The sequence below is a fragment of the Lycorma delicatula genome, chromosome 5 (assembly GCF_047948215.1).
Source record: "Lycorma delicatula isolate Av1 chromosome 5, ASM4794821v1, whole genome shotgun sequence".
NCBI classification, from domain to species: domain Eukaryota; kingdom Metazoa; phylum Arthropoda; class Insecta; order Hemiptera; family Fulgoridae; genus Lycorma; species Lycorma delicatula.
The window spans coordinates 12,217,340-12,327,500 of record NC_134459.1 but is presented as its reverse complement, the minus strand read 5'-3'; the positions used below and the strand labels follow the sequence as shown (position 1 = coordinate 12,327,500).

Here is a 110,161-nt window from a genome sequence, read left to right as displayed (position 1 = left end):
CATTTCTACATCCAAATTTATAAAAAAATACAATTACATTAAATTAATAGAATCAAATTTTTTATTTATAACTTGAGTATACAAATTAATAAATGTTCACAGACACTAAAATCGAAACACCCAGCAATTTTTTATCTTTTAATAATAAAGACCATCCATAATAGTCCTCTGATTGCATAACTGTGAAGAACAAGAAGATAAAGGTTAAGTAGAATTGCAGTTAATTAAACTGACCTCTACAATTATTGTTTGGTCACCAAGTCATCTCTTTTTAAACAAATAACCCTTATAGTTTTGTAACATTCTTTGATTCCTTGCATACTGTTCCAATTTTCTCTCTATCTGTTTACTACTTAAGATTTTTATTGGTATTCTCATTCTATTGGTAGTTCCATGAGAACTTCCATTCACAAATCAGTACAGATCAAAAAACTTAACGCTGCACCTCCCAATTCTTGTTTCGTAAGTAGAAATTTTATATTTTTAGGCTAAATAATAATATAGTAATGTGATGAAATTTATTTTTACTACTCATTTTATTTGTCAGAACATAAATTTAACTTCTCAATAGTAATTTTTGTTGATGAATCAATTTAAAATGAAATTTTATAGTTCATCAAGTTTAAAAAAACAGTGCTATATTAATTTGCTAATATTAAAAAAAAAATACTGTATCTCCACAAACTGAACAACAAATATAAAAAATTCACATTAAAATTAAACATCTCTTTAACATCTTAATGAAATAAATCTATTTAGATATTCATTTTGGTGTCAGTAAACTTCTACTCACGTTTGTTACCTTCAAAACATATAAATCTATTAAAAAATGGAATTTATCTAAAATAAAATACATTTAAAAGAAGATTTATACATATATATATATATTTTTTTTAATGTAACAAATATAGAATTTAATACAAACTAAAAATGCGGGATACTGCAAAAACCGATTATTGGAAGTTAATATGGTAAATTTAACTTATCTATTTATTGTATTTTGGTGGTTTATATTTCATATTATCTATATATAATACAAAATATATATATATATATATTTATATTAAAGACTAAAAGTAAAACTCAGCAATTCACCACAGTGCAGAATCTAATAATATTTCCTACCTTATTATTACTTCTTCATTTGTACACCAAGTGCTTTCGAGGGTTTTCCTCATCATCAATTGAACAAAGATTAAACACTTTAAAATTATACATTAAAAATTAAAACTATCGCATATATAGTGTAAAATATGCAGTCAAAAATTAAAATCAAATATTAAAAATTAAACATTCTTAATAACATCAAATTTCTTAAATTTTTTTTTTTAATTTCCTATACATGCCTGTGGCCAGCCACTACATACAGTACTGTACTAATATTTAATGAATTATACTTAATATTTACAAAAGTCCTGCTATCTTTAATAGCTTTGATAAGAAAATCATTATCAAACTCTGTCTGCAGATTAATCAAGCTGAATATTTGTCTATATTTATATATATAATATTTTTCTAAAATGTCCAATTTTTTATCATTATCATTTTCTTTTGTAATTTCAATTATTTTTAAATTTGTTTCTAAATTGGTAATGGAATGTTTGTTAACTATTAAATGGTCAGCAACATTAGAAAATCCTAACTTATTGTTTTTATAATGTCTAAAATGTTCTGCAAACCTTGCCCTAAACAATAAAGGAAGAATTGATTTTACTAAATTAATTAATAATAATAAATAAATACATATATATTCATAAAATCTTTTTAAAGGTGCTGTATAATATAATATAATTAATAAAAACCCATAACTATGCAAAAATACAAAGCTTAATACAAAATTAACCATTTTATGTAGCGAGTCTTTTGAAAGGCTATTTTTACAAATACTAACTTTAGATGGAAAATGCTAATGCACTGGCTAGCATATTAAAGAATTTTCTAGCAAGAACAACTTTTTTGGGTTTTTTAGAATGTTTTTAATACAGGCTATTTAATTAAAAAATACTATGAATACATTTATTTCAACTAATACTATGACCACTTTCAACTGTATAAAAAAGTAATAGTGAAAAAGTGATTGATGCAATCATTTTATCCTTTACATATCCTTTTCTAAAACTTTTCGATGATATTTGAAGATAACTATAGTTCATTTCATGAATTAGATGTCAACTTTTGTTTTAGGGTTCATGAACAGTTCATGACTATCCATGATTTATCGACTGTTACTTTTCATTTAATCCGAAAGTAGCAATGAATGTCATATATTTTCTTATAAAGATCATTTCAATTGCTTTGTTTTCAAGAACATGAAAAAATCATTAAATTTGTAAAATATGTTTATTATAGAATATCCATTTCCATAATATATATTAATGATATGGACAAATTCTATTTTTTATCATTTCATAACTTAAACTGTAATGATCAACAGATGTGAAACACAACAAACAGTACTCCCATCTAAAAGACATAACCTAATAACACCTGGCAGCATTAATTGGAAAACCTGAATGCTTTATAAATGAGATGAATTTACGGATTTAAAAAGGTTCAACGGATTTAGTTCAAGATTTAAAAGGTTTAAAAAGGTTTACGGATATAAAAAATGGTAAGTTATGTATTAAGATTACTGTCTTGGTTTATTTGTTAGGTAGTCTTAATTGTTTAATTAAATTTTTTAAATTATTTATTCATATATATGCACATATACACACTAACAAACAGATAGAAACGTACATAGGACAATGCATATAATTAGGTAGAATAGATAATAGGACTTGTTTATGTCATTTATTATTAGTAATTATTTTCCGGGATTTCTTAATTTTATGTTTGCAATATTAAATTTTAACTTGATTCAAAAATATCGTAAAATAATAAAAAGTAAAGGAAAACTGACAGTGCATAAAAATTATTTTTCAGGTATGGTAAAAAGCATTAGTTAGACGCAACTTTTTATGTTATAAAGCTTGAAATAATAAAGGAAGAAATATAAAAAACTATGTACTTACATCTTGACATTTCTGAGATGACACCATTAATTAATAAAAACAATAACAATACAACTATTTCCATTTTATTAAACAAAACTGAAAGATTTAAAGAAAAGAAATGCACAAAGTAAACCTTATCTTTTAAATTTATTACAAACAGTTATATTTAATTCATGCCCACACCTTCCTCTACGCTAGTGCTTTTATCAGTAAATGTAAAAACTCATAACATCCAACGAGCTGAATACAACTCTTAAGTACATGTATGTTGTGTGTGTGTATGTGTGTGTGTGTGTGTGTGTGTGTGTGTGTGTGTGTGTGTGTGTGTGTGTGTGTGTGTGTGTGTGTGTGTGTTTTATGCATTAATATTCAATGGAATCAGTTAACTCATTAAATTACTAATCATAAATAAAGGTGTAACATAAAGCTGAACGATTACAATGTTACAGTCATGAATAATCAGTTGTGATAAACAAATTACTATAAAATGAAGTTATAAAAACAATATTTAGAAATAAATACATTTTATCATGAACAGCAATTGTACCACATAGAATTTTTTTATCTCAGTGAAACATTATTTGTCTACCTTTATTCTATTGTATATTGCTGGAAAAAATAATTATAAAATTTTACTTGATATAATTATATATCAAGTATCTTGATGTAAAATGCCAGTTAAGCAGCTAGTTAATTTCTGAGAGCTCATTTTTGCCTCCTTGTAAAGCAGGTATAATATAATAATATAATGTAATAATATATTATTAAAAAATATTATCTATTTAATATTATTTAAAAAAAACATATTAAATTCTAAAAATAAATAATATAAATTATATCCTTTAATAAATATACAAGTTTCTTTAATATTATTTGTTAAAGAGAAAAATATTGTTTTTAAAATGGAATTTTTTTACAGTGAGGTAAATTTTTAGCTAATAAAAAAACATGCAAGCCTGGCTACTGGATGAAAAGTTTTTCATTATAATTTTAAATTTATCATATTCAATACAAATAGAAATCAAAATTTTTATTTGGGGGTTGATTATTTCTTTCATTTAATTAAAATCTTTCACAATATTCATTTATGAATATGTTATATTACTTTTTTTAAAAACAAAAATTGTTACTAAATCATGCACACAATGTTTTTATTTAGATAGGTCTGATTTCAAATTGTTATTTAAAATAATCAATATCCATTCTGGATTCGGATGCCTGGATGTTATTAATTATAACTGGGCAACAGAACAGTGGCTGGAGACAGTACCAAGGAACTACTTTACTGGCCTGACCTAAAAATATTTACCTTCATCAACGGAAAGCAAACTAAACTCTGCATTACTCTAACAAACTAACACACCATTTTTTTTACTATTATCATATCTATAATTAATATTCTCTAACATTTAATTTTTTTTTTAATATACATCATTTATAATTAACCCCCATTATTGAGCTAGAATGATGGAAATCTAAGGTTCAGATTTCTGGATTTGTTTTTATGAACTAATTATATTTGAGTTTATTTAGGGTACTGTGCTGATCGAAGGACAGAGTTATGTCCAACATTTAATTCTTAAAGAAAAAAAGGGTTACAATTTATTTGTTCTTACAGCTAAACAACCCTACACCAGATGATGAAACACAGACATCAGGCAAAGGTATTGATATCAGGTAACCATATCACGTGCTTGTTATTTTTTTTGTCTTCAGTCATTTGACTGGTTTGATGCAGCTCTCCAAGATTCCCTATCTAGTGCTAGTCGTTTCATTTCGGTATACCCCCTATATCCTACATCCCTAACAATTTGTTTTACATATTCCAAACATTGCCTGACTGCACAATTTTTTCCTTTTACCTGTCCCTCCAATATTAAAGCGACTATTCCAGGATGCCTTAATATGTGGCCTATACGTCTATCTCTTCTTTGAACTATATTTTTCCAAATGCTTCTTTCTTCATCGATTTGCCGTAACACCTCTTCATTTGTCACTTCCACCCATTTAAATTTAAACATTCTCTTGTAGCATTGTAGCACCACATTTCAAAAGCTTTTAATCTTTTTTTCTAAGGTATTCCGATCGTCCAAGTTTCACTTCCATATAAAGCTACACTCCAAACATATACTTTCAAAAATCTTTTCCTGATGGTTAAATTAATTATTGATGTAAACAGATTATATTTCTTAAATATAAAAATAATGGAATTCTTTCTTCCTAAGGATCTTTCAGGACTAATAAGAGTACTTCTGTGAAAAGTAAGCGCAAAGTACCGAAAGATCTTTTGAAAGAAGAAATCTCATTGTTTGGAAAGTGAGATGTTTGTTAAATTAAATAAGTTTAAAGTATCATATTTTCAAAATGTTTGAGTTATTTTTTTTTTTTTTTAGAAAAACGTGTGTATAAAATAAACAAAATTAGAAATGATAAACATAATTTTTTAAATCTCATTTTTTAGTAAAAAAATAAAATTTGATTCAAAAATTTGCTTAGCTAAATTTGAAAGCTATTTACATGGCTTAAAATAGCAACATATGCTATTTTAAATATTTAAGTCTTAGAATAATACACCTATTTTTAAGTCTGAATAATTCACACAAGAATAATGTCACACATGAATAATTCTTGTGTGTAAAGTCTGTCATGGTATTATTTTTATTCCTTTAAAGTACCAATGTAAACCATTTATTAAAATAGTTATTATTTTCTTTATTTTAATTTTAAGAAAATTATTATTACTATATAATTCAGTTACTATTTTAGAATTTTCTAATGTCTTAGAAGATATTCTGATGAATTAAAAAAAAGAAAAATTAAATTATGTCCTATTACAGAATGTTCAAACAGATCAAAATTAAATTACTTTGTTAATAATTTTTTAAATATTACTAATAACATATATATAGATGTTCAATATATTTATTTGATGCTTACTTTAAAAATGCCGAAATGTTTTTCAATTAACATCTTCAAAATTGTTATTTTATTATTCAGCTATTTGTTTATTTATTTTATCTTCATATTTGCAACAATGTTGTTTCATATAATTTTTATACATTAATTTATATTGTAAGCAGTTCTTGTTTGAATTCATTAAGCATTTTACATCGTTACTCTTATCAAGATTCTTCCATGTTTTCCCTTGATCCTTTCCAACAAGCTGGAGATATTCCTTTTTATTACCCGTGGAATGTATAATTATATTTTAATCTGAATAAAGCATCTATTTAGTTGTTTTATTCTTAAAGAAGTTTAAGAATGAGAATAATTTTAAATCTTTAATCACTCAAATCAATGTATACATTTTTAATTATTTTTCTTCAAGATTGTAATATGGCGTAACTAACTAAACATTTTATGCCTCTGAAGGCAAGCTTAAGGTTTAAGCTCTATTCGAGCTTAGGCTGGATAAAATTTTCCCATGCTTTCCTAATCCCTAAAAACATATGGTGTTGATTTTTGAAAAAAATACCTAATGGATTGACATCATATATGCAAGGTTATTACACTTACAACTGGAGAAACTAGGTTGAATGCAATACTCCACTTTAAAAAAAAAACACAAACAAGCATTAAATAAAAAACTTAAAAATTCATCATCTGCCACAATGAATGAGATGCACCAAAATGTGTTTAAATATATTTCTATTAGCATAAAAAAAAGTTTGTTTTAATCATGTCATTATTTTCACAAAGTCTTTCCACAATTATAAAAATTTATTACAAAAAAACTATTACAGTTACAGCTACGCAGTTTCTGGCAAAAGAAAGAAAAAATTATCAAGTTTTATCTACCATGTCAATAAACATCAACATTTGCGCCTTTTGTCACTCGTAGAATGTCCAACCAATAATCAATTTCACGCCATGTGTTGGTAATTTCATCGGTAACACTAGCAACAGCTTCAGTTCCATTAATGTGTGCAGATCAGGTACAGCTGTTACACAGACTCTATCCTTAACATAACCCCAGAGGAAAAAGTCTGACGGAGTTATGTCTGGTGATCATGGTGGCCAGGGAGTGAACGTCGCATCCAATTCATCTGCCATGAAATGATTTATTCAGAAAATCTCAAACTAGTAATCCCCAATGTGGTGGTCCACCATCCTGCTGGAAAACCACCCTTGATTGTAAGTCATTTAGTTGAGGTATAGCAAAGTGTTGCAGCTTAACCAGATAAATGTTAGCTGTTATTGATTGCTCAATGAAAAAGAAGGGAATAATGATTCTGTTGTGCATCAAACTGCACCACACATTTTCTTTAGGGGAATCTCTCATTTTTTTCCCTGGTAAGTACGGATTTTCTGAGCCTCATATTCTCACATTATGCCTGCTTACTTTTCGTAATGTGCAGAAAGTAGCCTCACCTGAAAAATACACATGCTGCAGATACTCATTGTCGTTATCAATCCATTGCAAAACCTCAGTCGCAAAGGCAGCATGACAAGGACAGTCATCTGGTTGTAGGTGCTGCAATATCTAAACTTTATACACATGCAACCATAGTTTCTTGTGTAAAGTTTTGTGCACTGTTGATTGAGGAATCCCTAATTTATAAGATTCATGACAGGTAGATTTGGAAGGGCTATGTGGAAATGCTTGCTGCATAACCTCAACCTTCTCTTCACTAATGGATATTCGTGAAAGGTCGACTACACTTCCACTCTCCTTAAACTTTGCATACCATGCACCATACTCTCACAACTACTGAATTATTATCACTATACTAGAATAAAGATTAGTTTACAACCAGTATTTGTAACAATCAAATTATTAATTTTGGAGACAACAAATTATACATTACACATATTCAAAAAATATTGGTTAATCGTGAAATAAAATTTAATTTATAAATATTAAGCTAGTATAATATTAAATAAAAATGGCTGAACAGTACTGTATTACATTATATAAATGTACACTCAACATTATTTTTTTAGTCCACAGGTTTTCAAAAAAACTGTATTACAGATTTTCTAAAATGCTCATTTATAAAGTATAAAATTGTATTTTAAAAGTTGCAAAATGATTTTTAGTAAATATGTTTTGGTAATATTCTTTATGAAATAAATAAATTTAAGATAAGAAATTTAATAATAATTTGTATTATTATGCAGAAACAAAAATCTTTTGTTTCTTGACATTATTCCATAAACTTCTAAAATAATATGAAAACTTTCTTCACCGTTTAATTCTTCTGTAGATATATAGGGTTATAGTACCATTTCATCTATTCACTCTAATTTGCCGATAAATCTGATTTTGAGAAAACTTTTAAATGAGTTAACTAACTCTTAGATCAGATTTATATAGATGCAGAAATGGAATCATCACCAGAGTTAGATGGGTTAAAAACTCCCATAATCAAAATTAATCAGGGTAAAAATGAAATACTGTGATCTTTGAACCATTGTACACTAATATTATCAAGAAAAAAAAGAGAAAATTATCAAACCTTTTAGCTCCCTAACCTATAAACAAAAACAAAACTACCCGATGATCAAAACATTCTTTTTAAACATAATCTACTTGTAAGGATCAGTAAAGATTTTAATGGTATCAGAAAGTTTGGTCTCTATTACTTACCTTGTCCCATTAATTGAAAAAAATTATTTTATCATTCAAACCATCCTTATTTTAAAAATTTCTTCCACTTTCAGAGAAAAGTAAAAACTCTAGTTCTTTTAATGTTTTATGTTTGAGCTCTCTACTTCTTAATTAACAAAAAGAGAAAAAGAATTCTGCTTAAATATCCAATATTATTAAGAAGTTCAGGCCCCTTCGCCTTCCTTCAATTTATAGAAATTAGAATATAAAAACAGTTAAACCAATTTTTAACAAAAAAAAATTGATATACTTTTAGGAGTCTCTTAAAAGCTTAATGCTATAGATGAATTTTCAGGTATTTTAGGTTTTTAACCCTTCATTAAGAAAAATTAAAACATTATGATTAAGCAATTCTTTTTCAAAACACATTCTGCATTCAAGAACAATTAAAAATCCAGTAGTAACAAAGAGGTTCTGAACCTTTTTACTATCCCAGGTTCTTTTTCCATTAATAAAAAGAAAAAGGTTGATATTCAAATTTTTTTACTTATAATCTGCTTTTGAAAGTGAAAAAAAAAGCTCAGCAGCATTTAAACAGTTTGGGTATTGATCATGAAAATGTCATGGCCATCATAAATATTATAAAATGAAAATAATTAATATTTAATTAATACACATTTTGTTCATTCTTGCTTACAATACGGATTTAATATATTTTAACATGAAAAATAAACTTTTCCAAACAAGCACATTATCTCTTTACACATGAATTAATTTTTTGCCCGCACCAATTTTAATTAATATTAACCATGACAAAAAAAAAATTCTATCTGAAAAAAAAACATATAAAGGAAGCATTCTCCTTCTAAATGTTTCTATTTAATCATTTTGGGTTTATTTATACATAACAATTAAAATTACAAAAACAAATACATGAAATATGAAGCAAAAACAATAAAGATCATTTTTGAAATTACAAACAGGATGAGTCACCTTGTTTCGTAAAAATATTTTATAACTTGTTCAGCATTCACTTTACAAAAAATATTAATGGAAAAATAAAATTTAAATAAATAACATTTAATATAACTTTTGTAGGAAATTTTATTTTTGACTTTTGGTTACTCCTACGTATATAAAATAAATAATTTAATTTTCCATTTTCCATTTATATATTTTATATATTTCTGAGTGGGGTATCAAAATTCAAGGAATCGGTCGTAGAAACCGGTAAAAATATAGACTAGACGATCGAACTATCCACATGGCCAAAAATATAGAACAAAGCTGTTCTGGCGGCTCGGGTGCGGCTGGTGCGCCGCAACGTAAAGTCTTGGACCAGAAAAGCAAGAAACGTATAAGATAACCTTCTTCCGAGGAGGAGGTGGCGAATTCCGAACTTAAGGAAGTTACTGACCAATTTTCCGATCTCGCGAAATCACCGAGAATTTCTTCAGGAGAACAGGTCAAGGCGGGCATGATCTCACGAGACACGTTCTCTTTCATTACTGATGAAGACGAGACTACCCATAGCTGCAAATACACTATTTTGTATGACTCATCCGATGAAGATGAACAAGTGGCCAGATGCACCCTCAGCTCTATTAAAAGGGTTCTAAAGAAGGCACCCAAGAGAGGTGTTGGTATTGCCCGGCGGGTCTTTTGGGACAGTAATACGCAAGATAGCTATCTACTTCCATAGGACTAGTGAAGATCCGGTTGCGTTAGTTGTGCCTAGGCCAATGGGGGAGCAAAGTGGTTGCTGTAAAGGCTCAGGGAAGGTCCTATGCTGATCTTCTTAGGACGCTCAAGATAAAAGTCACTAAAGGAGGAGGCAGGCGAAGTCCTCTCCCTTAGAAGAGGAAAAAAGGAGGAACTAGAAATACGCGTCAAGGGGGCTCAGCAGGCAGAAATCTGACAAGTATCCTTCGGGACAGAACTACTGACCTGCAGATTAATATGCGCTCCCGCGGTGATAGGAGTGCGGTAGTTCATATCAAGCACTTAGACGTGAACACAACAGAGGCCGAGATCAGTGAGGCAATGGCGGATGCGATTGGTTCGGGTAAGTCCTTTTGCGTCTCCTCATTGAGAAGGGCATACGGCGAAATTCAGAACGTTACTTTCACCACCAGTTACCGGGCTGCCAACAAGCTAATTGCTAGGAGAATTAAGATCGGGCGGGTCCACTGTCGGGCCTACATCCGGGTTGATTCGATACGGTGCTACAAATGTTGGTCTACAGAACACAGAAGTGCAGACTGCAAAGGGCCTGGCAGGGGGATGCTTTGTTATAATTGTGGAGGCAGTGGGCACCTTATAAGGAACTGTCATGAGGCCATGAGGTGCCTCGATTGTAATCAAATTGACCACCGCAACGGAGGCAAGACGTGCGCCAGAAATAAGCATGATTAAGATCATGCTTACACATGCCAATTGTAGCATCCTCTCTCACGATTTGGTGGGGGAAGTTGCAAGGGAGTATGACGTGGATATTGTAGTCACTTCGGAGCCCAATATACACACAGGTGCCAGACATGATTGGTGTTCTGATGCGGCCGGAAACGTTGCATTATTCAACGTCAGTAACAGACAGGGATGGCAATTATTTCACCGTGGCAACGGTATTGTGGCCGTTCAGTTAAGATAGTTCACGCTCGTTGGAGCGTATGTTAGTCCGAACATCTCCTTAAACGAGTACGCAGCTTAAATTGGTGCACTACAGGACGTTGTTGCTGGGTCGCATTGACGTGTCATCTTGTTGGGTGACCTTAATTGTTTTATTGTGGCGGCTGGCTGCTCTCACAATAATAGGAGGGACAAAGTTCTTGCTGATACACTTTGGGCCTTAGATGCCTGAACGATGGTACCACCACGTACGTGGCGCGTGGACACAGCTCTGTCTTGGACCTAGCTGTGGTGGATGTAAGATGGGAAGGTGAGCGCTTTCACTGGAGAATTCTGGATGAAGAGATTCTAGTGACCATCTCGAGCTGCGTTCCTGGAATACCGTGAGGCACTACCTAGTGACTCGGGTGGACATAAACCACCTAGACTTACTCGAGCACAGATCGAAACTGTTGTTGGTTGTGTTGCTAGTAAACTCTCCGACGGACAGATTGTTACCACAGAAATATTACAGGAGCTCATAACAAGAGAAATGGCCCGGCTTTCGACCACCCGTAGGCGTTTCCACCCAGTCTATTGGTGAACTAACGAGATCGCCGACCAGAGGCGAGTTCTCCAGGCACATCGTCGCAGGAAACACTGACTGAGGAGGGCAGGCGATCCTCCCTATGAAGAAGCCGCTAACAATTTTATTACAGCACAGAGGACGTTGAATTTCAAAATCAAGGACTCCAAACGACGGAAGTGGCAGAATCTATGCCTCAACTTGGATTCAGATCCGTGGGGGCGGGATATGAAGTGGTAATGAAGAAGTTAGAAAGACGCCTGCCCGTTCTCACGGCCTCGCAGGCGGTAGCACAGATTAATTAACTCTTTCCGAGTGCAGACCACGATATAGTGGAGCATATAGAGTGCGAGGGTGGCCGTTTCACGCAGGAAGAGGTTGCCATTGCAATTGCCCGCTTACGGGGTACGAAAAATCCGGGACCGACAGCATCCCAGCCGCCGTTTTCAAGGGACTAATGAAGGTGGTTCCCTGGGAAATGACAGGCATAACGAGTCATGGTCTACAAAACAGATCTTTTCCGAGGTGTTGGAAGGAATCTCTCGTGGTCTTCCTCCCAAAGAAAACCGGCAAGACGATTGGCACAGATTATCGGCCGCTTTGTCTAATTAATAATATGGGCAAGGCGGTAGTGGATAATGGCGGGCAGATTACTAGAAGAGGTGGATGACAGCTTACATACTAAATAGTACGGCTTCAGACGGCGGCGTTCAGCCCTACACGCCCTGCTACATGGAGTCTTCTGGACTCGGAGAAACAGACAGGGTACATGACGGACCAGACAGATGCCGCTAATGATTTTACTTCACGTGCGTAATGCTTTTGGGTCAGTTCTCTGGAACTCCAAAATGGCTGCTTTTTCTGCCAATGGCATTAGTAATTATTTAAGGCGTCAGACTGGTGAATTCTTGGCGGGACGACGGATGATGGCTGACACGTTGGACGTTCCGATGGAGAGCCATGGTGCTTTCGAGAGCTATTTGCACAGGTTTCATAGACGTGTGACTCCCCGATGCATGTGCTGCGGCGGAGTAGGTGACGCTAAATATACCTTCATTTTTGTATGGAGCGAATGGCAAGCTTAGCGAGCCAGAGCGGGTATTTACCGGCTTAGGCCGGAGGGTTTGCTCACCTTTATTCTGGCTTCCGAGGCTAATTGGCGTAAGTTCGGAGTTGTCGCGATCGAACTTGGAGTTGACGCCAAGGAGACTGACTTCCGCGAACTCTGTTAGCTAGTTCAGAGCGATACGATGTAGGACATTCAAGATGTCCGGACGAGGCCTACAGCGAAGGGAAAAGCTGAGTTAATAAATCACCGATGTAAATGTCTACCGAGGCATTTGCATCGGTGGCGAGACCTGGTCTCTCCTTTCTGTGGTTTGAGGCAGGCAATGTCTATGACCGAGCCCCGGTCAAAAGATCCGACTGGGGAACATACTGCCGGTGGGTGGGGAGGCCCCATCAGAGTATAAGGACACTCTCTCGGGCTGAGTTCTACTTAGCTGTAAATCCGGCACGGGGGAGTAGGTTTAAAAAAAAATGTACGAGTGTAGTAACTAGGTACTGCCAATAGTTCAGAATAAATTTTCTGAGTAGAAGGTTGATAGTCTGAGGTCTGAATGAACCAGTAATATTCTACTGTTAACGGCTCTCCATACAGTCCCAACCATCATTCTAGTTAGATTTAAGTGAATTAAGTTGAGTCACATGATAACATGTTATCAGCTACGCATGTATATAACAGCTACAGACACACACTACAGTTATATAAACAAGAAATAAAGTTGCTTACAGGTCCTAAATCAAGAAAGTTACATTAAGCACCTGGAAGATTCTTTATAAAGATAAAAATCAATCAGATTAAAATCATTTATGAACTAAAAACAGTTAACATTTTTAAATACAAAATTAACTATCATTCCAAAAAGCTTAACTTTATAATGTAAGCCCCTTGGAAATGAGAGAGAAAGTACAATCTCACTCAAATTAAAACGTGTGCATTCATTTGAATTATTGGCTTCTAAAAATAGCGTCTTTAAAAAGGCATGTTATCTTATTGTTATTATCGAGTTATTTTGTTTCCTAAACAGGTCATAATGGTATGAAAAGTTTTATATGTTTTCAGGACATTTTATTACAAGAATGTGTCTAAAAGAACGTAACATCATTTCTTTAAACATTTTTTTAAAAAATTTAATTTTATGTTCTGGTATTTATTAAAAAGATTAATTTTCACCTTGTTTACCAACACAATATGAAACAATGTACAGAATTACAGTTTTCTTTACAGTGAAACAAGAAATTTATAAAATATTTTTAAGAGAAAAAAATCTGATGTGTGCACCATTACTTCCTTGTACATCTATTATATAACATACACACATTTTTTGCTGCACTTCATTTAAACTTATTTCATTTGAAAGTGACATACGATCCTCCAATTCTTTAATAAAGTGGACAGTTCTACAACTGATAAATTATTAGCAGATATTAAAGAAATTATTTCTAATTCTGAAAGAAAATATAACTATAGTGACATTTTCTATAAAAATTAAGATCAGTAAAAGCCACCTAAGGTCCAAATTACTGTAGTTAACAAGGGGAAGGCACGGGCTTTGGGACACTAATTTGAACCATCTAGCATTTGTGAATGGTACACTGTTTACATCTCTTCATCACAAAATACTAACACGCAATATTCAATTATACTCAAGAAGAATGGCCCTAAAAAGTTCCTTAACATTTTACATTAGTTTATATATTAATTTGGTTTCACGTCACTGAAGTAGATATGTGGGGTAAATGAGAACACATCAGATCCATAACTATGCACACATCGGTTCGAATCAGACTCCATTAACATATTTCTTTAATTTTTTTTGTTTTAATTTAAATATATTGATTTATTAATACCTCTGATTATAAAAACCTTTGATAGTAAAACACTGAATTAAAATGAAAAGTACATAAAATTTTATTTCATTAATAACTTCTGATATGTTTTCATTTTTTTTATCGTTATTGAATTATTATTTATTGTAAATTTTTTTACAATCAGAAGATAATAATTATTAATAAATCAATATATTTAAATTAAAAAAAAAGTTAAGAAAAAACAGGAGATGAAGCAGGATTTGAACCAATGTGCCTTCCCCTTGTAATATGAAAATATTACATTAATAAATTAATATAATGTAAAAAAAGTCGGAAATGAAGTCGATTAGAACAGATGTATTTCCCTTGTAAGATGCAAATATTTCATTAATCAAAATTTTATTTGGTTATAACTCTGGAAGCAATGAAAATAAGTACCATTTATCGCTGAAAATGAGGGTCTTTTTGGACACGTTTTGTTCAGACGATTGCAATCAAAAGAGGAGATGCAAAACTAGATGTTACAACAGTCCTAAATCCAAAATTTCAACATCTTACCGTTAACCGTTTTGAGTTATGCGAGATACATAATACGTACGCACATACGTCATGCCGAAACTAGTCAAAATGGATATTTCTGTTGAAATCTGAAAACCAGATTTTTCGCGACACAATACCTTCTTTACTTCGTACAAGGAAGTAAAAAACGAGTTTTTTCATCGAATTTTCAGTTTTACAGAAAAAAATCTCGTAAATCATCCCTTACATAACCCCTTAAAAATTTTAGTACGAATTCATTTCACCGCGGAAACTGAAATCCGGGCGAAATTTTTCTCTAACCGTAACTCGATAACAAACCGTTTGAGTTTAAATAACTTTTCCTTATTTCAAGTTTTAGTATCAGTTCCCAAATTATTTCACTTTCTCCTGAATCATTCTGTATATATTAAATCTAAGTTTTTTACATTACAATCTTTTTGTAGTAGTTTAAAATATAAATTTCACATTTTTTTCGCGTTTCTATACCATCGGTAATTAAAATAAGACTGATAAATAAAAAAAAAATCTATTTTATACAGAACAGATGAAAGGTTCCAATGTTTTATGTCTATTTTTTCAAGCAATCTTTTATTTTAAGAAATATAGTCACGCTTTTATAATAATGTTTTAACGTATACTGCAAATAAATATTTATATATCAAGAAATATTTATTTAGTATAAAATGATTGGAATATTTATTTGAGGATAGGTTTTGTTTTTAAATAAGAAAAAAATGATCTAGCACGTTTAAAAATAACTGTAATAATTTTAAGAGTGTAAATTATGCTATAATATTCAGCCTTATAACTTTTTCATTTAATTCCTTATTACCTTAATATAAGTTGAAAAAATATTATTTTTATTACCAAAGCCAATTTTCTTAGGTCACAGTAAAAGGTACAAGTTGACCAGAAAAACCATAATTTTTTAACTTGTTTGACGAGTTAAAACATCAAACAAGCAAATTTCCACGATCCTGGGAATTTCTCTCAGCTCCCCTGGGCCGGACCGACTTGTTGGTATTACGCCGCCCAGGGAAGTGTCTTTAAACTCAAATAGGCCTCCCCACCTATCGGCTATATACCGGCATGGCAGGTCGGCCTACCGGTTAGCTCTTTTTGGCTAAAAAAAGGTGAATTACGATCATTATTATATTATACACCATTATCAGTATATATACCTTGAGTTACTTGTCAAAAATAGGCATGGAATTGTGTTCAGAGAAGGAAGTAATGATTCATTATCATTATTATTTTTAATATTATTACTTTTTGTCAACCTCAACTCCCTGCCAACCCTGTAGCAGGATGAAATACCTCTGCCTCTCATTCAAACATTCTAGATCAAATACCAGTCAGATGTGGCATTTTTCACAAGCTACAAAAATTCATTAACAACCATCACAGTAACTGTAACTACATATCAGCCTACTGCTGCAAGATAAATAAATGTTTATTGTATTATATGTATTCAAAAATGTTTATTTTCCATATTCAAATATTTTAATTAGGAATCATATTTGAATAATACAGATTATGCAAAAAAAAAATTAGATAGAATCAAGACCCAAATCATTTTTTCGTTCTTATTTTAAAATCTGTTATGTGCTGGAACATACAAGATCAGTACACTGATCTTCTTCTATACTGAACATAAAAGATCATATAATTATAGGGGGGGGGGGGGGAACTGAACTTTCTTGGTGCAGATATGTAAATTTTTAACACTTTCATAGGCTTTAATCATTTTAGTTCTATGTTTTGAAAGTAAAGAACATCATGTTTTATTTTTTAATGAAGGTAGAGACTTGAATCGTTTAAAGTATATTAATATCTAATAAAGCTGAAGATTCTTAAAATGTTCTCTTAAGTATAATTTATAAAATGGTGTTTTGTACAATGCATACTAGCAAAATAATTAATTGAAACAATCAGTTAATAAAGAGTCTTTAAGACAATCCCCCATCTTAAAGATTTATTTATTCATTTAATAAAAATCAGTTTAGCAAAACTAGTTCCGATAAATTTCTTAGATACCCATTTTACCAAACGGCAATTAAAACTTTTCTTACATAGTCATTCTTACATGGTTATTGTTTTCTGTATTATTACAACCTTTTATAACTGAATGAAGATATACATAAGTGTGCAGAAAGACTGCATAATAGTTTCATCTCAAGTGCTAACATTTAAAAAAAAGTGGTAATACAATATTATATCATTTAACTCAAGATAACATCTCTATAATGAGAGGCATGATTTTATACATGATTAACATCTTTATGGTTTATATATATGTAGAACTTAATATGAAAATTATTTTATTTCAGACTGCTGGATGATATTCCTATATGTATATACTAAAGCAGTAGTAGAAGACATTTTTAGAAGATGTAGTAAAGGGTTACCTGTAGTTGTAGTACGACCAAGCATAAGTAAGTATGTATGATGAAGTAAGTATGGCTTTTAATTTTATCAGCTTATATTCTTTAAGTTAATCTTGGTAGAACAGCTCACAAATACTCAAATTATTATATCTTCTGTAGTATGATCATGAAATTCTAATTGTTATCATAATTAAAAATTAAATCCAATTCATTGGTGATGTCAACATAAATACTTGAAAATGAAATGTTCCTTTCATACTTAGGCGAACTGCAAAGAACAGATTTTTAAAAATATCTCAAGGGTGCAATATAAGGCTGGAAAATTAGAATTACAGGTGTAGTTTTTCTTTTTTTTTCTGTTTTTAGCCTCCGGAATCACTGTTACAGCATTACTTCCGACAATTTGTATGAATGTAAATGAAGTGTAGTCTTGCACTGTCTCAGGTTGACCATTCCTGAGATGTGCAATTAATTGAAACCCTACCACCAAGAACACTGGTCTCACAATCTAATATTCAATTCCATATAAAAGTAACTGCCTTCTGCCTTTACTAAGATTAGAACCTTAGAACTCTCGACATCAAAATCAGCTAATTTGCGATGATTAGTTCAACACTAGACCAACTCAGTGGGTACAGGTTGAGTAGTACATTTATTATTTAATCATTAAATGAGATGAAGTCATTTTTACTGAGATATTTTTAAGAAGACTGAGAAATTATGTAAAAAAAAATTATATGAATTTACTTTTTACCAACTGCCATATAATTTTCTAGATTGTACAGTAATTACCGGAAACTAAACAAATACTTATATCATCAGTAACACCTAAAATAAGATAAATAGAAGGTTACTATTACTTTAAAATAAATATAGAGGAAATCAAGCTGCTCTAGATTAGCTTAAAAATGTTAAAACAAATAATTTTTTTATGTGGTTCTTTATAAACATTTGCAAATGTAGATCAATCAAAATGGAATACCCACCCTAACGACTTGTTACTTCACTCTGAAAAAGCTTCCATTGAGCACTTAGTTTCTTACTAGAGCTGCTTTAACATCAGAAGAAAGAATTGAGGTGTTCTTAAGATATCCTGTCAACACAGGGTTTAAAACTGATGTAGGCAGGAATAACAACTGAGTAAAATAAATATATTTCAGTGAAAGTAATAACTTGTTTCTGATTAAACTTTTACTAATATTAGAAAATGAAAACTGTTGTGTTGAAGTTGTCCTTTATGTATTTGTGCACATTATGAAGTATTATTTTTTTTATTAATAAATACTGTGCATAGACTTAATATTAATGAAACTGTAGACTTAATGAAATTGTAATTGTAGAAACTTTGTCTAGTTTTACCCGCATAAATATGTAAAAACAATTTTTTCATTTATCTGAAACCTCTCTCAAAGGTTGTGTTTTTGTTTGCTTGTTATATAATATTTTTTCCCTAGAGTTAGGAGTTTCAAATAATGTTAGTAATCATGGTGCTATTTCTTACCTTTCTGAATACCAGCAAGCAAACAAGCTTCAGTAAATTTAACCATAACTTGCTTGATACTATTTTGGGTCCAAATCTAAATATAAATTGTTCATCCTGGCAATTAATTATCTCATCCTTCAGCAGTAGATGCTGCATGGATGTTAACATTCAAGTAATCTTGCCTATTATCATAATTTATTAAATTTTTGAGTTTTAATTTCAATGTAGATGCTATCTACTATACCAGTTATGCAAGGGAATTTAAACCCACTAGTGTTTCACTTTCTTGTAGCATTAATATTTCTCTGTAATTTTTTTCCTTTTTGGAAATATAATAAGAAGCTTTTTTATTGAATGTTCCTAACATGTAAGTGTCTGTATGCCCGATTAATTATTAAATTGATTAATTTTAACATGTATTAGCAACATTACTAAATTTTTATTGTTCTAGCTAGACATATTTAATATAGACTTAAAATGTGAACTTAATTAACTAAAAACATAAATTATTATAACTCATTGCAATGTTTAATATATATATATGTTTAATATATTACAATATTTTACAATATTTTTAGGAATATGTCTATAAACCATGGTAATAATAATAATAATAATAATAATAATAATTCAGTTGAATTTTAAATTTTCAAGCAGAACATTTTAAATGCAACTTCTGAAATTTAATTTCATTAAAATTTCAAATTTATTTCAGAAATTACAGACTTAAAATTGTAAAATCTAAGACATCGTTTTGAGATCTAATGCTGCTATTAACAAGTGATTTTTTACTAAAAGTTTATATTAACTATCTGGTATTATTTCTCCTTTTGTACAGTGCCAAGAAATACAATTTTATTTTATGAAGGATAAGAATCTTTCTTTAAAAGGAATGAAGTTTTCCCAAGATTTGAATTTCCTTCATGTTAGATATAATTGGAAATTAGACTCAGATTCTGTGAATTTCCTCAGTAAAGTAGCAAGGACAGAATCTCTGAATAAGTAAGTTTTGTATTTTAAACTGCAGTTGAAAATGCATTATTAAATAATCAGGGTTTTCAAAGAATGCATATTTAGTCACATATTTCCAATAGTCCAAGAGAGGAAAGGGTTCAGATACCCCAGAACTAACCCTGTTTACATGAATAATATAACTATGGTCATTGACAAAACTAAAGTAGAATTGCAAATGAAAATCTTGGTGTCAATATATGCTGAGTTATTCTATTTTATCTAGAAAAAACTGCATACCTATAGAGTAATAAAAATATAAGCTAATCAGTTAAAACAATAGGTGATATTCATATTTTATCACCAACGTAAATACCTCATCATAAAGTGGTTCTGCATCATTCATGTATTACTACAAAATCACAAAATAAACTGCACTAGAACGCAATTGAAACACACTACTGATTAAATATATAAACAAATATCTACTTAAAAAATAAAAATATAATCATACAAACTTTTAATGACTTTTGGATCATTAAAAGAAATTGCATTTTAATAATATAAGACAGAATAACTTGAAAATAAGTTGTCAGTTAACTGATAAGTTTAGTATAAACTACGCAAATTTTCCTCTAATAAGCTGAACTGCAAACGGAGATCTTATCACACTAGTGCCAGCAAAAAGTTTCTTTTATAATAATTTATCTACTTCAACCTTGTTTACATTAATAAATTAACAGTTTAAATTGCTAGATGTTCATATATAAATCTGAAAATTAAAAAAAAATAAATGTAAAAAATATAATTTTCTTGGGATCTACAGCATTAATGATAAACTACTGAACTGACAATAATACTTCTTAAACTTGCATACAGTGAATGCGCAATAGGTTTTTGAAAATGACAGAAAAAAACAAACGCGTTTTATTAAATTCATATTAATACATTTACAACAGCAATTACAAAGTTAAAAATTAGAATTAAGTAGCCCAAAAGTTGCATTACAGTGAAAGATGGATCATCTGTAATATCTGATTAGTCCACTTATAAAAAAGCTTGAAATCTAACATTAATTGAGTTCAGATATTTGGATTCTACTTCAAAAGAATAATGACTAAGAGGGAGAGTGGTGGATGGCATACTGACTAAAAAAAATCCAAAAAAGGACAAAAAAATATATAAAAAAAAAGGCAATATAAAAAAATTAATAAATATAGCAAAAAAAAAGGAAGACAATGAAGTAATAAGACAAAATATTCACAAACACAACAAGAACTACTTAAAATTAAATCACCAGAAAGTAAACCATATTGGGTAAAAGAAAAAAAATTACATCTCTATAACAAGTTAAAAAAAATAAAATAGACCTAAATATTAATTTTAAAATAAAAACCAAACAAACCTAAGAATATAAATTCAATCTAGGACAATATATATTTACTACACAAAACAACAAAAGTTTAAAGAAGGTAAATAATTCAAAACACAAAAAAAAGAAATAACCACCAGATGACAAACTACTCTAAAAATTTTAAATAATTATTCAAACTAAATTAAAAGGTTAAAGTAAAAAAAAAAAAATTAAAGTAAATCTTTTCTATTCAGGAAAAAAATATTTAAAAAGTTAAAAAAATCCTGTACAAAAGGTACTAAAAAAATTATTATTTTTAAATAAAATGTAAAAATCCAATAATTAAATAATTTAATTAACTAGATTAAAAAAATCAAATAAAAAAAAGACAAAAACCAATCTTAATATAAAAAAAAACTATCAGATTCAACTAATTTGAACAGTCAATTTACTAACTGTAAATAAATAAAAACCTATAATCCATAAAAATACGGAAAAAAAAAACGACCCCAATATTGCACCTTAATTTGCTAGTATTAATAAAAAAAAATTATAAAAAGGATTCAAAAACATAAAAAAGCAAAGTAAAATCATCCAAAAAAGGTATCCAAGCAAGTAAAAAAAATAACACAAAAATGGTAACGTTATATTTAAACTGTATGACACTTATTACTGTCATTTCTTGTTATTTCATACACATTATGTATAAAATATATTGTTTATTCTGAATAATATTAATAAAAGATGTAGATTTTTCACATCCAAGTAAAAAAACAAAATGATTTGATTTTAATTCTATACCCAAACAAAAATTAAATCTACGTATGGCAAGATAAGAATGAAGAGATTAATGGATTAATAAAAAAAAAGTTTTTTTGCAGTGTGATTTATTACATTTTTATAATACACTAGCAGACCCAGCAATGCTTCGCTATTGCTAGATTTGAGTAAAACATGCTAGTTTGATAAAACATGAACATTATGGAATTTCACATAAGTTAACCTTTCCCTTTTTCATTTTTACCATATTTCCTTTCTCTCATTTCTTTTTCCTTGTTTTCCCCTTTTTTCCTGTGCATAAATTAGTCCAGTAGTTTTTTAGTCTACAGCGGACACACATTTCAGAAACATTGAAATGAATCGTAAAATATTTAGTACAGCATGTTTTTACCTGTCACAGGTGTGACATCTTAGGTATATAGCGTAATCGAATGCAACCTTGTGTCAAAATTTCAAAGCAATCAATGAAGAACTTTCAGAGATTTACAATTTTGAACAAACAAACATTTACATTTTCATTTATATAAATTGTTTTGGTTTTTGTTGCTTACGATTTTGGATTTGTGTTTTTATTTCTGTTTATACATTTTATTATTTGTCTAATTTTTATATTGTTTTCATTTTATTATTTTAATTTTGGAGTTTGTTGTTAATTTTTATATTTTTATTTTCTTTTTAACGTAGATTATTTACGTTTTTTGGTTGAGGTTATAAACCAGTGTTTAAGAGCAGGCCTTTTTTGAGTGTTTTATACTCTTTCTGATTCTTTGCCTTTATTAAGAATTTTTTATATTACTGTTTTTTTTTTTGTCATATTAATTTATTAAAACTTGGGGATTCTGAATTTATTCATTGTTGAGTTATGTATATATTTTTTAAAATTTAGTTATGCTTATTTTTTAAAGTTTTTGTTTATTTTTATATTAGAATATTTTGTATAATTCAGATTTGAACATTATGGTTGCTTACTCTTCAGCTTGGTTTCATTTTTTGGGGGTTTTCTTGTGAGATTTTTAACTCAGTTTTTTGGTTTTTATAATTTAAGATACAGTTTAATTGACTCTGGTTGATTTGAGCATTTTATTTCTAGCGGTTTGCAGGGGCTTTTAAATTAGTTGGGTTTGATATGTTTAATTTAAATATTTTTAGAATTTTTTTTAAATAGCTTAAGTAATTAAAGGTAACATTGAAATATTACAATTTTTATCTTTAAACGTAGCTTATTTATAAATTTTTAACATTATTTATACATTAAAAAAGTATTGTTTTTTAACTATATAAATTTTGTTTTTTTAAGTGATTTTCACTGCTAGGTAGTTAGCGGCTCCCCTTCTATATATTCTTTTAAGTGAATTTTTCTAATTTTTTACATAATTCAATAATCTGTAAATGAGTCAGAAATAAACTGGTTATTCAATTACCTACTTCGAGAATTAGTTGAAACTGCTGATGAGGTTTCTGAGTTACTTATGTACAATTCAAATTCTATTTTTTTTCATTTAATTTCTTGTAAATCGCTTCTATTTTAGGTTCAGTTAAAATATTTTTGTGTAATATGAGTATAAGGATCTGTTTTCATAATTTTAGGTGGAAATTAAATGTATTTTTATTTTTTTACTATTTAGTTTAAGAAAAATTTTTTATTTGCAAAATAAATGTTATTTTTAATTAACTACTTTCATTTATATAAAAATAAAGTATCCACTTACCAACAATTGTGAATATTGACTATCCAAGCGCTTTTGCGCTATTCCTCCATCTTCAGAGATTACTGATTAATTTTGAATTTATAGTTGTGCATATAAATGGGAATTAAAATGAAAATAAAATTTAAAATGATTATGTTCACAAAATATTTTCCTTTGTCAATTTATTTAATTTTCTTTTAGTTATATTTTCTTCATTTCTGTAATACCGTTTTTCATCCATGGATTAATTCTAATACTAGAATTATAATTGTTAATGTTGATGAAATTATTCATTCATTTATATTTATTATAAACCAAAATAAAAAAATAATCCATTAATCGGTTCATTCTTCCCTTGCCATAGATGGGTTTAATTTTTGCTTCAGTGCAAAATTAAAATCAAATTATTTTTTTTATTTTACAAGAATTTGAAATATTTACTATCTTTTATTAATTTTGTTCAAAATAAAATGTATTTTAAACTTGCACGTGTATGAAATAAGAAGAAATGACAGTGAATGTCACAATTCACTTTAATATATTAAAGTAAAATATTTCTTGTTTAATATTTTGATGAGAATATAAGTTAACACTGAAAAATTTAACAAAAGAAATAAATTCTTTTTGGTGAAATTTAACAAAAAAAACTTAGAAAATTGAAACAACACTAAGCATACATCAGCACTATAAATGTAATGTAACATTGTTTTGGGATGAATTAAATAAAGGGTACATAAAAATACATTGTTTCACATCAGAAAATTATATATTATAATTATATATTATATATATATAGTGCTTTCACTATCCATCTCAATCTTTCTTACCAGTGTAATGCATGTTCAACATCTGAAATGCTACATAATGATACTTAAAATGCAGCTGAACAATGAGAAGTAACACCTTTACATTGTAGGGCTGAATATTCCATACATTTTGGTGGACTTAGTGACATGTAACATTATTGTAACTAGACCAGTACAGCAGGCTGAGTAATGGATTCCTATCAATTATTATGAAAGTAGTAGAAAATATAATAATGGAAGGAATCCAGAAAGAGACAACAAAAGAGACCCTTTTATTAAAGCTAACAGGTCCATTTAACAATTATCTTTTGTTAGACTGCCTGCTGGCACACAATGGAAACCTGTTATACCTTGAGAAGAGACCAGGTTTGGAATTCATGGGAACAAAAGCCTTGGTCTTCATTCTCACGCTTCGACTTCAGTCCAGTCTGCAGGTAAAGAGGCTAAAAGTATAAATATCCCTGGGAAAACCAGTTACAAATGAATACAGACAAATCAGCCTAGCAAGACGTTACATCAGTCCCACACGGGCAGTTCAGTGAGGGGAGGCTGCAAGTTGTGCAAGTTCAGCGGAGTTCTGTGAAGTCAGTCCATCAAGATGTTACAACATCAGTTCTGCGAGAAGAGAGAGCAAGAGACGTTACAATGTCAGTTCAGCGAGGAAAGGCTGCAAGTTGTGCGAGTTCGGTGAACCAGTCCAGCGAGAGCATTCTGCAGGAAGGACAGTAAGGAAGCTAATTAAGTTCGATACGATTAAGGTGATGGCACGAATAATTCCAGTAAACAAGAAATATTATCGGTGAGTTACTGTAAAACTCTGAAAGAAATAATATACTTAATTTAATTCACAAACTGTTAGGTTAGTTTTATTTGTGGGCAGCAAAGGTATTTGCAAGTGAGCTTTATTTGATTGTTTGTTAATACAAGCTAGTGGTTAAAAAAGCATTAAGACTGACAGTTTCTTTTGTTAATGGGTTTGAATTCTAGTTTTCTTTTTATCTACCTGGAATAAATTCCAAACGATTATTTACTTTAAACTCTGTCTTGTGTGTAACCTTTATTTATTATTTACTATTGACATTTATATAATCATTTTATGTGTAATATTATGATTGTTATTCTATGTTAATTATATTATGTATTATGCTCTGTTTTTGTCATGTTTACCGTTTTGATTATGTTATGTATTATTATGTCATGCAATATAATTATCATGTACTGCTATTAATAGCAGTATTATCCTGATTATTATTGTGGTTATAATTATTATGATTAATATTTGTGTATTTAGTATTGTTCTTTAATTGTTTTATTATTATTATTGTATTTATCACTTTTGTCATTAATAGCATTTTATCTTGTAATTATGAACATTTTAAACCAATAAACTGTAATTATATAAACTATTTAAATTGACAATCTTTTAATATCCTAATTGAGCCGCGAACATGTGACGGTATGTTTGGTTCAGTGAAGGCAAAAAGAACTTTTCTTCAGGAATCAGACAGCATAGTATGTTTATTAATCTTGAGAATAGTCATTTTCAAACTTTCATATGAGTTATGTCTAGACATCCATCATTTCCTTACAGTCTTAGTCTTTATTGGTTATTAACAAAGATGTATCCTTTTTATTACCTGAACTCACTTACTCAAGTCTGGCATAATTCTCCTACACAGATGCTTTTCTATCTTTATAGGTAATATTTTTTTTAATGATTAATTTCTTTCAGCAATTTAACAACTCCCTATTAAAGAATTACAAAGAACAAACACTAACATTTTATGTGATTTGGGTCACATAAAATGCCAGGTCTTATAATAAAATAAATTTAAAAAATGGTAATAATAATTTGATAAATTTTTCTTCAAATCCTAGTTAACATCAGTTGCTTTTATATGGATTTGAATAATAGACAATGGATAGCTTGTACTTTGGTAGTTAGGGTTCAATTAACCACATGTCTTTAGGAATGATCGGCCTGAGTCTGTACAAGATTACATCTAATTTACATTTTGCACATCTCATTGGCGTGGGGAGGAGTGGTGCTTATTGTTCACTAGTTGAACAGCTTGCAATGTACAAATTAGGAAAATGAAAGAAATGTTACATTATTGTTAGGCCATTTGTCAGGAATAAATGAATTTCCAGAAACTGGTTTAAACTTTCATGCGACTAGACAACTTAGACATAGGCCAACCAGTAACTTTTTAATCTTGTTTTTGAAATTATATTATTTTAATTAAGTTCTCTTTGTGTCAGGATAATGATGTTGGAACACTTATCACAATCAACCATGCCTGCCTTATTTCAAAATAAATAATTTTCATAAAAACATAAAATCATATGAAATACAATGTTTAATTTGAGATAAGACCTTTATATATATTTTAGGTAATGGATGGCACATTATTATTAAGTTTTCACTATTTCTAGATTTCATTATTTTTTCTCCATATATGAAAATCAAAACTTTAGCGAGAATTATAAATATACTGTGAATTAATTTTTTTTCTTATTACTTTTATTATCGATATTCAATACTTTCACAAAGATCTATCTCTGTTCCATCAGAATGTTGTTTTATGAAATTTAATTAACAATATTAATACTATATAGATGTATGTTTAGTCGTTGGTATAATAGCAATATATTATACTAATGACCAAGTAAATAAGCTCTTGAAGGAGAGATCTCTGTGGAGATGCTAACCAGATACTAAATGGATAATAGAAACTATTGAAAAAATTAATTAAACATTTTTTAAAAAATCAATCAAGGTCATCATAACACACCATTGTAAAAATCAGCAGATTCTATTTTACATTACTAGAGATTACATAAAAAAAAACCAAATCAACAAAAGCCAAAACACTGCAAAGAGTATACCAGAATTTACAATTTACATTCTGCAAAATTGAGTGATTAAAATTAATTTTCAATCAATAATTTAAAAAAAAAAAAAGAAGTACCTGTTCCACTTGTATCACAAACTGCTCTAATTTCTTCTAAAACACACAATAATTTGTCAACCAAACTCTGAACAGGATCTTAAAAAAACGTTACAGTTTTCCTCATAACAAATTCTACTACAACTCTATTCTCAAAATAAAAAAAAATAATCCAAATTAAAATAATGACGTCAATAAAATAAAGGAAAACAAACATACTTTTGTATAGTTGTATAATATAAAACTACAAACAATAATAATATCTTAATTTATAACAAAAGAAAACAATAATAATGATTATTATAATTACTTTAAAAAATACATATATAAATGCAACAAAACAATAAAGTTACAATTAAAAAAAAGTTAATATGTTCATGCCCAGTAAGATAAATCATAAGTATAAAAGATGATTAAATATAAAATAAAATGCTATTAACAATATATGACAGAAAATGTCTTTTCTAATGCCAAGCTGGTATTCAATATCATAACAAAGTTTTACCTAAACCAAAAATTTAACAAATATGTTTGGCTATTTAAAAAAAATTTAAGCACAGTCTTAGTACTTCAAGTGGACTTATGAGAGGTGAAATGTCTACAGGTACTTTCCATCCTGAAAATATAGATTATGTCGATCAATATTATTTATATTTTCTGTACAACTTATTCTCTGTTATAATAAATAATACAAATTAATTAAATTACATCATACCTAAACATAATTAATACATCTTTTACCATGAAAAAAAGAAAAAACTAAACTATGAGATATTTCTTTTTTATTTAAGTCTAGTACTGTTCAAGAAGTTAAAATTACTGTTTAAAAAGTTAAAATTTAAGTATTCATTTGCTTTTAAAGTTATTATTCATTAAAATACATATAACAGAAGAAGTACAACAACTTCCATAAAGCTACTACTTTCTAACTGATCCTGCACATTTTTTTATTAAGTAATTTTCTTTACATATATAATTTATAAGACGTATGGGATTATTAGTCCTCCTTAGGTGCCTACCAGGTGGCAGATAAAAACTAGTGTTGCTGCCTTGCAGCTGTGAGCTAGTATTCTTAAGGTTAAGGGAAGCCAACCCTTAAAGAAAATAACCTGGCTCTCAAGGTTTTGGGGTTTGGCAATGTGCTAATAATTCATTCCTGTCAAAACCAAACTTAAAAAATGCAACTACTGCCTCGGAGAGGAAAGGATTCATCAACTAATAAATGGAAAAATACTAAAGAAAGAATTAGGAAAACAGACTTACACCTTGGCACATGGAATGTAAGGTCTCTCTATATACACAGGGAGCAGACAATACCCTATTAAAGGCTGAAAGGTATAAAAGTAGACGTGCTTGCATTGTAAGAAACAAGATGAATGGCTGCAGAAAGCATAGCAGAGGGTGGATACACATTGATTCGTGGAAGTAGCAACCGTCATGAGTTGGGGATGGGTTTCCTGGGGAAGGATATAAATATGTAAGTTAAATTGATAAGTGAGAGACTGGGATGGATCCAGATGAAGGCAAAGTTCAAAGATATAATTACGTTAATGTGCATGCGATGATTGAGGGTGCAGATGTGTATAAAGAGAAGTTTTACAGCCTATTAGAGAGCATCTATGACACCCTACCAAACAATGGTAAAAATTATTCTGGAAGTGTTGAACAACAAGATAGGTCAAGAAAACCGCTACAGACCAATAGTAGAGCAGAACAGTCTGCACAGCATATCGAACGACAATGGGATGAGAGTAGTAGACTTTGCGACATTAAAGAATTTAGTTGTAAAAAGCATAATAATGCCACAAAAAGACATTCACAAAGTTGTAAGGTTATCTCCAAATGGCAAAAAAAGAAACCAGACTGACAAAGTGCAGATCGAGAAAAATTGGCATAACAGTCATTAATGTGGCTACCAAGAGGGTAGTAGACCACTGCCTGCCTGGTCATGAGAACAGTAAGAAATAAAATGACAGGGAAAGACTACAATAATGGGAAAAACTGAATATCAAAAGCAGAGAATGTAGAAATGAGGCAGAAAAAATTCTCCAAAGTAGTGGGACAGTGGAAAGGAAAGACACAGGTGGAGGGTGGAATAGAAATAAGGAATATTTGATGGAAATAGAAAGAAAGTTATTGAGGGAGAAGGAGCCTCAGAAAAGGAATGAGTGGTGGGATGAAGACTGTGCTAAGGCAATCAAAAACAGAAAGTAATTATGATTAAAGTGGATCAGTACAAAAGACCTGGCAGATCTACATATTTTATGCGGAATAAAGAAAATGTATGAAGAAGCTGTTGTGAGAAAAGAAGACAGAGATATTAAATAAGGAACTGAACAAGTTAAAGGCTTATAAACGTTCAAGTCAGAAAAGAGAAGGAAGGGTTCTATCCAAGTAACAGGCCTGTTAAGAACAAGAGAAAATTTAACAATATTTTTATGAGCTACCAAATGTCATACATGACAACAAAGATGATAAAGTTCAGGAAGAATGTAATACTACTGTAGAGATTGAGTACAGAGAATCGATGAGAGAAGAGGATGAAGAAGCCATCAAAAGCCTTCAGAATAATAATTTGCCTGGACCAGATGGCATTACAGGAGAAAAGATAAAAGCAGGTGGAGAACAGTTTTTGGGAGAAATGCACAGGTTAATTAAGCTCATCTGGAGGATGGAAAAATACCAACAGAGCGGTAAGAAACCCTGTTAATAGGGATCTACAAAAAAGGGGACCAAGTTGATTGTAACAACCACAGAAGAATATCTCTACTGAACAATGTATATAAAGTGTTCACAGTACTACTAAACAGAATTTGGGCATACGCTGAAGAAATATTGGGAGAATACCAGGCCAAATTCAGGCGCAACAGAACAATGATGGCCAAATACACAACCTAAAACAAATTCTAGAGAAACATATGTAATATAATAAAGAAACATATCTTATACTAGTAGAATTTAAGAAATCATTTGACAGCCTAATAAGGAAGAAAATGTATGAAACGCTAATGAAATTGGGAATAACAAAAAAAAAAAAGAAGCAAATATGATCTTAGTCTGTATGAATGTAACAGTATTGGGAGAAGAGCCTTTTGAAACAAGAAGTGGCGTAAAACAGGGAGATGGATTCCCCAATTACTGTTTTCCCTGCTGGAGGGAATAATTAGAAATTTAGAAGGAGGCACAACTATAGAACTTACACGAATGCAGGTACTTGCATATGCAAATGATATTATTAAGGTAAGATTGAAGACAATGCAAACTAAAAAAGATGATAAACAAACATTGTAAATGTCTGCAAACAAGGTTCCCTTGGAAGTAAATAACGAAAAGGCAGTATGTATGAAGGTTAGAAGAAAGGATGGTACATATGAGAGGGATATGAAGAGGGCCACCAATCTGGGCTATAGGAAAATCAGAGAAGCAAAATATTTGGGAGTCATTACTACAGAAATGAATAACAATGAATAAGAAGTAAAGGAAAGAATAATGAAGGGAAACAGACACTATTATGCAATGAAGAAAATCTTCAGATCTAAACTGGTTAGAAGAGAATCCAAAATACATGTACACAATACGTCACACTTTCAGTTGTATTATACAGCTACGGAACCTGAAGCACAAAGAGGGAAACTGCACGTGTTTGAAAATAAAATATTGAGAGGGATATACAGTCCAGTAAAGGATATAGATACCCAGGATTGGAAAAGTAGGAAAACACGGAAATACATGAGCAATAGACCCCTAATTGTGGAACTGGCAAATAAAAGGAAAATGAGATGGAAAATTGTGATGTATCACAAGCAGTACAGAAATCAAAGATTAAAGCACTACAGTTTAAAGTGAATACAAAGACAGGCAGAGGCAGTCCAAGGAAAAGATGAATCAACAATCAACAGAATGAGAGAGAAAGAGAGAGAGTGATGTATGATGAATTCGAAGCTGATTACTGGGAGGAGGCTGCCAGGAATAGGAAGCAATGGAAGGAAATTTTTGTATTAGTTAAAGACAATTGATATTTATGAAGACTGTTAATAACAATAATATAATTTATAAATAAAATATAAAAATAAATATTCATGTTTTAAAACAATGACAAAAAACAATCTGTTGCTAAAGGTTTTTAAGTATTACTAAAAATATAAATAATGCTACACTTAATATATATTATATTTTTTAAAGATTTCAAAAATATTAAAGCCTTTAAAAATATAAATAACTAATGCTCAACAAGTTTACATATTTAAATTTGAAAAACTTAATACACTGCAAATCAACAGAAGTACTTAAAAAATTATCAACAAACATCAGTAATCTATGAAAGGTTAAATGAATTAATAACATTAATAAATAATCAGTAATAAATTAAATTATCCATAATTTTTTAATATAAATACTATCTAAAGATTAAAAAACAAAAAATCAAACTGATCTTATGTATGAAAAGACTGAAGAGCACAAGGTAAGCAAAACCACTATGTATAACTTTACTAGAACAATTTTTTCAGTAATATGACAAATATTTGAGCAGCTTAACATTTTTCTTAGTGTAAAATTATAAATTGTTATTCTTCTTAGTTATACCTTGGCCTAAAATAACATTGATAAAAAAAAATATTAAGGTGATAAACTTAGCTTTACCAGATTATCTAGGTAAGGCTCTTTCAGTTTTTTCTTTTACGAAAACACACACTTTATCAGTAACAATACTATAAAATAAATATAGCTGACATCATTATAAGTAAACAAATTTATTATAAACTTATTGCTTATAAACTTCTGGTTTATAAATACTGGTAATGATTATTTTAAAAATATGTTTAGATAAAATTAAGGGAAGATTTTTTAATAAAAAATAAACAATTCTTGAAAAAGATTTTAATTATTTATTTAGAGGACCAATGAGACCACCAACAATAAAAATGTTCTAATGATCATAGAGTTCATACATGTAATAAGGTAAAACATAAAAAAATCAGTCTTTTCAAACAAACCCTATACCACTCAAAATGTTAAGTCAAATTTTATATATTTTTATCATTTTTTTTTCTATACTACTGAGAGTTTAACAGAGATTTTCCCTGCATATTGGTTGTCCTATATTGGCAAACAACTGAAATAAACTTGTTTAAATATTTCTAATAGTCAAAAAATATTCAAGTAACTGGTCAAACTGGTCAAGTAACTTTGGAAAAAAATAACAAAGTAACATTTTATTAAGATAACTTTTTCTGGCACAATATTTGTAAACATTATAATACTCTTGAAGTAGATGTTTTACTGAATATTTGGTACAACTTATTGAAAAAATTTAATGAATTTTATTGGAACAATAACACCTTAAAATAAATGGAAAAGTGCTGAGATATAAAAGTTTGATTTGATGTTAGCAGTGTATTAATCTTTTTGTTAAATTTAATTAACAAAAAATGAAAAAAAAAGCTATTGTACACTTTAGCAAGTTTGATAATTTATTTTAAAATACACTGAAATGATTTTCTGATTAATCTGGGTAAGTATTATTATGGGAAATGTCAACACTTCAGAAAAGGAAACCTTCAGTCAAAAATAAATTAGCTTCTTTGGTGTGAAGTTACTTGATAAAAAGTATTTCGATTACTTTTATCTAATCAATAAATTCTTTGCACAATCAAATATTAGGTATTGTGTGTGTTAAAAAAAGAATTTTTTTTTTCTAAATATAAATAAAATTAAAATATTTATTTTTGTTATATTGGTAGTGGATGTTTATTTAGCTATGCAAGCAATCTCAGTGCACAGATTCCAGTCATTAAAATTCAAGTATTGAAGCAACTGGAATGGGAATGCCATGTACAGCTCACTGGCAGTAAGATCAATAAAAAAAATTGTTTAAGGGGATCCGGAAAGTAAAAAAAAATTAATTTTTTTGTTTTTTCACCATATGAAACAGCATAATTTTGTGAACATTTTCATATATCATTTATGAGCTTACAGAAATTCTATGGTTATATATGAGATATATTACAATTTACTGTATCATGTCTGATATTGCTTTCTTTTTCCACAGCTTGTAGCTGTAACTTTTGAAGTACTGATCAAAATTTCATGTTACTGATATCATTTTGTAAAATATTTTGTGCTAATTCTATTGGTACCATTGTTAAATTAATTACTAAGCACAGGGTGCTTTGTCTATGTATGTTTTGTATTTACTACATTGGAGGTTATCACTTTGTTTGAAGTTATGTTACTTTTTTACATAGGTTTTGTTTTGTTTTATTATAAAAATGCCTACATTTTGCAACAAAGTCATATAAAAATAAGAAAAGAGCTAACTACAGGAAGAAAAAACACGATGGCGACATAAACACTGCCATTATTGCCAATCTAGAAGGAACTACATGTGCAAAACAACCATCTAGTTCTTCTAAAAAATTATTGGTCTCACAGTTTTATAAATATTTGTCACCTAGTAATAACTATAATGAAATAATTGAAGACGAATTACTTTCGAGTGCAATATTACAGTATTCTATATGCAAGAACTGTAAAGCAAATGGTTTAGGTATAAGGACTAGTGATTTCCATGTAGGTTTAGTTTCACGATTACAAATATTTTGTAGTCACTGCCGGTTTTATAAAGAAATTTTATACTTCTACGTAAATCCTGTTTACAGTGCAACTGATAAAAAATCAGGTAAACTCTTTGATATTAATCTAGTGTTTGGGTTAAAGTCAACAGATAAAGGCCTATCTGCAGGTCAGATGCTATGTAGCATTCTATATGTACCTCAGCCCTCTGTAAAATTTAGTGTGTATGTCAAATCTTTGAGACAGGCAGCTATAGATGTTGCTGACATACCTATGCAAAATGCTGTAGAAGAAGCTGTGGTAGAAAATAATGTTGATGGCCAAAATAAAAGGAATATATCTGCTGCATTTGATGGAATATGGCAGAAGCGGGGGTATTCGTTCCTAAATGGTGTAGTTACTTGGTAAAGTGATGGGATCGAAGTACTTACTAAATACTATAATTAGCCTGGCCAGGCTAATTATAAGGAGAGTACTCCAGGGATCTGTGTGCCTCCACAGGCATGCAGATCGCTGGAGTAAAAGAGTTATTCTGCAGGTCAGTTGATAAATATAATGTACGTTATGTAAGAAATCTTGGGGATGGTGACACCAAATAAAAGCTTCAAATCTGTACTGGAAGCAAAGCCATATGGGGGATGTTGCTATATCAAAACTCAAGTGCGTAGTCAGTCACGTACAGAAGTGAATGGGTGCCAGACTCAAAAAACTAAAGATATGAAAGGCAAAAACGTTCTGGCAATTTACCTTTAGGTGGTAAAAACAGATTGACAGATGGGCAAGATCAATTACAAACTTACTACGGGTTAGCCATAAGAAGGAATGTAAATTATGTGAATGTCATGAAGAAAGCTGTGTGAACCAATTTATTTTCATAAATTGAGAAACAACTGGCTCATGGTTTGTGCTCTCCTGGTGGAGATATAACAAAACACTCGTAACTGGAGGAAAATACCTGTATAAAAATAGTATTCCTGAGGGAGTCATGGAAGTAATAGTCTATATTTATAGACCTGATAGGCAATACACTCCCAAAAATAATACATATGGAAAAGTATGAAGCGACATTATAAAAAATTATTAATGCAAAATTTAATTTTTTGTGAAAATGAATTACAGATAGAAAATTTTTGGAAACGGTACACCATAAAGGATGCAATATATAATATTGCTGACGCGTGGCAAGACAACCCGGAAAAGACATTGAAGTTGAGCTGCAATAAACTGTGGCCTAGCCAGCTACCAGAACTAGAAAAGTAAACAAGGAAATGCAGACAAAAATTTGAAATTGAAAGAAATTTGTGACAGCATTCCTGGTTTAAATGATGTTACAAATGAGGAGCTAGAAGAACAGGTAAAATTAGACGACACAGATTTAGGTTATGAAATATTAAATGATGAAGAAATTATTAATTACATTAAAAATAAAGAAAATTTAAAGGAAGGTGCCGAAGATGAAGAATTCAATGATAATCCAGTGAGTAAAATGAGCTGCAAAGAAGTTGTGAGATGCTGACGAAATGCATCAAATGGTATTCCCATAAGAAGCACAGGCGGTGAAGTTGTCAATTCGCATTAAAAAAAGAAAGGAATGTTAAAGTGGAAAAGAAAAATTACAGATTTCTTTAGAAAGTAAAATGCAGTGTAAATATGTAAACATAAATCTAAATACAGTACTGTTTAGGTTATAGGTTTTATAGATAGAAGTGCTTAGATAATAAAACTATCATAACATATCTACCTCAATATCTATCTCAAAACTATATATAACAAATCTACAATGTTCTGTAATAACTGTGTGTAAGTCTTTGATTTGCGTATTATAGTGTTATATGTGTAGTGATTTTTTCTAAATACAGTACAGTATACACATAATTTTTATAAAAAATTGTGTTACTGTGTGTTAATGAATGGTTTACTTATGTAAATATACTACATGTTGCTGTATAATAAAATACTGAATGTTCAGTAGAATACTGTGGTTAAATTTCATTAATTTGCAGTCTTTTTATGACACATTTAGTCATGTGATGGAGGGGGTGATAATGGTTAGGCCAATACAGCATTAATTTTTATGTAACCCGACTTTTGTTTCACTATTCAGTAATTTGTAATTTTCGTTAATTCATCACCCTCTTGGTCTGAGAGGTGACAAATTATTGGGGTCCTACTGTAATGACAATTTTTTTTTAATTTTGCAATTTTCAAAACTTTTTGTTTTTTTGCATTTAAGGAGGATTTTCTGAATTTTGATAATTTTTTTTTAATTTACTCAGCTCAGTGAATTTACACATGCTGAAATAATGATATTAAGGAAGAGTCTTCCTTAAAAAAAAAAAACAGAATTCAAAAACTTATAAATTTACAGTTTCTTCTAGTACAAGATCTAAAAACTCATGAAAAAAATTGAAAACAATATGTTTAAAAAAAAAACTGTTATTTCAGAAGGTGTACAAAGGTACAAGGAAACTGTAGTAAAAGTTTCATAATGTTTATCCATTCATTCATGAGAAAATGTATTTTATGTTAACATTAGGTTACATTGGGATTCCGGTTCCCCTTAATAAAAATTTTATAACATTGTTATATACTTAATATAGATAGCAAATAATTGGTTATTACAATATTAATTATTCCTCGTTAATCACGGTTTTAAACTGATGAGATTACAAACAATATTTCAAATCTTAAGGTGAATTATGGAAATTTCAATACATTTTTTCCTATAACGTGAAATTATTATATGTATTTTTGGTTGATTGAATGGAATTTTATACAATAAGATCTACCAATTAACTGTTTCACATTAAAACGCTTAATTTAACATAATGCCCGATAGTCTTCATAACAATGTACTTACATTTATCACATACCTTTAAAGTTAATTTCTGTAACATATTCTCACACTTAATCTCCAAGCACATGCACACAAAAACACAATGAAAACAAAATTAACAATACATTAGATTAACTAAAATATACTATGATGTTAAAATAATATACATTATTAATATTAGTTTAAACATTATTTAACCAGATGCTACCATATATAAAAAATATATATATAAATAATGTATAAATATATATTCATAGAAATCAAATTCCACAATTACGTTTTTTATTATTATTACTACTAGTATTATGATATGATTAATTCTACCACAGTAAAATATAAATAATACATTAATGAACAAAGGAAATAAAAATTGAGGAAAAAAGAATTAAACGATTACAAATATTAGGCCCGTTTTTTAATTTCTATTCACGATTAAAAAATAAATAAAGATAACAAATATTATTAGTTACAAATTTTCTTTTTTAATTTTTTTTTTGTTTAAATTCTTAATAAGTATTAAAAATTATTGAATAAATTAAACGGTAATACTTTCATAAATACAAATTAACTTAGAATAAGCTTCATTTATAATATAAACTATACCAAAATAATAATTTTATACAAAAAAAAATTCATTTGGTGAACTCACCAGCGAGGTAGTTTTATTATAAAACGTAAAAACACATATAATAAAATAACAAAGGACACCTAATCATTTTAATTATTCCAATAATAAGGAATATTTTCTATAACTGAAAAGCGAAAAAAAATGACTGACTCTTCTAAATTGATGAATTTGGAAAAGGAGATAAGTAATCCAATATTTCCGCAATTGAATGTAAAATTTGAACCATATTTAATAATATAAAGAAAGGATGTTAGCTAAAAGGTGTTCATTTATATCTTTTCAAATTATTACCAAAACAACAGATGAACTACTAAACTAAATCTGGTACTTGTCAACATCCTCTTACAGCTTTAGAGGTTTAAAAATCATTTTTTTTTTTAAATTTGTATTCTTTTATTTTGTTTTAACATATTAGTAGATTTAATTTTTTACATGAATGCACATGATCGTAGATTATTTTTTTATCTCTCATTTTACCTGTCCTTCCCCCTTTATTATTTTATATAATATCATTTCTATAATGGTTTTATTTCAGTACATGTTAATCTTCAAAAAAAATGTATTAAGTCCTTTTTATTCAATTAAAATTACATAAAATATTTGTTTCTATTAAAATGTATAAGAGCTCATAACTGTTGAACCCTTAAACTGATTTTCGTAATTCAATTTTACTTTTCTTATGATGTAAAAAGTGCTCGTCTCTTAACAAGTTAAATCTCCAAATTTAATCGTCCTTCCCAAATTACTAATACACTTCTGTGTACAATTTTAAGCCTTATCATATTAAAATGTTATTAATTACTATTAAGATTTCATTTTTATTAAAATTTAAAAAAAACAGCTCAATAAATACTGACCCGATTTTTGTCATTTATGTTATCAGAATTTTCTAGATCAATCTTTTTTATTATTTTTTTCAAAATTTATAGTATGATAAAGAAAACTGTTTTATCTGAATAAAAAAATTATTAGCATGTACAGTGCGAACAAATTAATTCAAAGAGAATTTTTGTTCTGTTACAGCCTGCTTGCTGTTTGGTGTTTCAAGTTATGTTGTTAGTTCATATACAAACAGAATTTGTGGTTTTTGATCTTTTGTAATTCATTGTCAAATACTTTTGAGTGGCCTTGTGAGTTTCTGTTATAATTTTGTTATTTGTTTCTAGTTAATATAATGGATATAATCTCACGAAGGTGGTCAAAAATTGTTGCTCTGTCCCAACACACACAAATGACTCTAAAGACAGATTGCCAGTGAGTGTAGTATGGGGTTAGGTACTGTAAATGAAATCGTAAAAAGGTTTAGGGAAACAGGCTCCATCTCTCTAAACAGAAAAGGAAAATGTGGACAGAAAAGAAAACCACGTCTGCAAAGGATCAATTACTAATATGAAAAAGCAAAATTAATCCACAATTGTCAGTTGTTGACCTTAATAGGGACTTGATAACCAATGGGACTAATGTTTCTGATGTGACAGTTCGTAGAAGATTGTTGGCAGTGGGAAGGATTGCTTGGAAACCTAAAAACAAACAGTTACTGACACTGGTTATGAAGACAAAAAAAATTCAATGGGCAAAGAAAACTTACAGAATGGACTATTGAGACGTAGAAAAAAGTTACTTTTTCAGATGAGACTCATTTCTTTGTCCAGGAGGTGAGTGGCCTACATTTGTAAGTGGGCAGATGAAAAGACTGCATCAGCACACCTGCAACAAGCTCCCAAAAACCGAGCCAAAAAGATGTTTTAGAGATGTTTTACACATGAAGGGCTAGAGGCACTTTTGCCTGTGGATGGGATGATGAAATCGGACCAATACATAAACATATGCCAAAGAAAAATAGTCCCGCTTACGCAGAAGAACCCAAGACTCATTTTCCAACAGGACCTTGCACCATGCTATATATCATAGAAAGCAAAGGAGTTCTTCAAAAACCAAAAAAATTGAGTGTTCTTATGGCCAGGGAACTCCCCTGACCTGAATCCCATTGAAAATTTATTGACCATACTAAAAAGAAGACTTGGATAAATGAATTGTAGCACAAAAACTCACCTTATTAGTTCAGCGATACGGGCTTGGTTTAGAGATGAAGAAATCAAAAATCATTGTTCTACCTTAGTGGAATCAATGCCAAAGGGTTTAATGAGATAATCAAAAACAAACGAGGACACACAAACTATTAAATTTGAGTAAGTTTGACTATTAAACATTTTTCTTTTAAAAATACTGTGTTCAGATTAATATGTTCCCCATTGTATTGTTGTTTTAATATGTTTTTTCTAATTTGGTCATTACTGTAGGAATTTGTAATAAGATCAAAGGTCTGGGTCTCTAAATCAGTGATAAATCCATCTAAACTCTACAATGTACTTTTATTATACTTTATCTTGATTTACGTCAGCTTATCACAAAGAAATTTTTCTATAAGTTTAGTAAATCTATTTATTTCACCTCTACTCCTATTTACATCATGTAATTTCTATTTCAAATACTACTTTTATATTTTTCACTAGTTTGCCAGCTAATCCAGCCCTAATCAAAATTTGAAAATATTTTCTAAACTGCATAGGTAATAAAAATAGCCAACAGAATTTCTCTAGTTTGATCTACAAATTTATAAGGGTGGGATAAACTTTTTTTTTTTTGGAAGTGTGGATTATTATTTTTTAAGTGTAAAACGTATTAGATCAAGTACAAGAGAAGTATTTTATTTCATTTTTTACTAAATAATTTTTATTATTATTATAAATTTTTATTACATAAAAAATATTTTTTAATTTAACTCAAAACTATGAGATGACAGATTTTTTAAGTAAATAGTCTTACTTTTATTTATCAAAGGAAAATAATTTGATCATTAATAAAAACCTATTATTTTTAAATTATTTAATGTAATAGTCAATTTTTTTATGTTGATTTTATTTTTTTCTTGTATTTTCACACTTCAGAAGGTTCAGCGATGTGGGGAATTCAGATCAGGTTACAAACCAATGGCATAATTTTTTTTTCAAAACGTTTCTTTCAAAGAAATTGATTAATTCATTTTTATAACTGAAAAAAAGGAATGTTCCAATTTTGGGCTGATTTTTTTACTGGAAAACTGATCTTTATTTCTGTCATTTATAGTAAACATAAACCTCATTCAGAACTGAATAGATGTGTTATACAGTACCCTTCCATTAAATAGAATTTGGATTTTAGTTAAGCAATATAAATTTTTTTTTGAACGGGTTAATTTTTTTATGAAGATTCTAGTGCCAAATATGTTGCAAAAAATAATGAATAACAGGCAATGTAAAAACATTCTTACAATGCTAAAAATAATTAAAATGGGTAATACTGCAGACAAACAAGCAGATTATTAAGTGAATTCAGAAAAGAGAAGCTTCTCTAATGATGAAATTGAAACAGAATGTATTAAAAATGGACTTAATATTAAATCTTCTTTATACTTGCAGATTAATCAATTTAAGGAGTAAGGAAGTTATAATTCATGATTTTTGATATCTTGCTATATTATTTTTTTAATTACATGTTTAAAAAAGAAAAAAAAAGTTTGACTCCTAAAAAATCTTCCTTCTCCAACATTGGACCTGAGCAGACAAATATTAATATATCAATATTAAGTCTACTTAATAAAAAATTGTTCAGTTTGCTTACAAATATATAAATTATGTTATACAGATATTTACTTATCACATATATATTAGATGTGCTTTTAATTAATGGATACAGTTGATATGATAATGAAACAGAATTTTCTTTAACAAAGCACAGTAAAATACAATACTATGGAATATACAGCAACTTTTACAGAGTTTAAATGCCTTTCATTTCAATTATTAAAATATAAATGTAATTTTCCTAAAAAATATTTTATTTGTACAAATGAAAGGAATATTGCAAAACATGATAAATGAAAAAAAAATTGTAAAAATGCTAATTTAATATATCGTTATTATGCTTAAGAACTAATTTAATTAAAATAATAAAGAATGATAAAACCTCATAATATAATTATATATAATATTTAGGAAGGGCACTTTAAATTGACTGCAGTACATCTTTTATCCTTGATGTGTAACAATTATTTTAATGAATGTATAGATAATTTTAATGAATACATCCAATGCCATATTTTTTATTATAAAACAAAAATTCTTACGTCCACCAAATTCCAGGTATTTATTAGTTTATACAAAGGAGAGCATAAAAAAGTTAAAGCTACAACAGTATCAGAAATTGGAACAAGCTTTGTATACTTTTTACTGAAACTGATTAATTAAACGTCAGAAAAAACTCCAGGAAGTGAACAAAGTAGAAGTAGTTTGAGAGGTTATTTGATTATTAAAGGACGATAAGTGTTTTGTAATATGTGATTATCCATAGACATATCTGAGTAGACAAGCATATAAACATATTTAAATATAATCATGAAGGAATAACTGAAAAGTCTGTATACTGACTAATTAATTTAAAACAATCAAATTTAAGCATTTAAAGAATTGAAAATTAGATTCTGTAATATAATTATTTCTATCGTTCTACAAAAGCATATAATTAATACTTTAATGGGAAGTACATGCATTTATAAAATTTATTTAAGATTACAACAGGTTACTTGGCTAATTACAGTTCAGCAAGTTTGTCTGGTCCAGACTCAGGTCTATTGATGCTATTAAATAAACCCAATAAGCCAAATGTTATTGATAAAACAGGTATTAATACAAATAAAAGTAATTAATTATACCTTTATTTAGATTTGAATCTGGGTTCTCAAGTATCGCAAAACAGTTGATCAGTGATGATAAGTGGGTTAATACTCAATAGATATATTAGAATCAGAAGTCTATTAGTAAATAGAGCAAAAAATTAAGAGTATACATTATATAGATACGCTGAAACAAATCACAGCCATAATGAAATTCAGTCTTTAAAGCAACTATACTACTAGACAATTCTTAGGCTGCATGCTGTAACTGTAGGCAATTAACATCATCTATACCAAATTCAGTTAGTTTATAGAGTTGATGTAAACAAACTTCGCATACGAGTGTTCAGCCAGCTGATTCACAAGTACCTCCTGTAAATCGTGATGCATTTAAAAAAAATTACACGACGTTAATATTCAGTAACCACGGGCTATTATATTTTATAAATATTATACATATATTTTAAATTTAAATAAATAAATTACAGGGCGACTAATATGAGTAATGATTATTGTGTTGTAAATAGATACAGCTGCACTGTGAATTGGCAATGATATAAGGGATGCGACTCAGTACAAACATTATGAAATTACTAACACAAACATTTATTCTTCACTCTACAAGCTAACTGAAAACAGTATAAATAATAAGAAAAACAATTTTGAGCCGGCCAGTATCATGGATCAGTTCCATGTAATGTTTAATATAGAAATCAATTTTAGAATTTAAAAAAAAATCATCTATAGTAAATAAATAAAACGTATATGGTAATAAATAAAACTGATTATTTATCTATATTACCCAAATTTTTTAACAACTGGCTATGAGATAAAAATGTGTCTCATCTAACATTACCACAAGCACTGAGACACAAATATACAAGTTTCAGTACCTTTTACCAGTCAAGAAGCAACACATCGTTTTGTGTCTCAATTTTTGTGGGATTTATTATAACATTTGACTATGCAAAATGAGTAGATTTCAACATTTGTTTTAGCTTTTTCCTAGTCATTTCCTAAGAAATGGTAATAAAAAAAAATCGTAAACGTACACCAATAACTGGTTTTTATAACAATATAAATACTAAATTTTGGATTTTTTGTTTATTTTATATGAGCTTTTTCATTTTATGTTCACAGCTCTTTTTCTGTACAGCCTATATTTTTCTAACGTTTGGTTATGTTTTGAACATGTACATTCTTCTTGGTTATAGTGTTTGCAGTTTATGAATTATTTTCAATATAGCTATTATCATTTTTCAGTTTATTCTAAAAATAAATTTGTATACATATTAACCATTTGTCTTCAGAGATCGTGTGTGTGTGTGTTATGTATTTTGTTATTTAGGTATACTTATTTATGGCTTTTAATAGACTATTTTCTACGCTCTTGTGCAATAAAATGTGAATTTGATGTAAGTATTAAATAGTGGAATTAATGGATGATGAGAAAATCATAGAATAATTGAATGACTCCAGTTCTCAACTGAGCAATGAAGAAAGTTTGTTCACGGATTATGATCCACTGTGGAATGAGAAGGAAATGCAGGTTGTTAGTGTCCTTGATGATAGTGACATTGATGATACAGTTAGATCTTTTTATGATACTGATGATGCTAAAATAGTAGATGTAACATTCATTGCTGAATGAAGTACGATTAATCAGGAATATCCAGTAGAGGTAAACCTATACGTGGCACATCATATGCAAGTAATTCTACAAACAGAACTTGGAGTGTATAACAGAAAATTCTTTACTAACCAATATTCTGTACAACAAATATTCTGTACGAATTGTGAGCCTTTTGGTATTGATCCAGATTTGATTGATATAATGGCTAATTGTACACCTTTTGAATTTTGGAATTTGTTTGTTACTGATGGTTTATTATTAACAATTATAACTGAACCTAACTGTTATGCAGAACAGCTGAACAATTCAAGAGTATATATCTCCCAAAGCCCTATTACTAAGTGGGTAGACACTTATATAACTGAAGGTTTTAATATATATGTAACTGATATAAATGAAGGTTCAATTTCATAAAAAATTATAATGGGTCTTGCTGAGCTGAAAATTATAATTGGTCATATCTTAACTCTGCTCACATTATGTACATTAATAATTGGTATATTAGTGTAGCATTAGCAGAACTTTTAAAAAATAAAAAAAACATCTCATAAGAATTCTAAATAAGAAAAGAAAACTTAATGCTCCAGAAATCACAAAAAAATATTTTGTCAATAAGAGTGTTGCTAGCATAAATGAAACGAAGTTGTGGTTCTGAAGTGGAGAGACAGAAGAAATTTGTTGGTGTTAAGAACTAAATACACTAATGAATTATTTCCCAGCAGAAGAGGAGAAAGCAAATAATGAAGCCTAAGGTAGTTGTGAAATATAATAAATAAATGCCATATATAGACAGATGTCTGATCAGATGGGGGCCCACAATAGTCCACTGCATAGATCTATTAAACTGGTACCAATAGGTTACTTGTAATTTACTATTAACTCCTTGTATTGTAAATGCTTTGATGCGTTTTTTATACAGTAATTATTAAAGATATTACAAACAGTACATTTAAAAACAAATACTACCTGCACTCTTTAAAACAAGTGTCCATACAATGCACTGCAAATGCATGTATTAATAAAAGCAAACAAAACACCTAGATGAAAATTATACTGCAAAAGAAAAGTGGTAGTTGTTGAGAGAAAAGCTGCTCAAAAAAATTAATATTTTTTGTAATGGTTGTGGCACCCACATTTGTTTTGATTTTTTTTCAAGAAAACCATGAAAACCTAAATAAACAGTTAACCATAGTTTTTTTGAAGATATAAAACTGTTAATTTTTTATAAAACGTTTAATTAAATAGTTTAATGAATACAACCATAATTTGTTTACCAGTTTCCACTGTTTTAGTACTCTTGTGAATTATTAAGGTAAATAAGTGTTATTTTAGTAAAAAAATAAATAAAAAATAACATAGTGAATACAAATAGTGAAAACATTCTTCAATTTTCAACGGGGCTTATAATTTTTGAAGTAGACACAACAGTTTTAATTACATGTTAACTCAAGTTAAAATTAAGTGGCATAACCTTGTAAATCATTTTTGTTTTGAGACACCAAAATTGTATCTCTGTTTGCCCTTGTGATTTCAAATGATGTGAGACATAAAACTGTCAATTTTTTTTAATATTTGAAAACAAAATTTGAGTATCCAAATTTTAATTAAATCTCTACTATTAATAGACTAAAACAGTTTGATAAATGTAAAAAAAAATATTACAGCATTGTATATTATTTAGAATAATTAGTGAACATTTTTACTCTGTAAATGTGTAAAATCGCATATAATGTTTGTGTGCTAATGGAAAATAAATTTATGAAAACTGAAAAAAAATATTTACTATTTTGTATTAACACAGCCACTAAGAAGGTTTTTTTGGAAAATTAATTAAATCTAAACGAATAAGGAATCACATAAGTCTGCACTTGGTGAAACCTTACACCGCTGTTAATCTAAGTTTGTACAAATTATTTGGCAATATTTCAGATATTTTATCATAAAACTGAAATTTGTCAACAGTTTGAAAATTGTCACGTTATAAAAAAACACGTTGAAATTGCATCGATAGCTTAGGCGGTAGTGTTATGAACTGCATGAACTGAATACAATGTTTTTATTCTGAATAGTGGTTATAAACTCCCATAAGAAAGTCACACAGTATATGCTACTCTGTAGTCTCAACTAAATGTGTCATTGAGTAAATATTATAAGATGTGCTGCCACTAGCTCCCATATACACACACATGCACATGCGCACGCACACACACACACACACACTTCTAAAAGGTTCTTATAATTTATTTCATACATTAACTCCACGCTTATGCTCAATTGCATTTACTTATAGACTCTTTATTATAATGAGAAATGAACTTTGTACTTAGAAATGAATTTTATAAAACAATAATTTAAATTAGATGTCCAAGATTAGCAGCAAGAAATCTAATAAAGATTTTTTTTAAATACTGGCTGTTGTAATGTTGTCAGGATCCTTGAAAATAGCCTAAAAAAAATTCATGTGATTCAGATCTGGAGCTCTACATAGCCATTCAAAACTTCCAAAAAAGAAAATTCACTGTTCTGGAACATTTCCTGTGCAAAAACCACAGCCTATTCTCAAGTGTTTAACACTGTTTTCTGTGTTAATAATCGGAGATTGAAAATAACATGGAGATACTTTAGGCCTGCTATCACAATATCTCTCAGCAGTTTGTCCAATATTTTTACCATGGTTTTAGGAGATGCAAAAATAAGACAATATTTATTAAACAGTTTTGAATTTGATGCGCACTCAACTTTCTTTTCCCCCCAATTCAAGTATAAAGTTCATAGATATACAATACAGTTATACAAGTTATAGCTTGATGCTATTTAACAGTTGGAATCTTCAGAAAGTCTGCTATGTTAAATGCTTTGTAAAAATATAACTAAACAGAAGAAAAGAAAAATAGTGGAATGCATTCATCTAGTAAAACCCAATGGCAAATGAAATGTGCACGTCTTATTTTCAAGAAAGATCTACATAAAAAATACAGATGAAAAAAGAATACATGTAATAACGTAACGGCAATAGAATAACAAAATTAAGATTACATTTTTAAAACTAACGATTAATCAACTTGCAGCCAATAACTAATTTTTGATTAATTCTAATCTTTTCATCATTTACAACATTTTCTGTTTGTATTAATTATTAGTTTGTAATAATTAATACAATATAGAATACAGTTGAACAAATTTAACAAAATAGTTTCAGATTGTTCCACAAAAACATTGATCTTTTATTATCAATAATTTTGTTAGAAAGAAAAATATTATAAAAAATTTCATTTTGCAACAAACAAATTTAATAATTTTTGTCAGAATATAACATTTACAACAATTAAAGGGCAAGATGCAGAACTAACTCCCAAAATATTTATAATATTCTATAAATGTTATTTAATGATACAACTTCATTAACCCATTTGCAGCTAAAGAGACTCTCACAATCACAAATTATGTTTGTTTCTTTCAGTACATGTAATTACTTTATTTATTCTTTTATCAGATGTATTGAAAATTTAGAAATGATAAACTTTAATAAAATGTTTCTTTTCTTTCTTCTAAGGTTTTTTTATTAATAATCTGATTTTATTTTTAATATTATTTACAATGATCTTAAAAACGTTTTTATGAAATAACTTCTTTTTTTTTGTTTGCATACATTCTATAATGAGAACACTAAAACTATGATTAATGACAACACCAAAAATCATGAATCCACTCTTCTACTGACTGTTTTTTCATTTTATTAAATAAGAATAAAAATCAGTGTAATCATATTTTTTTTAATTTGCTATAGTAAAAAAAACATTTAAAAAAAATAAATACTGTATGAAATTCCATGACACCTTCAGTCAGCAGCATGAAATGACTTAATTGCTTGTTCTTCAGGATGTCATAGAAGCTCCTTGGGTAGTTTTAATATATATATATATATATATATATATATATATATATATATATATATATACACACACACACACACACGACACATACTTGTTTTTCAAATTGGCAATATTTATTTTATTTTTTATACATATATCAAAAGAATATCAGAAAATTTTTTTTTAACATGAAATAACATATTTTTAATGGAGTCAGTCTAATAAAAACCAGCAGCAACACCAGTATCAGTACAGTTGATGTGAGCACCTGTCAATGAGGATACTTGCTAAGATGGCTGTAAATGTTTTTATAAGTAAAAATCTTTAAAAATTTTTATTATAAAATTTGGTTCGGTTCATCATTATAAATTGATATCATCATTGACTGTCATGGATAAGAACATAGCAAAATTAAATTCCATATTAAAAAAACATTTATTATACCGTAAAGAAAATATTAAGGAAACTAAGAAACAATAAAAATTAAAATAAATAATAACAAACATTTTAACAATTATATAGCGTAGTTACTCGAAAATTATAGTAGCAATAAAAGAAAAATTATTATAAAAGTAAAAATATTTATTAAAAAAACATTAAAGAAAAAGAAATATAATAAAATACAGTTTTACAAAAGTTGTAATTTTTTAAAATCTCAGATAGCTCATTAACTTTGAGGTTAAATACAGAATCCAGTGAAAATCTTTTCACTGACCACCTGGTGGAGCTTCTTTACAGGCTACAGTAAGAATATGACATACAAAATATAAGTATTGAGGGCTAAATCATATGTCAGCTGCTATACATCGTAACAGGATTACTAAAATTTTGTTTAAAGTGGATTAAGTGCAACCCTCTCTTCTAATAAAAAAATCTCATAATTGCAGCACTAGCCTATCACATTTGTAACACACAATAATACCTTCTTGCTATGAATGTCAGTGTGACCCAAAGAAAAAGGTTCATTACTGTTGATCAACCAGCAAATCCTACTGCAAACCCAAATCCAACATGCGGTCAACACATCCAATGGACAGTGAGATTCTGCTGACAGCAATAACGGTTTGTCAAGGTGTCCTGGTCCATCTTAATAAAACTTACTCTTACCGCTTACTCTCAGTAAAATCAATCTGAAACATGAGATGACCCAAGCAAAAACAAAATGGCACAAGTCCTGAACAAATCCACTACAATGATTTGTTCTATCTCTATATAATACTAAGGTAATATTATTACTTGAAAAATATTATTATATCAATATAATATTATCACTTAATAAAAATAATTGTCTACTAACCAATTTACGTTAAATGTGCTCAACTGTATCTTATTTCTACCACGAAACAAGTATAATTCATAAATACATTCTAGAAATTATATCTACATTAAATATATAACCATGTATATTTATTTTAGACATGTTTCTTCCACTTCGACTTTACATATTTCACATACAATTAAATAAAACAATCTCCAGCTATACAGATTCAATAGAGCTTATTAATAAATTTTACTTCAAAGGTTAAAGGTCACTTCTAAAAATCACTATTCTCAATTATTAATAAAACAAAGTAATAGAAACCAGATACTGAAAATGACGATTTTTATCTTTGAATTAAGACATATATTGAATGAAACATATTTTCTCTGTACAGAAAGATATTACAGTGAAACCTGGTTAAGTGAGAAACCTCTACTACTGAGATTCACAATGAGAACACTTTTGCATCAAAATAACTCTATTACTGGGAATAATTAAACCCTTTTATCTGAGATATTGTTTTTGAGATTTTTTTAGATTTTTACCTCTATAACTGGGACCATTTAGCTTAACAGCCTGTATAAGACAATTATTAATAATTTGTCATTTTGAATATTGGTCTGAACAGGTTTGTTTACAAATTTATTCAAATTTCTTTCGAACCCATTTAGTTTTACATTGCTCTAAGGTTTTGAATGATAAACAAATGAATAAAAGTGCTCAAAATGTTAAAACAAAAGTATAATTCATTGACAGCCGCAGATAAACTAAAGCTATTGTCCGTTTATAATAGTTGAAAGTAGTGTTAACGGACTGTGTACAGAGTTTTTAATGTATCGAAGTCTACCCTCTACAAAATAATTCAAAACAAGGAGAAAATTCGTTCTCAATGTGTTGAAGGGAGGTGAAAGATCAGATCGCTGTACTTTTGTGTGCTAATATGTCAGGAACAGAAAAGCTGCCACTTCTTTTAACTGGGAAATCTAAAAATCCAAGATGACTCAAAGGTATCAGAATTTTACCTGTTAATTATCAAAATAACAAAAAAGGCCTGGATTACATCAGATATCTTCGCAGATTGGTTAAAAAGAGTGAATACCAAAATGGAGGTGCAGAAACAAAAACTTGTTTTATTTGTCAATAATTCCACAGTCCACAATATGTAACTGATTCTGACCACGTTAAACTATTGTATTTACCTGGTAATATAAGTAAATTGCAGCCAATGTTTCAAGGTATTATCAATAACTTCCAAGTGAAACTCTAAGTCAAATTACTCTAGAAAACAAATTGTACAGCTTGTTCTAAAATCTATAGAAAAGAATAATAGCTCTGAAATCTATATCCTCCAGGCCATGAGATTTGCGAGAAAAGCTTGGTTTTCTGTGAGCAAATCCACCATTGCAAATTGCTTTAAAAAATCAGAATTCTAGGCGAAAGAAATTTTTGAACATGAAGGCTTACAAGAGGAAGAAGAGAACTATGGAATGTCCCTTGAAGAATGGGACCAGATTATTAGTAGCAACGAAAATGACCAGCCACCAACTTTTGAAGATTTTGTGCGTAACAATGACAAATTATTAGTTTCAGAGAAGCTAACTTAAGATAACATTGTTTCTGCATGCTCTTCCTCCTCTTCGAAATTGAAGAAGAGGAGAGTTCTGAGGAGTGTTCAGGAAGAGTATCAAAGCATGACACAGAAAAAGCATTATAGACTTAAAAAGTATTTTGAAATGTCAAATATTGGTAATGCAAGCATATTTGGTCAATTTATAATACTGAAAAACACCTTACGGCAAGTAGCAGCAAAATATAAACTAAATTAATAGATATTTTCAAACTGGAAGTTTTGTATAGTTTAAATTCATAAAAAGAATAAAAGTATACATTTGCATTACGTACATAAAATATGCATTTTTACTGAACATTTTTACCTCTCTAAATGAAAAAAAAGGTTCATTTCGACCTCTCTTAGTGTGGCCTGCTGTATATGGGACAACAGTTACTTTAAACCTGGCTGTTTGGGAAACTGGGTATATGGAAAACCTCCTAAGTGAGAAAAAATGATAGGTACCTTGAGATCCTAGTAACCCAGGTTTCACTATATGTTATTTAATAAAATATAAAAATAGCAGAGGAAGTGCAGTTAAATAAGAAATAAATTAAAAAAAATATGTAATTAAACATGTAAATTAAATTTACAAGTTCATTTCTACTAAAAGACCATCAAAAAGAATGTTATAGCATAACAGCTATATTTTTAAAAAAGTCTGCTTATACAAATACAATGTTGTATGATGTATTACTTCACATAACATTATTTATTTATTTATTTATTCAACAAACTAAATTCAGAGATCAATTAAATAAAATGCCTACAAAAATTAAACTATAAACACACAAATTCAGTTTAGAAAGTATAGATACAGGTATATTATTTATTAATACGTACTCAAAATAAGAATAAAAAAGATTGATTTTTTTTAATAAATCTGTACAAGGAAGCTATAAAAATACAAATGAACATAAAAAAAACCAAATTACAGTGCAATAAGAAACTATGATACAAAAAAAGACTTTCTTTTACAATTATAAAAAAAAATTATCTTTAACTGCTATAAAATAATTAATTAACCAGTAAATAGTACTAATAATTAACTCTTTATCCATTTTTTTCTTCTAATAATCAAATTTTTTTGTACAGCAGTCTTCATCATTTTTCATTTCTTTACAGCACAGTGTTAAATAATTTCTAAGTTATTATAAACAAATTATAATATCACTCGATCTCTAACTGATCTTCCAATAAATAATCTTGACATCTAACAAACAATGAAGGCACATCCCACAGATTACAAATTTGTTGCTCTATTTTTTCTTTTTCTTCTTTGGATTTCAATAAAGTCTTCTTTAATGCACTTTCCAATTGTTTCAATTCTTGTAATTGAAGCATCATTGAAGTTCTTTCACTTAATGTTTTAGCCAGTCTTTTCTGTAGGAATTTTATTTCTTTTTCACGCACTGTAAAAAAAAAAAACAGTAGCAATAAAAAAAGAAAGAAAAGAAACCAATTCATTTTAACAATCTGACTGTTTTAGGGATCCATCTAAGTAATAATAGTAATTATATCATTATACAAAGTAGTCAAAGAAATGGGAAAAATTAATTTATTTTCTTCAGATTTAAGAACAATATGACATTTACAAATTACCTAATAAACATTAAATCTCAAAAATAACATTCTTCAAATGTCTATCTCTTGTGAGTATGAATTCTTGCAGCCTATTGGCGAGTTTCTCACAACCTTCTGCAACATTTTAACTGTAATGTTAATGATCTCTTCACTAATGTTCCTTTTAATTTCATCAATACTTTGAGATTTAATGATGCAGGTTCTATTACTTTTCAAAAAATCTTTATAAAAATTATCGCATATAACTAAATCTATAGATCAGGCTACTTGCCAAGGAATGTCTTCGTTTCATGAGATAACATAATTCCCAATCTCTGTTGTTGCTGCACAGCAACAACATGATTCGAGCATCAACTTGTTGAAACCAATGTGAGCCACTAAATCTTCTTATTAATTGATTAGTAAAAATGTTTTGATAATATTTATACATATTGAACTTTGAATATACAACAGATGTTCAATAATTAATGAGACAAATTGATTTGGAGAAAAAACAGTTCATTCAATATCAATGAAATTTTTTGAGGGTCAAATTGGCAACCTTGGAACACACTTAATCTGTTGTTCGATCATAATTAACTTAAAATAACCTCTTTTGTTGATTTCAGAATATCAGCTCTACTTGAAATGTGTATGCCAGAAGAGCAAAGTTCAGTGATAAGATTTTCACTATCAGGTGTGAAACTGGCAGAAATTTGAAACAGTATAGGGAAAAGTGTTTAAACTGCAGTACGTGTATAAGTGGATGAAACAGTTTAATTTGGACAGAACAAGTGTGACTGATCTCAATTGCTCTAGAGGACCAATTGCAGTTACGATTATCCTGCTGCAAAACCGCATGAATGATCTTATTTGTGAAAACAGGAGAGTAAAATTTCTCATATTGCTAGTTTAGCATTACACAAACTTAGTGTTGTAACCGTGCATTTAATCATTCATGAAGTGCTGAATTATTGCAAAACGTGTTCAAGATGCGTTCCAAGACAGCTAACTCAAGCCCATACAGACAAACCCAAGCCCATACAAATTGAGTTTGCCCATACAAACTCAAGCCATACCTGGATTCACATTTGTTCTGAGCTCAAAAAACGGTTTGAAATGTAAGGTAATCACTTTCTAGATAGTAAATAACCTGCGATGAAATGTGGACACACCATTTTGAGTCCATATCCAAATGGCAGAGGCTTGAGTGGAAACATCTGGATTCACCCACAAAAAAAAATTCAAAACTCACGCATCAGCTGGTGGTAAAGTGATGTTTATGGTCTTTTGGGACTCACAGGCCCAATTTTTAGTCACTATTTAGAAGAACAATGTACCGTCAACAGCAAGTACTATTCTAACATGCTCCAACTGAAAGTGAGCCCAGTAATAAAGAAAAACCATCAGGGCGCTTTCTCAAACGGTATGATTCTCTTGAACGACAATGCATGCCCCCAACTCACTCAGAGAATGAGAGAAACGCTCGAGAAGTTGGGCTGGGAGGTGTTGCCACATCCTCCTTACAGCTCAACCTTGTCCCGTCCAATTTTCATTTTTTGGATTGCTCAAAGACTTTTTACACAGCAAGAAGCTTGATGACAATGAAGTGGTCAAAAAAGCAACATGAATGGTTCGAATAACAGGATAGACTACTACACTGCAGGAAACAGAAAACTCACAGAATGGTGGGAACAATTGTTTAAATGTTGCCGAAGATTATGTTGAAAATTAGTTTCATTGTCATTGAATAATTTATTTTTTCACTACATCAGTTTGTCTTGTTACTTATTGAATGTCCCTTGTATCAATATGATCAAAACAGTTGTATGAACATTCTCTTTTCAAAGAAAAATGGTCTAACAATTCGCTGGAATAAGACAACACCAAATAACTAACTCTTCTATGTAGAAAAGTTACTTTCAATTTTCTAACTCTCAGTATTGGAATTTTTTTTTTTACAAAAGAATTTAAATAAACTTTGCTTAATCTGGCATGTATAGATTAAGAAGAAAAGTTTGGTTAATTTCAGTCTTACTTAAAACTAATTCACAAAGATTTGCAAAATTTCTTAAGTTATGAAGCTCCAATTCTTTAACAAACTGCAATTTATATTGGTTGAACTTCAAATCATTTGACAATATTGTTATGTTTGCATGTGACACATAAAGCAATTTTAATGATTTCAGCCCAATCATATTGGGCTTTAACATTTGCAACAATGCAAATACTGTTCTTGACTTACCACGAGGTTTTTTCTTTTGGGGCTGAGATTTTTCTTCAAAATTCCTAGCCCACTATTTATCATAGGGATATGGGATATGAGAAACAATCATGACAAGACAGATTAAAGCATCAGTAAACTCAATATGATTGACTTGGATGCAATCACCATTTTCAAATGATTTTACAGGGAAAGCACACTATATATTACTCCAGCACTCCATGTAAACCAATGGCAATAATATGGCTGTATGCAGTGGTACATGTAAAGATATATTTATACAAACACAGTCTTGTCAACATTATAAAGAAAATTTTCCATTTGTGTGGCCCAACCCATAGAAAATATTCACAGCTTTGCGAACTAGCTATTGTCAACAATCGCATGTTGAACTGAATGATAATTTGGCATCATAGTTGTGTTGCACCGAGTTGGTTATGTCCCTCAGGCCAGAAAGCGTTGTTGTTGTTTGTTGGCAATATCCTGTGGCGTTGTTCGTGAATGCTGATTGTAAGCTTCCTGCTCTGTGTAGTATCTAAGTTGGGTGAATCAGCTGCTGTGTTGCCAGATGGAAGGAAGAACAATTGTTTTAGATGCTGGGATGCAGGCCATTTCCCTCTAAGTGCAAGCACCCTGACCACTAGGTGCTTTGTTTCAACTTTGGCAAGGTCAGCCACAAAAGGTCCGAGTGCAAAGCACAAAGATGCACAGCCTGTGAAGCTACCAGCCACAGGACTGGTAATAAAGACTGCCATAAAAGTATAAAATAGAAGTCCTCCAAATCAATACAAACAGAAGCCAGAGGGTCTATGAATTTGTCTCACAGATCGCAAGATGGGAAAAAGCCAACTTCTGGGAAAAATAAAAAAAGAGAGCAAAGATGGGAAAAAGGCCACTGATAGGCAGTGGGTCTGCGATGTGGACAGCAGACCCACTGCCTATCAGCGCCACTGTTATCAAGGTTTCTGGTACCTTGCCGGTAATTCTCTCATGTACTGAACTGTCCCAATAGGTTCTCACTGGGGCAGCCCTTATCAGATTCACTGACAGCTTGTCACCCGAGGTGACAGCAAAGTCAGAACGAGCATTGACGAACACTGGAAAAGAGGCAATAAAGATTGCTTCATGCCTTTTCTTTCAAGATCAGCTTCAGCTTTTGCCAGAGAAAACCCAAGTGGTCATAGTGTCGGGTAGTGTCACGTAAGCTGACCCTAATTTCGTAAAATTGGTACCATGGTAGTCCACCCTACCCCTGCATTGAAATACCCCAGGATGTGGATAGACATGAATGCAACCAATTCAGGGGGCATGCAGAAATGTTGGTCAAAGCCAAAAATACTGGCCAAAATTGCGGAAGGGGGGTTCCCGCATATTAAAGCTGAGGGTCTTGTTAAATCTGTCGCCCTTAAAAGTACTGTATGGAGGCCCAGTTTGGTCCAACTAAGACAGGCAGCCTATGCAACTTTTAGCTGCTTGCACAGGGCTGTCAAGCTTGAAGCATGGGTCGCCAATGGACATACAAATGAAGACAAAAAACATGGGGTACTGTGATAATACCATAAGGTTGGCCCGGCATCCCATGCTGTAGAGGAGGAGGGGTTTTAGTGGACAGACCTGCAAGGGACAGTCCCACACTATTATGGAGTATGAGACTACATGATATCTATAAAAGTTTCCCCTCCTCTGACAAAAAAAAGAACTAATTAAATCTAGTTAATTAACAGCACCATCTTAAAGTACGATCAATTACTGGATTACAAGTCTGCTATAAACCTAATGTCAAAATAATAGAGAGAGAAGGCTTAGTAGGACTGTGATAAACTGTCACTATGACCCATCAGATCAACCCATTAGCAAATTTAAGAGTGAAAATAATAAAACAAGCAGATGTGTATAAGCTAAAATTAGAAAGATTTTCACATAAACAATACTTCAACACTATAAAAGAAATAATACCAGCTAGGTTTTTTGAATAAATTTTGTTTAACACAAACAGAAAACACAAAATATTAATGATTAATGTAAAATTTATATTAAAATAATATTTTGAAATAATGTCTGTTACCAGCAGCTAGGTGGAAGACATTGCTAATAGCATCAGTAACAGATGCTGGTTCTGATGATGAACGCAAAGGCTGTATCATCACTGGTACACCATCCAAACTAGATTCATCAAACGAATAACAGCTGCTACCATCTCTACTGGAATGTTGATCTAACTGTGATATGGACTGCAAAAAAGGACAAAATATTTCAGTCATAAAAACTTCAATTATCTTTATAAACAGTAACTCTTATATGAAAAAAATATAATTAAAACTAATAGTTCTATGAATGATGATAAACCTTAGTCATTTTGTACTGAATTTAACAATCAAGTCTATAATGAAATTGAATTAATAAAATGAAAATTTAAATAAAGTACTGAACAAAATTGACCATCATAATTGATTATGGAAACTTCACCAAGTAATCTTGTAAGTAATATTCTCAGAGATAGCAGACATCAGTGACTAATAATTTTTGAGGAGATCCTTTTAATTAATCTTTATTTTTTTGCAAATAATGTATATAAGGGGAAAAAGGAGTTTATTAAAAGCCAATGAAATTAGAAGTACTTAACACTACTGTGTAAAAGGCATGATGCTATGCAATAAGTAGTAATTCTGTTTCAGAGACAAACATTAGGCTTATAGATGCAGTAAAATGTAAAGTGATATATTATTTATACCGAGAGAGAGAGAGGCAGAGACTGAAAATGGTAGATGGTATCAGGAATGAAGTGGTGGTTATGGTTTCAAAATTAAATTTCCCTCTACTATACCTCTGCATTAACCCTATTTAAGAAAAATAGCATGTAGCATCATTTTTAAACAGAAGATTATTATACATACACTATCCTGCCGAGTAACTGCTGTATACATACAAACTAACAGATGTAATGTCAAAAGGTAAAGTTAAAACAGAAACTTGTTTAGCTAATTATGAAAACAATAAAGTATATACATATTCAATATACAGAACTAATATAAAAAGAGCTTAACATATACTTTTATTGATACCTAATAATACACTGAAGCTAATACTGTTAGGATACTATTACAGAAGAAAGAGATGAGATTTATTACACTTCATTAAATTTCAAAATCATACTACAAAGTGAATGAACAGAATCTAATAAGAAAACTACTTTACAAATATTACCTGAAAATGTTGCCGGCCATATAAATGTTCTTTTTTGTTATGAAGCGTAGTAAACCACTGATCACAAGCTCGGCAATAAAGTTCTTCATTATCTTCATCCTAAAATGAATTTAATTATTTTAAACTTCTTATCTGTATCATTATTCAAAAACCTTATCAATTTAGTCAGAAGGACATACGAGTGGAAAACACGAGAGCAATACTAAATAATTCCACTATCATATATTTTAACTAATCCTACACTATCATAAAACAAGAAAGTGTTTGCTAAACTTAACCCTTGCTAAATGAATTAAACAAAAGTTTGATTTTTATTCTGCTACACCCCATTGCATCACAATCAGTCTTATAAAAAAGATCTTGAATTCAGTAATTTTGACTAGACATGAGTAATTATGATATAGATTTATATCCTGAACTGACCTCAAATTGACTGACAATCTTCTTACCTAATTCACTGACAATCATATATATTGAGAAATATACATTTTTTAATAAGAGTATAACTACCACTTGAAACAAATAAGAAACTTCTGATAAATTAGTTTAAGTTTTAATAGTGAAAATTAGTTATGAATAAGTTTATGCATATTTATTTTCTGAAAAAGTGTTGAAAGAAAAAAAGAGTGTGTGGAAAGGATGTTGTTGTTTTGACACAAGAATCATCAATAACAAACATCCTGATGTGCAGAAAAATCTGTTAAAAAAAAGTATTGTAATGATGAATTTTTTTATTAATGAAATGAACAATTTTAATAAAATGCTAAAAAAAGAGCAGTTTGTACTTCATCACAAATGATTTTTTACTCCAATCAATCTTTTAATATAAATTGCTTTCCAGGGCTTACAAAAGTTTTTTTTTTAAGCAAACTAAAAACAATTACATTAGTGAAACAAAAGAAAAGGGCACATTATAAAGGTATGTGAAGTCTCTTCAACATCTCTTTATTAATGTACTAGCTGCAGGGCGTGCCTACAGCATGCCTCTACAGCTAGGCCCTCTGGGTGGGTTGCCCTGGCAAGCAGCATCTCAGAATGGGATTATTAATTGTCCAAAATTGATTACCTCTTGTGTAAAAATATTTTTATTTGAATGATGAAAATTGATATAACAAAAGTAACATTAGAAATTTAATTGTACTAATTACTAACGAATCAGGATTTTCCGCTAGTGATCGGTACATTCCGATGCCTACTTTTTGGTTATAGTTCATATCATTTTATGAAGAAAAACAATCATATAAATAAATAAAAAGTGTTAATATATAAAAAAGTTTATTATTACTACAGAGTGTATTTTATTTTAGCAACGGCAATCCTCACAGAATCGTGACAAACATTTAAAATAAAAACCACACATCACTTTTTTAACCCATTGGCAAGATGGATGGATAATGCCTGTATTAAATCTTAGTGAGTTGATATGCCAGAAGATGGGCATTGCCAGTCTTGATAATTAAAGATGTATTTCTTAACTACAAACAGATTTCGTTGTATAAACTGATTTACTATATATTCTTTAGTCTATGCACAGAAATGTTTTCCCTTGTGTACAATCATTTTATAACCTAATCTTTTATAACTGTGAGGCTTACCGTTCTGCTCACGTTTGCCCATTATATGATCATTTTGATGTGTTTATAGATAATTTTTTGAATGAATCTGTTAATGATAGTGTTCTAATTAGTGAATGTTCTATTAATGAAGATAGTAGTGATAATGGAAGTGAAATAAACGATTCTTCTAATGGAAACAAATCCAGTTGGGAGTGGAAACATGAAAAAAAATAACGTTTGTGAATTCCATTTACTGGTAATGTTGGAATCAATCCTATAATAATGAGTTGTCTCACTAATATAACTAAAAAAATTAGATGTAATCAATTTTTAAATGAAACTTTCTGGCACAAGTTGTTTTGGAATCAAACGCTTATGCTAGACTAAATAATAACAAATAAATGGATGAATGTAACTCCTGATGAACTAAAAGCTTATTTTTCTCCTATTATTATTGTCACAGTATAAAAAAATCAAAATTAAATAATTACTGGACAACCCACAAAATAATTGCCCATTTTTTTCTGAAACAATGGCCAGAGACAGATTCAAGCTTATTTCTAAAAATCTTTATTTATCTTCTTCTAATTATATGACAGATATGCAATAAAGTAAGGCCTATTATTGATTATTTAGTAAATAAATTTAAAAAAATGTATACTCCAAATAAAAATATATACTGATGAAAGCCTAATGGCTTTTTGTGGGAGGCTTTCTTATAATTAATTCAAACCTTCCAAACGGGCCTGTTTTGGTATAAAGATTTTTACAGTGTGTGACGCAGAAAACAGATATTAATATAATTTTAAAATATACATAGGTAAAGAAAATTTAGAAGCTACTGTAAGGAATTTTAGTGTTAGTGAATCAGTAATTTTACAATAATTATTTAATGATTTATTCAATGAAGGCCGGGTTCTGATGATGGACAATTGGTATTCTTCCCCAAACCTTTTGGTAAACTTTTAAGGCACGGTATATCTGCTGTTGGTACTGTAAAGAAAAATAGGAAAGATTTATGCTTAAATGTTAAAGACCAAATTGAAAAAAGGTGAGATCACATTTTCAACTCTGTAATAATTTGTGTTTCTCATGGAGACAGAAAAGGTGTAGTAATGCTTTCTTCCCTCCACGATTGTCCAGATTTTGTGAAAGTGGTTCCACAAAGGGAAAAGCAAAAACCACAAACCAGAGGTAGTGTTAAAACCAAATATTGTAACTATTACAACCAATTTACGTGTGGTGTAGACAGGCAAAAACAGAATTTTTTATTTTTTTTATTTGAAATTTGTTTATATGAGTCATTCACAATCTAGCTACTAGTAAAAAGCAAAACTTCACTGATTTTTGTCTAAATGTAGCAGAACAGCTTTTAGAAACTGTAACACTCCCTGAACACAATTGTGGGGTTGGAAGACCGTCCACATCAGGTGACAACACATTACACTTACAGGCCAAACAATGGGGTCATTTCATTGAAAAAATCCCAGCTACAACAAAATAGAAACCATGTAGAAAATATAGAGTTTGTGCAGGTAACAATAAACTCTCAGAAACAGTGTCAGTACAAAATGTGTTGTGCACCATTACATTTAGACAATTGTTTCAATAAGTACTAAACTGAATTAAATTATTAAAATTGTATATTATAAAAAAAACATAAATTTTAGGATTAAAAATGTCATTTTGTATGAGGTTTCATCAATTCGAAAATGTAAATAAAGCATTTTTTAATTTCCATTCCATTATTCTAGTAATAATATACATAGCATTAAAAGAATAGTTGTAAAAAAATATTAAGTCGAAAGCCAAAAAAAAGATCTAAAAATTCAGTAACCAATGGGTTAACATGATACCTGAGCTTTTCAATTTTATTTACATTTAAATTCTACAAACCAATAATACAAGCCGGCAAAATTTGGGTTGTGGAATAGTTTTTAACTTATGATAATTATAACATAGGAAACCCTCTGCTGTATTTTTAGTGCTGAATCTGAAAATAACCTTCATTTTTTCTTCAGGATTTTTCACAAATCACAAATTTAAATATATGTAACTAGTTAAATTGCAAAATGTGATACTATAAAATAGAAATATATATATATATTTTTTAAAATAAATTAATACAATATATTCACTTTTTTGGCATGCAGCAAGTACAAAAAAATTTAGGCTGTTCCATGAGCTTGAAGGTTCACTTCCTAAATTCACATGTGGACTATTTTCCTGAAAATTTGGGTGTCATTAGCAAAGAGATGGGAGAGAGATTTCATCTGGACATGAATGAAATGAAAAGGAGGTATCAAGGAAAATGGACTATTACAATGATAGCAGACTATTGCTGAATGTTACAAGATGAATCCTATAGAGAACATAGAAGGAGAAGCGTGAAGCAGAGTATAAGCCATCCAAAGAAACTTTTGACACATGGAATTGACACATTATGGGTGGGTGAAGAGGGGGTCACCCACCCATAATGTGTGGGGGAATGGGTTCCAAAGGCACGATCTACCTCACAAAAAATAATTAAATAAATAAAAATAATTTAATTAAAAAATGCACTTTAACAGAAATAGGCTTATTTTGTGGCAATTTTCATTGGAAATTAGGGGTCAATGACCCCTCCTGCCAGTCTCTTCAGACCTCTCAACTGTTTAGCTCTAAGAATGCATAGTATAAGCCAAAACAGTAAATATATTACTTTGTTATAAAGAAAATGTTTTATAAAATATCTTATTTTATCACATTTTTATAAATTTTGAAATTTGCAAAAAATCCCGACATGATGGAAAATTTTCAGATTCAGCACTAAAAATACAAAAGAATCAATTATCAAAAACTAAGAAATAGAACCATCGCAGGCTTGTATAATAATTTAATTCTTAAATATTTATTTTTTCTCTTTTAAATTATAAAAGAAACATAATTTAATAATAACTAAATAACAATATTTTAATTATTTAAATAATTGTTTAATTTAAATAAAAAGTACATGGAGGTGGCAGTTAATAAAAATTGATACTTTTCTAATATGCAACATTAAAAAAAATCCTTTAAAAATAAAAGTGTTAAAAAACTGTATTTACATCTAATTCATCAGTGGCATCAACATCTGATTCTTCTGTTCCATTAGCTTGTAAACCTTAAAAAAATAACAAAAATATAACATGAAGCAAGAGTGAAATAAACATTTTCAAAACAATTCTTTTAAATTATTAATTAATAAGTAAGTTTTACCTTTATAAAAATAAACAATCAATTGATCAAAGATTTTGATAAGTTCCAAAATCTTACATTTTCATAAAGGGGAATTATTAAAAAAAAAAAGAATCGTACTTGAAAAATAAAACGAGGTTAAAATATTATTACATTATTTCTCTGAAATTACATCTCATTAACTAGAAAAATAAACATATTCAACATCAAGCTTTGATGAGTCGCTTAACTATTATTATTTCTTAACTTCCTGTCATCAGAATTAAATGATCTTAAAATCATTTACAATGTAAACTTTTATTATAAACACAAAATAACCATAAAAAAAATAAAGTAAAATAAATTTACTTCTCTTGAAATTGTAATAAACAGATGCCGGTAGATAAGTTTATCTATTACACTACTACCTGTAAGGAGAAAAATATAATGTATATCCCATTCATTTCTGAAAAAAAAATAATTTTATAAATCAGTCAACAGTTAAGTGATTGGTACAACAGCGCCTGTAAACCTAGGACAAAGATTTTTAATATGATTTTATTCATTTATTTATATTTGCGTTACTTATTAATTTTTTAAATCAGTTTTTACCAATGTACCAGTTTTAAACTATGTATTCTAGTAGAGCCCAAATCAAAATAAATGAAACTTTCCTGTATATACAATAATTACAATACAAAATAGTAAGTCACTAGCATACTAGTAGGTAGGAGTAAATTTGTGATCTATTAACTTTTTTAATTATAGGCAAATATCAGAATACAAAGAAAAATCAAATTAAGAATATAGACAATCAGGTTTAACATAACAGAGATCAAAAACATTATTTATTTATTGAAAATACCAATCTTTTAAAATTGATAATCATTAAACTCAAGTGAAAATAAAATTTATAAAATAATACGTTTAGAATCTTGTCCACATTTGAAGGCCTACATGTAATAGGTGACAGGCACTAATCAATTTACCTTTTTTGATATTTCCAGACCATAGTATTAATCATACCACTACTTAGAGTTTTATAAGTATAAATAAGAAACATTCTTTGCTGCCCAGATTATATTTTAAAGGCACTGACAACAAATATACAGATTATACAAAATTGCATTTTAGTAAAAAATATATCTGCCGATTACCGATTATAACTATTTATGCAACGGAATTGAGAGATGTGCATCTATGATGTAATGGGAAAATTAAATGGACACATCATTGTAATACACATGGGTACTTACATATTAACGCCACCGCAGCTACAGCTTTATTTAAAAACCAAGTAGTCAATCGGATTTTGGTGGAAAATGGACCGATATAGAGTTTAACATAGATCCAAAACAGTCTCTTTATTAATTTTAATAAATGGTTATTTATATTTATTTATTTTATAAATATAATTTAACCAAACTTAACCTACGCTCACTAACCTTGACTAATTAACAGGAGTGTTTTGATTATTTAAATAATAAATAATTGCAATAATTACTGAATTTATTAAATATATACTCAAAAAATGACGGTGCTAATTAGTCAAGGTTAGCGAGCGAAGCAAGTGGTAGGTTAAATTATGTTTATAAAATAAATAAATATAAATAACCGTTTATTAAAATTAATAAAGAGACTGTTCATTTTCCACCGAAATCCGATTGACTATTTTGTTTTTAAATAAAGCTGTAGCTGCGGTGGCGTTAATACCTAAATATCTACACATGTTCCAGATGTAAGTTATTTTATTATTTATTTTAAGCAAATGTAACATGAGATGATGATACTCCCTTTATTATCGACATTTCACTGGGCAGAATTCTGTGTTTTACAATGTTTAAAAACATTTACCAACTATATAGACAGTGTATTTTAATGAAAAGAGATAATATAAATATTGAAAAACTGTCTCTCATCGAGTGGTGAAAAATAAATAAAAAATTGTAGGTAAAATAAAAATAAAATACACACAGGCACACGCACACCCACACAATTGTTTTATATATATAAAAAAAGTAATGCAGTAATAATAAAATGTTCTTTGTTGTATAAAATATGGGATGATGCTGGAGGAATGGGAAGTTATTTGTTTGGGAACATATTCTAGGGCTTCAAATAAGGAAAAGAAGTTCACACAAACATATGACTGAAAACCCTTTGCTATCTCCTGTAGTTTTCATGATATACAACGTAAAACAGAAAAATTTGGTGGCAAAACATTTTTAAGTTTGAAGTACAATAACTTTGTTAAATGACTAATAAATGTGTGGATTTAATTACAAAAACTTGTAGAGAAATGATGTAATAAAGTCAATGAAAAACACACAAAAATCAACTTTTATTATTAAAAACTAAACAGAATAAAACTTAACAAAAAAACTTTATAATTTGTAAAAATTAAAAAAAGCTGTTTTTAATACAATAAATTAACACCTTTGAAAATAAAAATACTTTTGATTTACTTTAAAAAAAAAATACTCATTGTAGTTTATATTTATTAATTTACTATTAATGAAAATTCCACCACTGACATCAACATACTGTTCAACTCTTTCCTTACATTTTCTCCAGCCAACCTAATGATATATTTTTTACATTCATTGATAAGGGCAGCCGCGCAGCTGCAACTGATGCAAGTCATCAGTTCATCATGTGTGTCTACTTTTTGCTTGTATACCTCACATTTCATCCTTCCCCATAAACAGTAATCTAAGAAAGTAAGGTTCAGCGATCTAGGTGGTCAATTTAACAGCCATCTACCATTATCCATTTTACCAGTAATCTTTCTTTTTTTGTGTTATTTCATTTATAAAAGTTGTTGGTGCTCCATCAGTTGATAGTACATTTTGATTTGCTTTGTCAATGAGATTTCCAAACACTGTAAAATTCATTGTTTAAAAATTTCACATAATATCTCACCGTGACATATTCTAGTATTAAAGAGCCTATTAATTGGTTATCGATCATGTCACACCAAATGTTCACTGAAAATTATAGATGAAAAGTTGATTCAACTACAGCATGTGGATTTTCTTCAGACCACTGATGCGAATTCTGTGCTGTTTATGTCATATCAGTAAAAGTAGCTTTGTCTGAAAATAGGTTGTCCAAACTACAGTCGTCAGGAAGGGCACCAAGCTGGAGGCGTTGAACTTTCTGAATACGATAAGGATGCAGTCTGTGAGCATGTAATTCCCACACACTTTATTTTGTGGAATGCCAAGTTGTGTAGAAATTCTTCACAAGCTCATTATAGGACTAAATTTAAAAGAAACAATCAACGGCATGGATGAAGTCCTATGCAAGAAATACCGCATGAAAATAAACAAGAACAAAACGAAAGTAATGAAATATAGTAGAAATAATGAAGATGGACCACTGAATGTGAAAATAGGAAGAGAAAAGATTATGGAGGTAGAAGAATTTTGTTATTTGGGAAGTAGAATTACTAAAGATGGACGAAGCAGGAGTGACATAAAATGCTGAATAACACAGGCGAAATGAGCTTTCAGTCAGAAATATAATTTGTTTACATCAAAAATTAATTTAAATGTCAGGAAAAGATTTCTGAAGGTATATGTTTGGAGTGTCGCTTTATATGGAAGTAAAACTTGGACGATCAGAGTACCTGAGAAGAAAAGATTAGCTCTTGAAATGTGGTGCTACAGGAAAATGTTAAAAATCAGATGGGTGGATAAAGTGACATATGAAGAGGTGTTGCAGAAAATTGATGAGGAAAGAAGCATTTGGAAAAATATAGTTAAAAGAAGAGACAGACTTATAGGTACATATTAAGGCATCTTGGAATAGTTGCTTTAATAGTAGAGGGACAGGTAGAAAAAAAAATTGTGCAGGCAGGCAACGTTTGGAATATGTAAAACAAACTGTTACAGATGTAGGATGTAGGGGCTATACTGAAATGAAATGACTAGCATAGAGCTGCATCAAACCAGTCAAATGACTGAAAACAAAAAAAAAACCGTTAGAACTAAGCTGTACCACCTTAAGAACATTTTCCCTTTCATCACCATGTACCAGTGACATTCATGAAACAAGCACTGGGAATCGTACCATTCTCATAAAGATTAAAAATTCTACAAAAATACTATATGGTATGGAACTACTCATCCAGGATACCTACATCGATAATCTTCCACTGCAGCTGAAACACTTCCATCACAAAAATCACATCAGCATATTCTGCACAAGTGAAGAGATGCAACATTTTACAATGCAAAGAAGACAAAATGAAATTTCACTTTTTTAAATTTAGATTTGATTGTAAAAATCTTAAAGTTTAGAGTACAAGAAACACAAAAACACCCCATAATTTAATTCTCAAAAATAATTAAGCACAATCAAAATGATGTCAAAAATAACTACTGAATGTATTATATGTTTACTATTAACATATAATCACAATTTTATGAAAACAATGATATTCAAATATCATTGAAAAATATTCAAATTAATTTTATGATACAGTTAGTATTGCCAACCTAATTTTTCAAAGATCTAGATTTATTGTAATAAAACAGCCACTTTTAATTTTTACAAATTCAAAATATTTCTCTATTACGTTTTGTTTTAAATACAAGTTGATTTGTTGGTTTTTCACAAACATTATATCAATTTCCTCAGAATTAAATTTTCATAATGTAGTTATGAATTACAATTTCATAGTAAAATTCAAGCACTGATTTAAGTTATTGTACTTCAAAACTAAAAATATGTTTTTTATCATCAAATTTTTCTGTTTAACATTGGTATCATGAAAATTATGGGAGATACAGTTCTGGAATCTGTTTTATTTAATTTTCATCAGGTCAAAAAACATTAGAAACCATAAAGTTTACTCCTTATATAACGCCTTAAAAATTTTGATATAATCTATTTCACTGGGGAAACTGAAACTCATACAAAATTTTTTGCTAACTGTAATTCAATAAAGCATTTTTGGACATGTTTGTATGAACATTTTTCCTATTTCTAGCTCTAGAATCAGTTCCTTAATTATTTACCTTTCCTCCAGAATCATCCTGTACGTACATTTACTCACAAAGTAGTTTAAAAAATTTCAGAATACCTTTATTTGGGAAAGACTGAATCCATTAAAAAGTTTTACATTATATTTTCTCGAAATAGTTTCCTTGATAGCTTCACACTTTTGCTCCTTGAAGCAGCTGAGAAGAAACCTTTTCAGCTACTTCACTGTACTATGAACATCAATGCTAATGTGAAAATGACCTGCACAGAAAACTTCTGGATTTATAAACTTATGTTTACTTCGATTCTCCATCGTCATCTTTTCCACACTGTTAACTCTCTAACACAACTTCTGAAGCAAAATGAAAAAAATCTGATACTTGTAAATCGTTAAACGATGAACATTTTGAACTAAGTAGACTTTACAATAATACTACACCAACACAGCTGAAAAAATTTCATGCCAGCCAAATGATATCACAAATGCTCCAACTTTTGAAACAATTTCTTTGTTAATATTATTATTATAATTATTAATATTATTTGAAACATCTCAATTCCCCCCCCCCCCCAACCCGAGGAGAGAAGATCCCGCCTCGTAGCGTGTCAGGTCGCTACACCACCCCTTCCGTTCCATTATTATTTGAAACAGAAGAAACCAGTTTGAGGAACCTTTTAAAGTTACTTCATATTTAACTGACATACACAGAAGTTATAATAGAATATAAATATACTAGCCAGTCAGGGCACATTTTGCTCACCTAACCGTCTGGCCAGGGGGTTCCACCCTCTGGCCCCCCCGATGCATTCGTTATCCTCATGGTTGAGAGAATATTAAAAATCAACCCCAAGGAGGCTAAGGCCTCAATCTACGACTTCAAACCTTCCCTGGGATAACACGAATGTATCCTGAAAATTTGAAAGTAATCGGTCAGTTAGTTCTCGCGTGATGCTGTTGCAAACAAAGACAGATCTACAAACTTTTGAATTTATATACAGGTGATTCAAAGAAACGGGAAATTTTGAAAGTTGTGTTGGTAGCCATGAGCGATTGGTACCACTTGATAAGTGGCACCAGCCTCTCTAACCTAACCTGTCATTTAGTTGTCATGGATCCTTGGAGTGGTGCGCAATGTGCATTTACTATCAAAGTGTTTTACAAAAACAATGACAGTGTGGAGGGAGCGCGTAGAGAATTTCGCCGTCATTTTAATCTGGGACGGCACGACCGTGTTCCATCAGCACATGCAATTGAAACATGGATATCTAATTTTGAGGAAACTGGTTCAGCAATGAAAAACAAACCTCCAGGCCGTGAGTGAACCGTCCGTACACCACAGAATGTTCAAGCTTTACAAGATGCTGTCACACAAAGTCCACATCGGTCAATCCATCGTCTCTCAGCATCTTTACAATTGCATAGTTCAAGTGTTCGAAGAATGTTAGTGAAAGACTTGCAATACCATCCATACCAGTTGCAGATCGTCTAGGAACTGAAACTGAACGATGCAGTTGTGCGAGCACAATTCTGTAATGTAATGCTTCAGAAGATAAATGATAACGAAGACTTTGTTCACGAACTGAGCAGATACTGGGCACAAGAAAATCCTACGCAGCTACACCATTGTCCGTTGCACAGCCAACGGACGCTGGTGTGCTATGTCATCTTAGTGTTATAGGCCCTTATTTTTTTGAGGATGACAACGGTCTTGCGATTACAGTGACATCGGCTCGTTACATAGCCATGCTTGAAACCTTTGTTGTGGAACAACAAAAGAGATTTCCACCAATTCTTAACACAGCCTGGTTTCAACAAGACGGAGCAACGTCACATACTGCACGAATATCTATGGCAGCTGTACGCCGATTGTTTGGACGTGTCATTTCACAAAATGGTGACATTAGATGGCCTCCCAGATTGCCTGATCTCTCAGCTTGCGATTACTTTTTGTGGGGTCACCTTAAAAGCAAAGTGTTCCACAGTAGACCTGCTACAACGGAAGAACTGAAGGCAAAGATCCGAGAAGCAATTGCGGAAAATCCAGTTGAGATGTTACGTCAAACCATGAACAATTTAACGAAGAGACTTTGTGAGTGTTTACGTAGAAGAGGAAGTCACCTGCAAGATGTCATCTTTAAAAAATAAATTAAAATGTATGTATCCACAAATGGCAACATTTGTACAATTACATAAAATAAAATTCATTTTCTAAATAAAATTTTTCATTAACGTTATTTAATTTTTTAAATTTCCCGTTTCTTTGAATCACCTGTATAAAGACATATATATATAAAATCTGTTTTTAATTCAATCTCATATGATTAAACATAAAAATGAGTACTTTTTATCCGTTTCCGACGTAGATATGACTGATATGCTTCAGACTTTCGATAGATACGCAGCTCTTCTCTATATCTCTTCTTATCTAATTCAGCTCGTTCAAGATAGTCTCTTTTTTCTTCTAAGCTAAGCTTACTCCATTCATTACCTAATAATTTGGTCACCTGAAAAATGATAACAACAGTAAGATAAATATTACAAAGAATAAATGGTAAAAGATAAAAATACAGATACTACCATACACTATAGTAAACAATTTAATTACCTTAATCTAAGAAATAAATTTACCAAAAATGTTAAAAAATATATTTCCTTTTGTAATATTTTTATTGTAAAAATGATTAAATGTAACTAGATGAATTTAGTAACAACTTTATAATAAAAATGTACTTTTTACTATAACCTTAGAATTTTAATTAAGTGTGAAAATTTAAGCAAACATCTTTCTAAAAAATAATTTCATTATTTTAAACACTCGCTTTCATGCAGTAAAATAAATAAATTGGAAAATAAAACCATCTTAATTCAACTAATTTTTTATACAACGATGAAAACCAAATATCCATTTAGTTTAATCCATTTTGATTTTAAAAAAAAACAATATCCAAAAAATCAAAAGAAAATCAATGATTAAAAGTGAAGTTAGTAACAACACACTTAAACTCCAAAATTGCTGTTTGAATTTTCACAATAACAGGTATCAAATAACTTATTTCAATCTTTTGTAGTAAATGAGTGAAATTGCTCTTCATTGTAATGAAGACTCTTACACTCTTGTAACAGTGTACACAGTTATACACTCTTGTAAGAATGTATATTTATAGAAAACTGAAAATTTATATTTAAATTTAATATAATGGCTGTCAGGGTATATTTGGGCAGAGTTTGTTGGAATTAAACAATTACATTTTTGGTATTTCCTGATAGTGAATATTTCTGTAGTATATATGGTGGAATTTGTAGAAACTATAAATAAATAACAATCCAAGGAACATTTCTATTTACTTCTGCATAGCTAAGGTGTAGTATTCTATAAAGTTTAAATTTCTATTTTTGGTGTCTGCTCCTTTTGTTTTTGGTTACAAGCATGTTTCCATTATAGTGAGTGTGGTTATTCTTCATTTTTGAAATTACAATTTTTGTATTTGTTTTTTTTCCCAATATTTTGTGACTAAAAATAATGCCAATTTAAAAAAATAGTTTTTTTGGCTAAAAAAAAAAGATGGTTATATAACATGTGAAAAATAACATTAAAATGACATAATAGTCACAATCTTTTCTTTAATTTTTTATGATTTGTAAACATATCATAGGAACATCACAAACAGCGGATAATATTGATTAAAAAAAAGTCTATACTGTATTATTATATATATAATCATATAATCATTCTATCAGTTGTATAACAATGTAAATCTTATAATTCTTTGTGGATTTTTGAAAAATTGGTTTTTATTTATGGTATTTCAAGTAAACAGAACAGTAGGAACAACTTAAAAAATACAGAAACCCCAAAAACACACCCAAAAACATCCTACTCTGTAATTTAAATCTACATCGTTTATCAACAAAATTACAATCCAATAAAACAACAGTGAAGCTGAAATGAAATAATATTCATTCTTTGATATAAAACTTACTGAAATTTTATTAATGTTATTAATGCTTCATTTTTTACAAGAATATTTTTAAATATATAGACATTATTATATGTGTAGTGTGTCAATATTAGTTTGTATAAATATCACTGATTTTTAAAATGATAATATGCAGAGAATTAAATACCACAATACTTCATATTAAATAAAAAAATATTGCATTTCTTACCTTACACTCAGACTACTCCCAATTTTACAGATACGGTTGTATTTTTAAGTGGTGTTCATGAATTAATAAAATATTTTGGAGTTTTACAGTGTAAATTTATTTTTTAGGATTTAGTAATTCTGTAGGATTTTACAATAAATTTTTTCTTAGTTTGTTATATTTTATTAATCTTGGAATGTATTATGTATTTTGAACATGTTTAATGTTTCATTAATCAAAATGTTCTGAAAATGGACTAATTGCAACCGGCAGAGTACAACTCTTTGACGAACACATCATTTTATCAACCTCCTAAATCCTTCTAGTAAATTATTCATTAAGATGTAAATAATAAAAATTTTAATAACCTCAGGAAATGGCATATCCTTGAACAGTTTCCTTTTTTCATTAAGATACAGAACATAACCTGTAGAAGGAGCCTTTGGTGGTCTATTTTCCAGCAGCTCAGGTTTTCTTTTACGTCCTTTGGGCCACCCACCTTTCTTTTTCACCTAAAAATAAAGATTACAGTCCTCAGTAAAATTAAAATAGTTTAATATAATGTCTTTTTATTTTTGAAGTAAAATCAATTAAATAGATACTTTTAATAATTAAAAGAAATAATGAAACTCTGAACAAAACAATAACATAAATTATAATAAAAAAGATCACAGAAATTTGTACAAAAAAAAGTGGTTACTACATTTTGGTTAGCTGATTTGCCAGTAACAGAAACATAAAAAAGAAAAAAAAAACACAAGTAAAAAAAAGTGAATTGGAAATTATTAATACAGATTCTACAGTTACAGGTTAATACTTCAATTGCTTTTAATTTATCTACAATAATAATTTATCTATTCTCAAAGCAACTACAGGCTTACATCCAATCACAACCATGTCATGATAAATGAATTGACAGCATAATGAATGCAAAGCCTGGGAATTCAAATCCAGAACCTTCTGGATGAAAGGCAGAGACACTACTATTGTGCCATGGAGGTAGGTGAAGTGGCATAAAATATTACAATGGTCATTTGATAATTAAAGAGATAGCAATAATAATTCAAAAACAAGAGACAAAGTATTGAACTTAAAAACTTAAAGATGATGCTTTTAAAACCAAAACCAAATTGGCAACCTTATCAGTTGGTTTTGAAATAGTCATTAAAAATTAACTAAAAACAGCAGTTTAAAAAATATTTTTTTTTATAAATACATGTTCAACATTCAATTACAGTGCCAACTCCTTTAAGAAGTGTACTTGCTCAGTGAAAATTTTTAAGAGCGTAGTCATCAAACATTTACTTCTGAATTCCCAAGAGATACAATAACAACTAGCTGCAGGTTATGTATAAAGTTTTACCCATTTTAAGCAATAGGATGATCATTTCAAGTCTGGGGAAAAAATTTTTATTGAAAGCAAGACACAGATTGTCGATAAGTTTCCACTGATGAAACTAAAAGGAGGTAATGAGTTGCAATCAAATATTCCTTTAACAGAATTTTAATTAGGCACAGAAACAATTCAATTCATTAATAACAAAATTATTGTAAAATTGGCTGAAGAGTTCCAAAAAAAATTACAAACATAAAGAAAAGAGTCTTCTTACGTGTATGGATAGGGACTCTTACTCTAATATATAATGGATATAACTCAATTATCGGTAAAATTATCATATGTTGAATATTTTAATATGTTTAAGTTGAATTTAACTTTGAATTTTATGTAAAAAAAACTGTGATGTTCTACTACAATTGACAAATGGTCCCAGACCTCAGCCCAAGATATGTTTAGCAATCTCAAGAAATAAAAAATAAAGTTTGCAAACAGCTAAAAAATTTTTAAACCGCAAACTAGCTTAAACTTCAAGATAAAAATGTCACATTACAAAAAAACTAGCAGAGTGCAAATGTATTCTTGATAACCGTATACACCTGTTTATCTAAATTAAATTTATTATTACTTAATTTATAGTTTGAAATGTGCAGACTGCAATTTGGAATACATCATATGACTAATTGATTTTTTCGACTAGGATTAAAGAACACATCAACTGTATAAATAAAGGACACAAAGAACAATCTAATTTTGCCAAACATATTTTGGAACAGAATTATAATTATAACCTAATCAATTTTATTAATATTTTTGAATACTCTAATATTCTTTATAAAACAAATATTCTAGAAAAAGTTTGTTTGTACTTAAATAACAACAATCTGATAAACAAACAAACAAATTTTCATAATAATATTTTATTCAAACAGATTTTAAACAATAATTATTGATTCCTATGTTGGCCAAACTAATTTCATTCCAGCAAACATAACAGTTGAGACTTATTTAATGACAAGACGCATATACACACAACTTCATTTTACTTACTTCACGATCAATTGTTATGTTTTATATAAATTTCATCTAACTCTATTTAATATGTGAATTTATAATATATATTTAATTAACATATGTTCATGAAGATGGAAATAATATTTTCCAAAAGCGCTAGAACATAATCACTACTAATAATTGTTGGTAAGCAGAAATTATAATTTATATAAAAAAAACCTATTATATATTCCAACAGAGCTATGCTAAATAAAATTAATTGAATTATACATCCTGTGGCAAGGAATGAGGCAGATGCAGTTCTGTATGTGACAGTGTTTGATCTCTTTATCGCTTCACACAAAATCCATTGCGTCAGTTTTCTAGTAAACACACACTTGTCGGTACATCTTTGCAATATTAGCAATCATTGCATAAACATGCGTTCTGAAATGTTAAACGATTGATATTAAGTCATGTTGGACAACAGGTCCTGCCATCAAGGTATCATTGAGTGATATTCCATTATCTGTCTTAGCAGACGCGTCAAAGACTACTCTTTTTATTATAATGCTATTTTCTTTAAACATCACATGATGTGGTAGATAGTATGGATTCTCGATACCGCTACATGTTGAACAATATTTCATACGTCAATAAAGAGTCCAAAAAACAATCCATACAATAGCATCATTCAGGTTCACCAAAGTCAAAAGAATCCAAGCAAACCCAATCAGCTCAAAAGAGCATGGTAGCTTGTTTTCAGGGACAAAATATTCTACTACTGGATTTCATGGACAGAAAAAACAATCAGTTGAGGTTTACTGTGAAACACTTCCAAAACTAAGTGTGCAATTCAGAACCAGCAACATGAGATGGTCATCAAGAACTGTTCTCATATATGATATGCTTGGTCTAAAACTGCTGCCCATACGAATCAAGATTCAATACATTTGCTAACTTTACGATCACTCCTCTTACAATCCATATCTTGCACCTAATGACTAGCATATCCTTCTTTAGCTAAAAAAGTGGTTTGTTTATCAATGGTTTGAGAACAGTGATAAGCTGAAAACAGAACTGAAATGGCAGAAATTTCAGATAACAGAGTTTTATGAACATTAAATTAAAAAGTTTGTTCTTAGATACCTGAAATTCTTAGCAAACACTGGTGACTAGAGAAATAAAAGTAGGTGTAAAATCAGAAAACAAGTAATAGTATTTTATTCTCTTATTTTTTTTAATGGCCTACCAGCAGTTAAGTTTCTAAATACGCTTCAGCATGTTTTGGAATACCCACTTTCCACAAAATTGACGCTGATATTGTACTAAGAAAGTTTTATTATGAGTCTATATTTCATTTTAATGAGTCAGTCAGTAGAAATAAGTATTAATGATAGAATCTTGCAGAGATAAGGGGGTACACATTTTCATATAGCAACACACTGATATGATCTTGATTTTTTTGAGACTGATTACTGGATCTAGTCCGATAAAATAATTTAGTTTCATTAGCATAAAAACATCATCCTTAAAAATTTCTGGAGGATTTCAGACAGTTTATTACATAGTGAGTTTGGAAAGTTGCTGTGCACTAGAATTATGGAAGAGTAATGATGAAACTTTCTTAATTATTACTTTGTATTTTTATTTCATTATTTTATAGAAATGGATATTACAATAACTAGAATAGTTTATGAGTTGTTGAAAATTACCTCCTCCAACATCAATACAACACTGCACATGTTTCAGTTTGTTTTCAAACACTTTAACCAGCTAATGTACTGCAATGTCTCCTACATTTGTCTTTATTGCGGTTTTTAGTTTGTCAATCATACATGGTCTTTTGCAACACATTGCTTGTTTTGCTGCCCCCTTAGAAAGTAATCTCGGCGAGTCAGAACGGGCATTTGTGCAGGCCACAAAACCCTCAAAATGATTCGTTCACCAAAGACATTTCATAAAATTCATTGACCTATTAGCTGTGTGCAATGTGGCGCCATCTTAATCAAACCAACCATGACTGATTTCCACTTCTGTTAACTGACTAATGAAGTTTATTAAAACAGCACAATAATGATCACTATTAACTATATTTTCAAAAAAGGCTGGACCAACAATACGCGTTCTACTCACACTGACCCAGTCTCCAACTTTCACTTTGTGTAAAAATTTTCAAGCAATTCATGGGGGTTAGTTAGTTGTCATCAACAGTCATGTATATTGTCAATTAATATACCCTCCCAGATGAACCCATGCTTCATCTATTAAAAAAAAAACCATAATGTTGAGAATACCTGCAGAATTTTGGTCAATAAAACATACAAACCACTGAAAATAATTTAGCTTTTGGCATGATCATTTTTAGTCTTTTTAGCATGATTAATTTTTGGTCTTTTTCAGTTTTTGAATACACATTACTTTGTAATGGAAAAATTTCAGTTCTTTTCTTATAGTTTTATGTGGGGTAGCAAGTATGATATCTTGCTCCTTACGCATTGACATTGATGGACCTTTGGTCATAGCATCAGAAATTCCAAGCAGCTTCTGTTCATTTAGTTTTGGTGGGGTTTCACTTTAATGAGTCTTCAACAGAGCCTGTTGTCCAAATTTGAACTGCATTGTGGTGAGAAACAGGAGTATTTGGAGAAACTTTTCAGAAAACCTGTACTTCACTAAATCATTATATTTGTCACCTTCAAAAAAGACATGTTCAATGAGAAAAATGCGTTCCTCTACCAATAGAATAATTACGTTTACTTACAACTATTGATTCTGATAAATGAAACAACACAAACATGTTCAATCACAACTTGACAACTGATATTTTGGTTTATTACCAAGCAATCAGCAATGAACCCACACGGCAACCAATCTTATGCTGAAAGAACAGAATGCACCACATAATTTTAAAGCATACTACACAACAATTTTATGAATGCACTGTTCTTCAAGTTTCCAGTATTTTCATCAGCTGCTAGGTTTTCCCCATAAGCTTTTAAACTAAATTTGCTTCCTACATTTTCAGCAGATAACCAAAAATCTGTGGCTTTAAAATTCATTATGTTTTAACTTTTTGAAAAACTTTTCTGATTTTCCATTCAGTAATGAACTGCTAACAGACAAGCCTCAATCAGTTTAATAGCAGAAACTATTTATTTGTACAAAGCTTCCCTGACAAGCAGATTCTTTGTCACATTACTGATTTGAAAAGTCCACTAACACCTTATCTTAAATCCAATTTTTGTAATTTTCCTTCTTACAAGACATTACAGAGAGACAATACATATGAGTACTCCAGTATTCAGATTGGTAATGCTTCACACCATCTGTCACTTATCTTTCAAGCATAACCCATAATAATAGAAATCAGAAGGGAACTTTTAAAAAACAGGTACCAGTATCAGTTACACAATGGCTAAATATTAATACTATTAAGGAATTAATTAGTTTGCATATGCCTAATAATAGTTATATGCCTAATAATTAGTTTGCATATCTAATAATTAACATTTTTGTAAACATAAATTTAAAATGTAAAAATATTAAAAATCGTGGTATGTAATCAAAAAATTCCTGTGTTGTATACCTCACTACTTGAAAGTGTTTTTAAACTAGTAGAAACCACCTTAGGTGTTGCTTCAAAAATGGTAGGAATATAGTTCTGAATACTATTTTTTTATAAATTGAATAGGAACAATCTGATTATACTTTTTCTTTCTCAAAGACGTCTATAAATAAGAAAAATGGAAATTCTGCAAACTAAAACAGGTCAAATCACAAAAAAGCTAGACCAGACCCCCCCCCCCCCCCCTAAAAACAATTAGTTTTATTTTAATATTAATGAGTTTGCAATATAAGTTACTACTGTCTTTTTGTTACAACCACCAATGCTTTCATTGGATTCTAGTAACACTATTAAGTTAATAATTTCTTTATAAAAAAAGGTAATAATAAAATAAAATAAAAAAGGAAATCATACTTTCTTACTACATACTTAATTCGGTTTAGAACATCTAACATGCACAACTTTAAGTAAATGATTTAGGACAAGTGGATGATACAGCAGAAAAAACTGACTTGCATGCAGACTAAGAAAATGGTGAAGGGTAAAACTTAGGGACTGTGTGCTCTTTATAAGACCTCTAATCCCAGCTGATGGAAGAAGACGACTAAGTAAATAAATAATAAATGTTAATTACGACTACTGACCTGTGGAGGAATTGTTGATTGGACAGATGAATCGCTGTTTGTACTTTCAGATACTCCAACCGATGAAGAATTCTCAGATGATATGACACCATCGCTTCTAATCTGTTCATCCAGTACTTTCTGACTAGCTTCAATCGTCGTAAACTCCAAAACATCATCTTCAACTCCAAGAATGGTTTCACCAACTTCCGCAATACTTTCCAATTTCTAAAACCTCTTTACCATTGAAATGACATATTTTATGGGCTTTCAAATATATTATTAAGAAAATTCAATGAAAGTGAGTATCGAGATCAATATACAACAGATTACACAATTTCTTTTCATATAAACATCAAAGCCACACTGATCAAATATCAAACAATAGACCTACAAGTGTTTTTAAAGTTTAAGTTAAATGTTAATGATAATGAATATAAATACATTTATCATATATCACTTCATGAATAAGAAAATATACTACTGACAAATATGTATAGCTGAATATCTTTCAAACTGAACATTCATATTACCAAATGCATTAAAAATATACAAAAGAATAATTCTTGTTTTCTTTTTATGTAGACATCGTAATACAAATGAAAAAAAAAAAAAAAATAGTAAAAATTTTTTACATAATATAATACAAACAGTATATTTGTGGCCTCTACACCTAACAACCAGATTAGATAATATTTAAATAGAAACAAGTTCAATAAAACAAGTCATAAAATAGTCATGACAAATGTAGTATCTATACAATCAAACTGTGATCAGTGTCAACAAAACAAATTATTCAAAACAAATAAATGATTTAAAGCCAAATTTAGTTACATTTGCCTAACAAACAATGACATAATTATTGCAAGAACATAGTGTATTTAAACGTTTATATTACTGTGAATAAATTTTTAAACTGATTTTGTTATATTTAAATATAAGTTTTTATTTAAGAACAATATTTCTACATTAACTAACTTTATGCTGAAAACTTCTTAAAAATTAAACGTGACTGAATGTCAGTCAATACATTCTATAAGACATCTTCTAGCATTCTATAATGATATTATAAAAAATTATTTGCAACACTAGCATGACAAGCGATTCATAGGCTAAGTTAATTCACTTATACTGTTGGCTATCTATAATTGAAATCTATCTTGTATTAACTGTAATTTCTAGATATAAATAATATTACAGGTGAAATAGATAAAAGATTCTTAAACCGATTCTTCCAACAGATTTCTTTTATGTTAACATAAATAAAATTGTATTCCTGGTAAAATATCCAAAGAAAATTTTAATAAAAGGCTGCACTATTGATTTAATAATCTACAATATTGGTTTTAAAAAATAAACACAAATTTGATATTACTATTAAATTTAACTATACATCAGACAGAATACATTAAGAAATTGTACTTGGCATTTCAGAGTAAAAAGATAAGGGCGAGACAGATAATGTCATTAAATAGTATTTCAAAATGATTAAATCAGCATCTAAAACAAAAAACTAGCCTGTTCTACTAATACTACTACTACTACTACTACTACTACTACTACTACTGCTACCTGTTACTACTACTACTACTACTACTGAGTACTATCAAAATTTAAAGATCCATGAACAAAATGTAATGAACTGATGATATCTGATTGTACTAAGTTTTTTTCTTCCTCTGGATACTGGTTTAATGAACTTAGTCTTTATACGTAGATTTACTGTTATCAAATTTATCATGTTACTGGAAATTATAAAATTATAATATCTGCCAAACTAAAGGTTATCTTTTGAGCGTATGCCTCCAGCACAGGATAACTGAGGCTGTGGAAGAGGCGGGCAGGCTCTCTCAAAGTCAGTATGGCTTCTTCCAAAAGGGGAGGTCTGCCCTGAATACTGTAGCTATTGTTTGTGACGTGATGAGAAGGGCCACAAGGCGTAACCGGTGAGGAATGTGTGTCCTTGTTAACTTACGACATGAGGAATGCATTCAACTGCGTTTCTCACATCGCCATAATGAGGTCTCTAGAAGAGCATTGGGCTCCTTCATATATGCAAGATGGTACAATCATACCTAAAGAAACGCAGGTTGGTGTGCAAGATGGACAACTGCAAGATTGACAAGTTGAAAGAAGTCTACATAGAGGAGTCCCACAAGGGTCGGTCCTTAGACCAACCCACTAGACAGGAAGCCATTGACAAGAAACAAGACTCCTACCAAGTGATTAAAGACTGGATGGCTGGGGTTGGGCTTATGCTGGTCCCAAAGAAGACGTGGTGGTGATATCCTTTGTAGAAAAGAAATTGGTGTTGAAGTTCACACTTGAAAACAGCAGGATCATCTCAAAACTGGTGATAAAATACATTACATTGATCTTTGGGTGAGTGCAAGATTGAGGAGCTGCCTAGAGTTGATAATCATGCAAAAGAAAAGACTACAAGAACCTTTGCTACCTGTGAATAAAGGGTGATTAACGGCTGAGATCACAGAGGAGTTGATGGAAATCTGGCAACAGCATTGGGACAGAGGAATGAAGGTACGAATGATGTACCACTTAATCAGAAACATCAGGAGCTGGTGTAGGAGAACCCATGGTTCATTGGGATATAGTTTAACACAGTTCCTGATGGGCCATGGAAGCACAGATTGTATTTGTTCAGATTCTTTTGATATTTTTCGGATCTAAGTCCTGAATGCACAGAGGAGGAAACCCCCTCCCATGTGTACTTTTGCTGTCTACGGTTTGAAAGAGAATGTGAAGAAATGCTGGCTGCCCTTGGTGTCGAAGCCATGTTTCAGCCAGAAGAAACACAGGGTGTATTGATGAGAGGACCCAATAAGTGAGACAGTGGAGTTGTATGTAAAGAAGGTAAATGAGAAGTTACACAAATGGAAGGAGTCCTGACAGAGAACAAGGCACCGGAGAGTGCCAGGCAGGACAGGCTCGCGGCTGAGCACCTAGAGAGTCTCCTGAGCATCTGAAGGTCACCTTGGTGTAATGAGGCCGCAGGCATTCCCCCAAAGCCTGATGGTGTGTTCACTGTGTCTTCAGAGCAACAACAGTGGCTGTAAATGGTAAGTGTTATTTTGTGTACACTGCCAAATGTGCTTTTGAGTTTGAGTTTTGAGTGAGTGTTATTTTTGTTTGTGATTGCTGCAGATGTGTCTTTTTGATAGAGGTGTGTTTGTGTGATACGCATGTGATATTTTTGGTTGTGGCTTGGTTTGGTTGGTGTAGTTGATTGTATGGGTTTTCACATATGTTAGTGGTGTCCAATTGTGTGTGTGTGTATGTGTTACACCCCCTCCACAAGTAAAGCCCCATCTGCAGTTTCCAGGAGTGGTTAGTCAGGCATGGAGGTTTGGTTGATAGTGCGCAGGCACTACACATTCAATACCATCTTGCAGAACGTGTTAGCGAATCCAACACTTTTATTATAAATGAAATTCCTCCACCTCTTAAAAAAAAAAAAAACTGAAGGTGATACAGTTAAATGAAAATAAATTCTAGACTTTTGCGAGTAGGCTCAAACATTTCTGAACTCTTACAAGTAGTTAAGTAACTTAACTTGTAAGAACTCTTACAAGTTAAGGTAAAAAATAAGTAACTTTTAGGTAGTATTTATGTACCTACTAATTCAGATGTTACTCTATATCAAAGCATGTATGATGAAACTGAAAATGTATTGTTAAATTTTGAAATTAAAATCCTACCTTGCCGAATTAAAATCAAAATGTTAAATTTTAAAACATGTCTCCTCACCTAGAAGAGATTAGATGGAGTAACCAAAATAAAAAAAATTAAAAAGCAAATCCTTAGATTTAGTATTTATAAATAATTTAAACTTTGAAATAGTAGCGATAGAGACCACATGGATCTTGTATCAAAAATTGATAAACATTATTAAATACTTCCAACTGAGTTTAATGATGATATATTACACAGCAATCATCAACATACTTAAAAAAAGGTTTGCTGGTTTATCCTATGAATAAAGATGATCTGAAATTTTTGCACAGAATAAAAATATATCTGATTTTATAAATTTGTAACAAACATTAAGTAGATTTTTAGTCACTGTAAATGTACTGATCAAAATTTTAACGTTAATAAGTATAAAGTTACAACATATTCCAGGAGAAAAAAATTTTATGCTACACAAATACTGAATTGAGAAGAATTTGTAAATAATCTTAAAGTTTATTAATCTCAAATTTGGTAAATTTATTAATATTTTCAAAGGCTTTGAAACTTTATAAAACTAGAGATTAATAAAACCAAATACAAAAGACTTTGGTCCTGAAACATTAAAAAATTATTATACCTGATATTAGTTAGCCCCATTTAGAGTAAAAACTGCAGAAATTGAGTGCCAAATATTGTAGTATTTTATTTATGAAAATAGTATATGTAGAGTAGTATTAACTGTAAGGTTCAATAAATATTTATACTTATTAATAACCTAAATAATTACTCTTATTAATAAAATATATAAGCAATGAAGTACATGTATACACTCATATCACAATTTCATATATAACAATGCAATCCCTAGCATTGCCCCTTTAACATTCAAAGTTGACATATTTCAGAGTACCTCCATTTTCAAAATTACATTTAATACATGAGTAAAATTAAATATAAATGTACATGTTATTTTTAGTATTCATGTGCTAGGAGTAACATAAGTGTCACAAGTTTTAGCACTGATGTTTTAGTAGAAAGCTTTAACACATAAGGGCTACAAAAAGATTACATTAGCACTCATATGACTGCTAAAAATAAACTTTAGCCCTGATGCGATTTTAATTTAGAATAAAATCATACACTTATTGTAGCACCAAACGGAGCTGAAAATAGTAAATTTACATTCACAATATTCATCTTATTTTCAGTACTCCCAGATCTTTTCATACGTAAAATTTCTTATATTGTAAGTTCCAAAATTTAATATACTTTGAAAATGTTAATAGGCAATTGTTATATATTAATGGTTTGAAATAAATTAGAAAGAATTTTCTACTATTGTTTCTTTATTACAACTGTACTGTTTGCTAACCTCTCACCCCTTTCATGGAAAAGTTACATCACACCCTTTCATTGAAAAGGTCCCAGGTCTAGGTTCAAATCCTAAACAGGTTGAGCAAATACTATATTCTTAAAAATTTTCATATCATACACTTGCTTATTATGGTGGAAAAATTGTAAAAAAATCAGTTACTTTTTTTTGTGAAGATGCAGGATATTTTACAGCTTCTGAAAAATCCAGAGCCAAAGCAGACTTTGAAATCATTATTCTAGATGAAAGGTAGAAATATTAATGGTCCACTAGTGCTCAGAAGAATACTAAAATGAATACTGCATTAAAATCTCTTACAAATTTTTAATCATTATGCGACTTAATATTCTAAGAGAAATTGTATAAAGGAAGAGAAAAGTAGGTAAATACATACAGAGGTAGTATCTATGACAGAAGTAACTGGTAATGACTGCTGCTGTTGACTACTGCTTAGTAGTTGAGCAGCAACATGTTGAAAATCTTCAACTGAGAGATTTAAGCCACCCACACCAGATGTTAATGCATCAGTTAAAGATAACCATTCTACCCTAAAAAAAAAATTAAAAATAAACCACTGATCATAACAGAAATTAAAATAAATTTTATAAAACTTAATTACTTCTCAGTATACTGTTACACTATTGAACAATTCTATTACCATATTCATAATAAACATTAATTAAACTACATAAAATTGTCACTGAATATTAATACGTCTAATCAGTTGTCAATAGAACTTTAAAAAGTGAATGCCATTCAACTACATTGAACATTTTATAAAGAGTAGCAGTAAAGAAGGGACAGCGAATTAATCACGTTCAGAAATTAAAACTCAACACATTAAATATAATTAAGCTAAATTGAGTAAAATCTATTTCAGATAAAAACTAAATAACAATCAAATAAAAATATGATTAAAGTCCACACAATAATTCAAAAACTTCTTCACTGTTCGATTATGACAAAATACTGTTCATCGAAAGATTGTAACCTAAATTGAAACGGAACTGAGTAAGATTAACGTTTTAGACAATAACATATAAAACAATTGATAAATTTATGAAAGACACAAAGATAATAGTTTTAGTTATAAATGCACTAAAAATCAATAATTAGAATTTATAACGCAGTAAAAAATAATAAAAACTGCATGCATGCACTTACCCCTTGCTAGTTTCTATCAAAATCCCATTCTTCAGAACATCATTGGCTTCCGTTACAGTTTCCATTCTAGTCTCTATCAAGTCCATTCGTGGTTGCTCATTTGATAAACTAAAAGACAAAGTTTTGGAATTCTTAAATACATCGCTAATATCGGAACACAAGAAATGACCAAGAACTTCGTCATCCATAACAAATGTTCATTTTTGTTTTTATATGATGCAGTTCTACAACCTTTTGCAAGCACGCATAAATTATTTATACCATCAATTTTCACATCGTTATGCTTCACATACAACTTACAAAATTGAACAACTTAAATTTTAATATTTAAATTAGTACTTTATGTAAGTTAATATGAAAAACGGGTAATGTATTCCATATATACATCAATAGGGATATATATAAAAGGAGTAGAGTCTATCAAATATTATGTCTTTTTTTTATGAAAAATATATTTTTTTACAAGTTGTAAAGTTTTTTTTTTATAATTATTTTAAATCTTATTGTTTCGCTTATTCGTTCATCTCTTTTAAATTTCGTTGGACATGTTGGTATTGTAAATATAACCTATCTTGTATGTTGTACTCTGTGCACTAAAGTTGGTGAATTGTTTTATGTTTGTTTATTACTATATAACAAGATCCTGTGAGATTATTTTTAAAATGCCATGTTATGCTGTTGCAAAGGGGAAAAAGATTGGCGTATATGACTCATGGTAAACGTTACTTTAGTATCCTATGTTGGATTGTATATTATTAATTATTTTAATCTTGTTATAATGTAACATTAGTATATCCCCTATATTATTATGTTAGTGTTAATTTACAGGATTGTAAGATTTTTATAAATAAATTACAGAACATGAGAGTCAGACCAATTAGGTGTCAGTATTAACCCAGTATATGGGGTCTGGTAGTAAATAGTTCATTAGTGTAGGTCTTGTACATGTTAATTCATCATATAATGTAATTATACGTTTAGAGAACACTAAAGGAATTATAATTTTCTTGTTGTAAAAATGGATTTCGTGAGGTTGCATGGAAGAATCTAGGGAAGCCTTGAAAATACAAGATCAGATAAGCAGTACGATGAAAAAATTATATTAAAAATGAGAATAATGTTATTCTTCTTTTAAAATTTAAATTAAAATCAGAAAATTATGTAATTTATGAACATTTTGGTCAATTTCTTGTAAGCTGATAATGCTGTGTATTATGAAAATAGTTCTGTTATTTGTTTTGTTATAATTAATATTATTTTTTTAGGAATAAATTAATTTTTTTTTTTGTAAAGGTTGCTCCTCCATGACATAATGACAAGATTATAAACTGATTAATCCTTTCACCATTCATTTTATTTCATAAAATGCCCTATAGTGATTTCATTATTGCCGAAAAGGTTATATGTTAAAAAAAAATTTTGTAGATCAGTTTTTTTAATACCTTATAAACATTTCATTTCATCTCTGTGTTAATTTTTGTTTAAAAAGATATATTTTTAATGATAAGATCTCCAAAATTATCTTATGTTGACATCAGATATGCAGCTGCATTGAAGTTGTATACAAATGTTAACGGTTTTATGTATTTGTGGTTTTTAATTTATACCAAAATAATGTTAAAAAGAAAAAAATATTTCAAAATGGAGAGCTTATTATAGAGAAAACAAAGAACATTGAAAAAGCAATGTAGAATTCAAATAAAACAAATTAAAAGTTTACACCTATTTTCCTCATAAATAAATAAAAATTAAATTAAGTGAAGTTAAGTAATTTATTTAAGAACTGTTTTTTTTAAATAAGAAAACTCTTTTTTAAATATTTTTACTCTTATAAATTAAAGAAACATCACTTTATGTGCATGAGTGTAAAAAACAAACTGTGACTACATACTGCTGTGTGTTCATGCAATATCATAATTCACAAGTTGGCATAACATGTCAGATTTTTGTAGTTTTTTTAACTAGAAATTATAATTAAACAAAGAAGTTAAAGAAAAAAAATTAACAGCTGTGGACTAAAACTGGAATTAAGCAGTGAAGGAAGATTCCACCAATTCAACTAAAGCCAAATAAACCAATGAAAAGGTTAAGGTGCTTCAATTTGGAACAATATGATTTACACATGTTGCAAATCAAATCAATGTGGACATCCCAAAAAAAATTTATCATCTAATTAGATGGCCAAATATTTTACATAGTGGGCAAAAGAAATATTGTAATCATTAATGTGAATACTATCAGCACACTATAATGATTTTATTGAAATTTAAATTAAGGTAGTTGTAACCCACAATGAATGATTTTCTGAACTGCTGCAGAATCTTATAATATTTTGGTTTCATATTCTGTGAAATGACTTATAAATATTAAAAAAAATAATAATCAAGGAACCAATGATACTTTTCATGAAACCAAAAGGACTGGAAATTTAGAACCTAATATGGATATTTTTATTTATTTTTCTGCAGATATTTTTTTATCAAACTTACCCTTAAAGGATTGCAAAACAATTTTTTCAAAACCGTTATATCTTGCTCCTAATCTGAAACTTTCAAAAATATATACTTGTAGGTTTAGGAATTTCCCTTAAAATTATCCCTTATTGGTGATAACTGTATTAAAAGTGTATTACTTTCTGTATATTTTTTGTGTACCTTTTACGATAGAAGAATGTTGAAATTCAGCACAGGTGAATCAGTACATCTTTGGGGGAGTTTTTTTTTTTAATTATTCCTAAAGGATGACTAGATGAAGAATGGATTTCATTGTTCCTGCCGTATAATTTTGATTTTCAATTGTGATAGAAACTAGAATTTGCCTTTGAAAGGTACAACAACAAAATAAAAAAATAAAATTGTAGCTTCAGTTTTATTTTTCCAGAAAAAAGTGAATTGAAAAACTTATAAAAAAGTGACCTTAAAGTAAATATTTGTCAATGTAAAGGATGTATACTTCTTTAGCTAGCATATAATAATTGTTTGAATATCTAATTTTTCTAAGTCTGGTTTTTACAATGTGAAACAAAAATTCTTCATTAAAATCAGCCATTGAACCCATATATTATAATAATTTTTAATTTTATTCACAAAAATTGCATTTCATTTAATCATAGTTCTTTTTCAGGGAAAAATGTAAAGAACAGATACAAGGTTTTCGAGGTGCACGTTACAAAAAATTTAACACTCATAAAGAAGCAGAAGACTTCATAAATGAAGTTAATGATAAAAATGTAATATCGAAATCAAAAACAATCGATGCTTCGTCTACTGAAAGTAATGCTGACATAGATTTTTCAATAAAAAAAGTAATACCAGATTTAAAATTTAATTATTTTTCCTCAGTTGAAAGCAAGTATGCCGATAAAGCTTTTCCAATTACAAAAGTATCTCCATCAAATACTATAATGAATGATTTAAGTAATCGTATCAGCGTGTTAGAATCAAAATTATCAAATTTTATGGATCATGTAAATTCTAGTCTAATAAGCATTAATAAACGATTATCAATTTTAGAAGAAAAAAAGGTCATTAGTAATCAGATTTTAAAGTTAGAGAACAAACATGAAGAAATAGGAAGTGATTCAAAAGAAAAAAAGGGAGTTAAAAGGTACAAATTAAAATAAAATTTTAGAATTAGTCATACCACAGAAATAGTTTTTTTATCTTTATATAAATTATCAGGAAAAACAACATTTTTCAGGATAATATTAAAACTTTAATTTTTTGAAAAACTTTTAAATTATTTAGATTTGTTAAAATTATCCAGCAAATCAATCCTAAGACACTATCGTTATCTACTTTAATCAGTTTTATTTTACAGACTTATAGTCGAATATTTTTTATTGAAATCAATAAAATTATTATTTTTTTAAATAAAAACTATTTCTCATCAGATTTAATTGTTGTATTTTTAAAAGTAAATATCAAATTTTATAGTTTGAAAATATTTTTCTAGAAAATTTTTAGAAGTTTTCACATTGCCAATGAATTAGTTAAAATATTAAATGATGTACATTAATCTGTTGATAAGAGTGTGTCTGATTTAGTTGTTTAGAATCTACTATTGAATGCAGTATTAATGCATTAGTTGATAGTAATGGCATTGACTGCCAAGATTTGTAAACTTGTATTACATATAAATAGGTTATTTTACTGAATAGAGAAAACACATGCTTTCTATTATTTATCAACTGAAGTTGTACATTAATTTGGTTGTATTTTTATAACCACAACTTACTGGTTTTATAGCTATAAAAGTTTTTTAAAAATTAGCTATAATATTAAAAACACCTTAAAATAAAGTTGCATTTGATTTTTTAAAACTTGCAAATTGTATATTGCTTTACACTATCTGTTCCAGGTTTTTATTTTTTATTTATTGATTGTAATGTAAAGCACTTGATGTAATAGTCAGAGTTGTACTGTCTAAAAGTAATGATATTACTCACCAGCCTTGTGAAATGTGAAGATATGTAAGTCTTTGTGCTATTATACAAAGAAAACATACAGTAGTATATTGACTAATTAAGGGGAGATACCAGAAAAACAACCATTTCATACACCTTTCATGGGTAGGTTTACCATATATCCAGGATTAACCCAGACAGTCCTGGTTTTTTAGTGCTGTCCGGAGTTGCAAAAATGTCCAGGATTTGAGAATTTTATGACTGGCAAGGATGTTTTATAATTTTAGACCTATATGTTTGACAGTGTGTTTTTAATTTAAACATTCTCTTACGGCCATGCATCTCTCAGCCAACCTTGGAGTAAGCATTGACGAAGGCGTGGCTACCAGTCTCATTACAACGTTTTCCTTAGTCATTTGGCAATACAACAGAGGCAATGTTTTTATATTGTTTTTGTATGTGAAGTAACTCCTCTACACATTTTTGATCTCATCGTTTAGCAGCGGGCAAAAGAAAATGTGTGTTTAATGTCCTGCAACGGGAATACAAAATTTTGCAATTGTGTAATGACAGTAATAATGAATGTGTTTATTGCACACTATGCACTGGAGAATTTTCTGTTGCACATAAAGGAAAGGGTGATATTGAAGATCACATGAAAACATCTAAACATAGGAGTGCTATTAATGCTACTGCTTCAGCAAACCAGAGATTTTTTAAGCCAAAGATGGAAATAACAATAACAGTGATCTGGAGTGTGCTGCTAAAGAAGCTACATTTTCATATTGCACTGCTAGACACAAATTCAGTTTTAAAATATCAGACTGCAGATCTAAACTGGTTAAAAAGTTATATGACCCAAAATTTTCATCTGCTAGAACCAAAACCAAGGCAATTATTGTTAACTTTATTTCAGTATTTGTATTTGATGTGTTGCTTTCGTTGGAAAACATTAATTATGTAGCAGTAATAATGGATAGCTCAAACAGAAATAAAATAAAACTTGTTCCGATTGTTGTAAGATATTTCAGTCTGGAGGAATTCCCTCCTCCAGACCAAATTAAACTTTTAAATTTTGATGAAGTGTCAGGTTAAACAGCTCAAATTTTGACTCAGTATCTTTTGCAATGTGTAAAAAAATACAAACTTGAAGAGAAGTTGATTTGTTATACTGCTGATAACACTAACAGTAATTTTGGTGGTGTGAAGAGAAAGGGGAATGAAAATGCATTCAGAAAAGTTCAAAGTGATTTAGATAGACCTATTTTAGAAATTGGTTGATCAGCCCACATTGTACACAATTCAGTATGTAATTCTCTACCCCTGGACATAGAAGTTATTATTATAAAAATTAATAAATATTTTCACATACATACAGTAAGAGTAAAGAAACTTAAAAAGAGTTCTGTGAATTTGTAGAAACAGATTACAAAAAGGTATTATCTCATAACAGCACAAGGTTCCTTAGTTTGTTACTTGCAATAGAAAGAATTCTTTCCATCTTTGATGGCCTAAAATCATACTTATCTTCTGACAAATGGCCAAAATCATTATTTGATTTTTTTGAAAATCTGGAAAGTGAACTGTTTTTTTAAATTTTTATATGGTACTTTACAGTTATTTAATAATGTAGCTCTGAAATTGGAGGCTAATTATATAACAGCAACAGAAGCATTTGAGACATATTCTGAATTAATTTGTTAACTTCAGGAAAGAAAAACCCACAAATTTATATCATCTTCTCCCAAAGAATTGTTGAAAATAATGATGTTAAGGAACGAAACTCTTCTCAAGCGCAGACAATTTTTATAATTCTGGTATCCAATACTTTGAGTTGTGGAGAACCAGTTTTGAAGAAGTTAGTAAGTTTCAGTGAATAAATTTATGAACTGAAATTGCCTGGTCTGATTTAGAAGAGAGTGCACAAGTTGTTAATGCAATTATAAAAGAGTCCATAAATATTGATGATCTACATTGTTGAACCAGATAATTCAAAACCAAAGTTTTCAAGTTCTGAAAAAGTACCAGAGACTATTGAAGAGAAGTGGAAAGTAATTTTTTAGGTGTTTCAAGAGACTGATATTTCATGTTGCCATATTTCTAAAATGGTCTAGTTTGCGATGTCTTTGCCTGGGATATTTGCTCCAGTTGAGAGAGTTTTTTTCAATTACAAGAGAACATTTGGTCTGCAGAAAGAGGTAGACTTTTAGTATCCACTGCTAAATGTTAAAATTAATTCAGAACTTTCTTGTGAATTTTATGATGTAATTAAAACAAACAAACAAACCATTTCTGAAAAAAGTCATGTCTACTGAAAATATAACTGAATAAATAAAATTTAATGTTTCAGTAAACTCTAAGACTTTTAAGTAATTTCAAAAATATGTCCTGGGTTGGACTCAAAAAAATATGGTAAGCCTATTCGTGGGTTGTTTGACATCTTAAGGATGATAATGCTAATTTCAGGAGTAGTTTTCATCTTCTGTAGCTTGCTTAGAATGTGGTATCCAACATGAACTTACAACTAGGAAAGCCCTGGTTGACTTGTTCATCACTTATTCTCCCATATCCAGGATAGCTAGTTAGCTGTAAATTGGTAGGTATATATTCTCTGTGGAAGTAAGCTTCTATTATGAAGGGTCCTTTTTTTCACTCATCTCATAGGGATTCAAAGTAATTTACATTCTTTCATTCATTCATTGTAGGTAATTAGCTGAAATTTTGCTTAACTATCTTCAAGTAAAGTAAGTAAAAATTTATTTGATTAACAGTCCTTTTGGAGGTAAAAAAGTGATCTATAAGCTAAAATTTAGTATTTTCCAAGCAGAGAATGGGAATCTTAACTATTCCTATCCTCTTTTTTGTAAATTTTATTATAAGCCTGAACTTAAATTATATGCTCTACCGGAAATATAGGACATCTGGTGTTCATAGAGCTCTTTAGACTAGCATACTTTTTTTTATTAATTTCATTCACTAATTCAACTTCTTAGAATTAGTATATCTTGTAACATAGTTAAATTCTTCATTATGATCTAGCATTTAATTGAATGAATTTTAATTCATTTCTATGTAACCTTTACAGCTGTGAGCACATTTTATACTTTTATCTAATTTCATCACTAATACAGTACATCTCGAAGAGATGTATAGAATTAAAGGACTTATTTTATAAGTGAAAATAAAGAAATATATGTTCATATAAATGCGAGTTCGGGAATGTTTCATATTCTGGTTACAACTTCTGAAAAATTTCTCTCTCATAAAAATAGTGGTGCGTGGGTTTGTTTGTTTGATGTATGAGGTCACATTTTAATTTTAGCTGCTACTGGTACAGAGCAGACCACATGCTGCCCCAGGTAGCTGCACACAGCACACAAATGATTAGTTTGTTTGAATAATTTATACTTCTCCAACAATTGATTCTTTTGAACGTTTTATACTTTATACAAAAGATTTATCCAAAATTATATTTGTGTTTTGAGGATAAAAAACAAAAACATTGGGGTTAGAGCTGTGTTAAAATATCACAACTGAAGAAAGAGCTAAAAATATTCTGGATTTTGAAGCTTTTTGTTGTTAGTACAGCAACAAAAGTGTTTGTGAACATTATTTAGTTACAATTGGCAAAAACATTTAACAAAATCATGTGTAATGAAACATAAACCACGTAATAACATTTTTACAGCGAGCCATAGGCCTGCCTTTTTTCTAGTCACTCGTAAATGTAGAAATAAATTTGATGATTCGTATGGTTTTTTATCTGAAAATATTCAATAAAGCAGGTCTCAGAATTGTATGAGATACATGATAAAAATTAGTTTATACATCATACAGTTAATTAGCTATCATAAATATATAAAAATTAACTCTTAAAATAAATAGTCATCTTTATGTAGTATTGTGTAAGATGGTTTTGACACATCCCTCACCATCAACTGTGGAGATTTTTAGAAGAGTTAAGAACATCAACGCAACTTTTAAAATTATAGAGGAAAAATCATGATAAGAAAATGGAGAATACGGCCAAAATGAAGTCTGTGCTGTATGTAGGTGATTGATATAGCAACTTATTGACATAGTTAACTGCTAATAAATAAATCTTGAACAGATAGTAACAGAATGAGTGTCATACTTGATAGAGGGAAGTTATTTATGTAAATAACAAAAATTCAAAAACACAGCCAGTATGCCCACACTATTAAATGGATTTGAGAGCTTGTGACTAATGAATAAGCATAGGAGTATACTGAATGAGAAGTAGAAATGAGGTATTTTAAGAAAATCAAGAAAAGATAGATCAGAAATAATATTATTAGAGAAGGATAATAGCAGGATTTGGTTGTAGATGAGGGGTTTTGAGTTATTTAGTATGAAACCCTGGTATGGGGGAAGTTCTGTTGTAAACAGGAATTTTATACCTATAATTTATTTACAGAGTTTAGTGATGTGTCATATTCTGAATGTAGCTGTCTACCATTGCAGTGCATGTTTACTGCTTAAGAAGCTCAAAAGAGCTGTCTTTTGAGATCTCAAAAGAGAAGTCTTTTGATCGCATCTTAATTCATTGTTGTGTAACATCAGTAATCTCATTTGAGGTAAATTTCTCTCTCCAGAAGATTCCGTATGTAAGCAGAATGGATGATGGTTCACTTTTGCTAAATGCAGGTATTGTAGAGAGTAGAATAACAGCACATGGAGATGTAGTAGTGTTTACTTGGCTAAAGTAGCAGTTTGAAGAAAATCATTGCATTTGAGGAAACAGATGGAAGAATGAGTGACTCCTTTTGAAATAAATTGCAAATTTCATTCTTCATTTTAAAAGTATAATATAATATTGAGCAGTGCTGTTAATGTTCCGTTTGGTTAGTTGTAGAAGAGTCTTCCTTATAAATTCCGAAGAAAGGTTGCTGTTGTTTTCCCAGGTAAATTCTGGTTTTTGTTTTCTTTGGTAGAAATGAACTTAAATATTGCTGCTGTGTATTTAAGCACTTTGATTCTGAAATGAAGTAGTGTACCTGCATTTCATCACAGGCTATTATAAAATTATTTACACAGGTAAAGAAAATTATTTTTTATCCTTTTCATATTGATAAAATAGTGAAGTGACAGCAACTAATTCATTTGTTGTGTTCACACTGCAAAAGGTGGAGAACCTATGTAGTAATTTGAGATGTTTTTCTTCTGCTTCTACAGTTTAAAATATTTTTCACGTTTTAAGAAATTTCCCTTGTAGTAATTTGACAGTTTATTGAATCAAATGCTTAAGCATTTACTGAGTTTGTTGGCCGGTGAATATGCAGTTCATTTCAGTTAACTTGTTGCAGTGAATGAGGTAGCAAACATCTATCTACAATTTTTTAATTTTGTTTTTAAATAAAAACCTGTTTTGAAGAAGCAAATATGTCTTAAAAATTCTTAGTGTAGATAAAAAAAAGGAAAAATTAAAAAATGTCTTAATTAATTTGAACAAAATTACTATATTCCAGTTTAGAAAGCAATTTTTTAAATTATATATTATTTTCATAAATAGTTTTTTAAAATTAATTTTTATTATATTTTTTTTTTAGGAAAGCTGAAGTTAAAGAGGAGGTTGATGTTGAAGGTATTGAAAATTATGATGATGTTCTTTTAGACGATGATGATGATTTGCTTAATTCCATTAAAAAAGATGGTAATGCTGAAACAGATAAAACTAAACCGAAGCTAAAAGATACAAAATTATCAAAATGTAAAATAATTGATGAGACTGATGGTTATTATGGTATTGGTCAGTGTATTTTTAACAGTAGAGGATTTTTAATTAATCCATTTGGAGCAGTTGTTGTATACACTGATGGTGCATGTAGTAATAATGGAAGGCCAGATGCCAAAGCTGGAATTGGAGTTTGGTTTAATTTTAATCACCCGCTGTAAGTTACAGGTGGCAATTAATTTGATATTTATAATAAAATCATTAATAATTGTTTTTTAGAAGTCAAACCCTGTGTGGAAAATTGTTTTTGTGTCTGATTTTTTCTATTTTATCGACAGTATGTTCTTGAAACCAATTATTGTTTTCTTTCATTTTTTAAATATTCTACCTAATTATTTATATCTGCTATTTTAGTAAGACATACAATGTAATCTATAATCAAACGTTAGTTAAAGGTAGGAGAGAAAATAACAGAAACAAGATTTTTTTTAATTTTATTTGTGTATAAATATATTTTACATACCAGCAATCATTTATCTCGATTAAACTTGATCAATGGCAATCCATCTGTAGATTGATTGTCCCTTTCCTATTCCATATTCTTCATTCCTTCTTCCTCAAACAAGAGGATTAGAGCACTCTAGTTCCTTCCTTTCACCTTTTGGTGAGTGTCGGGGAACTGCTTCCTGTTAAATAATCTTTCTGGGTTTCATTAAAATTTTGTAAAGTTATTCTTATATTCCAATTTATGTATAAGGTTGAAATAAATTTCCTGGATGGTCTCCTCTAGATTAATTTTTTATTTGCCGGTTATCCCTTAATTTGCTATTTATTGCCTTATCTGTGTTTGTTTTCTTATTATACAACTGTAAATTTTACATATTCCATAAATATTTTGAAATAAAGTTTTTACTCGCCTACAAGTTGACATGAATTTTAAATTGTAGTTATTACTACTCTTAGTCAACCAATAATCTTTATATAAGAATGAGGTAATAAGACCAATGAAACTAAGATGCCGTGTGTAATTGAAAAGATACCATAAAATAAATTTGTGACAAAAAATTCTTTTTCATGAAAAATATATTAAAAAAATAATTCTTAAAAGTATATAGAAAGACACACCATAATCTAAAGAGACAAAGTAACTCTGATTAACAACCAATTAACTAAAGTACAAACCAGTAAGGAACTTTTAAAATATTTGGAAATGGTCTTTTTTCTTTATTTTTTTCCTGTTAGATGTTGGGTTGCTTCAGCCATTTCTTGAATTATTCTAAATTCATTACCTTAGGTCATTCCTTTTCTCTAAGGAGTATCATCCAAATAATCCTTACGCTCTTTACTAGTTGAAAAGTTATGTTTCAAAAGTCATTTTAAGTTTCATCATTACAAGCAACTAGTTTTGTTTTTTATACATTAGCTGCTTCTGTCCTTTTTGTGATAAATTTATTGCATTACATTATATTTTTTATTATATTGCTCTATATTTTTTTTTATTAATCTACCTTTTCTATCAACTTATAATTATATGCTCACCTTAAAAAATTCAGCATTTATTCCAGTTTACAACTATTTTTTTTAAACCTATATAAAAAGCCAAAAGAAAAGTTTTTAAGTTTTAGATTACTTACTAATCAATTTTTAAAGAATTTCTCGGGATATGTATCAGTATTTTATTATAACAGCAGTTTTAATCTAACAAAATTAAAATTATTGTCATAAAATAAGTACTACTAAATTATTTTTTTAATTATTCGGTATTACTGAGTTTTGCCGTTTGATGACAGAACCGCTTAATTTTGTGATGATTTTTTTACAGCAATGTATCAGCACCAGTTCGAGGAAGAGCAACTAATAACAATGCTGAAATACAAGCTGCAACTGCTGCTATTTTGCAGGCATCTACTGCTGGTAAAAAGTTTTATTTTTAATATTTCTTAACAAAACAAAGCAAAATTAAAAAATTATTTAATCTTTGACTCCCAAAAGTATATCAGCATCGATTTGAGATATACAACTATTATGATCTATCTACTTACTATAGATGTGGGGGACTGTTTCATGCTCACTAGTTAAAAGACTTTTAACTATCAAACTACTATTATCAAAATAACATCCTGACTTTATTTTTTCTGCGGTTCATTACAAAAAGTGATTTGGATACTTATCTCACTTCATGGTAATTCTTTGTATTCTTAGCAGATCTTCAATTGACATGTTTTTAATAACAATATAAATTTTTGACTGTAATTGGGCATTTACCTGTCTTAAAAGTCAGGCTTAGGCTTATTAACGTGTTAATGCCTGAATTAATTTTTTTGTAACGCTTTAATTTTTTTATTATATATATCTTTTCATTATGTTATTTTTACTACAAAAATGGTGTTTATATTATTTATTGAAGCTGTTTGTAAAAATTAGCATGAAATTTCAGCGAGTCTGCTTGGCATTGCTAGGCGCTTATACTGCCTTCCTGGGTTTGAGCCGCAGTTGTGGTACAGCACCACACTATGCATTCTCATAATTTATTTAAAATCAGATATACAACTCTTTCATCTTGTGAAATTTTTATTTATCGTTTTTTTTTATAAAATTTTCTACCAACCCCTTTTTTAAAAAAATATATATACAAGGGTGGAAATTCTACATTTGCAACAAAGTCTTCTTTATTTCAGAGTAAATAAACCGATTTATTGACAGATATCAGTCTCTTCTCATTGACCTGCATACAAGTTCATTTCTCATATCAGAACTCATTTCCCAGTATCAACGTTTTCCTGGCAATATATTGTAGCCAGACACAATAATTAGTATACCAAGAAATACTTTTATTTCTTCCTTGTTGATGAAAAGATTTGGGTTGTGAGAAAGGCGTAATGGTTAGTCTCAGTTGCTGATATATTTAGGACCTCATCATCAAAAATATCACATTTTATGATATTTTATATAATTACTTAGCAGAAAACCTATGTTGTGCCCTGATATATCATTGTTTGTGTACGTTCTTGAAACAATTTTTTTTACATGGTGGTGCTTTAGGCCTACCAGAAAGACAGGATGTTGAAGTAATACTTCCGTTATTATTATTATTATGTTTTGAACAAGAAGGGCTATCTGAATCATTATTGTTGACTAACAGGTATTTTTTCAAGTACAGATCCAATAGACTCATCGGCTCCAATTCTCTGCAAATCAGAAAAACTACTTTAGCTCCAGCGAGTAGCTGACATTTATTCAAGTTATTTATCAGTCCACCGTGGTTTTGATCTGAATGTACCACAGGATCAGGTGATTTCAATAAATATAAATTCAACAGGAGGAATAAGATCTTTTTAATAAAAGCTTGCGATTTTGCCTTTATCTCATTTATTGTTGAAAAGCATTCCTCGAGTGTCCTTTTAAGTTAAGGAAATAAGCAAAAGTCACAGGCAGCAATGTCTGAAGAATAGGATGATTGTGGCATCACAACGGTGTTATATTTTTCCAAGAACTGTTGGATAAGTAAAGTGGTGTGCATTAGTACAATATTCTGGTGGTGCAAAATCCATGAGTTGTCTCTTCAAAGTTCAGGCTATTTTTTCAGGATTGCCTCATGCAAATTGCATAAAACTTCTAGATCGTACCGGTTGACTGTAAGACCTTGCAGTTAGAATTTATGATTAGCAATTACATTGTAGTCCAAGAAAACAGTTAGAACCTTAATGGGACTTAGGTGCTTTTTTTTGGACTTCACTCTTCATAAAACTTCCATTGGGACGATTGAACCTTTGTCTCAGTGTTGTAGCCATGCACTCATGTTTCATTACCTGTTATGACACATTTGAACAAATATGGGTCATCAGTGACATCAGTAAGCATTTTTCCAGCGATGGTTACGTGATGCTGTTTATGTTGAAAATTTAGCAGTTATGGAACACATGTGGCTGTAATCCATTTCATGATCAAAACATTAATAAAATTGCTTCACATAATGAAATTCTTGTTTTTTCATTAACCTTTCTAATGATGATTCTGCGATTAGCAAGCACGATCTCTTTAACTTTATCAATGTTTGAGGATGTGTGAGGATGTCCATACCTTGCATCATCTCGATATCTTCTTGGCCTTTCTGAAAGCATTTGTACCTTCATAAACTTGTGGTTGTGACATAGCATCATCACCAAAAGCCTTCTTTAATATTTTAAATGCTTTGCTGCACCTAATTACATTTTTAACATAAAATTTCAAACAAATTCTCTTATCCAACATTTCACCACACAAAAATATCATCAGACACAGTAAAATACATCTTGCTTTTTCTCTCACCAAATTCAAACTAAGCAGTTGCTTAGTTGAAAATTAACATATATATCACTGACAGTATTACCTATTTACAGAAAAAAGATTAATTCAATTTACAAGATACAGCACGCGCAATTAAAATATTCTTGTTACTTTTTGATCAGATCTTGTATGTGTTATGGAGTTGCATAGCAGAAGTGCTATAATACACCTTACTAAAATACAGATTTATATTATTACACTGATGTGAATGAAAACACAATGTCAAGTTTATTTTATTTCAAAAACAGCAAGTACAGAAACTTAATTGAATTTTTTAGATGACAAGGAATCGTTTATGTGACATACCACTGGAAACATCAAGTTGTACACATAACTGAGATATAAAAGAGTAGTTGTTGATCCAATTTTTAATGTTTTGGGAGATGCTGAAAGTAAGAAAACAAAATTGAAAACTGGATAAAAGTAGATCATGATAAAGTTGAATGTAATTATGAAAAGAGTAAAAAAAGTAAGTTTCATAGTTAAACAGACTTGTTTTAAACCTTTTTTTTCCAGGTATTCGTCATCTTCATATTTATACAGATTCACACTTTTTAATAAACTGCATTACAAATTGGATTTATAAATGGAAAAAAAATAATTGGACAAATGCCACTGGAAGACCTGTGATAAATAAAGTAGAGCTTGTTGAACTAGATAACAGTATTAATGCATTTATGGATTCTGTTATTTGGGTGAGGTGTTTTCTTACATGTAATTTATTATTTATATTATGGTTATATTTTATTTAATTTTAAAACTTTTTTTTTTAATTTCTAAAGAAATGTTTTTAATTTTATTATGAAATATTGTTCTAGTTCATTCATATATCTTTATAATACTGCCAATTAGTATCTATGCACAGAAAACATATTTTCTAGATGTGTCATATAGCTTTCATAAAATACAATTAAAATTCCTGTATAAAAAATTTTTATTTGTAAAAAAAATGTTAATATTCAAAATTCAAATTAATAAATTTAAAATTTAAATGTTAAAATTTAAATGTACTAAATTTAGGTGTTTATTCTACTTTGTATAAATCATTTTATTGGACTCAGACATTCATTAAATATGCATTAGAAAATTCAAGTTCATTTTCTATTATAACTTTAGTTTTCTAACTGTACATGAGAGTAAGAATTAGAGTTTTATTTTTGAAAATAATAGACAATTTTTCTGACTGCAAAGTTCTTTGGAGTTATATTTTTTCATCGTAATGGTACTTTAATTATAATGTTTTTACAAGTACATTATTTGCTTTCCAAAATTACTGAATTACAAGTTATTATATTTATAATTCAACTTATGAAAAATTCAAAATAAGATTCAATGCAGCTTTCAAGCAAAAAATAAAAAATAAAAAAATGCCATACTGATTGAAGAATTTCAAGATTTATTTTTATATGAAGTTAACTGCTTTGTTCATCATTTACTAATAAATCTCAATACCATGCAATAAAACTCACTAAATTATCAGTTGAAAGTAATATGGCAACCAGTTTATTAAATACAATAGCTTTGTGCTTTGGGATTTTATCTTACTTACCAATAGAGTTTAAATTTTCTGAATGATATCCAAAACTCCAACTGGCAAAAATTCAGAAAATGATTGAAATCCCCTCTACATATCAAGGAACTCAGAAATATACATAAATTCATGTATGGAATATATATCAATATTTTTTTTTTTTTTTTTTTTTTTTTGTCTTCAGTCATTTGACTGGTTTGATGCAGCTCTCCAAGATTCCCTATCTAGTGCTAGTCGTTTCATTTCAGTATACCCTCTACACCCTACATCCCTAACAATTTGTTTTACATACTCCAAAGGTGGCCTGCCTACACAATTTTTCCCTTCTACCTGTCCTTCCAATATTAAAGCGACTATTCCAGGATGCCTTAGTATGTGGCCTATAAGTCTGTCTCTTCTTTTAACTATATTTTTCCAAATGCTTCTTTCTTCATCTATTTGCCGCAATACCTCTTCATTTGTCACTTTATCCACCCATCTGATTTTTAACATTCTCCTATAGCACCACATTTCAAAAGCTTCTAATCTTTTCTTCTCAGATACTCCGATTGTCCAAGTTTCACTTCCATATAAAGCGACACTCCAAACATACACTTTCAAAAATCTTTTCCTGACATTTAAATTAATTTTTGATGTAAACAAATTATATTTCTTACTGAAGGCTCGTTTAGCTTGTGCTATTCGGCATTTTATATCGCTTTTGCTTTGTCCATCTTTAGTAATTTTACTTCCCAAATAACAAAATTCTTCTACCTCCATAATCTTTTCTCCTCCTATTTTCACATTCAGCGGTCCATCTTTGTTATTTCTACTACATTTCATTACTTTTGTTTTGTTCTTGTTTATTTTCATGCGATAGTTCTTGCGTAGGACTTCATCTATGCCGTTCATTGTTTCTTCTAAATCCTTTTTACTCTCGGCTAGAATTACTATATCACCAGCAAATCGTATATCAATATATTGACAGATAACTTTTTTACAATACTATTTTAGTTCATAAAATATTAATGTAAACTACATTGCCAGAATTTTTCAGTGTTAAATAAATTTTTTTATATGTTTGTTTTAGACTTATGTAAAGGGACACAGTGGTGATGTTGGTAATACTGCAGCTGATGAATTAGCAAGACAAGGAGCTTTGGAATATAAACCAGAATAAAGGAACCTCATAGCTAAATATAATTTCTTGTTTGAACTCAATCTGTGTAAGTATAAAGTCAGTATATTGTTGTTATGTATGTAATTAATTACTAGGGAAAAATATGTTTTTTGTATCAGCAATTTATCTACTATTTATTTATTTATTTTTTTAATTGTAACCGCTTGAAATAAATATTTTCATTAAAACTGTTTCTAATTTGTTACAACCAAAAATTTATCAACACAATTATAGTCCATACTAACATACAAACGCTAGGCTTGTCATCATTATTAAATATTTTTTTTGCCTGCATATATTTCATATTAATGGAATATATGTACGTCTATATATATATATATATATATATAGAGAGAGAGAGAGAGAGAGAGTGTGAGAGGCTTTACCAATACTTAATAATATATTTAAATTTTCTTTAAACTGACATGTAACATTGTAACTCACAACATTTTGAAAATATGGTGTAATTCACATAAAAGTTTACTCTAAAAACTTATAAGTTTTCTATATGTTAGAAAAAAAATGTAATTAAAAGTTGCCCTTTACCAATAAAAGTAAGTTAGAATAGTTGTAATCTTGAATAAAAGGTTTTTCTACTTCAGTAATTATGTTTTACTTTATAAATTATGTACAAATAAAAAGAGCTTTTCTAAATAGTTATTGAAATAAATTGGAGAAATAATTTTGCTTAAAACCTAAACTTATAGATTTTCCCCCCATTTATCATAAATTGTAATGTAATAATTTACTACCTTTAAATATTTTTTTGTTTGAATATACCTTTCTATTACTGTCATAGTATTTTCTCTAAACAACTAATATTTACTCTAACATGAAATGATTTGTATTCAACAATAATAAGAACTAGGCCTAATAGAGTATCAAAATAAAGCAAGATAAAACCAGCATCATCTTAAATTGATGTAGCATATTCAGAGTAGGTTCCTATAAAATGACCAAAAAGAGAAATAACTAAATTATAATACACAAACAGGTAATAGTATTTCGGAATATAATCAGAAAATATTTCTATTGAGAAATCCCCCAATCCTAATAAAGTTTATAAAAAATAAGTTCATTTAAGAAAGGTATAAACCTTTATTCAAAAGAAAAATGTATGTATAAACATTAAAAAATATCACATTGAATTTTTATTCTTACTAAGTCTAATTTTTAATTTTCTGAACTATAGCTTGTCCAATATATCTATACTACAATATTTTTAAAATATCTATAACATTCTGCAAGCATATAATTTTTTTTTTCAGGAGCTTATAACATATAAATTAAGAATATTTGAAACCCCCTTTTTTTTAGGTGTCTTGTTTGATTCCTCATTACTACATGAAATTCAAACAATTTTGTCTTTTTTAGTTTGGAATTTTCAACTATTATCTGCCCAGTGTTCCTCACTTAATGCAGTAAAGTGTTATTAACTGTTTTATGAAAATTGGAACAACCATTCTCGGAATTATATTGTTACAAGTAACGTGACATATATAAAATTGTCAAAATATATTGCTTTGTGTGTGTGTGTGTGTGTGTGTGTGTGTGTATGTGTGTGTGTGTGTGTGTGTGTGTGTGTGTGTGTGTGTGTGTGTGTGTGTGTATATATATAGTGGGCTGCTTCTTATGCAACATATCAGTGTAACTCTAACATAAATAGTAATATGTACCTCATTGTGTTGTGTTATTCAATAATATTTTTTTTGTTTTTTATTCACGTTTATATTTTCCTATGACTAACCCAAATAACATCATTTTCTCTACATATCTAATAATAATAAAAAAAAATGCTAGAAATTTTGTTTTAAATCTGTTTAAAAGTTGTATTATATTAAAGATATTTTCTGCTTATTTCATTTCAGGTTAAGCTGCATTTTTAAAACTCAAAATATGACTGATGACATGCTAGAATGATGTTGGATGGTCAAGTGGTTATGTAGTCTTGGAATTTATTCCAGAAAAAATGTACAAAGATATTAGGTGTTGTAGGTACCTATATCAAAAAAGATAAAATTCATTTTTTAGGTTTAATATCTTTATTTTTGTGATTTTTAATTATAGTAATTGCTGAATATTAGAGTTGTGCAGCGGTTGAATCTCATATTTTATATTTTTATTTATTATAAACTGTTTACAAGTTACAGAGAAAAGTAATGGCAGAAAGAGAAATATATATTAACAGGAGAGAAATTACAGCAGTTAGGTATCTAAATGTATACATGCATCCAACAAAGGAAAATAAACTTCTCTTACAACTACAAAATAAGCAATTTTCTAAGTAAAAATTAAATTAAACAATTTCTTTCTCATAAATGAACCTAACTAAGTAAAAGGTACAACACTGTTATACTTAAATGTTATTAAGATATAACTAAATTTGTTACAGTGACCAACATTTTGGTGCTCTCCAACAATTTTACTAAATTATTTAATTTATTTGGAGAATCAAATTTAAACATTTGATCTAGATTGTAGGTGTAATCACTATCTAGATCCTTTTTACGTAATTTATTGTAAATCAGACAATTTATTAAGAGATAGCTAAGGCTGTTACTTAACCTATATTTCTGTGTATTAGAATTATAAATCAAGACCTAGTCATACCACGTACATCTTACTCCTGTCAGTTCCTCTGACAAAGTCAAGATAAAACACAACTGAATTACACTGCTGCAATTACAGCAGCTACCTTAAAGGCTCTGGCTAAATATATTTTCCCGCTAGCTATCTTGAAACTTGTGAAATATAATTGAATTATTTACAACCTTTTCCGATTTATTCATCCATTAGTATGTGCTTATAATTCCATTCTTATTCATTCTGATAACATCTTCAACCTAAATATAATTAGAACGATTGAAATAAAAAAAGTTTTTATTCTTTGAACATCAAAATGTACTCAACCATGTCTTAATGCAGGGCGCCTCATTAATAATTTGTCATTATAAGAATAATAAAATAAAAGTTACTTTTGCACCAATGTATTTGATGAAATTTTATCATGGTATTGAACACTACTGTTTCTGCTAGCACTTCTAATAAAAAAAAAAATATAAAGTAATTATCAAAAGAAAATAAAAAGTTAAATAAATAATCTTTTTTCTCATGTTTATTTGTTATTAAGCCATCTATCATCTATTATTTATAAAATAGATATGAATAACTTCTGTTTAAATCCTGTTCCAAGTTATTACATTATTTTTGAAACTTTTACTGTTGGTTGGACTATATCCGCCATTTTTAGATTTATTGCTAATTTGTAAATGTTGTTAATTTTTAGTTATATGGCAGAAACTACTGAACCATAGAAAAATGAAGTTGAAGTAAAATAGTCCGTTTTCCTTCTATCCTTCTATGTAATTTTCAGTAAATTTTCTTTTTTCTTAGTTTATTATAAAAGTTTGTATTAATTTATTATTACAGTGATGAACCACTATCTAAAATTACTGAAGGATTTCTGTAAATCAATATTTGTTTATCGCTTTAGCAAACAGGAAAGATTTATTACAGGTAATGAGCTCTTTCTTCATAACTCTAATTTTCCTTATTAATAATCTACTATAATGTTATGCATTACACCAGTTTTGATTGTTTACTGTTAGAAACATATGTTTACTATTTTGTGTTTAAATTGAGCTTCTAATAAATATATTATTTTAGAAGAAAAAAATTGAAGTTTTAAAGCATATTGTTAAATGATATTCACATTTTGCTGAAATTTTAAAAATAGATCACAAAAATTAAGCAGTCTGACAATTTTATGCCTGTTCTATTATTACTAATAATTATTTTTAATTTAATCGGTGAATGAAGTGAAATTTGAAGTTTAATTAAAATATCTTAGTCTTTTCTTAAGACAGACTGATACTATTGTGTTTATTATTGAATAAACACAAGATGGCATACAGAGGGAAATTAAGTGATGTAAGACATTTGTCAACATGAACTGTTTGTATTTTGATGTCCTGAATCAGTCCATTAAGTTTGGCAAATTTCCACCCCCTGGTACATCTGTATTAAATTAAAATGAGAATCTGCATTAGTGTGTGAAAATTCTGATAATCAACTGAAAATTAACTAATATTATTACAAATTACATTAACTAAAATTTATTATGGTTAAGAAATTGGTGACTATGAAAAATTTGAAAGATACTTTATGTGATTTACAAAGCTCACAGTGCATGGATTGATTATGAAATTTTCAGTGAATGGTTTCATAACAACTTATTCCATTTTTTAAAGCATTTCAAATGGAAAATAGAATGTTTTACAGAAAGAAGTTAAAGCTCTAGTATTTTCGGATTCTGCTTGAGGGCATCTTCGGAAGATATACTGAATAGCAATAAATCAGCTAAGTGTTTATTTTTAAGTTAAAACAGAGTTAGTGAACAAACATTAATTAATTTGGAAATTTACAATACCAAAATGCCTTTTTCCACTAGATCACAAACAAAAAAGAGGTAAAAGGAGCAACAGTTATTAATTCATGGAATAGTGAACTCAAACCTTTGTTGAAGTTTACTAATAAATAGTTTCGATACTGAAAATATAATAATAAATTAAGAATGGTTGGATACAGCTGGAGATCAACTTGAGTAAACTATTTGGTCGGAAGAAGAAAAAATAGTTAAACTGTTAAAAAGTTTACAAATAAGAATAGTGACCATCAATATTTCATTGTGTTAATTGAAAAGAATCAGGTGATAGCAAAAAAACTACAACAAAAAAATTGTTTTTTAAGAATTCAACTTACGGAAGGTAACAATTCAAATACTTTTTTCATTTGTTTGATTATGAACATTAAACATCTTTTAAAAATAGGTAACGTTTTATTTACTGTATGTTCAATTAATTTATTTTTCCTTTCTTTTGTTTTATAGGAAAAAATCAATAAAACATAGTATTTTAATCGGTAATAATATTCTATCATTTAAAATTTAAATAATTCATTTTAGAGCTGTTCATATTTGTCCAAATTACCTAAGTTTTAGTATAAATCATTTATATAACTTCAGATCAGAAGCTCTAAACATTTATTCTATAAGGGACATTCATGTCAGTTCGGCACTTTAGTTACACTAGAGTGTAAATGTACAACCGCATTCTGGGTTGTATACTATGTGTACTAATACATTATTACCACATGGGGCGCTGGCATGAAGCAGCGTTAAACAACAACACCAGTTGTAAAGAACATGGTGTCCAATGTAGCGAATAGATATCTAGACAGCGCATTGTAATAAAATTTCTCATGAATGAAGGTGTAAACCTTGTAAGTTTTATTTGCTATTCCTGGCGCAGTACGGTGATGAGATGCTTGGCTGCAGTAAAATATTTGAGTGGTGCAAACATTTTAAAGAAGGCTGTACATCAGTGAGTGATGATCCCAGTCAAAGCGGTTCAGAATCACCAAAGTTATGGCCTCAGTTTTTTGGGATAAAAATGGCATCATTCAAGTCGATTTTCTACCGGTGGAAGTATTAACAGTGAGTACTATTGCAAAGTTCTTCAAGAACATTGTGCATAATGCTCGATGCAAAAAATGGCCTGCTGTGATCACTAAAGGCAGTGCACAACTGCATACAGCCCACTGCACAACATGCGTGCTACAAGATCTTGGCTGGGAGTTATTGCCACAAACACCCTCCGTACTGTCCAGGTCTCTGTTTGGGCCCTTGAAATTGTTCCTGAGAGACCAGCATTTTAACAGCAACAATTAGGTGAAGCAGTCAGTCCTATCTTTGTTTCAACATAATGACAAATCTTTCTACACTGTGGGGATCAAAGCACTAGTGAAACGCTGGAATAAATGTAGCAGGGGATTACTTTGAGAAATAAAAATATTTTTTACTATCATAAGTGTGTTCTACATTTATTAAAAATTAATAGTTCCAGACTGACCTGAATGCCCCTCTTATAAAGATAAAACTAGATATTGTCTGTATTAGGTCATGGTTGAAGGCATTTTAGTACACTTTTTATCGACATATTGTTCAGAATGTAATTTTGCATATCTGTATTTATGTTTTTAAGTAATGTTGAGACTGAAAATTTAAGTGTGCTACTTTGTGAAAGCAAGATCTTTCTTACAATTGTGTTTGTCAGTGTTCTTATTAATCAAATGTTACTCAAATACATTCATAAGTCTTGGTGGAAATAGTACTAATATTAGTTTTTAATTGAAAATAAACAATTTTAGTTTTATTATGATATTACATAATATATTCTATAAAAGTGGCTGTAAATTAAATCATTACTCTGAGTATTTTGTTGTAAATTAATTTTGTTAAAAACCATCACTTATTTAACTATTCATTGTTTTGTTTTTTAGTGTCTCATACTATTATATGGTTTAAAAACTATGCTTAATACTCCAACAAAATTACACTTAGAGAAAAAAAATTGTTACCTGGACTTTCATAAGTGGAAATGGTAAAGGGACTTATAATAAACATAAAAAAAATAAATAGTAGGAAACTTATCAGCAACAGAAAAAAACGAATAAAATAGTTTTAAAAAATAAAACTCGCATATGTTTTGGTTTTTTCTAAAAATTATTAAATATCAAAATGGTTACTTGATAAAGTTAGAAACATTTCTTAAAAGCAGTTGTTTAATTTGGCTACCATTCACAATATCCATATTTTTGTTTTAGTAAACTATAATTTTTTCCCCTTGTTGACTAACATACCACCAAACTCAGACCTTATTAAAGTAAATAATTACTCCAATAAATAAATTTTTAAACCCCCAAAAAATGGGAATGAATGACTGGTGTATATAAATTATCAGTGTTATAAATTTTAATTTTTAGTATTAATGTAGATGACATTGGAACTTAGATATAAAAAAGGGGGGCCTGTGCGACCTGACTTAAATTTTTTTAAATTGTTTGAAGTTTTATAATTTCTGATATTTCATTTGTTTTTCAACTTCTAGCTGTTATTAAAAATATTATGTTGAGGTAGCTGTTGAACAAGGGAGTTAAATTCCCATTTAACCCCCTTTTATGATAAATTTTTTTTTTTGTGATAAAAAATATCATTTGGTCAAAGCGGGACCCAAAATTTTGTACTAAATATTTTGTTTTTCTCAATTATACTTTTAATACTGCATAATTTTTATAAACATTTGATCAAGGGGGTCAAATTGAACCAAAATTTTCTTTTATTGAATATTTGATATTTTTTGCATTTGCAATCAAAATATTAAATAATTAAGTCACTAATATTAAAAACCCTGTTTCATATTTGAAATAAAAATCAGTTAGCGGCAAAGTTAGAAAAGAATTGCAACTCTTTGGTGGTTTTATAAAATTATTTTGTCTGAACTTAGAAATAAGTATTATTTATAGAAAATGTCAGGTTCTTCAGACTGAAACCCAGAGAAAAATATTTATGATTTTGTCTGAATTAAACGCTACAAAAGAAGTTTATATTTTAAACATAAGTCCTTACTTATAGAAAGTGATATTAAAATTCAATGAATTTTTTTAATAGAATTTTTACATTTTTCTTTCATAGTATTTCCAAAAAGAAATTTAATTGTAAATTGTATCAGTGTTTTAAAAAAATTAGGGTGAATTTTTGATAAAAACTATCACTATTATTTTTATCATAGAATACTACGTAATATTTTTTTATGAAAAATACAGGGAAAGATGAAAATTTACATTGTACAATAACAAATTAAATCGGTACTGCATGACTGGAAGCAATTGGAATTGAATAGACCCTGCTTTTTAATAAGTGACAATTAAAACATTTTTTCTTTTCTTTTTTTGTCTTCAGTCATTTGACTGGTTTGATGCAGCTCTCCAAGAATCCCTGTCTAGTGCTAGTAATTTCATTTCGGTATACCCCCTACCCACATCCCTATCAATTTGTTTTACATATTCCAAATGTTGCCTGCCTACACAATTTTTTCCTTCTACCTGACCCTCTAATATTAAAGCGACTATTCCAGGATACCTTAATATGTGGCCTATAAGTCTATCTCTTCTTTTAACTATATTTTTCCAAATGCTTCTTTCTTCATCGATTTGCCACAGCACCTCTTCATTTATTACTTTATCCACCCGTCTGATTTGATTTTTAACATTCTCCTATAGCACCACATTTCAAAAGCTTCTAATCTTTTCTTCTCAGGTACTCCGATCGTCCAAGTTTTACATCCATATAAAGTGACGCTTCAAACATATACTTTCAAAAATTTTTTCCTGACATTTAAATTAATTTTTGATGTGAACAAATTATATTTCTGACTGAAAGCTCATTTCGCCTGTGCTATTCAGCATTTTATGTCACTCCTGCTTCGTCCATCTTTAGTAATTCTACTTCCCAAATAACAAAATTCTTCTACCTCTGTAATATTTTCTCTTCCTATTTTCACATTCAGTGGTCCATCTTCATTATTTCTACTACATTTCATTACTTTCGTTTTGTTCTTGTTTATTTTCATGCAGTATTTCTTGCGTAGGACTTCATCCATGCCGTTCATTGTTTCTTCTAAATCCTTTTTACTCTCGGCTAGAAATACTATATCATCAGCAAATCGTAGCATCTTTATCTTTTCATCTTGTACTGTTACTCTGGATCTAAATTGTTCTTTAATATCATTAATTGCTAGTTCTATGTAAAGATTAAAAAGTAACGGGGATAGGAAACATCCTTGTCGGACTCCCTTTCTTATTTACAGCTTTCTTTTGTTCTTCCATTATTACTGTTGCTGTTTGGT

At 29.4% G+C, this 110,161-nt stretch overlaps 3 protein-coding genes across 7 annotated transcripts in view; 1 reads left to right on the top strand and 2 right to left on the bottom strand.

Moving 5' to 3' along the window:
* LOC142324726 (prion-like-(Q/N-rich) domain-bearing protein 25) overlaps window positions 1–3,315 on the bottom strand; it is a 28,357-nt gene extending 25,042 nt beyond the window's left edge. Inside the window, exon 1 of one of the 2 annotated variants that reach the window (XM_075365646.1) lies at window positions 3,015–3,315. In XM_075365646.1, coding sequence (XP_075221761.1) covers window positions 3,015–3,078 — 64 coding nt within the window. In that variant the 5' untranslated portion in view covers window positions 3,079–3,315. The remainder of the gene's footprint in view (window positions 1–3,014) is intronic. The other variant, XM_075365645.1, reaches the window with a different exon arrangement.
* A 48,197-nt stretch (window positions 3,316–51,512) lies between these two features.
* LOC142324725 (uncharacterized) lies at window positions 51,513–84,523 on the bottom strand. The gene is made up of 9 exons (XM_075365644.1): window positions 84,302–84,523; window positions 83,532–83,685; window positions 78,097–78,303; window positions 71,924–72,067; window positions 69,751–69,913; window positions 62,311–62,366; window positions 57,669–57,767; window positions 56,530–56,695; window positions 51,513–52,089 (listed from the first exon to the last, which is right to left on the bottom strand). Exons 1-9 carry the CDS (start codon window positions 84,487–84,489, stop codon window positions 51,848–51,850), a joined length of 1,419 nt encoding a protein of 472 aa, XP_075221759.1. The 5' UTR covers window positions 84,490–84,523; the 3' UTR covers window positions 51,513–51,847.
* A 330-nt stretch (window positions 84,524–84,853) lies between these two features.
* Window positions 84,854–107,893, top strand: LOC142324724 (uncharacterized). 4 transcript variants are annotated; one of them, XR_012756373.1, is made up of 9 exons: window positions 84,854–85,016; window positions 87,425–87,907; window positions 94,277–94,618; window positions 96,224–96,315; window positions 99,244–99,422; window positions 101,328–101,463; window positions 103,286–103,412; window positions 104,847–104,933; window positions 106,306–107,690. XR_012756373.1 is itself a non-coding variant. In XM_075365643.1 (7 exons), exons 1-6 carry the CDS (start codon window positions 84,916–84,918, stop codon window positions 101,415–101,417), a joined length of 1,287 nt encoding a protein of 428 aa, XP_075221758.1. In that variant the 5' UTR covers window positions 84,854–84,915; the 3' UTR covers window positions 101,418–101,463; window positions 103,286–106,287. The 4 variants fall into 4 exon arrangements, 1 of the variants encoding a protein (XP_075221758.1); XR_012756371.1 differs by lacking the exon at window positions 106,306–107,690 and adding an exon at window positions 107,757–107,893 and having other exon boundaries at window positions 103,286–104,933; XR_012756372.1 differs by having other exon boundaries at window positions 103,286–104,933.
* The last annotated feature ends 2,268 nt before the right edge of the window (window positions 107,894–110,161 follow it).

Excerpts from the sequence above, each read along its gene's own strand:
- LOC142324725 (XM_075365644.1), bottom strand. The coding sequence starts at position 84,489 with ATGGATGACGAAGTTCTTGGTCATTTCTTGTGTTCCGATATTAGCGAT. Across the intron at positions 83,686-84,301 it reads TTGATAGAAACTAGCAAGGG|GGTAGAATGGTTATCTTTAA; the intron begins GTAAGTGCATGC and ends TTTTTTTTTTAG. Across the intron at positions 78,304-83,531 it reads CTGTCATAGATACTACCTCT|AAATTGGAAAGTATTGCGGA; the intron begins GTATGTATTTAC and ends AAGAGGTTTTAG.
- LOC142324724 (XM_075365643.1), top strand. The coding sequence starts at position 84,916 with ATGTTTGTTTATTACTATATAACAAGATCCTGTGAGATTATTTTTAAA. Across the intron at positions 85,017-87,424 it reads ATTGGCGTATATGACTCATG|GGAAAAATGTAAAGAACAGA; the intron begins GTAAACGTTACT and ends GTTCTTTTTCAG. Across the intron at positions 94,619-96,223 it reads TTTAATTTTAATCACCCGCT|CAATGTATCAGCACCAGTTC; the intron begins GTAAGTTACAGG and ends ATTTTTTTACAG.